This window comes from Diaphorina citri, unplaced genomic scaffold (assembly GCF_000475195.1).
Source record: "Diaphorina citri unplaced genomic scaffold, Diaci psyllid genome assembly version 1.1 scaffold209, whole genome shotgun sequence".
NCBI classification, from domain to species: Eukaryota; Metazoa; Arthropoda; class Insecta; order Hemiptera; family Psyllidae; genus Diaphorina; species Diaphorina citri.
In genome coordinates this window covers 127,124-271,302 of record NW_007377646.1, presented here as the reverse complement: position 1 = coordinate 271,302, position 144,179 = coordinate 127,124, and the positions used below count along the sequence as shown (strand labels likewise).

The 144,179-nt window shown below is 38.1% G+C and overlaps 6 protein-coding genes and 3 long non-coding RNA genes across 11 annotated transcripts; 5 read left to right on the top strand and 4 right to left on the bottom strand.

Annotated features, from left to right (window-relative positions):
* The first annotated feature begins 29,481 nt into the window (after positions 1 to 29,481).
* Positions 29,482 to 54,444, top strand: LOC103506027 (espin-like). The gene is made up of 7 exons (XM_026821190.1): positions 29,482 to 29,498; positions 29,676 to 29,859; positions 39,158 to 39,340; positions 44,612 to 44,807; positions 51,021 to 51,341; positions 53,769 to 54,157; positions 54,193 to 54,444. Exons 1-7 carry the CDS (start codon positions 29,482 to 29,484, stop codon positions 54,442 to 54,444), a joined length of 1,542 nt encoding a protein of 513 aa, XP_026676991.1.
* An 8,614-nt stretch (positions 54,445 to 63,058) lies between these two features.
* Positions 63,059 to 64,826, bottom strand: LOC103506015. Its single transcript, XR_541200.3, has 3 exons — positions 64,423 to 64,826; positions 63,390 to 64,216; positions 63,059 to 63,102 (listed from the first exon to the last, which is right to left on the bottom strand). It is a non-coding gene; the product is annotated as an uncharacterized LOC103506015 (long non-coding RNA).
* Positions 64,827 to 66,663: 1,837 nt separating this feature from the next.
* LOC103506026 (pre-mRNA-splicing factor RBM22) lies at positions 66,664 to 70,493 on the top strand. Its single transcript, XM_008470405.3, has 7 exons — positions 66,664 to 66,680; positions 66,806 to 66,943; positions 67,315 to 67,368; positions 67,976 to 68,239; positions 68,798 to 69,027; positions 69,696 to 69,839; positions 70,121 to 70,493. Exons 2-7 carry the CDS (start codon positions 66,890 to 66,892, stop codon positions 70,491 to 70,493), a joined length of 1,119 nt encoding a protein of 372 aa, XP_008468627.3. The 5' UTR covers positions 66,664 to 66,680; positions 66,806 to 66,889.
* A 4,860-nt stretch (positions 70,494 to 75,353) lies between these two features.
* LOC103506025 (sialin) lies at positions 75,354 to 88,752 on the bottom strand. The gene is made up of 9 exons (XM_026821196.1): positions 88,459 to 88,752; positions 87,838 to 88,074; positions 82,060 to 82,144; positions 81,198 to 81,418; positions 80,762 to 80,911; positions 80,012 to 80,144; positions 79,189 to 79,344; positions 75,944 to 76,032; positions 75,354 to 75,703 (listed from the first exon to the last, which is right to left on the bottom strand). Exons 1-9 carry the CDS (start codon positions 88,735 to 88,737, stop codon positions 75,449 to 75,451), a joined length of 1,605 nt encoding a protein of 534 aa, XP_026676997.1. The 5' UTR covers positions 88,738 to 88,752; the 3' UTR covers positions 75,354 to 75,448.
* An 11,688-nt stretch (positions 88,753 to 100,440) lies between these two features.
* LOC103506024 (tripeptidyl-peptidase 2-like) lies at positions 100,441 to 132,973 on the top strand. The gene is made up of 11 exons (XM_026821189.1): positions 100,441 to 100,465; positions 100,570 to 100,590; positions 111,057 to 111,233; positions 128,395 to 128,641; positions 129,015 to 129,142; positions 129,466 to 129,622; positions 130,207 to 130,489; positions 130,984 to 131,092; positions 131,653 to 131,810; positions 132,069 to 132,126; positions 132,903 to 132,973. Exons 1-11 carry the CDS (start codon positions 100,441 to 100,443, stop codon positions 132,971 to 132,973), a joined length of 1,434 nt encoding a protein of 477 aa, XP_026676990.1.
* On the bottom strand, positions 113,183 to 115,176 carry LOC113466085. The gene is made up of 2 exons (XR_003390598.1): positions 114,990 to 115,176; positions 113,183 to 113,247 (listed from the first exon to the last, which is right to left on the bottom strand). It is a non-coding gene; the product is annotated as an uncharacterized LOC113466085 (long non-coding RNA).
* Positions 119,645 to 124,190, top strand: LOC113466083 (tripeptidyl-peptidase 2-like). Its single transcript, XM_026821195.1, has 4 exons — positions 119,645 to 119,740; positions 120,337 to 120,579; positions 122,762 to 123,196; positions 123,657 to 124,190. The coding sequence occupies exons 1-4, from the start codon at positions 119,662 to 119,664 to the stop codon at positions 124,094 to 124,096; spliced, it is 1,197 nt and encodes a 398-aa protein (XP_026676996.1). The 5' UTR covers positions 119,645 to 119,661; the 3' UTR covers positions 124,097 to 124,190.
* LOC113466084 lies at positions 123,930 to 124,426 on the bottom strand. The gene is made up of 2 exons (XR_003390597.1): positions 124,328 to 124,426; positions 123,930 to 124,206 (listed from the first exon to the last, which is right to left on the bottom strand). It is a non-coding gene; the product is annotated as an uncharacterized LOC113466084 (long non-coding RNA).
* Positions 132,706 to 135,132, top strand: LOC103506023 (tripeptidyl-peptidase 2-like). 3 transcript variants are annotated; one of them, XM_026821194.1, is made up of 6 exons: positions 132,706 to 132,814; positions 132,997 to 133,294; positions 133,644 to 133,775; positions 134,033 to 134,215; positions 134,324 to 134,481; positions 134,798 to 135,132. In XM_026821194.1, the coding sequence occupies exons 2-6, from the start codon at positions 133,112 to 133,114 to the stop codon at positions 135,096 to 135,098; spliced, it is 957 nt and encodes a 318-aa protein (XP_026676995.1). In that variant the 5' UTR covers positions 132,706 to 132,814; positions 132,997 to 133,111; the 3' UTR covers positions 135,099 to 135,132. The 3 variants fall into 3 exon arrangements, with proteins under 3 accessions (XP_026676995.1, XP_026676993.1, XP_026676994.1); XM_026821193.1 differs by having other exon boundaries at positions 132,737 to 132,819; XM_026821192.1 differs by having other exon boundaries at positions 132,735 to 133,294.
* The last annotated feature ends 9,047 nt before the right edge of the window (positions 135,133 to 144,179 follow it).

Below are 144,179 nucleotides of genomic sequence, written 5' to 3'. Positions count from 1 at the left end.
CTCACTGCAGCATTGTAGGATTTTCCCAATATCTCAATAATCCTAAAATCCAATGTTTACCTACCATGCTGGATGCTGGCACCGGTCGCTAGGCACATTTCTACGTCATACTACTCATTTTCCTCACGAGGCTGAGTGGGCCCCGCAACAGCCAGTCACGGAATCAATCATTTGCATGATACAAATTTCATGACCCCGCCGGGAATCGAACCCGGGCCTCCCGCGTGCAAGGCGAGCGCAGTGACCACTACGCGATGGGAGCTGACAGATTTTCAAATATAGAGTGTCTATTGATCTCTTTCCTAACACTACGGACAGTAGATCGTTCGCGCTCGGTATCAGTTTGTCCATGTCTCTGGTGGCACATTTCTTTTGACTGAAAAACACTCTTCCAATCACATCAGGGACGTAGTTTTATTGGCAACCACCGAACTACATCCAAACATAGAAAGATTGATACAAGATTAGGGATATCAAAAAGTTCACAAACTTATCAGGATGTCCTAACAATGAAGGATCCAGAACTAGAGGAGCAGTTCCTACAAATGAAATGGCTTCGCCGGAGATATACAAAAAGGTCGCTAGATAGAATAGTGGATGAGTATCTGAGAGCTGATGAAAGTGAAGAGTGTTTGTTTTTGATATGAATCACCTATCAAAACTAATCGTTCTAAATCTTTATTTTGGTTGCAAAATAAAAAGATCACTAATGATAATCATAATCACTATCGTACGGAAGTTGATTATTTCTTAAAAATCTTTCATACTAATATTATTGTTATGAGTATTATTGTTAAGAGCTTTGTACAAGCAACCACACAGTCAAACGTATCATGTGGCCCGCGGCATGATCTGGTATCCAAAATTTGGCCCGCCTTCAAAAAAGGTTGAGCGCCCTTGAAATAGAGAGATTACGTAGATAATCTAAAACGACGTTCTAAGTAACCATCGCCTCACCTTATCTCGTGTTTATTTTTGTTGCAAAATAAAAAGATCACTAATGATAATCATAATCACTATCGTACGGAAGTTGATTATTTCTTAAAGATCAAATAGAGAGATTACGTAGATAATCTAAAACGACGTTCTAAGTAACCATCGCCTCACCTTATCTCGTGCTTTCACGAACCATTGATTTCGTCTGATGTAGGTGATATTGTTTTTTCCTCCGGTTCAGGTGTCTGTCAGGTGTTACCTTGGTCGTGAAATTCGACTCAAGTGGGTTAATGCTATTGTGTGAACCGAGCACCTTGTAGACATGTAATTTGTACTGCTGTTATAGTGTGAAGTCCTGCTATACCTGTATGACTATATCTGCTGAGAGGACATATAGCTGTTTTATTGAGAAGAGTGCTACTATTATTACTCACCATATTATCGAACGTACTATCATCGGTTGGACGATGCCCGGGGGTCATCTCATTGCTTACTCCAAATTCATTCGTCCTCTGCGACATGTCTGACCTAGTATTCTAAAACGGTGATTGCAGTCTAGTCTTTTCCACACTTTTGCTACTTTTACTTGTATATGTATGTACAACCTCAATGAAAGTTCTAATATACCTTCATTGTTTGCATTGACTCTTAATTTGAAGTTAGAGCACCAATACAAAGGACACATTCGTACATTGACATGAAAATATCATCGCTACCTAGACATTCATTTTCACAACAGATTGTCACAGGACTCTTAATTGAAGTTAGAGCACCAATACAAAGGACACATTCGTACATTGACATGAAAATATCATCGCTACCCAGACATTCATTTTCACAACAGATTGTCACAGCTTTCCTTCCTCTGGAATCAATAATTGAGCGAGTGAGTATCACATTGAAATTACCTTCTCTGTAAACACAAATAACGGGTACTAGGAATAATGTGTGAATATATTACAATATTATCGAATCACCTACGAGATTCCCAAGTAGATAGGTAGGTACCAGATACCTACTTGATATGTGTAGGTATCTAGATACAGTGAAATTACCTTCTCTGTAAACACAAATAACGGGTACTAGGAATAATGTGTGAATATATTACAATATTATCGAATCACCTACGAGATTTCCAAGTAGATATGTAGGTACCAGATACCTACTTGATATGTGTAGGTATCTAGGTACACACTTTGTTAAACAAAGGGGTACATCAAGAATAATCAAGATAGTCCGTATAGCATTGAAAGTTCTGATCGAAAGTAAAAGCTGGAATAGTTATTTATGTATAGTGCGTATACTCTCATGTTATACATATGTTCCCAATAGAGGATATCAAGGCATTTGCAGCAATGCCAGCTTAAGTAGTCTTCTGCAGATTATGACGATGGGTCAGCTCCCTGGTTAGGGGTCACCTGTGCTCGCGTTGCACGCGGGAGACCCGGGTTCGATTCCCGGCGGGGTCAAGAAATTTGTATCAAGCAAATGATTGACTCCGTGACTGAATGTTGCGGGGCCCACTCAGCCTCGTGAGGAAAACTTGTGAAAATGAATGTCTGGGTAGCGATGATATTTTCATGTCAATGTACGAATGTGTCCTTTGTATTGGTGCTCTAACTTCAATTAAGAGTCAATGCAAACAATGAAGGTATATTAGAACTTTCATTGAGGTTGTACCTACATATACAAGTAAAAGCAAAAGTGTGGAGAAGACTAGACTGCAATCACCGTTTTAGAATACTAGGTCAGACATGTCGCAGAGGACGAACGAATTTGGAGTAAGCAATGAGATGACCCCCGGGCATCGTCCGACCGATGATAGTACGTTCGATAATATGGTGAGTAATAATGTTGTGAAAATGAATGTCTGGGTAGCGATGATATTTTCATGTCAATGTACGAATGTGTCCTTTGTATTGGTGCTCTAACTTCAATTAAGTGTCAATGCAAACAATGAAGGTACCCTTTCATTGAGGTTGTACTGTACATACATATACAAGTAAAAGCAAAAGTGGAGAAGACTAGACTGCAATGACCGTTTTAGAATACTAGGTCAGACATGTCGCAGAGGACGAACGAATTTGGAGTAAGCAATGAGATGACCCCCGAGCATCGTCCGACCGATGATAGTACGTTCGATAATATTGTGAGTAATAATGGTAGCACTCTTCTCAATAAAACAGCTATATGTCCTCTCAGCAGATATAGTCAGGACTTCACACTATAACAGCAGTACAAATTACATGTCTAAATGACCCCCGGGCATCGTCCGACCGATGATAGTACGTTCGATAATATGGTGAGTAATAATGGTAGCACTCTTCTCAATAAAACAGCTACATATATGTCCTCTCAGCAGATAGAGTCATACAGGTATAGCAGACTCACCAGCATGTGGGATGGTTTCCATTTCACGGACAAGGAAACAGAAACAACAATCACCTAACACTGCAAAGGTCTTGATGTTGGTTGTAAACATTTAGGTATACTTACCAGTACCTATACCTACTTATTAGAGTGCAGATGGGTAATTATGGTCCTACCTTTTATTTATGGTTTTAAATCATACGAGTACTTACCATTTTTGTCATTTATGAACCGCCATTGATAAGACTGAAGATTTTATACCTATGCTATACTGAGTACTGTTAAATTAAATACAACATATCAAAGACCGCTCAATTCAGAAGGTACTTGGAAACCATTTTGAAAATTGTAAAACCCATGATTGGATATTTGGCTTGTTCCAACAATCTGGTGAAATTGATGGTCTTTTTTTCGTGTGTAAAGCCATGATTGGATATTTGGCTTGTTCCAACAATCTGGTGAAATTGATGGTCTTTTTTTCGTGTGTAAAGCTAAAATCGATTTAAGATGAACTAAAAACATTTGGGTAAAACCATTTCGGTTTACCGCAAAAATATTAATGTTTAAAGTTGGATGAACCATTGCAAGTTGTGTCCCAGATAAAGATCAGGTCCATAGCCAAGCTAATCTACTGGACTATACTTGTATGATTGTGTGGACTAAAGACATACTCTTCTACTAAAACCATTTGGGTAAAACCATTTCGGTTTACCGCAAAACTATTAATGTCCAAAGTTGGATGAACCATTGCAAGTTGTGTCCCAGTTAAAGATCAGGTCCATAGCCAAGCTAATGTACTGGACTATACTTGTATGATTGTGTGGACTAAAGACATACTCTTCTAGGAAAAAATACGTTGATATAGAACGTTTTTGCTGAATTTCAACACCAAATCACGCATTGATAGTACCTACGTATGCAGGTACCTACAGCCAATATTGGAAAGTATTGGTTCCGCATGGATAACCCGACCAAACTCAGGCTGTGGGAGGTTAATGTGAGGAGGTGGGTAGCATGCCACTGAAAGGAGGGTAAAATTGCCATCACTAAAGAACTAAAGACCTTAACATTTATACAGTGACTTTCAACCTCTGTCTATCAAACAAACCAAAGAAGATCTTGACCAAAATTTAGCACAAGTAGGTACAATGGTACATACCTACCTGAGTGAGTGACATACAAACCTAGGAGTAGCTCTTCAACGCGGAGTAAACAGGTCAAGACGTCGAAACTGAAAGAGAATGTTCAAATTGGAAAGGAATGGATAACTTCTCACTTTTATACGTAGGCAGTTTCGCCACGTGACTCACCTAGTGTCAAAAGTTATGCAACAAGCTTCACCTCAATGGCGCTGATATTTAAGTCAAAGTTAACACGATAACAATGAAATGCTCCAAGTCTAATGTGGAAGTGTGTGTGATTTATTATGCGAATATATCCCTAGGTTACATTAGTATGTACGATTATACAGTGTATTACAAAATACATATGTAAGGGTCTTCCAAACTAGAGGAAAATTGCTGTTAGGTACCTATTACCTATGTTGTAGGTGTGCTATATTATTGTAATGAATACTTCATTAGTCATCAGCGATTTGTTTCTTCAATACTTCATTAGTCATCAGCGATTTGTTTCTTCAATACTTCATTAGTCATCAGCGATTTGTTTCTTCAATACTTCATTAGTCATCAGCGATTTGTTTCTTCAATACTTCATTAGTCATCAGCGATTTGTTTCTTCAATACTTCATTAGTCATCAGCGATTTGTTTCTTCAATACTTCATTAGTCATCAGCGATTTGTTTCTTCAATACTTCATTAGTCATCAGCGATTTGTTTCTTCAATACTTCATTAGTCATCAGCGATTTGTTTCTTCAATACTTCATTAGTCATCAGCGATTTGTTTCTTCAATACTTCATTAGTCATCAGCGATTTGTTTCTTCAATACTTCATTAGTCATCAGCGATTTGTTTCTTCAATACTTCATTAGTCATCAGCGATTTGTTTCTTCAATACTTCATTAGTCATCAGCGATTTGTTTCTTCAATACTTCATTAGTCATCAGCGATTTGTTTCTTCAATACTTCATTAGTCATCAGCGATTTGTTTCTTCAATACTTCATTAGTCATCAGCGATTTGTTTCTTCAATACTTCATTAGTCATCAGCGATTTGTTTCTTCAATACTTCATTAGTCATCAGCGACCGCTCTTCCGATCTCTTCATTAGTCATCAGCGATTTGTTTCTTCAATACTTCATTAGTCATCAGCGATTTGTTTCTTCAATACTTCATTAGTCATCAGCGATTTGTTTCTTCAATACTTCATTAGTCATCAGCGATTTGTTTCTTCAATACTTCATTAGTCATCAGCGATTTGTTTCTTCAATACTTCATTAGTCATCAGCGATTTGTTTCTTCAATACTTCATTAGTCATCAGCGATTTGTTTCTTCAATACTTCATTAGTCATCAGCGATTTGTTTCTTCAATACTTCATTAGTCATCAGCGATTTGTTTCTTCAATACTTCATTAGTCATCAGCGATTTGTTTCTTCAATACTTCATTAGTCATCAGCGATTTGTTTCTTCAATACTTCATTAGTCATCAGCGATTTGTTTCTTCAATACTTCATTAGTCATCAGCGATATCTTCGAAACTTCAGTGATTGTGTTTTTAGTTTGCGCATGTCACTTCGTCAAATTCTCTTTCGTTCATCATCTTTTTATTGTCGCATATTAGATAGAAGATGGAGTCAATATGTAAAATGAAGTTGTCAAAGGATTAAGAGTGTTTGACTGTTGGGAGATTTGCCCAATTTGTGCTGTCCACATTTGTACGGACTTTCTTATTAGATTAGGTAATTGATGACAAAAAATCAGTAGTGACATTTTCCCTGACTAATTTTGTTTACATGTACCTACATCTTCGCTGAATTTGTCAACTTTCGCTAACAATTTCGACATTTGCTATCATTGTTGATATCTTCAAAAAAATCTTCCTTACTGTAGGTAGTGTTTGACCTTTCTTCCATTCATTCTGATGAGGTGCCCTTCTGTTCTCTTATGTTGTTGATTGATTCCTTTTTGTCTGGATGGATAATGGTCTAATTTATTATTTTTGTCCGCGTCTGCATTAGTAAGTACTTATTAACTATCTACATACAAGTAATATCTATGCAATACATTATTTTATTGTGCTTACCTATAGTATTCCATAAAGGATAATCACAAAAATCATTGTATAAACTTGTAAATACCTACCTAAATATACATATCTTCTATAATTAGTACTGAAATCTAAATAAATGAACGAACATAACCTCTACTCTGACTCTTTCAAATAACCAAAAGCTCACATCATGTTAGAGTTAAAACCAACGATTATCTCGTAGTGAAGACATTCAGTAGTCGAACCTTCACCAAGTAAGGAACCAAAACGTATCCCTGAAGATGATGTCCAAAATGCATTTGACGGGCAGTAGCCGAAGAGATGCGACGAGCTCTAGAAGAGATGGATCAAGGAGAGACGGTAGCATGACAAGAAAGGATCATAGTTGCTTTTGATGACGAACTTCCTTTGATTATATTTTTTATGGCCAACTTGACAAACAAGCCTTATTAGATACCAATGATTGACACTTACAAACTTCCTCATGAGCTAATTATCGCCACTTAACTCAAGTGATACCTATCAAGTACCAAATACTGGTGTCAGATTAGCCAATCCCATGACACATTCTGCAAAGGATCATAGTATGACCAGAAAGGAAAACACAATGTCGAGAAAGGATTATGGGAACATGAAAAAGGATACGAGAATGCTGACGCGAAAGCGACACCGGAATCAAACCATCAAATATAGGTAAGTCCTTGTTTAACCCTTTGCGGGGATTTTGTATTGTGTATAGATTTATTATTATAAAGAATTCAACTATTTCGTTACCTACTTTTTTTTCACGTTTTCCTGTATACGTATTTAGAAGTTTGTGGATCAATAGACCATATTTTGGATCAATTGGCTATCCTCTAGTTAATGAATGATAAATGAATTTCATGAAGTGTGAACCGCACTATCTGACTGATATGAGTTAATTTAATACCAAGCGGTAATAAGACTGAGATTTTATAATGGGCGTCAAGTTCTCAACTTGCAAAACAATAATGATAGTCACCGCAACAAAGTTACCAGGCTCGAAGGTACTTGGGGCAGAGTAAATAAAAAAAAAAAAAAAAAAAAAAAAAAAAAAAAAAAAAAACAAGTATCTACCTAACTTATAAATTCAACAATCTTATTGACACGATTAACCTACAACTTGAAAATAATTTATATCTGCAATAACTACTCTTATTCTCTCTGCAATAAAGGATTAAAAGTTGCAATACATAATTAAATATTCAATTTTTATTAAAACCTTTTTTTCTATCAAAATTATGATTTATTTTGAAAGACTTGTCGACTATTACAATATCGTCAATATCAATCAATATTTCGAAACTTTCGACTGGTTTTTATTCGTCCGCACTTGGTAAAGTTGTCAGGTATGCAGGTTTCATAAGAGTATTGTGCATATCTATCATAGCGGTATGTTACCTTTGTTGTAAGGTCGATGAGTAACTTACCAAGTATCTGTAATAGGTAAAAGGCATGTTCGAGCACGTACCTACATAAAGGTGCCTACACACGACACATCTGGAAGTTTAAATAGACTGAAGCCGATCCAAAACTCATCTTTTGCAGAAGTGTTAGCGAAATCTGTAGTGGACGCAGTTGATTCTGAAGCTTTGTTGGATTTCTGTGAACAATCACGAGAATCCATGAATCCACGGGATGAATTTGCTGTGTGGAGCGAATGACCGTATCGTCCAAATTTGGACGATAATATAGGGATCAATTATTTTATTGCTAATCCCTTTGGACTGGGGAGAGTGGACTCTGGACCTACCGCGCGGTGTGTAATGACCTTAAACGAGTGATGTTTCTCAAATGCTGGGTGAAGTTTAAAATTTATAGGCATAGGTACCTATTTGGCTCACTTACCCTTAACTCAGTGCAGATCTGTGCTAATGGCCTGTTCTGACCTCGATCTACATGTCTAGTTAATCATGACTATAATAGTAATGAGTGTAGTGACTTTCAAGATCAAAAGAAGATCGCCTGTGCTAATGGCCTGTTCTGACCTCGATCTACATGTCTAGTTAATCATGACTATAATAGTAATGAGTGTAGTGACTTTCAAGATCAAGAGAAGATCGCAGGGACCAAAGGCTGTATCTACCAACCACCGGCACAGCACCGCGCTGTATCGATTCTTTTGTCTATTCGCCGAACTCATCTTTTCTGTGTCCTTTTCCTCTGACCATAATGGCTCTTTTGAAATGACCTTTCCAAATATTCAGAAGAAACTGCAAACGGCATCAACGGCAAATCCAAGAATCCCCAAAAACATCTCTTTTGGGGAACTTCTGGGTTCCAAATCAAAACCCGTACATAGAGGATCAGGAAACGGAATAATAATGAAAATTGTTTGTCCACCGTTGTTGTTGGTGTCGTTGTTGTTGTTGTTGTTGTTGTTGTTGTTGTTGTTGTTGTTGTTTTGTTGCTGGTGTGCTGTTGTTGTTTGTTTTGTTGTTCGTGTTGTTTTTGGAGGAAAATTCGGCGCGGCGATAGAAAGAAATAGGTGGACAGGGATTCTTAGTAACGTAGGAAATTGACGGATTCTCCCTTTGTATCGTTAATATCTTCGTGAATAAAGGATCAATATCGGAAATCTAGGTCTGAAATGAAGTGAACCGTAAAATGTTTGGCAGACGAAAGTTGATTTGACCATTGTTTGACCCTGCGGTCATATTTTAGCAAATAGTCGAACTCTTCACCACAAGATTCAATATTCGGAACTTCCAATTTCCTACTAACATGGTTACAGCTATTTAGGTAGTGTCTAGTGTGCCACATTCTTTTACTTCGGTAAGCTAGGGGGAAGTTATATGGATTTTTCACTAGGATTTCCACCAGAATTCGCAAATCCTAAAAAAATGGTAGTTTTTAAAGAGATACAAAAAAATCTTTTTCTCAAGCCTCTGGTTGTGTTTGAGTGAGGGTTTTACCAAAACAGGGAATTTTATCTTTTAGTAAATTTTGTGTTCTTTCACTTCTCACTTTTATACGTAGGCAGTTTCGCCACGTGACTCACCTAGTGTCAAAAGTTATGCAACAAGCTTCACCTCAATGGCGCTGACATTTAAGTCAAAGTTAACACGATAACAATGAAATGCTCCGAGTCTAATGTGGAAGTGTGTGTGATTTATTATGCGAATATATCCCTAGGTTACAAACTTCTCACTTTTATACGTAGGCAGTTTCGCCACGTGACTCACCTAGTGTCAAAAGTTATGCAACAAGCTTCACCTCAATGGCGCTGATATTTAAGTCAAAGTTAACACGATAACAATGAAATGCTCCAAGTCTAATGTGGAAGTGTGTGTGATTTATTATGCGAATATATCCCTAGGTTACATTAGTATGTACGATTATACAGTGTATTACAAAATACATATGTAAGGGTCTTCCAAACTAGAGGAAAATTGCTGTTAGGTACCTATTACCTATGTTGTAGGTGTGCTATATTATTGTAATGGACTTGTTCCATACGATGTAGCTATTCGAGGCATGTAACATCTTTAAGCTGACCGCATGCATTATACTAAGCGTAAGTACATACAAAATCACATTAAGTGTTGTAAAGTTATGTATTCTCGGTGCTCGCGTATAATATTTATTTAATACCCGTAATAAAATGAAGATTACCGGATTTAATAAAAATTTGAGATATTGGAAAAAATCCTACAATGCTGCAGTGAGCACCAAAGTTGTGATATAATAACACAAAGAAACTGCATTTACATTTATACATAATTATGTTCCTAAAAATGTCTGATCCAGCTTTTGTTTACCCAAAATATCATTCCTATCCTTTCTCACCAACATGTGGGATGGTTTCCATTTCACGGACAAGGAAACAGAAACAACAATCACCTTACACTGCAAAGGTCTTGATGTTGGTTGTAAACATTTAGGTATACTTACCAGTACCTATACCTATTACTAGATAAATAATTATTACATTAGGTATGTAGGTACCTACACTTGAAATTTCGAACCAGTTGTAATAAACTTACCTAACTGGAACCATCGAACTTAGAAACATTAGCAGATAGGCACTCATTGACTACTTTGATCACTTGTCACACAGATAAAATCTCAAAGTTCTAGAATCATCAAAGCATGCATTATTCCAGGCCCAAGTGTATAAATTATACACATGTGATTTTGAAAATCGGTCAGGAGGCAAAACTGACCTGTGCCGATATTTCCTGATGTACTAGGTCTAGTCACAGTGAATTTGGTACTCTTAGGTCTGGCCCAACTATGTGGCCAAGTGGTAAAAGATTAAAAGAATGTGCCTTATGCGTTGAAGTAGGTATTAGGTACAATTTTAGTTGGAAGTTGCTCCATTATTTATTAATTAAGTGATTAGTTATTTATTCTTATTAGTGATAGGTAATATAAGTAACAATGTAGACCAGTCTTCAAAAATGCTATTTGTTCTAATAAGGAAAACACCTTTAATGGATCGACTTGATCTTCTCACTTTCTACAATCTTACATATTCTTTTTCCCACATCCTACACATTGTGATCACTGCAACAACTGCAAATTATTAATTATTTATGACAGGAAAAAAATCAAAGTTTATTTATAGGTTTTTTCCTCGTGGAGGATTTAAACTTTCTTAATCCAACTTATTTTAACACTACAATATCAGAAGGTGTTTAAAATCTGGATCTAATTATAATTAAAGTCGTGTTTAAAATTGGATTTTTTCCCCATTTTCATTTGTTTCTTCAATACTTCATTAGTCATCAGCGATTTGTTTCTTCAATACTTCATTAGTCATCAGCGATTTGTTTCTTCAATACTTCATTAGTCATCAGCGATATCTTCGAAACTTCAGTGATCCCATGGATCACTGAAGTTAAGCAACGTTGCATTTGGTTAGTACCCGGATGGGTGACCATTTGGTCAATCGCGTGCTGCTGGTTTCCCAGCTCCACTCAGGCCGAGTGAGGTTAAATTGAGGAGACTTAATTTTCATTGACCACTTTTGACTTCATCAATAACTCCTATCGGTATCAGAAGGAACTAATCGGAACTTAACCTTACAAATGGCTTTCCTTTGACTCAACTCTGGCTCATGAGATTCCATTTTGTTTTCAATCAGCACTGCACACACAAGCCTCGTATAAAAGTACTTGGTTACTCATGTCTCACTAATTGATAAACTCTGATTGTGTTTTTAGTTTGCGCATGTCACTTCGTCAAATTCTCTTTCGTTCATCATCTTTTTATTGTCGCATATTAGATAGAAGATGGAATCAATAGGTACCTATGTAAAATGACGTTGTCAAAGGATTAAGAGTGTTTGACTGTTGGGAGATTTGCCCAATTTGTGCTGTCCACATTTGTACGGACTTTCTTATAAGATTAGGTAATTGATGACAAAAAATCAATAGTGACATTTTCCCTGACTAATTTTGTTTACATGTACCTACGAGATTCCATTTTGTTTTCAATCAGCACTACACACACAAGCCTCGTATAAAAGTACTTGGTTACTCATGTCTCACTAATTGATAAACTCCATCTTCCTCAATATCTAAGCACAGAACACATAAAAACACTAATAGAAAACAATAAACCTTTAAGAAACAATCTAGATATAACTAAATCCCAGCACTTATGTGATCCTAATCCAAGCAATGCATCAGTTAGAATTGTTCGGAGATTCCATTTTGTTTTCAATCAGCACTACACACACAAGCCTCGTATAAAAGTACTTGGTTACTCATGTCTCACTAATTGATAAACTTCATCTTCCTCAATATCTAAGCACAGAACACATAAAAACACTAATAGAAAACAATAAACCTTTAAGAAACAATCTAGATTTAACTAAATCCCAGCACTTATGTGATCCTAATCCAAGCATCAATGCATCAGTTAGAATTGTTCGGAACTTACTAGATCCTTATAATAGATATTTAGTACCAATCCTTGTTCTAATAAGTGATCTACAACTTTCTCTTTAAAGGTTTTGAGATTGTTATAAGCCATGTGTTCCGATAATGAGATAAGTGTAAAAAAAAATCTTGGTTGTTGGATTGATTTGTAGAAGAGGAATGAAATAGAAGAGGAAGAAAAAGAAGACGGAAAAAATAATGGATGAATGAAACTCAGAGTCATTTGTAAAACCCATTCATTATTTATTTAATATCTTTCATCTGTTGTATCCATAAATATGGAGATATGTACATTTGTATTAAGGTTTAAGGTATATCTATATCTTCGTGATTTGTCTTTATCTTCTTGTCTTGGATTCCATATCCATTGGGTGAATTTCAACCCACAGGTATACAAAGTACCTAGGTATCTGTAGAGTTGAAGAAGATGAACCCTAACCCCTTGAATTGAAATTCTGCCAAATTGACTAAATACATTTAAGTTAAAAGACCACAACTATTCACAAAATCCGTAATTTGACTGCAAAATGAAATTGATGACCCAAAAACGAATTTGTCACATTGATAGAACAAATTGTTTTGTCAAAATGCACGGTATAACATGCAGATGATTTTTATTTCGAAATTAGGTATTCAAATTTATACTGATGGGACAAAATCACACAAATCAGCAATACGTATACTTCCTGAAACCAATCCATACATTATGCGAGGTTCTCTGCATTACCTCTATCTCATCCTAGTAAATTTATTATACTAATCCATTGCAAATCAATCATAATAAAATTTCATCACGGAGGAATTCTGGTGATAAATTTGATTTATTTTAACCCGTTAACCAACCAAAGTGATGTAGTGATTGACCAAAGTGATGTAGTGATTACCACAGTGAACTTTGGATCTGGAGGTTGCTGGTTCGAGTCCAGGTCAAGCCATAAAAGTTATCCTTCATTTATCCTTTTCTTCCTCCCTCTCCCTCCCTTTCTCTCAATCTATCTCTCTCTCCCTCTCCCTCTCTCTCTCTCTCTCTCTCTCTCTCTTTCGAGTTTGCTTTAATCGCGCCACTGTCTGATGAATAGTGCTTGGAAATCCACACAGACCTGACTATTGTACAAGTTCTTGGTAACTAATAATAGATAGGTAGATAATAGCAGAACATGATGACGATGATGATCTTCTTCATTCAGAACACTAACACTGGAATGAGAATATTAAGCGTCTTACAAACGAATGGTATGCGAGAGAAAAAGAGTAAACTGAAGTGAAATTTTGATGATCACTGCACTGCCGTTACTGTCCAGAGGGTCAAAATAAGGCAAAGTCGTTTTCGGAATTTTTCCTCTTCTGAAGCTTTTGTTTCCCTTCTTTTTGCGTGGTAGCGTCTCTACTAAACCATAGGAAATCCAAGTTGGCGCAGCATCAGAATCGTTTCCGTTTTCGAAAGGAAAATACAACCGAGTTTCGCGTTCCATAAAACACTTCCCACAATCACACTTTGAATTTCGCACTCGGCACAATCACACTTTGAATTTCGCACTTGGCAGAAGCTGTGACGTCATATTACAGAAGAGAAACCTTTAAAAACATTACAACATTACCTTTAAAAACATTTTTCTATGACGTTAACATTTTGCGAATGTGTAAATCATACAAACTTTCAGGAACACAGACCAGCAGTCAAACTGACGTAATATCGGTAAATAGCTAATGGCTCGTTTATCAGTCGCTTCAGACTCATCGGAACAAAAAACTAGAGATGATTCCAAGCCTCATCACCAAAGCATACATACTTAGGCTGATGGGTACTACTTTGGCTGGTACAAAAAAATTGCACTCGTTTTTGATTGCAAATAATTCAACAGGTTACTTTCTGGTGTTCTCGTCTTACCCAGAACCTAAATGGGGGGTATTGTGTATCTTATGTCTTATCGCCCATCCGATGAGGAACAAACTACGGGATGGGCATGTTACGACACGGACTACAAGAGTCTAAATTAGCAGTTGTTTCATTGCTACTAAATAAAACTTACTGTGTTGTACGAGCTGATTGTAATATGTAATAATATGTGTATTTACTTCAATAGTGTTATTTATGGTTATGGTGAATATCAAATCACCACGAACTGCACTGAACAAAAATAATGAGATAATCGAGACCATTTTGCTGACCTTTGAAAATCGATTGAGAGCAGGCAGAATTGATTAGAAGGAAATTGGTTTTCCACCGGACGATTGGGTTCAATCAACTTGGTGACGAGGTCATTGCCTGGTCATAATGTATGTATCATATACATAGGTAACATGCAATGTATGGTATCATCACACATAGGTAACATGAACATTGTATATCATGTATTCTATCTAACTAGTATGTAACATCATGTACCTAAATTGATTGAAAACTAGACGTGTGATTAAAATCTATAGATGATTAGATTCCAAAAGTCTCCGTTGACGTAACCCATGACCCATGAGGGCCATGAGTATATTTGGTAGGTATTTGAAGTTTTTAAAGTAAAAGTAACAGCCTGCCTGAACATGAATTCAGATTTCTCAATTTCTTGATGAACAGTTTAGTAGGCGTAGCCTATTGCAGTGACATTCTAATTTGTGTGATTAATTTCAAAACTTTACTATGAAAAAAAAAAAAATTGAAATTGATTGCCGATTATGACCAATGAAATAAGATCTCAAGATCTTCAGCAAAATAAGTTCCTGGAATGTAATCTGATACCTACTACGTGGACTTTAAAAAAAGTCTAGTTTAATGCAATGTTAAATTGATTGAAAACTAGACGTGTGATTAAAATCTATAGATGATTAGATTCCAAAAGTCTCCGTTGACGTAACCCATGACCCATGAGTGTCATGAACAAACCCGTAGAAGTTACTCTGCACGTAAACAGCGCCATTAATAGTGGAAGTGATGAATCTGGACACGCAATGATGATAAATGATGAACTTATAATGACACATCAATTAACTTATGTTGACATCAACTCCCATGAGTGTCATGAACAAACCCGTAGAAGTTACTCTGCACGTAAACAGCGCCATTAATAGTGAAAGTGATGAATCTGGACACGCAGTGATGATAAATGATGAACTTATAATGACACATCAATTAACTTATGTTGACATCAACCTCCACAAGTCAAACCCGTTACTTTGTATCAAACTTTTCGAGTCACCCAGTGGCTCACCTGTACAAAGAAGAGCTAATAGAAGATCAAATTGGCAAAGATAAAAAACTACGAGGAGGTTTTTTACCACTTGATACTTTGACTTCTACAGAGCGGAACGGCAGAGATTCTGATTCAACGTAATAATCAAAACCGGAATCACTTCCAACTTCCACACTGTGGCTAGAGAACATGTTGTCTGATTATGCATTGGATCATCATCTGTAAGCATTACTGTAATAGCTGCCTGCGTGGCGTGTGGACACAGTCATAATCAGAACATGTTGTCTGATTATGCATTGGATCATCATCTGTAAGCATTACTGTAATAGCTGCCTGCGTGGCGTGTGGACACAGTCATAATTATCTGGGATAACAAACCAACCTTATCGAGCCTTATCTTAGGCATAAATTATTCTTAAAGTTTTGTGTTCAATTATGGAAAAGGAAATCCAGTTATCCAAGGTATGTTATGTCATCGGATCTTTTCCTTGGAGAATCTACCCGGTAAAGTGTTACTTCCTGTGCTAATGGCCTGTTCTGACCTCGATCTACAAGTCTAGTTAATCATGACTATAATAGTAATGAGTGTAGTGACTTTCAAGATCAAAAGAAGATCGTAGGGACCAAAGGCTGTAGGAGTCTACCAACCACCGGCACAGCACCGCGCTGTATCGATTCTTTTGTCTATTCGCCGAACTCATCTTTTCTGTGTCCTTTTCCTCTGACCATAATGGCTCGTTTGAAATGACCTTTCCAAATATTCAGAAGAAACTACAAACGGCATCAACGGCAAATCCAAGAATCCCCAAAAACATCTCTTTTGGGGAACTCCTGGGTTCCAAATCAAAATCCGTACATGGAGGATCAGGAAACAGAATAATAATCAAGTGCCGACTATGATTTATGTACCAAGTTTCGGTGAAATCCGTGGCCCAGTCTTCTTGTTACGTAACTTCAGATTTTTGGAAACTTTGGTTCTTCACGAGGCCGAGGTTTACTTTTACTGGTTATTTACTTTCGTTATAGTAAATACTCATTATTTTCAGTGCAGATGGTAATTATGGTCCTACCTTTTATTTATGGTTTTAAATCATACGAGTACTTACCATTTTTGTCATTTATGAACCGCCAATGATATAAGACTGAAGATTTTATACCTATGCTATACTGAGTACTGTTAAATTAAATACAACATATATCAAAGACCGCTCAATTCAGAAGGTACTTGGAAACCATTTTGAAAATTGTAAAACCCATGATTGGATATTTGGCTTGTTCCAACAATCTGGTGAAATTGATGGTCTTTTTTTCGTGTGTAAAGTTAAAATCGATTTAAGATGAACTAAAACCATTTGGGTAAAACCATTTCGGTTTACCGCAAAACTATTAATGTCCAAAGTTGGATGAACCATTGCAAGTTGTGTCCCAGATAAAGATCAGGTCCATAGCCAAGCTAATATTGGACTATACTTGTATGATTGTGTGGACTAAAGACATACTCTTCTAGGAAAAAAATACGTTGATATAGAACGTTTTTGCTGAATTCCAACACCAAATCACGCATTGATAGTACCTACCTACGTATGCCTACAGTAAATATTGGAAAGTGTTGACTTTTCTGTGTCCTTTTCCTCTGACCATAATGGCTCTTTTGAAATGACCTTTCCAAATATTCAGAAGAAACTGCAAACGGCATCAACGACAAATCCAAGAATCCCCAAAAACATCTCTTTTGGGGAACTCCTGGGTTCGAAATCAAAATCCGTACATAGAGGATCAGGAAACAGAATAATAATCAAGTGCCGACTATGATTTATGGTACCAAGTTTCAGTGAAATCCGTGATCCAGTCTTCTTGTTACGTAACTTCAGATTTTTGGAAACTTTGGTTCTTCACGAGGCCGAGGTTTACTTTTACTGGTTATTTACTTTCCTTATAGTAAATACTCATTATTTATGAGTTTTAGGGAAAAATGGTATATCCTCTAGCTACTTGTACTTTTTATTGAACTACCTCGAGAAACCCCATGATGTAACTTGCAACAATTCTTGCAGTGATTATTTTGATAAGTGAATGTATGAGATTTACAAAATGGGTAACTGGCAAACCAAGTGAATGTAAGCTTTATATGTAGGTATCTACTCCAAGTGTAAACTTTAAAGTAGATCCATAATTCCATTTACGGAATGTGTTTTTAGTTTGCGCATGTCACTTCGTCAAATTCTCTTTCGTTCATCATCTTTTTATTGTCGCATATTAGATAGAAGATGGAGTCAATATGTAAAATGAAGTTGTCAAAGGATTAAGAGTGTTTGACTGTTGGGAGATTTGCCCAATTTGTGCTGTCCACATTTGTACGGACTTTCTTATTAGATTAGGTAATTGATGACAAAAAATCAGTAGTGACATTTTCCCTGACTAATTTTGTTTACATGTACCTACATCTTCGCTGAATTTGTCAACTTTCGCTAACAATTTCGACATTTGCTATCATTGTTGATATCTTCAAAAAAATCTTCCTTACTGTAGGTAGTGTTTGACCTTTCTTCCATTCATTCTGATGAGGTGCCCTTCTGTTCTCTTATGTTGTTGATTGATTCCTTTTTGTCTGGATGGATAATGGTCTAATTTATTATTTTTGTCCGCGTCTGCATTAGTAAGTACTTATTAACTATCTACATACAAGTAATATCTATGCAATACATTATTTTATTGTGCTCAATCTTGACATTTGTTATCATTGTTGATATCTTCAAAAAAATCTTCCTTACTGTAGGTAGTGTTTGACCTTTCTTCCATTCATTCTGTTGAGGTACCCTTCTGTTCTCTTATGTTGTTCATTGATTCCTTTTTGTCTTGATGGATAATGGTCTAATTTATTATTTTTGTCCGTCTGCATTAGTAAGTACTTATTAACTATCTACATACAAGTAATATCTATGCAATACATTATTTTATTGTGCTTATAGTATTCCATAAAGGATAATCACAAAAATCATTGTATAAACTTGTAAATACCTACCTAAATATACATATCTTCTATAATTAGTACTGAAATCTAAATAAATGAACGAACATAACCTCTACTCTGACTCTTTCAAATAACCAAAAGCTCACATCATGTTAGAGTTAAAACCAACGATTATCTCGTAGTGAAGACATTCAGTAGTCGAACCTTCACCAAGTAAGGAACCAAAACGTATCCCTGAAGATGATGTCCAAAATGCATTTGACGGGCAGTAGCCGAAGAGATGCGACGAGCTCTAGAAGAGATGGATCAAGGAGAGATGGTAGCATGACAAGAAAGGATCACACCCACAGGTTAACAATTCGAAAGTTTCACTCTTCCCTTTGACTTTAATGAATAATACTTGAAAACAAATGTGAAGGAACCCATAAATATTTCGGTAGGTCTGATTCAGACTGAACTTACTGAACAATCAATTCATTGGGAGGACCTGTATGAAAAGGCAAGAAGCCACTTCCTTTTAGCCAAGCAGCAACAAGCCTACCCACAGGTTAACAATTCGAAAGTTTCACTCTTCCCTTTGACTTTAATGAATAATACTTGAAAACAAATGTGAAGGAACCCATAAATTTTGGTAGGTCTGATTCAGACTGAACTTTTACTGAACAATCAATTCATTGGGAGGACCTGTATAAAAAGGCAAGAGGCCACTTCCTTTTAGCCAAGCAGCAACAAGCCTAACCAAGCCTTTAGTTGCTTTTGATGACGAACTTCCTTTGATTATATTTTTTATGGCCAACTTGACAAACAAGCCTTATTAGATACCAATGATTGACACTGACAAACTTCCTCATGAGCTAATTATCGCCACTTAACTCAAGTGATACCTATCAAGTACCAAATACTGGTGTCGGATTAGCCAATCCCATGACACATTCTGTCAGACAGGTTATTCTGACATCATCTATGAAAGGTAATGGCTATCCTCTAGTTAATGAATGATAAATGAATTTCATGAAGTGTGAACCGCACTATCTGACTGATATGAGTTAATTTAATACCAAGTGGTAATAAGACTGAGATTTTATAATAGGCGTCAAGTTCTCAACTTGCAAAACAATATGATAGTCACCGCAACAAAGTTACCAGGCTCGAAGGTACTTGGGGCAGAGTGAAATGGAGTGAACTATTAGATGAAATCATGGGAGAATACATAGGAAAGATTGGCTTGAACAACAAGGCCTATTGCCCTTATTAGAATAATGATGACACCCTGCTATGATTTACCCAGCTTAACTCCCTACACAAAAGCTCACTCTGAGGCTTGGGACTCTTGGGAGGTGCAAACAGCCCCAAAAGATGGGTTGGGCTTATACGAATCTATGACGCACCATTGACTGATCCAAGTTGAATGTACCTGATGTGGTTTTGTTTTTATTTTCCAAGGAGCCAATTCTATAGGTTTTATCAGAACTGCTTTCTAAAGTTTCTTTCTAAATTGTGTGTTAACCTATAAGTATATAGGTACTCAGAAACTGTGTTTCAGGTACATGGTCTCCATCAAACACTTCAACATGACTACAGTCCGAGCCTTAGCTCACCTGCCTAGACAAGACTTGTATTTGAACTGATGGTATCATTTCACAACTCTGGTACTTGTAGCAATTACAATTCATTAATCTTTATGTCTTCAGCTGATGACTGGAATTAACTTTTGTGGTTGTGAATTCCAAGTGTCTATGATATTAGGTTCCCACACATTGTACCTACTATTAATTATTTATTATGAATGAAATGTTGCTGGTGCAATAAGTTCAAATTTTGTACGGTGATTCGATTTAATTTGAATATGGTGCAAGTGAACGTGCAAGTGTCCAAATTTGGCACCATTCTGGTTTTGACCAATCCGAGAGATTGAGATGTTACTTACCTAGCTTATACGTACCTACTTGCCTATTTTATGTTTGATGAAATACCGAATGAAGGTGATGACTTTTTACAGTTTTTATACTCAATAACCGAAGCTAGGTTAAATAAGAGTAGAGACCTATACATACTCGTATGTAATTAAGCATAGTAAAATTATTTGGTAGGTATTTGAAGTTTTTAAAGTAAAAGTAACAGCCTGCCTGAACATGAATTCAGATTTCTCAATTTCTTGATGAACAGTTTAGTAGGCGTAGCCTATTGCAGTGACATTCTAATTTGTGTGATTAATTTCAAAACTTTACTATGAAAAAACTTTTTGAAATTGATTGCCGATTATGACCTATGAAATGAGGTAAATGAATGAGGAAAAGAGGTGGTGAAAGCATTCCACAACACTCGTATTTTCTTTCATTTATTGTGGCTAATTTCAATCCCTCCCCTGTGTTTCAACTCTCTCTTTCTAATGCCCTACCCCTCTATGTTTCTCTCTTCTATTTCTAATTCCTCCTGTTTCATTCTTCTGTTGCAGTGCCAATTCTCAGATGGACAATGACGTCACTCCTGTATATTTGGCGGCTCAGGAAGGTCATCTGGAGGTGCTCAAGTTCCTAGTCTTGGAGGCGGGAGGCTCGTTGTATGTGAGGGCCAAGGATGGGATGGCACCCATCCATGCAGCCGCCCAAATGGGATGCCTGTCCTGTCTGAAATGGATGGTAAGTCATATTAGTCTTATACATAACTTGTTCTTATAATATAAGATTGGGGTCGAGTTAATTGGAACATATCGCATGCCTTCAGGCACACTATTTGTCAAGGGTTTAGGTTTTCCTTGCCATTGGGATCAATTTAACTCAAAGAAACCATTTACTGATAAAAAATTGTAATTAAACATTAAGTTGAAAAATTGATCGAACAACGTGAGAGAGCCAGCAACGATAGCATGTTGAATGTACCACTGAAGTTAAGGAACGTTGTTGGTATCGGGATGAGTGACCATTCAGACCATCTGGACAATGCGCGTTGCTGGCTCTTCCCTTGCCTCACTCAGACTGGATGAAGATAATGTAAGAACGTAATGCGTGTTGCTGGCTCTTCCCTTGCCTCACTCAGACTGGATGAAGTTAATGTAAGAACGTAATGCGTGTTGCTGGCTCTTCCCTTGCCTCACTCAGACTGGATGAAGTTAATGTAAGAACGTGGCTAGCTTGTTGTCGAAAGGAGGGTAAAACCCCCGTCATTTCATCGTCATTTAAATTTTTAAACCTCAGCATCATTTGCGTCAAACCCCTAGAAAAGTATTTTTTGGTTCTTTCCTTATAGTAAATACTCATTATTTATGAGTTTTAGGGAAAAATGGTATATCCTCTAGCTACTTGTACTTTTTATTGAACTACCTACCTCGAGAAACCCCATGATGTAACTTGCAACAATTCTTGCAGTGATTATTTTGATAAGTGAATGTATGAGATTTACAAAATGGGTAACTGGCAAACCAAGTGAATGTAAGCTTTATAGATACATACTCCAAGTGTAAACTTTAAAGTAGATCCATAATTCCATTTACGTATCATACATATGTAAGGGTCTTCCAAACTAGAGGAAAATTGCTGTTAGGTACCTATTACCTATGTTGTAGGTGTGCTATATTATTGTAATGAACTTGTTCCATACTATGTAGCTATACGAGGCATGTAACATCTTTAAGCTGACCGCATGCATTATACTAAGCGTAAGTAGAGTAAAGTTGTGTATTCTCGGTGCTCGCGTATAACATTTATTTACCCGTAATAAAATGAAGATTACCGGATTTAATAAAAAATCTTTGGCCTGTATAAATTATACACATGTGATTTTGAAAATCGGTCAGGAGGCAAAACTGACCTGTGCCGATATTTCCTGATGTACTAGGTCTAGTCATAGTGAATTTGGTACTCTTAGGTCTGGCCCAACTATGTGGCCAAGTGGTTATAAGAGCACTCTCAAACTAGAGGTGCTGGGTTCGAATCCCGAACGGGGCGGAAGTTTTGTGACCAAACATTTCCGTTCCCTTATAAGCATGGATGTAAAAGAATGTGCCTTATGCGTTGAAGTAGGTATTGGTACAATTTTAGTTGGGCGTTGTTCCATTATTTATTAATTAAGTGATTAGTTATTTATTCTTATTAGGGATAGGTATTATAATTATAATTCAGTAACAATCTAGACCAGTCTTCAAAAAATCTTATTTGTTCTAATAAGGAAAACACCTTTAATGGATCGACTTGATCTTCTCACTTTCTACAATCTTAAATACCTATTATTTTTCCCACATCCTACACATTGTGATCACTGCAACAACTGCAAATTATTAATTATTTATGACAGGAAAAAATCGAAGTTTATTTATACCTAGGTTTTTTCCTCGTGGAGGATTTAAACTTTCTTAATCCAACTTATTTTAGCACTACAATATTATCAGAAGGAGAAGAGTGGTGTTTAAAATCTGGATCTAATTATAATTAAAATTGGATTTTTTCCCCATTTTTATTTGTTTCTTCATTTCATTACTTCATTAGTCATCAGTGATATCTTCGAAACTTCAGTGAAATCTTCCTCAATATCTAAGCACAGAACACATAAAAACACTAATAGAAAACAATAAACCTTTAAGAAACAATCTAGATTTAACTAAATCTCAGCACTTATGTGATCCTAATCCAAGCAATGCATCAGTTAGAATTGTTCGGAACTTACTAGATCCTTATAATAGATATTTAGTATCAATCCTTGTTCTAATAAGTGATCTACAACTTTCTCTTTAAAGGTTTTGAGATTGTAATAAGCCATGTGTTCCGATAATGAGATAAGTGTAAAAAAAATCTTGGTTGTTGGATTGATTTGTAGAAGAGGAATGAAGAAGAAGAAGAAGAAAAAAGAAGAAGACGGAAAAATAATGAATGAAACTCAGAGTCGTTTGTAAAGTAAAACCCATTCATTATTTATTTCATATCTTTCATCTAATGTATCCATGACTATAGAGATACATATGTACATTTGTTTTAAGGTATCTTTATCTTGGTGCTTTGTCTTCATATCGGATTCCATATCCATTGGGTGAATTTCAACCCACAGGTTAACAATTCGAAAGTTTCACTCTTCCCTTCGGCTTTGGTGAATAATAATTGAAAACAAATGTGAAGGAACCCATAAATTTTGGTAGGTCTGATTCAGACTGAACTTACTGAACAATCAATTCATTGGGAGGACCTGTATGAAAAGGCAAGAGGCCACTTCCTTTTAGCCAAGCAGCAACAAGCCTAACCATACTTCCTGAAACCAATCCATACATTATGCGAGGTTCTCTGCATTACCTCTATCTCATCATAGTAAATTTATTATACTAATCCATTGTAAATCAATCATGATTTCATCACGGAGGAATTCTGGTGATAAATTTGATTTATTTTAACCCGTTAACCAATCAAAGTGATTTAGTGATTAGCACAAAAACTTTGGATCTGGAGGTTGCTGGTTCGAGTCCAGGTCAAGCCATAAAAGTTATCCTTCATTTATCCTTTTCTTCCTCCCTCTCCCTCCCTTTCTCTCAATCTATCTCTCTCTCCAGTTGCTTTTGATGACGAACTTCCTTTGATTATATTTTTTATGGCCAACTTGACAAACAAGCCTTATTAGATACCAATGATTGACACTGACAAACTTCCTCATGAGCTAATTATCGCCACTTAACTCAAGTGATACCTATCAAGTACCAAATACTGGTGTCGGATTAGCCAATCCCATGACACATTCTGTCAGACAGGTTATTCTGACATCATCTATGAAAGGTAATGGCTATCCTCTAGTTAATGAATGATAAATGAATTTCATGAAGTGTGAACCGCACTATCTGACTGATATGAGTTAATTTAATACCAAGTGGTAATAAGACTGAGATTTTATAATAGGCGTCAAGTTCTCAACTTGCAAAACAATATGATAGTCACCGCAACAAAGTTACCAGGCTCGAAGGTACTTGGGGCAGAGTGAAATGGAGTGAACTATTAGATGAAATCATGGGAGAATACATAGGAAAGATTGGCTTGAACAACAAGGCCTATTGCCCTTATTAGAATAATGATGACACCCTGCTATGATTTACCCAGCTTAACTCCCTACACAAAAGCTCACTCTGAGGCTTGGGACTCTTGGGAGGTGCAAACAGCCCCAAAAGATGGGTTGGGCTTATACGAATCTATGACGCACCATTGACTGATCCAAGTTGAATGTACCTGATGTGGTTTTGTTTTTATTTTCCAAGGAGCCAATTCTATAGGTTTTATCAGAACTGCTTTCTAAAGTTTCTTTCTAAATTGTGTGTTCACCTAAAAGTATAGGTACTCAGAAACTGTGTTTCATTACATGGTCTCCATCAAACAGTTCAACATGGACTACAGTCCGAGCCTTAGCTCACCTGCCTAGACAAGACTTGTATTTGAACTGATGGTATCATTTCACAACTCTGGTACTTGTAGCAATTACAATTCATTAATCTTTATGTCTTCAGCTGATGACTGGAATTAACTTTTGTGGTTGTGAATTCCAAGTGTCTATGATATTAGGTTCCCACACATTGTACCTACTATTAATTATATCTTTATGTCTTCAGCTGATGACTGGAATTAACTTTTGTGGTTGTGAATTCCAAGTGTCTATGATATTAGGTTCCCACACATTGTACTAATTAATCTTTATGTCTTCAGCTGATGACTGGAATTAACTTTTGTGGTTGTGAATTCCAAGTGTCTATGATATTAGGTTCCCACACATTTTACTGTTAATTATTATGAATGAAATGTTGCTGGTGCAATAAGTTCAAATTTTGTACGGTGATTCGATTTAATTTGAATATGGTGCAAGTGAACGTGCAAGTGTCCAAATTTGGCACCATTCTGGTTTTGACCAATCCGAGAGATTGAGATGTTACTTACCTAGCTTATACGTACCTACTCGCCTATTTTATGTTTGATGAAATACCGAATGAAGGTGATGGCTTTTTACAGTTTTTAGTTTTTACTCAATAACCGAAGCTAGGTTAAATAAAAGTAGAGACCTATACACCAATCCGAGAGATTGAGATGTTACTTACCTAGCTTATACGTACCTACTTGCCTATTTTATGTTTGATGAAATACCGAATGAAGGTGATGACTTTTTACAGTTTTTATACTCAATAACCGAAGCTAGGTTAAATAAGGGCTTGATTGTTGATTGTATTGTTGCAACCGCATGTAATATTACTTCATCCTCTCTCTTCAATGTATTGTGCATTTGGTTATTCCAGAACCTGCGCACACTCACAAGCACTACTTGTACTTTCTAAATAAATATTAAACCTTCTTTCTCAGTACTTTTACCACAGCAATATTTAAAATAGCAATCATATTAGCTATCAACACAAGGTGCCTCGAAACTTCTGCTCCCTTTTTTGGGTCTCTACATGGGTGGTCCAGATCTCAAGATCTTCAGCAAAATAAGTTCCTGGAATGTAATCTGATACCTACTACGTGGACTTTAAAAAAAGTCTAGTTTAATGCAATGTTAAATTGATTGTACTTTTACCACAGCAATATTTAAAATAGCAATCATATTAGCTATCAACACAAGGTGCCTCGAAACTTCTGCTACCTTTTTTTTGGGATGTGGTTTTGTTTTTATTTTCCAAGGAGCCAATTCTATAGGTTTTATCAGAACTGCTTTCTAAAGTTTCTTTCTAAATTGTGTGTTAACCTATAAGTATATAGGTACTCAGAAACTGTGTTTCAGGTACATGGTCTCCATCAAACACTTCAACATGACTACAGTCCGAGCCTTAGCTCACCTGCCTAGACAAGACTTGTATTTGAACTGATGGTATCATTTCACAACTCTGGTACTTGTAGCAATTACAATTCATTAATCTTTATGTCTTCAGCTGATGACTGGAATTAACTTTTGTGGTTGTGAATTCCAAGTGTCTATGATATTAGGTTCCCACACATTGTACCTACTATTAATTATTTATTATGAATGAAATGTTGCTGGTGCAATAAGTTCAAATTTTGTACGGTGATTCGATTTAATTTGAATATGGTGCAAGTGAACGTGCAAGTGTCCAAATTTGGCACCATTCTGGTTTTGACCAATCCGAGAGATTGAGATGTTACTTACCTAGCTTATACGTACCTACTTGCCTATTTTATGTTTGATGAAATACCGAATGAAGGTGAACGCTTTTTACAGTTTTTACTCAATAACCGAAGCTAGGTTAAATAAATAATCTTTTTTTGGGGTGGGATGGAGTTTTGTTTATTTTTTGTGTCACTTGATTTATTTTGGGAGGAACGACTTGGCGGGGTCTCTCTCTCTCTTTCGAGTTTGCTTTAATCGCGCCACTGTCTGATGAATAGTGCTTGGAAATCCACACAGACCTGACTATTGTACAAGTTCTTGGTAACTAATAATAGATAGGTAGATAATAGCAGAACATGATGATGATGATCTTCTTCATTCACAACACTAACACTGGAATGAGAACTGTTAAGCGTCTTACAAACGAATGGTATGCGAGAGAAAAAGAGTAAACTGAAGTGAAATTTAGATAATCACAGCTGCACTGCCGTTACCGCCCAGAGGGTCAAAATAAGGCAAAGTCGTTTTCGGGATTTTTCCTCTTCTGAAGCTTTTGTTTCCCCTCTTTTTGTGTGGTAGCGTCTCTATTAAACCATAGGAAATCCAAGTTGGCGCAGCATCAGAATCGTTTCCGTTTTCGAAAGGAAAATACAACTGAGTTTCTCGTTCCATAAAACACTTCCCACAATCACACTTTGAATTTCGCACTTGGCAGAAGCTGTGACGTCTTATTACAGAGGAGAAACCCTTAAAAACATTACAACATTACCTTTAAAAACATTTTTCTATGACGTTAACATTTTCCGAAATGTGTAAATCATACAAATTTTCAGGAACACAGACCAGCAGTCAAACTGACGTAATATCGGTGAATAAGAATAGCTAATGGCTCGTTTATCAGTCGCTCCAGACTCATCGGAACAAAAAACCAGAGATGATTCCAAGCCTCATCACCAAAGCATACATACTTAGGCTGATAGGTACTACTTTGGCTGGTACTACTAACTTGATCTAAATCTGGGTTGATCTACTTACACCTCATTCATTATTGAGAAGTAAACACTCTAGGACCCAATGGAATCTTGACACTCTAACACCTTGCTTATAGTAGCTTAGAGATCTGTACAATGAAGAGAAGATTTGGCATCACCTTGCTTATAGACCTGTACAAGGAAGAGAAGATTTGGCATACATGAGAAATCTGTTAAGACAATGCCGTTGGAAATAAAATAGATGCCGTTGGAATTGGAAGCACTAACATTTTAATTCCAAAGAACTACCCTAACTTTTTGACGATGGGGTTTCTGAAGTAAAACCCCTTCCAAAACTAGTCATTCTTATATGCTTTTTCGATTCATCTTCTATCAGTTCTTCTTGAACTTCAAGGCAAAACGGAAAGTGGTAATCACTCGCTGCAGTCTGAGACAGTAACAAAAACTGGGGAAAAAATCAGATCATGAAGATACGAACAGAGCGACAAGTGAAAAGACTACTTAGAATAAATTCCAATTTATCACGGAACACTGGTTTTGGTCATAAAAAAGGCAAAAAAAAAAGAACTTGTAAAAAATATAAAATTCTAATGTGGACAAAAAAAAAATCTGAGGACATCTCTAAATAATTACAAAGTTGTTATCAAAGCAAACAAAGTTCTTTAAAAGCAAATAGAAGTCTTCGCTTTTTTTATGCAAGCAAAGTAAACTTTACGCAGATTTAACACAGTTAACTTTACATTTTACATCATAACTTATATGGACATATTGGACATCTACCTGCGACCTGCGGTAGAAATTAATGTATATTATCTACCCATACGCCCATATCTACCTAAATACCTAATGGGTATTATGAAGACAGTGGTCAGACTGTCTGAAGTCTGTCTAAAAATACCTACACATGTAAGTCTAGAGTTTGCTTAAACATACCCATAGATGTAATATGTTGTATACTATTATGTCCATAATGGTGTTGGTATCAATGTCCCTACCTGCTGTGTATTAAATACCTCCTTATAGGTACTATGTAATATGAAGCCCATCTGCATAATAGTGATGGTAAGATTCACAATCAGGGTCAGGATCTTTGAGAAAGTTTAGTGTTGATTTGAAGATGAGAGAGATTTTGCGACGGAATTACCTGTAATATATTTGAATTAAGCAAAAGAGTATTGGGTATATATATATATATTCTTATAATATAAGATAGTCGATGAAGAAATATGTAGGAATACTAGGAATGTGTAGTAGATATTGTTAATTTGAAAGAAAATCTGAGGACATCTCTAAATAATTACAAAGTTGTTATCAAAGCAAACAAAGTTCTTTAAAAGCAAATAGAAGTCTTCGCTTTTTTTATGCAAGCAAAGTAAACTTTACGCAGATTTAACTCAGTTAAGTTTACATTTTACATCATAACTTATATGGACATATTGGACATCTACCTGCGGTAGAAATTAATGTATTACCTACCCATACGCCCATATCTACCTAAATACCTAATGGGTATTATGAAGACAGTGGTCAGACTGTCTGAAGTCTGTCTAAAAATACCTACACATGTAAGTCTAGAGTTTGCTTAAACATACCCATAGATGTAATATGTTGTATACTATTATGTCCATAATGGTGTTGGTATCAATGTCCCTACCTGCTGTGTATTAAATACCTCCTTATAGGTACTATGTAATATGAAGCCCATGTATTTGGTAGGTATTTGAAGTTTTTAAAGTAAAAGTAACAGCCTGCCTGAACATGAATTCAGATTTCTCAATTTCTTGATGAACAGTTAGTAGGCGTATGACATTCTAATTTGTGTGATTAATTTCAAAACTTTACTATGAAAAAACTTTTTGAAATTGATTGCCGATTATGACCTATGAAATGAGGTAAATGAATGAGGAAAAGAGGTGGTGAAAGCATTCCACAACACTCGTATTTTCTTTCATTTATTGTGGCTAATTTCAATCCCTCCCCTGTGTTTCAACTCTCTCTTTCTAATGCCCTACCCCTCTATGTTTCTCTCTTCTATTTCTAATTCCTCCTGTTTCATTCTTCTGTTGCAGTGCCAATTCTCAGATGGACAATGACGTCACTCCTGTATATTTGGCGGCTCAGGAAGGTCATCTGGAGGTGCTCAAGTTCCTAGTCTTGGAGGCGGGAGGCTCGTTGTATGTGAGGGCCAAGGATGGGATGGCACCCATCCATGCAGCCGCCCAAATGGGATGCCTGTCCTGTCTGAAATGGATGGTAAGTCATATTAGTCTTATAATTGGGGTCGAGTTGATTGGAACACATCGCATGCCTTCAGGCACACTATTTGTCAAGGGTTTAGGTTTTCCTTGCCATTGGGATCAATTTAACTCGAAGAAACCATTTACTGATAAAAAATTGTAATTAAACAATAAGTTGAAAAATTGATCGAACAACGTGAGCCAGCAACGATAGCATGTTGAATGTACTACTGAAGTTAAGGAACGTTGTTGGTATCGGGATGAGTGACCATCCAGTCCATCTGGACAATGCGTGTTGCTGGCTCTTCCCTTGCCTCCCTCAGACTGGATGAAGTTAATGTAAGAACGTAATGCGCGTTGCTGGCTCTTCCCTTGCCTCACTCAGACTGGATGAAGTTAATGTAAGAACGTAATGCGCGTTGCTGGCTCTTCCCTTGCCTCACTCAGACTGGATGAAGTTAATATAAGAACGTAATGCGCGTTGCTGGCTCTTCCCTTGCCTCACTCAGACTGGATGAAGTTAATGTAAGAACGTAATGCGCGTTGCTGGCTCTTCCCTTGCCTCACTCAGACTGAATGACGTTAATGTAAGAACGTGGCTAGCTTGTTGTTGAAGGGAGGGTAAAACCCCCGTCATTTCATCGTCATTTAAATTTTTAAACCTCAGCATCGTGCAACATGAGATGGTAGACCCAGCCCAAGTCTTTGGTTAAATAAACAATTTATTGACCAGTAAACAAAACAGGATCAAGCGAACACCGGCATGGGATCAAAAGTGTTGTGATCTCAATCATCACCCGCTAGTTTCGTAGATAAAAGTAAAAGTCTGCTCCAATCGTGTAGAAGAGCAACTTGTTGGTTATTGTGGCGTTGAGGATTTCAATTTCACAAGATCTCACTCTAGTTGTATATATCTTACTGTAGTTGTGTATATCTTACTGTAGTTGATGTAGCTGTAGCAAAACCAAAGTGTTAAACAGCGGGACCTAACAGATCAGAATGAATGATTCGGAGCAAGTTTATAGACTTTATGCTAATGTTACTCGTATGGTAATGTGCTCCATGTTGTCTGCGTATCTGACTATCTGGTATTACAACAGGTATTACAAGTGATATCATAACCATAACCATAGCTACATGGATTATACCTATACCTACTTGTATAGACCAGCGTTGAATGCACCAGTTCCCCATGGATCATCTACAGAGTGGAATCATGCTTTAATTAGTCCATTGTGTATCATTGCAATGTAGAGTGCGATGAGAATACCGGATGGTGTCAATGAGTAGGTAATTCATTGTGCTTGAAGTTATGAGGAGCAAAATACCGAATTTTGAGAATTTGTGATGTTATGTCAGAAATGACACTTTTTCCTGAATGTCTCGCATGTGTGACGTCAGCCATGTCATTTTTCTCTGACATTCGTCTGTGATATACTGACTTGAGTGTTGGTCTATTAATCGTATTGTTATCTAGATATGAACTAATTTGCTCATTCCAAATGTAAAGTCCTTGTTATTCTCGCCCCTTTAATGCCTGAAGACCATCAGGTCTAACAGACCCAGGTCCATCAGACGATCTCAGATTGAATGACGGAAAAATCTCGAGACCTAGGTCTCTCGGACAGTCTCAGATTGAGTGGCTGGTCTAAGACGTATGCAACGAGTCTAACATTGCTGTTGTTGCCTTGTCATTGAATCTTTTCTTCTACATTTATTGCTGGCTCTTCCCTTGCCTCACTCAGACTGGATGAAGTTAATGTAAGAACGTAATGCGCGTTGCTGGCTCTTCCCTTGCCTCACTCAAACTGGATGAAGTTAATATAAGAACGTGGCTAGCTTGTTGTCGAAAGGAGGGTAAAACCCCCGTCATTTCATCGTCATTTAAATTTTAAAACCTTAGCATCATGAAGTGAAATTTAGATAATCACAGCTGCACTGCCGTTACCGCCCAGAGGGTCAAAATAAGGCAAAGTCGTTTTCGGGATTTTTCCTCTTCTGAAGCTTTTGTTTCCCCTCTTTTTGTGTGGTAGCGTCTCTATTAAACCATAGGAAATCCAAGTTGGCGCAGCATCAGAATCGTTTCCGTTTTCGAAAGGAAAATACAACTGAGTTTCTCGTTCCATAAAACACTTCCCACAATCACACTTTGAATTTCGCACTTGGCAGAAGCTGTGACGTCTTATTACAGAGGAGAAACCCTTAAAAACATTACAACATTACCTTTAAAAACATTTTTCTATGACGTTAACATTTTCCGAAATGTGTAAATCATACAAATTTTCAGGAACACAGACCAGCAGTCAAACTGACGTAATATCGGTGAATAAGAATAGCTAATGGCTCGGTTATCAGGCGCCCCAGACTCATCGGAACAAAAAACCAGAGATGATTCCAAGCCTCATCACCAAAGCATACATACTTAGGCTGATAGGTACTACTTTGGCTGGTACTACTAACTTGATCTAAATCTGGGTTGATCTACTTACACCTCATTCATTATTGAGAAGTAAACACTCTAGGACCCAATGGAATCTTGACACTCTAACACCTTGCTTATAGTAGCTTAGAGATCTGTACAATGAAGAGAAGATTTGGCATCACCTTGCTTATAGACCTGTACAAGGAAGAGAAGATTTGGCATACATGAGAAATCTGTTAAGACAATGCCGTTGGAAATAAAATAGATGCCGTTGGAATTGGAAGCACTAACATTTTAATTCCAAAGAACTACCCTAACTTTTTGACGATGGGGTTTCTGAAGTAAAACCCCTTCCAAAACTAGTCATTCTTATATGCTTTTTCGATTCATCTTCTATCAGTTCTTCTTGAACTTCAAGGCAAAACGGAAAGTGGTAATCACTCGCTGCAGTCTGAGACAGTAACAAAAACTGGGGAAAAAATCAGATCATGAAGATACGAACAGAGCGACAAGTGAAAAGACTACTTAGAATAAATTCCAATTTATCACGGAACACTGGTTTTGGTCATAAAAAAGGCAAAAAAAAAAGAACTTGTAAAAAATATAAAATTCTAATGTGGACAAAAAAAAAATCTGAGGACATCTCTAAATAATTACAAAGTTGTTATCAAAGCAAACAAAGTTCTTTAAAAGCAAATAGAAGTCTTCGCTTTTTTATGCAAGCAAAGTAAACTTTACGCAGATTTAACACAGTTAACTTTACATTTTACATCATAACTTATATGGACATATTGGACATCTACCTGCGACCTGCGGTAGAAATTAATGTATATTATCTACCCATACGCCCATATCTACCTAAATACCTAATGGGTATTATGAAGACAGTGGTCAGACTGTCTGAAGTCTGTCTAAACATACCTACACATGTAAGTCTAGAGTTTGCTTAAACATACCCATAGATGTAATATGTTGTATACTATTATGTCCATAATGGTGTTGGTATCAATGTCCCTACCTGCTGTGTATTAAATACCTCCTTATAGGTACTAGGTATGTAATATGAAGCCCATCTGCATAATAGTGATGGTAAGATTCACAACCAGGGTCAGGATCTTTGAGAAAGTTTAGTGTTGATTTGAAGATGAGAGAGATTTTGCGACGGAATTACCTGTAATATTATTTGAATTAAGCAAAAGAGTGTTGAGTATGTATATATAGTCGATGAAGAAATATGTAGGAATACTAGGAATGTGTAGTAGATATTGTTAATTTGAAAATGTTGGAAATAATGGTAATTCATATTCTCGCCCCTTTAATGTCTGAAGACCATCAGGTCTAACAGACCCAAGTCCATCAGACGATCTCAGATTGAATGACGGAAAAATCTCGAGACCTAGGTCTCTCGGACAGTCTGAGATTGAGTGGCTGGTCTTAAGACGCACACAACGAGTCTAACATTGCTGTTGTTGCCTTGTCATTGAATCTTTTCTTTTACATTTAATACAAAAGGGAAAATGGCACATCCACTATTCATACGAGCGGTTAGTGGAGATGTCAAGTGCTCCTCTCAAGCTGGGAGCATGGGAGATCGACTTATGCTTTCTAATGTAGGTACTTCTTCAATAACTGATGGATCGATAGATCGGAATTATTTCTATTTGGTTGGTGACAAAATTAAATTCCAATTTAATTTATTTAAAATTTATTCAATTTTAAAAAATAACATAAAATTGAAATCATGATTTTTCTATTATTATTAATTTAAAATGTATTTCTGAAACGTATCGGAAATTAGAAGGACTCAACTGGATTGAGAGTGTTCAATCAGATTTTTTCCATGAATACTTGTAGCTCGCAAATTTGTTTCCCTGCCTACCATGCCCCAATTTAAATACCTACCATGTAATCATGTATGTAATATTGCAATATGTTTTCACAATTATGTATGTTTGTATCTTCATGTTATATCATGTTCTGTTTTCAGTGTCTAAGTCTCCTGGTGCAGCATGGCACGTTACCAGATTATCATGAAGAAGCCAAGCTGCATGGAAAACTTCATGGCTGTACCTGCAGGAAGGGGGAGTCCACCAAGGTAAGATATATTTAGATAGAGGGTTTTTTCCTCCTCCTCAATCAGAGAGGATTCGTTGCGCTTTCTCACTTCCAGAGATACAGAAAATCGCAATTCCAGAGATGATTTTATTCTCGATTAAGAAGGTTTTTGGTAAAAAAATGGAGGGAACTCAAACATTTTTTCAGCTCGTGTGCTCAATCATCCAGGTTCACCTGTACTTACCACAGAGTCATCTATCATGTTGCTTGACACACATTGCAACAATACTCGTGTGTGTCTCAGACACTTTTCTTCTCGTCCCATAGGTGAAAGACCTTCCAATGAATCAAGAATCCAACGAATTGCCTCCTCATTTATTACAAAAGGGAAAATGGCACATCCACTATTCATACGAGCGGTTAGTGGAGATGTCAAGTGCTCCTCTCAAGCTGGGAGCATAAGAGATCGACTTATGCTTTCTAATGTACATAGGTACTTCTTTAATAACTGATGGATCGATAGATCGGAATTATTTCTATTTGGTTGGTGACAAAATTAATTCAATTATAAAAAATAACATAAAATTGAAATCATGATTTTTTTTTATCATTCTTATTAATTTTATCTACTCTGTAATTTTTGTTGCTCAATTTTATTGTCCATTCACTGAGGAACTCGGGTATTATTATACTTATACCTATACATACTATGAAGTCTATGATTCTTACTTAATAGAGCTGAAAATATGATCTACTCTAGACCACACCAGAGATGTCCACTATGGGAGACTATGTTTTCCAATATTTTGTTTTAGTAGAAAATAACTCGGTAGCCCAATAAAGATGGCTAGTCCAATAAAGATGGTTATTTGTTATTATCTCTATGGAAATACATATTAGAGTGTGTTCTTCGGTATGTAGGTACCTGTCTTATAAATGAGTATTCCCCCCCCCCCCCATAATGCCGCATTGCCGCCCCTGTTGTTCATATACCACAAGACTAGTCGGTATAATAGCACTGTCTTCGAGATAAAATACGTCTAACTACTTCTTGTATACCTACGTATAACAAAACTTTTACTTGAACATTCTAGAGAGAAAGTTCTTGCCTACAAATATCATCGAATTGACTTTAAAGTTATAAAAAAAGCGATATATTATTTGTATTATACAGGTATACCTAGATACTTGGGTTTCTGCGGAACTATTTGTTGAGATTGTTTGGTAAATAACTTTGCAGAGATAGAGGCAGTGTTTGATTGTTTGGTAAATAACAGGCATAGCATAGGTTTGAGGCAGTTTGGTTTGGTTGTAGATCTCTTCAAAGACAAACATACTCGTAGAAACTGATAAACATACTGTGTTGAATATAAATTTGTGACAGCCGCTAATCAAGTGGTTTAGATTAGCATGCAGGAGTTTCGGATTCCAAGTCAAGTCATGATAACAATAGGTTTTATTATTCAACAATCTACAAGGCGAAAAAGTGATGCAAACTGCAGAACAGGATGAAAATTGGCATTTGACGGTCGAATATTTCCACAAGTGGATTTAGGGAAAGGTTGTGGCTCTTTCAAAAACGGTAACTTTTTAATTCATAAGAATAGGCTCCATGTTCACTCAACTTGGGCAAGGGCATTTATTTCCAGATAAACTGCAAAAATTCCAGTAATTGTTTAATTATTGCTGTCGGAATTCGTAAAATGTAAAAAAAAAACTGGTGTGAACATCATACGACTTTACTTATCAAATTAAATTATGCTTCGCTGGGTTTCTTAGGTATGATTTGGGGGTTCTTCTCTCATATAGGCTCCATGTTCACTCAACTTGGGCAAGGGCATTTATTTCCAGATAAACTGCAAAAATTCCAGTAATTGTTTAATTATTGCTGTCAGAATTCGTAAAATGTAAAAAAAAAAACTGGTATAAACATCACACGACTTTACTTATCCTATGAAATTAAGCTTCGCTGGGTTTCTTAGGCATGATTTTGGGGGTCTTCTCTCACAACTTTTTCGATATCTCTAACCGTTTAGTCACTAGAGCTCAAAACCGCCAAAAAAGATACCATGCCTACTTATTATGTATTTTATTACCTACCTATATTTCTATGTAGGTACTGACATCTACAAAAAGTAAAAGTCTGCTCCAATCGTGTAGAAGAGCAACTTGTTGGTTATTGTGGCGTTGAGAATTTCAATTTCACAAGATCTCACTGTAGCTGTGTAGTTGATGTAGCTATAGCAAAACTAAAGTATTAAGAACTACAGCGGAGATTGCTGAAATCTACAGAGTGGAATCATGCTTTAATTAGTCCATTGTGTATCATTGCAATGTAGAGTGCGATGAGAATACCGGATGGTGTCAATGAGCTTGAAGTTATGAGGAGCAAAATACCGAATTTTGAGAATTTGTGATGTGATGTCAGAAATGACACTTTTTCCTCGCATGTGTGATGTCAGACATGTCATTTTTCTCTGACATTCGTCTGTGATATACTGACTTGAGTGTTGGACTATTAATCGTATTGTTATCTAGTATGAACTAATTTGCTCATTCGTCATTCCAAATGTAAAGTCCTTGATTTTTCGATATCTCTAACCGTTTAGTCACTAGAGCTCAAAACCGCCAAAAAAGATACCATGCCTACTTATTATGTATTTTATTACCTATATATTTCTATGTAGGTACTGACATCTACAATTTCATAAACATACTTATTATCGACATCTGTACGAAGATACTTTCGCATTACCAAGCACAATACAATGCAAGATGCATGTGAAGTGACCTAAAACATTAGCATAGCTCTCAAATACCTCCATGCTCAAGCGTTGACGCTAAAGTAGGGGAAGTGGAATGAAAAACACGCGTCGGGTTCGCATCGCACCCACGTCGGAATGAAAAACAGACCTCATATATGAACTAATTTGCTCATTCCAAATCCAAATGTAAAGTCCTTGTACCTATTATTACCACCTGTTACCTGTGTATTAAAGCTACATTCCTTCTTATCTCCTCCTCGAAAGAATTCGAAAGAAAGTTTCTGCTACAGAAAATGAGTGACATGAAAATGACCTCCTTGCAATCAATATCTAGATCCAAACATTTAAGGTAGAAAAAAGTTAATTAGTTAGGTAGTAGGTATTTCATCTTATGGTTATAGGTATTTTGTCTCTTCTATACTGTTGTCTGATTACGAGTAGTTATGTGAGGATTGTCAGGAATATTCTAGATCAGTAGAACTTTGAAAACTGTTGATCCAGACGTCAGATCTAACTCAAGACCACCGGTCTTTCAGTGACTGGGTTCGATTCCGATTACGAGTAGTTATGTGAGGATTGTCAGGAATATTCTAGATCAGTAGAACTTTGAAAACTGTTGATCCAGACGTCAGATCTAACTTAAGACCACCGGTCTTTCAGTGACTGGGTTCGATTCTTTTTTTTCAATCATCTGCTGGAATAACAACTGTTTAGATATTTTCCACAATCGATGTTGCTTAACTTTAGTGCCTTATGGGTAATAAAATCGGTGTCAGTGGAATATTTACTGAATTACAAGTTGGTCTTCTCAAATTTTAGTCCCAATAGGAATTCTATTTATGTATTTACTGCACATCTTATTATAAAGGAGAAAATGGCACATCCACTACAAAATAGTGATGCCGACTGCACTTTTTCAACAAATACAAAATACCTAGGTATCTGTAGAGTTGAAGAAGATGAACCCTAACCCCTTGAATTGAAATTCTGCCAAATTGACTAAATACATTTTAGTCCCAATAGGAATTCTATTTATGTATTTACTGCACATCTTATTATAAAGGAGAAAATGGCACATCCACTACAAAATAGTGATACCGACTGCACTTTTTCAACAAATACAAAGTACCTAGGTACCTGTAGAGTTGAAGAAGATGAACCCTAACCCCTTGAATTGAAATTCTGCCAAATTGACTAAATACTTTTGAGTTAAAAGACCACAACTATTCACAAAATCCGTAATTTGACTGCAAAATGAAATTGATGACCCAAAAACGAATTTGTCACATTGATAGAATAAATTGTTTTGTCGAAATGCACGGTATAACATGCAGATGATTTTTATTTCGACATATTTGTCAAACTTCTTAAATTTGTTGGACTATGTTGGGTGTACCACTGTACCTACAGAAGAATTCAATTTCGTCAGTTTACTTAAAACTTAAAAGTTATTGCAGATGTATTACTGCTCGAAGACTGACGTACCACAGACTGAGAATTCCTTGTATCACTGTTACGAGTATGTCCAACATCATAATTGCCATTTTCCTCACATTAACAAAATCATGAGTTACATTCCGACATTCTTCGCAAATTACAACACATATCATTGTCGCGTGCAAGACATCATTCCGTCAATGCTGAAATGACTAATTGACTGACACATCTTGTATGGGAAGCTAATAAATGGGTGGAATTAGTGCACCCATTATCCAGGTATCTGTCTAATTCTAATTGACTATCGACTGACAACTGCATAGAATACATCCATAGAATGAATGAAAACGAGACGTAAACTTGCAAGTTTTTCCAATCACCTACATAGGCGCTTTAACGTTTCGACTTGCTTGTAATGCTCGTTGCTAGGAAAATTTAAAGTTTAAAACGGGTAATTTAAGTAATTAGTTTGATTCACTGTTTCATAACTTGGTGGAACTGTCATTTGAAGATATCCTGCGTCGCTTTTAGTCCCATAATGTAATAGGAAGCTGTGTGATATCAACACCAGATTTTCTTTTCTCACCCACTACTTTTCAAGTAACTAACAGTTGCTACCTTTCCCCTGTCCGCAGGTTCGAGACCAGGGCGTGGATCCAAATCTAAAAGACGGCGACGGAGCAACACCTCTGCATTTTGCCGCAAGTCGTGGACACGCGGATTGTGTGCGGTGGCTACTACGGTATGGCGGCAAACTAGTTCCGGATAAGTTCGGCAAGAGTCCGATCAATGATGCGGCAGAGAATCAACAGATGGAGGTAAGCACGGTTAGCCCAGTGGTAAGGAGATTGCTTACCATTCAGAAGGTCCCGGGTTTGAAGCCCACCGTCGATAATGGAGGTAAGCACGGTTAGCCCAGTGGTAAGGAGATTGCTTACCATTCAGAAGGTCCCGGGTTTGAAGCCCACCGTCGATAAAAAAATTGCACTCGTTTTTGATTGCAAATAATTCAACAGGTTACTTTCTGGTGTTCTCGTCTTACCCAGAACCTAAATGGGGGTATTGTGTATCTTATGTCTTATCGCCCATCCGATGAGGAAGAAACTACGGGATGGGCATGTTACGACACGGACTACAAGAGTCTAAATTAGCAGTTGTTTCATTGCTACTAAATAAAACTTACTGTGTTGTACGAGCTGATTGTAATGTGTAATAATATGTGTATTTGTAATTGTGTATGACTTCAATAGTGTTATTTATGGTTATGGTGAATATCAAATCATAAAAAAATTGCACTCGTTTTTGATTGCAAATAATTCAACAGGTTACTTTCTGGTGTTCTCGTCTTACCCAGAACCTAAATGGGGGGTAATGTGTATCTTATTGCCCATCCGATGAGGAACAAACTACGGGATGGGCATGTTACGACACGGACTACAAGAGTCTAAATTAGCAGTTGTTTCATTGCTACTAAATGAAACTTACTGTGTTGTACGAGCTGATTGTAATATGTAATAATATGTGTATTTATAATTGTGTATGACTTCAATAGTGTTATTTATGGTTATGGTGAATATCAAATCACTGCGGAACTATTTGTTGAGATTGTTTGGTAAATAACTTTGCAGAGATAGAGGCAGTGTTTGATTGTTTGGTAAATAACAGGCATAGCACAGGTTTGAGGCAGTTTGGTTTGCTTGTAGATCTCTTCAAAGACAAACATACTCGTAGAAACTTTTGTGTTGAATATAAAATTGTGACAGCCTCTGGTAATCAAGTGGTTTAGATTAGCATGCAGGAGTTTCGGATTCCAAGTCATGATAACAATAGGTTTTATTATTGTAAATGTAAGACGTTTTAAAAGGAGACGAGTTTTAAATGTTAAACACTCATGAGTGTGTTAAATATCAAGTTTGGTATTTTATGGAGGTGTTAATTTTTCAAACTTCTTAAATTTGTTGGAATATGTTGGATGTACCACTGTACCTACAGAAGAATTCAATTTCGTCAGATTACTTAAAACCGCTTAAAAGTTTTTGCAGATGTATAATCAATCATTTGCATGATACAAATTTCTTGACCCCGCCGGGAATCGAACCCGGATCTCCCGCGTGCAAGGCGAGCGCAGTGACCACTCATAGGCGGTTCTTGCCTAAATTTTTGGGGGGGCTTGATTTTGAAGGTACACCTTCAAAATTTTGATTTAGCTTTATTTAAAAAATCTGGTGTGAACATCACACAACTTTCCTTATCCTATTTAATGATGCTTATTTGAGTATTATTTTACCCTATTTTTTACCATATCTCTAACCGTTTAGTCGGTATACTAAAAGGAGACGAGTTTTAAATGTTAAACACTCATGAGTGTGTTAAATATCAAGTTTGGTATTTTATGGAGGTGTTAATTTGTCAAACTTCTTAAATTTGTTGGACTATGTTGGGTGTACCACTGTACCTACAGAAGAATTCAATTTCGTCAGTTTACTTAAAACCGCTTAAAAGTTATTGCAGATGTATTACTGCTCGAGGACTGACGTACCACAGACTGAGAATTCTTTGTATCACTGCTACGAGTGTGTCCAACTTCATAATTGCCATTTTCCTCACAGTAACAAAATCATGAGTTACATTCCGACATTCTTCGCAATTACAACACATATCATTGTCGCGTGCAAGACATCATTCCGTCAATGCTGAAATGACTAATTGACTGACATATCAAGTATGGGAAGCTAATAAATGGGTGGAATTAGTGCTCCCATTATCCAGGTATCTGTCTAATTGACTATCGACTGACAACTGCATAGAATATATCCATAGAATGAATGAAAACGAGACGTAAACTTTCAAGTTTTTCCAATTACCTACATAGGCGCTTTAACGTTTCGACTTGCTAGTAATGCTCGTTGCTAGGAAAATAATTTAGAATAGAATAGAATAGAAAAGAATATACGTACCCTGTTTTTACTGCCAGAATGAGACTGAAAAGTTCCTTTCCCTTAAAGTCCCGTCCTTTATGTATTTGGTACAAAATAGGTGAACATTTTATAAAATACAAAACCTTGCTTAAATTAAAAAAAAAACAACAATTTAAAGTTTAAAAGGGGTAAATTATGTAATTAGTTTGATTCACTGTTTCATAACTTGGTGGAACTGTCATTTGAAGATATCCTGAGTCGCTTTTAGTCCCATGATGTAATAGGAAGCTGTGTGATATCAACACCAGATTTTCTTTTCTCACCCACTATACTTTTCAAGTAACTAACAGTTGCTATCTTTCCCCTGTTGTAGTAGTCTTGAGGTCATTATCTTGGTCAAAGGTCATTTATCTTGAAAAAATTTGGCCTGCGGCGCAGTTATTTCATGGTGCAAATGTAGGACTCAAGACCTTACCCTAGTCGGATGAAAAAAGATTGAAAAATTTTAACAGGCTTGAGAACATTGCTTGAAAAAAAATCGGCTGCGGCGCAGTAGGAATAGGGTGGAAAATCTTGGAAAAGTAGACTGGAAATTTTGAAAAATTGGACTGGAAAACCGGGAAAAGTCAGGGAATTTTATTTTTCCATTTTGGTAGACACCCTGTCTACTACACATAGGTACCTTCTTGTGCCTATATTAATATTCAACTAACGCGGTAGGTAAATTAGTGTGTCTACTAGATATTAAAACGGCTACTTTCCCTGTCGCGTATAATATCTCTAGTAGCGCGGTCAAACTTTCTTGACTTGGCGGGGCGGAGCGCTACCGCGCTCCTTAATTTTATAAACATACTTATTATCGATATCTGTACGAAGATACTTTCGCATTACCAAGCACAATACAATGCAAGATGCATGTGAAGTGACCTAAAACATTAGCATAGCTCTCAAATACCTCCATGCTCAATTTTATTGTCCATTCACTGAGGAACTCGGGTATTATTATACTTATACCTATACATACTATGAAGTCTATGATTCTTACTTAATAGAGCTGAAAATATGATCTACTCTAGACCACACCAGAGATGTCCACTATGGGAGACTATGTTTTCCAATATTTTGTTTTAGTAGAAAATAACTCGGTAGCCCAATAAAGATGGCTAGTCCAATAAAGATGGTTATTTGTTATTATCTCTATGGAAATACATATTAGAGTGTGTTCTTCGGTATGTAGGTACCTGTCTCGGTGGCGTAGTGGTCAAGACGCTCGTCTGGTAAATAGTTTTGCACAGGTATTGAACCTGGTTCAATCCAAGCTGAAGCATGAACTTCTGTCGCTTAGTTGGTACTTTGGTACCTAACTAATGTGACTCTTTTTAAAGAAATTGGTAGGTATTATAGGTTATCATGATCAAGAACCTTTGACCTTTTTTGTGCAAATTTAGATAAAACCAAAATGTCAATCGATTATTTCCGGTTGCGAGAACCTCTCGAAGTAAATTTTCAAGCTACCCGTGCATGTACATACCTAGTGAGGATAACATCCGTTGATTATATATAAATGAGTATTAAATACTGAAATAATAAAATTATGTAAGGAAGTCACCAACAGAGGACCCCAAAAAATTGGACTGAAAAAGAAGCAAACAAATTGACATTAGAATATTATTCAATAACATGACGTTTTAAGACGTATGTATCTTCATTACTGATGTATGTGGGTAAGAGAACATCTGCTGTTGGTTAGTAGGTTTTAGAAAGCTTTCGACTTTATAGCATCATCCTTTCTCGTATTTGACACCTTTTTCGGCTGTGAATGATCCATGATCCAGTTCTGTCCGAGTAGATACTTCTGGATCACGACCTGGACTTAAAATGTATTTCTGAAACGTATCGGAAATTAGAAGGACTCAACTGGATTGAGAGTGTTCAATCAGATTTTTTCCATGAATACTTGTATAATAGCTCGCAAATTTGTTCCCTTAATCTTATAGCAACGTAGAATCCATTTTTAATTTAAATGCCTACCATGTAATCATGTATGTAATATTGCAATGTGTTTTTACAATTATGTTTGACATGCAAAACAAATGAAGTGGTCAGTGCATGACAGAGGTGTTAGTGAGGATCTGGTTCAATCCTCTGTTATGTCAGGGAATCTGCTGGGGAAGTGTGCTAATCAGGCTCGATGTTTGGTAGGAGGTACTGAGTCTTTTTCAAAAGACGTTTCTTTAGTATTATACCTACATTCCATTGAAATGGGGGACTTTTCTAGCGAAATTCCTGTGTGCGGAGTGCAGTAGGTATGTATTTACTATTGCAACCTATTTATTTAATACCACTAATGCAGGTCTCTTTTCCCATGTTCTGCATTATATTATCACAATTGGACCATCTTTTGAAATCCACGTGCTTAAAGTAAGATGTGGGAAGTCGTTCTTTTAGTAGGCGACTTGATTCTATTTTATTTCACTATAATCATAGTACAGGACCGCAAACTGAACGCTCTTCTGGCGGGTCTTCTACAAATGGTATCCTCAGGTGGTCGGCAGTTATCAAGCTTGATATCTCTGATCTTGACTTCATCTGACGATCCTATCATAGGATGTTCCCGTCTTCATCAATATTCCTAGCACGTTCTCTTCGCATGAGGCTTCCGATTGCTTTCATCATATTGTTTTGATTGATTACCGTCATGATCAATACCATCAATCAGTCTTCGGAGTCCATCAATCATATTTTCTTCGCCGTTTACTTCGTTTTGTGATGTATCATCAATATTCCTAGCACGTTCTCTTCGCATGAGGCTTCCGATTGCTTTCATCATATTGTTTTGATTGATTACCGTCATGATCAATAGCATCAATCAGTCTTCGGAGTCCATCAATCATATTTTCTTCGCCGTTTACTTCGTTTTGTGATGTATGCTCATTTTTAATGTTTCCATATTGGTCAGTTATGTGGTTCGCTGTATCTTCTATCAATCTTCATTGGTGACGTATGTAATTCACTGTTTCATAACTTGGTGGAACTGTCATTTGAAGATATCCTGCGTCGCTTTTAGTCCCATAATGTAATAGGAAGCTGTGTGATATCAACACCAGATTTTCTTTTCTCACCCACTACTTTTCAAGTAACTAACAGTTGCTACCTTTCCCCTGTCCGCAGGTTCGAGACCAGGGCGTGGATCCAAATCTAAAAGACGGCGACGGAGCAACACCTCTGCATTTTGCCGCAAGTCGTGGACACGCGGATTGTGTGCGGTGGCTACTACGGTATGGCGGCAAACTAGTTCCGGATAAGTTCGGCAAGAGTCCGATCAATGATGCGGCAGAGAATCAACAGATGGAGGTAAGCACGGTTAGCCCAGTGGTAAGGAGATTGCTTACCATTCAGAAGGTCCCGGGTTTGAAGCCCACCGTCGATAAAAAAAATTGCACTCGTTTTTGATTGCAAATAATTCAACAGGTTACTTTCTGGTGTTCTCGTCTTACCCAGAACCTAAATGGGGGGTAATGTGTATCTTATTGCCCATCCGATGAGGAACAAACTACGGGATGGGCATGTTACGACACGGACTACAAGAGTCTAAATTAGCAGTTGTTTCATTGCTACTAAATGAAACTTACTGTGTTGTACGAGCTGATTGTAATATGTAATAATATGTGTATTTATAATTGTGTATGACTTCAATAGTGTTATTTATGGTTATGGTGAATATCAAATCACCACGAACTGCACTGAACAAAAATAATGAGATTATCGAGACCATTTTGCTGACCTTTGAAAATCGATTGAGAGCAGGCAGAATTGATTAGAAGGAAATTGGTTTTCCACCGGACGATTGGGTTCAATCAACTTGGTGACGAGGTCATTGCCTGGTCATAATGTATGTATCATATACATAGGTAACATGCAATGTATGGTATCATCACACATAGGTAACATGAACATTGTATATCATGTATTCTTTCTAACTAGTATGTAACATCATGTACTTAGCTAAGACCTAACTAGCATGGTCCATGTACCCACTATACCTCTAGCTTTGTATGTATGTAATAACTGTTCGCCATTGTGTATGCATCCAAGGCGCTATTAACATAACGTATTGGTAACAGCTAACACCTGATTCTTACAAGTCTTGCTGTTAGGTTACTGTCTGTTAGGTACTGTCGATTGGTTGCTAACAGCATATTGGGTCTCAGTCTCCATTCGGTCTTGCGCCATACTCTCCAAATATGCAAAGCTCGTGCTTTCCACATTTCCATATTACCATCAATATATTCCATACCTATTTATCAATGTGTTCATTTTATGCATCAGCACATTTCCTTAATGGATGCATATGATGAGCTATTCACTTTGGGGGGAAAGTCAAAATTTTGGGTCGGGGTTGTGTTTTTTGGATCCCGACTTTTTTTCTGCACACACGACGGATGTTTCTTCCGTGCTTGTACATTCGGGAGGTAATTACTTTATCACTTCTCAAGTTGAGAAACGCAAAACTTTCTTCGTGTGACATTCTGATAGTAAAGTTGCATTTCAAATTGGTTGCCCTGTCTTTCTGCAAATCCTGGAAGTTGAAAGTTTTCGAATTTGTTACTCCAAAGTTGACTTTTAATTAAAATACGGGGACGAAGTTGATTCAAGTGTTTTTTACGTTAACTATAAATAGATCAAGTTGTTGGAAATATCTAGACGAGTTCTAGGACTAGAATTAATCCATATCGTAAGATGTTTCTACTTTTTACTATGCGGTAGGGCCGTATAGATGCTGTAGCATGTCTCCCAACTTATTAACAGGGTATTCCAAGCTGGTCTTTCGCCAGATCGTATCGTTGCATGGGATATTTGCGCAAATTTCACTCGTTTAGACCTGAAATTTCGCAAATATCGGATACACACGCAACGATCCGTCAAGAGACCATGTAGGAAGACCAGGTTGGGAGACATCTCATTTGTGTATGTAGCGGTTTTCGCAGTTCTTGCTTACAGAAGTTCACGATCCGTCAAGAGACCATGTAGGAAGACCAGGTTGGGAGACATCTCATTTGTGTATGTAGCGGTCTTTACGCAGTTCTTGCTTACAAAAGTTCTACTACACATAGGTACCTTCTTGTGCCTAAGATATTAATATTCAACTAACGCGGTAGGTGAATTAGTGTGTCTACTAGATATCCAACAAACAGAAATCTAGATTCTAGAGGTAGGTGAATCTGAATTAGTATATGTCTATTAAGATGTCCAACAAACAGAAATCCAGAGGCTAGTGGATTGCACGGTGTCTATTAGATGTCCACGATCCGTCAAGAGACCATGTAGGAAGACCAGGTTGGGAGACATCTCATTTGTGTATGTAGCGGTCTTTACGCAGTTCTTGCTTACAGAAGTTCTACTACACATAGGTACCTTCTTGTGCCTATATTAATATTCAACTAGCGCGGTAGGTAAATTAATGTGTCTACTAGATATCCAACAAACAGAAATCTAGATTCTAGAGGTAGGTGAATCTGAATTAGTATATATCTATTAAGATGTCCAACAAACAGAAGAAATCTAGATTCTAGAGGTAGGTGAATCTGAATTAGTATATGTCTATTAAGATGTCCAACAAACAGAAATCCAGAGGCTAGTGGATTGCACGGTGTCTATTAGATGTCCAACAGAAACGTAGTGGATTGCCGTCCAGTCCGAGTTTACATGTTGCATGACAATCATGACATGCAAAACAAATGAAGTGGTCAGTGCATGACAGAGGTGTTAGTGAGGATCTGGTTCAATCCTCTGTTATGTCAGGGAATCTGCCGGGGAAGTGTGCTAATCAGGCTCGATGTTTGGTAGAAGGTACTGAGTCTTTTTCAAAAGACGTTTCTTTAGTATTACATTCCATTGAAATGGGGGACTTTTCTAGCGAAATTCCTGTGTGCGGAGTCCAGTATGTATTTACTATTGCAACCTATTTATTTAATATACCACTAATGCAGGTCTCTTTTCCCATGTTCTGCATTATATTATCACAATTGGACCATCTTTTGAAATCCATCTTGTGACCCATTTACCTATGGAAAATGTCGGAAACTATCAACCCAAAACGGGGCAACTGTCCTCTCTCCTATCCATGGACGAATTTATCGTCGTTTAACTTTGGCAACCCTATGTTGGTTTTAGTAGAAAATAACTCGGTAGCCCAATAAAGATGGCTAGTCCAATAAAGATGGTTATTTGTTATTATCTCTATGGAAATACATAGATTGTGTTCTTGGGTATGTACCTGTCTCGGTGGCGTAGTGGTCAAGACGCTCGTCTGGTAAATAGTTTTGCACAGGTATTGAACCTGGTTCAATCCAAGCTGAAGCATGAACTTCTGTTGCTTAGTTGGTACCTAACTAATGTGTAATGTGACTCTTTTTAAAGAAATTGGTAGGTATTGTAGGTTATCATGATCAAGAACCTTTGAACTTTTTTGTGCAAATTTAGATAAAACCAAAATGTCAATCGATTATTTATTTCCGGTTGCGAGAACCTCTCGAAGTAAATTTTCAAGCTACTCGTACATGTACATATACCTAGTGAGGATAACATCCGTTGATTATGTATAAATGAGTAAATACTGAAATAATTATGTAAGGAGGTCACCAACAGAGGACCTCAAAAAATTGGACTGAAAAAGAAGCAAACAAATTGACATTAGAATATTATTCAATAACATGACGTTTTAAAAGGAGGCTAAAGTTATCTGTCACACGTCACGCTTTGCATTTCGCAAATATTTACCGTCACTATTATAATGGTCGTTCAATTTCAAAGCTCTCTGTGACACGTTAGTATTTGAGAAAAAGTCACTTATAGAAAGTGAGATTAAAAATACAACCTACGCGTATATTCTGGATCTGGATCCTACTCAACAACTAATTAATATCAGCATTATACCCGACTTTAAACGGGATATCAATACATGAATAAGTATGTACTTAGATATGGTAATATGGAGTAATATGGAGTTGAACTAAAGTTATCTGTCACACGTCACGCTTTGCATTTCGCAAATATTTACCGTCACTATTATAATGGTCGTTCAATTTCAAAGCTCTCTGAGACACGTTAGTATTCGAGAAAAAATCACTTAAGAAAGTGAGATTAAAAATACAACCTACGCGTATACTCTGGATCTGGATCCTACTCAACAACTAATTAATATCAGCATTATATCCGACTTTAAACAGGATATCAATACATGAATAATTATGTACTCAGATATGGTAATATGGAGATTATGGAGTAATGGATACAGCAGAGAGACTGCACATTTATATGCAGTTGAAATTCAAACATGAAATTATAATTATGTACATTCGGGAGGTAATTACTTTATCACTTCTCAAGTTGAGAAACGCAAAACTTTCTTCGTGTGACATTCTGATAGTAAAGTTGCATATTTCAAATTGGTTGTCCTGTCTTTTAGCAAATCCTGGAAGTTGAAAGTTTTCGAATTTGTTGCTCCAAAGTTGTCTTTTAATTAAAATACGGGGACGAAGTTGATTCAAGTGTTTTTTAAGTTAACTATAAATAGATCAAGTTGTTGGAAATATCTAGACGAGTTCTAGGACTAGAATTAATCCATATTGTAAGATGTTTCTACTTTTTACTATGCGGTAGGGCCGTATAAATGCTGTAGCATGTCTCCCAACTTGGGAAATAGATAGGTATCTCTAATAACTTCCAGTTAAGTAGAATCTGGTTTGTGCGTGAGGTACTTCCTCATGTGCTGTAATAGTTTACAGACGGATCTTATTACTGCTAACTGCCTGATCTTAGGAAATAATTATAAAATGTACTAAGAGCTACAAATATTTTATTTAATTGACATTACTCACTGAAATCTGAAATAACTGAAGTGATTGACGATGTGAGAATACACCAAGCTTACAAAGCGACTTTTTAATTACATGGATAGTAAATAGTGTAAAATATGTCACTTGCTGAATTCAGCAAAAGCCGTTGGTTAATCAACTATTTTTTACTTGATTTGTTTTCTCTGCGTCCCCGTTCGACCATGGACTTTAGGATTCCGAGTTCCCAAAAGAAGATCCAATATTTAGCAAATATCTCAGTAAAATCAGGTTTTATATTTTTGGGAAATGGTTATTGGTATGCTATATTACTGCTAACTGCCTGATCTTAGGAAATAATTATAAAATGTACTAAGAGCTACAAATATTTTATTTAATTGACATTACTCACTGACATCTGAAATAACTGAAGTGATTGACGATGTGAGAATCCACCAAGTTTACAAAGCGACTTTTTAAATACATGGATAGTAAATAGTCAAATAGTGTAAAATATGTCACTTGCTGAATTCAGCAAAAGCCGTTGTTAAATCAACTATTTTTTACTTGATTTGTTTTCTCTGCGTCCCCGTTCGACCATGGACTTTAGGATTCGGAATTCCCAAAAGAAGATCCAATATTCAGCAAATATCTCAGTAAAATCAGGTTTTATATTTTTGGGAAATGGGTATTGGTATGCTGAAACTGGAAAAACCTATGGTCGAACCATCCAAGTCACCTTTTCCGATCAAGGAAGTTTTTCGCCAGTGCTCGAACCAAGGTCTATTCCTATTTACTTTCACTGTTAATATCAAAGACAGATCAAAAATTTATCTCGCGAGTCAAGAAAGAAACGCCATGTCTATTTATATTGGCAGTAAAAACATATGCAAGAAGCTATGGCACTAGAAAATAATAGTGATATCGGTTTGTGACCTACAGAGACTTCTGGAACCTGTTTCGATTCTGCCTAGGTATAGCTATATAGATAGCAATGCTTAGGTATACATACGTAGATACATACTAGTCATAGGTATCTAAGATCAACTACTGTTTGAATTCCACATGGGCTATTTTGAACTCGATCAATAATACCTATCGATCTTGTTTTCAAAATGTTCATATTGATTGAAAGGCATCAGGATTTAGTCTTTTATAAGGGTATAGATAGCAATGCTTAGGTATACGTAGATACTAGTCATAGGTATCTAAAATCAACTACTGTTTGAATTCCACATGGGCTATTTATAGATAGCAATGCTTAGGTATACGTAGATACTAGTCATAGGTATCTAAAATCAACTACTGTTTGAATTCCACATGGGCTATTTTGAACTTGATCAATAATACCTATCGATCTTGTTTTCAAAATGTTCAAATTGATTGAAAGGCATCAGAATTTATTAGTATTTTATAAGGGAAATAGGGAACATCCACTACTAGAGTTAGTGGAGATGTCAAGTGTACTTGCCGAGGTGAATTTAGACTTTACCATTTATCTGCAAATACGAGTAGGTATGTAGATACCTACATATATTCACATAGGTATTGTTTGTTCCCCAATAACTCTTGAATTTTGATGAAATTTGACACAATACATAAAATAAATTAATGTGCTGATTTTTTGGGTCCATTAGGCCTTTGGAGGCCCATAAGAGCCTTATTTTTTTAGTGCGAAATAGAGATATACAGTTCTCTGAACTCATCTTATCCTAAGTAATCTTCTTATCCCCTTTCCCCCTCAGTCAAAGTGGAGGTGCACAGCAGCAGTTCAGGGGCGGGCTCCGAGGAGTCTTCCGACCTAAGTGAGCGTGGCTCTCGCAATGGTGATCATGACTACGAGGACATCTACAGTCTGGGAGCATCCGATACCGGCCCTGGTCGCAAGACCCTACGGTCCCGTAGTCGAGACTCTGGTAGTCACAGCAGATCAGGGAGTGTGAGTTCAACCAATAGTAACGTAGTGGTGCATATCACGGCCACAGGGGGACCGGGTGGAGTCCAGCCCTGCTCACCAACTCTGTGCAAACTTGGAAACACGCGGGATGAGATGAACACATCTGAAGGTAAGCACTTAAGTTTAGCTTAACTCCATACACAATAAGCACACCTGCGGCTTAGTGTGTACGGGCAAACAGTCCTAAAGGATGGGCTACTACGAATCTAAGCAACGTTGTGCGTGGTTGTTATTTGAATGGGTTACCGTCCAAAAATCTTCCTTGTGGTGCTGGTTTGCCCAGTCTGATTCAGGCTGGGTGAGTGAGAACAATTTGAGTAGCCGGGTAGTTTGTCTATGCATAGGTAAGTAGATTTAACTATCTTTCAAAGTAGTTATTAGCTCACATAATTCAGAATCTACGTACCGTGGCCAAAGTTAATACGGTTGAACGGAAACTATCAACCCAAAACGGGGCAACTGTCCTCTCTCCTATCCATGGACGAATTTATCGTCGTTTAACTTTGGCAACCCTATGTTACAAAGATTTGTGCATATCGCAAGTCAGTGATGCAACCCCGTCTCTCTAGTGACGATTGGGAGGCTGGAAAATAGCAAAAGAAAGTGTCTCTCAGGGATTCGAACCCGTGTCGATTCTGCCTAGGTATAGCTATATAGATAGCAATGCTTAGGTATACGTAGATACTAGTCATAGGTATCTAAAATCAACTACTGTTTTAATTCCACATGGGCTATTTTTAACTCGATCAATAATACCAATCGATCTTGCTTTCAAAATGTTCAAATTGATTGAAAGGCATCGGGATTTAGTGTTTTATAAGGGAAATATGGAACATCCACTACTGGAATTAGTGGAGATGTCAAGTGTACTTCACCGAGGTGAATTTAGACTTTACCATTTATCTGCAAATACGAGTAGGTATGTAGATATCTACATATATTCACAGATTGTTTGTTCCCCAATAACTCTTGAATTTTGATGAAATTTGACACAATACATAAAATAAATTAGTGTGCTGATTTTTTGGGTCCATTAGGCCTTTGGAGGCCCACAAGAGCCTTATTTTTTTAGTGCGATATAGAGATATACAGATCTCTGAACTCATCTTATCCTAAGTAATCTTCTTATATAGAGAGTCATTTCTTCATTGATGGACTATTCTTACGAGAAGGTATGCTGTAACAAAGGTTCAAAAGAGGAAACTGAAAATTCCATGGATAAATGCTGATTAGAGAAAACTAGAAATTGCAGATACAAAAGCTGAAGAAAGAAAACCAGAAGTTTGCAGAGTAGAGAATGTTGCGCTGGATGTGTGAACTAACAAGAAAGGACAGATTGAGAAATGGGGAAAAGAATTTACTATTAGGAAAGGAAATACAAGAGAATAGTTAAGAAATGGAATCAGGAATACAAGAGAATAGATTGGGATTAAAGCTAGCTAAGTATTACATTTTGCTTCACGTATAGTTTGCAAGTGTTACTTTTTGCTCAAGTTAAATACCTACTTAAATCTTAAAGTTGAAGGACAGATTGGGAAATGGGGAAAAGAATTTACCATAAGGAAAGGAAATACAAGACAATAGTTAAGAAATGGAATCAGGAATACAAGAGGATAGATTGGGATTAAAGCTATTACATTTTGCTTCACGTATAGTTTGCAAGTGTTACTTTTTCCTCAAGTTAAATACCTACTTAAATCTTAAAGTTGAATATTTAATAGTATATCTTGAAGTTTATTTAATGGTTATTGCACTGGAGATATTAGAGCGTAATTGCCCTGATCATCTTCAGTAATATTCATGTAAGCATAGGAATGTAAGCCAGGTATTCATGCAAGCATAGGAATGTAATCCAGGTATTGTACTTTGTGTTATCTTTACGGGATTAAAGTAGGTACGTACGTTCCACGATATGAGAATCTTACATATCACTATGCGTGAATTATTCTGTGTTCATAAAATGTTATAGGAACATGGCATTAGGAACATCGATGGTACTTAAAGTTTACTTCCTTGTTCCAATTGAAAAGATGAGTAAATTCTAGTACCTAATTCTCATAATTCTGCGAATATTAGTCAACTTATTTAAGTAGATATTAGGAATGTAATCCAGGTATTGTACTTTGTGTTATCTTTACGGGATTAATGTACGTACGTTTCACGATATGAGAATCTTACATATTACTATGCGTGAATTATTCTGTGTTCATAAAATGTTATAGGAACATGGCATTAGGAACATCGATGGTACTTGAAGTTTACTTCCTTGTTCCAATTGAAAAGATGAGTAAATTCTAGTACCCAATTCTCATAATTCTGCGAATATTAGTCTACTTATTTAAGTAGATATAATTATTTGTTATTGAAGTACTTGCCTTCATTTTGATAAACACACCGTTCAATGCTAAACTGACACTGTCATAGGCCAAAACATGGACGTGAATCGGTGAACCATTAGAATCGACATTTCCGTATCCTTGTCTCTCAGAAAACTCCTATAACTTAATTTACATCTACTTCTCCCCCCCCCCTACAGTTACCGCCACTACTCCCGTGTCTCAGAATCACAACAACCCCGACTCAGAACACGGTCCTGCACTGATTAACAAACAGAAAGCTCTGCCATTCATTCCGCCCAAGTTCCCCAACAACGGTGATGACTCTAACGCACTGATCAAACCGTCTGAATATCTCAAATCCATTTGCGGCACCAAGACATCGACACTACGTCGATCGACGTCGGAAATGAACATGACGTCGGAATGTCTCAAGGCGGAACAGAAGAGCGACGTCCCCCCGCCTCCCCCCTTGCCGCCAAATATGGTGGAACCGGCGGAGGAGAATGCTAAGGAGAGACAAACACATCAGCCACTGGCCACCATAAGCATACAAGACTTGAATAGCGTCCAACTGAGACGAACTGTGGCGGGCAAAACCATGTCTGTGAGAAGAGCGACGTCCCCCCGCCTCCCCCCTTGCCGCCAAATATGGTGGAACCGGCGGAGGAGAATGCTAAGGAGAGACAAACACATCAACCACTGGCCACCATAAGCATACAAGACTTGAATAGCGTCCAACTGAGACGAACTGTGGCGGGCAAAACCATGTCTGTACCACTCAATGTGCCAGGTAAGATACTGGAATTGTCAGGGGTTAAACTTGGTAATGCCAACATTGTGATGAAAGAAATTGAATCAGTGGGCTGTTTCTAGTGACAATTCTGACCTCATATTTCACAAGTAAAAGAAGCAATAAGGGAAAATGACATCTCCACTATTAAGATACTGGAATTGTCAGGGGTTAAACTTGGTAATGCCAACATTGTGATGAAAGAAATTGAATCAGTGGGCTGTTTCTAGTGACAATACTGACCTCATATTTCACAAGTAAAAGAAGCAATAAGGGAAAATGACATCTCCACTATTTCTAGTGGAGATGTCACCGTTACCTAGGTAGGTAACTCTCGTCTCTTTTACCTACGTAAATAAAGCATTTCAAATTGTCAACCTATACTTTTGAATACATGTGATGTGTAGGTGATTGTCTCTAAATTGTCCATATATCCTATATCTAGGTACATAAACATATCTCATTGTCTCATTCTCTCATATCTCATTGTCCATATATCTTTGAAATTAAATATGTGTGTTGGTGATCCTATCTACATGGTCCCTATATCTGACAATTGAGATGGTTTAAAATGCAATGAAAAAGACGAGGTGGCATAAAGGAGTCCATTCCACCAAACAAAATGCTTGGTGGAGTGGACCGATGACAATGTCGAATATTGTGTTTAACAAAATCTCAAACGTCTGCAAAACTGATTCCCTGTAAGTCCATTTTGGAGGTAGCGCTAGACGGCGGGTTCAAATCACACCCAATTCGAATTCTACCCTAAACACATAAGGTTCGTTCTAAGAACGGCTGACTTTCTCCTGTCCCGTACATGTGATGTGTAGGTGATTGTCTCTAAATTGTCCATATATCCTATATCTAGGTACATACATATATCTTTGAAATTAAATATGTGTGTTGGTGATCCTATCTACATTGTCCCTATATCGTTTTCAGGCTCCTGTCCCGTCTTCCTTCTCTCTTCGCTTTCGGGCCAGTGGTTCCGAGAGCGAACCTTATCTGTTTAGGACAAAATCTTACCCGAGCGGAAATCGAACTTGCAATCTAGCACTTACAAACTAGACGCGCTACTCTCCAATCTAACTATGCTGGCGGATTAGGTTTAATTAAGGAGAAGAACGATAACACCTAGATAGAATTTCATTCTGTGCTATCTCTATGTTGACGTATGTCAATTCAATTTATGAATGAATAGCCAATCTTTGGACTAACGTGTAGGTTATCTATAATTTGTTATTGACCTTACCATGTAATCTGCTCTTTCATAGAGATTCGATGTTTATTTAGTGGTTTAGAGACCCATAGTTAATTTTGTTTCTCCTACGCTTAACTAACGCGTACTTCTCCTATGACGTACAATTTTCGGTAGTACCTATATACAACTACGTCATAGAAAAAGTACAGAGCCATTAGAATCGGATTACAGTTCGTAGGTACCTATGTGACGTACATTAGGTCGATATACTATCTACTAGTAGTTACCTATACTATTAGAAGGTACCTCCTACTCTATAACGACATAAGATCTAATTCTGAATGACCGATTTATGGATTAAGGCTTATATGACGTACAATAGGTCGATATACTATCTACTAGTAGTTACCTATACTATTAGAAGGTACCTCCTACTCTATAACGACATAAGATCAAATTCTGAATGACCGATTTATGGATTAAGGCTTATGGGACTAACGCGTAGGTTACCTATAGTTTATTAAGAGCAAGCCTATTTATACCTAACCAAAGTAACGCAATTCGAGTATAATGATTGAAAGTTTTAAACAGGGTGCTCAAAAAGTCTGTATAACTAGTCATTTGATGTCCAGCAGTCAGGCTAACCGAGGACCATTTCTTTACCATATCGGGTTGTTAACTTAAAGATAGTTAACCAAAAGAGGAGGTAGAAATGTTGTTTTCAAATGCTCGGAGTTGACTATTAGGTCATTTTCCCTAAGAGGAGGTAAAAATGGTCCTTCATTATCCTCTTTTTCCAAATGGCTAAAAGCTGTAACATCGAGATATTTCTGTGGTTAGTTCGCCTTTTGTAAATCTATAAATAAATAGAATATACGGAAAAGAACAGTAGTAATAATGAAAAGATCGCACAGTAAGTAATAATTTTATTTTTATAAGGTGATAAAATTGATTACGTCATCTTGATTACCCGTTTAATCAATCAAAAAACTAGCCAACGTCCACACTCTGCTTCACACCCAATAAAAACCAATTTACTTCGAGATCTTTTTCTTTGGAAAAGGAAAAAATATAAACAATAAAATACCTATACAACGGTTGATAATAATAATGTCTAATAGTAATTTTATTACATTAATCAAGCTGATGGGAATTAATAGCCTGCAATTAATTATAATAATGGGTTTTATGTTTCTACTCTACACCACAGTGTGCGTTATAATTACGTCCCTGAAGTTGTTTTCTGGGTGACTCAGAAGCTCAGACCTTACTTGGTGGTCAAGTGGTCAAGATGGTCCGGCTGCAACCTCGGGGACGTGCGTTCGATTCCGGAAAATGGTAGAAACCTAAGAATTCAGTGACGCCCCTCTCTCCCCCCCAAAAAAAACGACCTTTTTTCCTCTCTCTCTCTTTGAAAATCCTCAGCCTAGTTATAATCCCTGAAAAAGGGAGATAAATACGATATTTTACGGGAATTTTACCCCTCAGACGGTATAATTACCCTCAGTTTAGGAACCGCGGTCTAGTATCAATTGATTAATAAATTAAAATGTTCACTTTGTCTCGTGGTTACATCTGTCTACTCATGTCCACATGCATGTCACCCACACACTGACACCTAACTGGGGGCTATATATGTATACTGACACCTAACACCCAACTGAGGCTATTAGTGTCTAATAAATTAACTGCACCACGTTGCTAATGTAAGATAACAACAACAAGAGTTTGAAACCTTCCAGTACCGATTACTCATGTCCACATGCATGTCACCCACACACTGACACCTAACTGGGGCTATATATGTATACTGACACCTAACACCTAACTGAGGCTATTAGTGTCTAATAAATTAACTGCACCACGTTGCTAATGTAAGACAACAACAACAAGAGTTTGAAACGTTCCAGTACCGATGTTCTCTTTTTACCTACCATACCTATTGTAACTCTGTAGAGGCAAACAGCCCAAAAAGATGGGTGACCATAAATCATACCTATTATAAATCTGATTTTGGATCCCATTCGGGGTGAATGATGCTTATTTAGGTGTTCTTCTATTGTAACTTTTACAATATCTCTAACCGTTTAGTCGGTATAGCTGAAAACCGCAAAAAACCGCCAAAAAGCGGTCAAAATTTTGTGTTACATCCTTGTCACATTTGTGAACTACATACCAAATTTCAAGTATCTAGCTCATACCATTCCCGAGATATTGTCAAATTACACCGAAAACCGCCAAAAAGCGGTCAAAATGCCGCCAAGCGTTGCACCGATCTTAACCAAAAGTTTCGTGTCACATCCTTGTCACACTTGACAGCTACATTTAAGGCTTTAGCTCTTACCGTTCTCGAGATATTTTGTTTGTCACATCCTTGTCACACTTGACAGCTACATTTAAGGCTTTAGCTCTTACCGTTCTCGAGATATTTTGTTTACAGACAGACAGACAGACAGAAGGAAAGACAGACAGACACACGGACCAATGGTAGTATTTAGGCTCTAGGGACCTCAAAACGTGTTTTGGCACTAAAAACTGACCATCGAAAATTTGACCCGATTACATTACATTCCTTCCTATAGGATAAGGAAAGTAAAAGAAGTGCTTAACTATGTTAAGCACTTCTGAGACCATAATAAAATTCTATGCAACGTATTGAATAGATATAAGGGGAATATAACAGAGTCAAACATTTACATAGTTCCACGTCAACGTGTTTTGGCACTAAAAACTGACCATCGAAAATTTGACCCGATTACATTACTTTCCTTCCTATAGGATAAGGAAAGTAAAAGAAGTGCTTAACTATGTTAAGCACTTCTGAGACGATAATAAAATTCTATGCAACGTATTGAATAGATATAAGGGGAATATAACAGAGTCAAACATTTAGTTCCACGTACATATAGATGAAAACTCTGGTTATTGGTAAAATTACTCTGAGGTACCCAAAATTGGTAACCTTCCTCAACCCTGCCGAATAGTGCTTTTTGGTCTTCGGGGCCGGATTTCAAGGAACCTCAATTCTACTTCGTGCTTTCAGTGTTTTGAAAAACCGTTTTACCGTTGTTTGTAATAGTAGAACCTTCAGTATACTTTTAGAGTGCATTAGTATGGTTATCGTGCCAGCAACGATGTTAAAATATGAATAAAATTCTAATCAAAACACAAATATAAATAACAAGAACTGAAGAGCAACCTACTGACATATTCACGAATAAGACTATAATGGGTAAACATAGGTAATATGATGCTAAACTGCAAGGTTGAAACATGAGAACGAAACACTTGGATAAAAAAGAGTGATAAAATAAGCTGGTATCAAAGTTATACCTGAAGTTTTTAATCTACGAGAAGATATTTTATTATCATAACAGATAATAATTAATAACAACATTTCAAAATCAAGGTTCTCCAATATCAAGACCCTACATGGAAGAATGGTTTACCTCCAGTTTGGATTGTCTAGGTAGTTTCTAATATAACGTAAATTATTGTGCTAATATGCATTTTCCCATTATCAATATTAGGAAGCAGGATTTTGGTCTAATTCGATTTGAGTCGTATCTAATAGCTTCTGTACATAAGTGATGCATTGTCTAACGTCTGTTCTAATCAAATTAGAACAAACAGGATTTTTGAAACAGCTCCGATGCGGTAAGTTGTGTCTAATAGACGGTAATTTTCCGAGTAATTTAGGTACTGCAGCGTATAACCGTCAAGTCACGTCATCTCCACCACTTGAAGTACTCTTCATCTACATCCACAACTTCCATACATTCAGCAAAAATAAAGATGAGTGAGACAGCACAAGTGAACTGAAATGTAGGAACCAGAAAGCCATTAGTAATCCACACTGTACATTTTATCAACTATAGATTCTACGTCAAGTCACGTCATCTCCACCACTTGAAGTACTCTTCATCTACATCCACAACTTCCATACATTCAGCAAAAATAAAGATGATTGAGACAGCACAAGTGAACTGAAATGTAGGAACCAGAAAGCCATTAGTAATCCACACTGTACATTTTATCAACTATAGAATTATGTAGCTACATGATACACTGGTATGGTAATGGTAAGTAAGCATGGTGTTTATTTAAACAGATCACGAGTCGCGAACACAAAATGAACAAAATTATTTAGCTATGAACTGATGATATTTATTATTATGAACAAGAACACACCAGTGGGCGATTTAATAACTAATCCCCTAATCATACCTGAATAAAATTTCATTTGGAAAAAAATATGCAATGAACAAAATTATTTAGCTATGAACTGATGATATTTATTATTATGAACAAGAACACACCAGTGGGCGATTTAATAACTAATCCCCTCATCATACCTGAATAAAATTTCATTTCGAAAAAAATATGGTAATTTTTCATCATAGGAAACAATGGGCGATTTATTCAATCCGAAGGGGATTTTATTTATCACCCAACATCCTACATTCCTTTAGCATGACAATACTGGGACGCCTCATATAAATTATGTTTCTAACTAGCGGAAGTGTAGCTGCATGCGATACAACTATCGAGGTATCACACTGTGGAAAATGGGAGGAACAAATTTATTTCAATCTTGTCCAAGTTAAATTTAAAATTTCAAAATACTCAAACAAATAAATTAATCGAACCTTATATTCCAACACCAAGCGCCTCTCGAAAGCAAAACACACCAAGCACCCAAAAATTATATTTCGAATCATAAAAAAATCAAGATGTATGTAAAGAAATAAAGACAAAGAGATTCAAAATATTTGCTTACAAAAACTAAAAATCACTATTGTTTTTATTTATTTTCAAACGAAAAGGAAAGAACTAAAATGTATCGGACATATTAATACTATTTCTGATTCTTCATCATAACTTGACACTTTTTTGAACTATCAATTTACGACGCGGGTAGTGTCAACCAATCAAATCGTTACAGATACTGGGAAAGAAATAAAGACAAAGAGATTCAAAATATTTGCTTACAAAAACTAAAAATCACTATTGTTTTTATTTATTTTCAAACGAAAAGGAATTTGACAAGAACTAAAAATGTACCGGACATATTAATACTATTTCTGATTCTTCATCATAACTTGACACTTTTTTGAACTATCAATTTACGACGCGGGTACTGTCAACCAATCACATCGTTACAGATACTGGGTACCAATTCTAATCAAAACACAAATATAAATAACAAGAACTGAAGAGCAACCTACTGACATATTCACGAATAAGAATATAATGGGTAAACATGGGTAATATGATGCTAAACTGCAAGGTTGAAACATGAGGACGAAACACTTGGATAAAAAAGAGTGATAAAATAAGCTGGTATCAAAGTTATACCTGAAGTTTTTAATCTACGAGAAGATATTTTATTATCATAACAGATAATAATTAAGAACAACATTTCAAAATCAAGGTTCTCCAATATCAAGATTATCAAGACCCTACATGGAAGAATGGTTTACCTCCAGTTTGGATTGTGTGATAAAATAAGCTGGTATCAAAGTTATACCTGAAGTTTTTAATCTACGAGAAGATATTTTATTATCATAACAGATAATAATTAATATAACAACATTTCAAAATCAAGGTTCTCCAATATCAAGACCCTACATGGAAGAATGGTTTACCTCCAGTTTGGATTGTGTAGTTTCTAATATAACGTAAATTATTATGCTAATATGCATTTTCCCATTATCAATATTAGGAAACAGGATTTTTGAAACAGCTCCGATGCGGTAAGTTGTGTCTAATAGACGGTAATTTTCCGAGTAATTTAGGTACTGAAGCGTATAACATTATAACTAGGTACTAAGTTACATGCGTGTGACTACTATGAAAATCATTGAGAAATGCAGTAGGTATCCCGACAGCCTAGTTACATTATCTTCATCCAACTCTCCTGAATGAAGGAATCTGGAATTAGCAGTCATCAGAACGAGGTGAAGTATTTCCTAAGGCATTGATTAAGTCCGAGAAGATTAAAATTCGATTTATAACTATAATCTAGCATCTTAGTTCCAAGAAGTTAGTATCTTAGTCCAACGTCTAAAATGCTAGACTCTTGATGGTTAATGATTTTTTAAAATTTTATGTAATAAACTCAGAAGTGTGATCTCGGATATAAAAGGGTTAAATTTAATCTTCGTCTGAAGAGTTGATACCAGAAGATCAAGTCACACCCTAGCTCTGTCAGTACCTATTTAAGTTGATCAGAGAAGAGATGGACAAGAAATGGACAATAGAAGAGTTGGTATCGTCAGACGATTAGTAATCGCTTCAATCTTCAATCCTGTGGACCGCGGACCCCATGAAATTGGGAACATTAAAATCTGTGGTCATAACTAAAACAAATTTCATTACCTACTTGTTAAAAAAGAAAAACAAGGCACTTGAACATTGACACTTTACAAAACATATCAATAAATAAAAAGAAGGAATTTTAATTGTGTTAAGCATAAATGCTTGTCACAAATGTCGTTCCCTGCTTAATGCACTACGCTAAATTCTATGACTTGACTTGGACTCGAACCACCAACCTCCAGATCGGAAGTCCACCGCGCTAACCACTACACCACTGAGGTTGGTGTAATTATGTATAGGGCGTTTTGGCATCTCCACGAATTTTGTTATATTTTGAGTAGGTAGGGATGTGACACATTTCTCCCAAGTACCTGCTGCCCTTTGAGAAATAAATTGAAAAAAAAAAATTGAATATTATCTCGACATTTTTCGAATAACAGTCTAGAATCAATAAATATGCATTAAGAAGTCAGAAAATCGGTTTATTCTATTGTAGAGATTACTGAAAGAGAAGGAGAAGAAGACGACGAAAGCGATGGAGGGTGTAAAAGAAAAGCACAGAGATCAAGATTGCAAGGAAAAGAAAGGAAAACCTGTCAATTCGATTCAGCAATGAAATAAAACACAGCTTTTCATGGGACAATTGGACATATTAATACTATTTCTGATTCTTCATCATAACTTGACACTTTTTTGAACTATCAATTTACGACGCGGGTACTGTCAACCAATCAAATCGTTACAGATACTGGGTACCTAATATCTATCATTGACAGATTTATTTAATCTTGGGACCGACTGATACGCGTGCAGGAAGCAAGTTAGTTCCTTTTCAAGTGCCAAGTTAAGAGAATTAAATTTCATAAATATTACAAACAATTGAACTAGATCGCATACATTTGAGGATTCTATGATAGAGTTACACACCTATAATTTTGTATACACTTAAAATATAAAAGACACGTGCTTATAGGTATCTACGTATAAAACAATCCCCCCTACGCCATATCACTTATCCAAGACGTGCTTGGTATTTTATTTTTATAAATCCACGTATTATTTCATGCTGATTTTTTATACACTTAAAATATAAAAGACACGTGCTTATAGGTATCTACGTATAAAACAATCCCCCCTACGCCATATCACTTATCCAAGACGTGCTTAGTATTTTATTTTTATAAATCCACGTATTATTTCCTGCTGATTTTTTACTGACCTAGCATCTTAGTTCCAAGAAGTTAGTATCTTAGTCCAACGTCTAAAATGCTAGACTCTTGATGGTTAATGATTTTTTAAAATTTTATATAATAAACTCAGAAGTGTGATCTCGGGTATAAAAGGGTTAAATTTAATCTTCGTCTGAAGAGTTGATACCAGAAGATCAAGTCACGCCCTAGCTCTGTCAGTACCTATTTAGGATTAGTGGACCACCTCCAAAGATTATTATAAGATTGCCAAACTTCAGGTAGATACCCAAGAGTAAAAATTCGAGTTACCAACAACCTAGCATCTTAGTTCCAAGAAGTTAGTATCTTAGTCCAACGTCTAAAATGCTAGACTCTTGATGGTTAATGATTTTTTAAAATTTTATATAATAAACTCAGAAGTGTGATCTCGGGTATAAAAGGGTTAAATTTAATCTTCGTCTGAAGAGTTGATACCAGAAGATCAAGTCACGCCCTAGCTCTGTCAGTACCTATTTAGGATTAGTGGACCACCTCCAAAGATTATTATAAGATTGCCAAACTTCAGGTAGATATCCACCTTTAATATCCAAGAGTAAAAGTTCGAGTTACCAACAATCTCTGTGGTGGAGTGCGTATCCCACTAGGCTTCCACATCGGAGGTTCTGGGTTTTATTCCAGCTAGAGTCAAAGTTTTATCGGCGCTACCCACTCAGCCTCGAGAGGAAAACAGAGTAGCCACTAAACACTAAACTTTAAATCATTAGTAAACAGTAGCGTTATTAAGTACCAGAGTAAAAAGAAATTTTACGAAATTGATAAAAAAAAATAGTAAAGGAGATTTACTAATGGTGTGATAACTGTGATATCCACAAAAATATGTGACAAGGTTCACCTTCACCATGAATAGATAATTACAAGTTCTTAGAATTGTTGAAATTTGAATACTTTCTTGTGTGGTTACTATCATCTTCAGTCAAAGGTGTGGGTACTTATTTTACTATGTTTATTCCTTACTTTCCCATAGGTTAACAAGTTTGCATGTTGTTACTACTTCCATTTCCCTATCATGTTCTGTTATAACTCTAGGTTATAATAAAAAATACAGTACACACTTGTAACATGAGTATGAGTATACATTACTACCTTGAACACATTCTTGTGTGGTTACTATCATCTTCAGTCAAAGGTGTAGGTACTTATTTTACTTTGTTTATTCCTTACTTTCCCATAGGATAATAGGTTTGCATGTTGTTACTACTTCCATTTCCCTAACTATCATGTTCTGTTATAACTCTAGGTTGTAATAAAAAAATACAGTACACACTTGTAACATGAGTATACATTACTACTTTATAATACCTTCAGTAGGTCTGCCCTTATGAATACATTGACTATGAACTTTCTATAGAACCTAGGGTAATTTATGACCAGTATACCCATAATATGAGTTGTTTATCATATCATGCTGGTTGCTTATTTGCTACACTAATACACTGCTACATGCCACCTTGAATATAATATATGTGGTTTCATGAGTGAATTTCATTTACCAAAAAGGAGTAGGTAGGTAGGTAGTTCATAATTATTAGCTATTTTTTTAACGACCTAAGTAGGTACCTACTTGAAAAATGGAAGTGATGAGAGAAACATATCTGAAGCTTTTAAAAACCAAACATTTTTTTAGGAAAAATCTTACAATAAACTTCAAGGTAAAGCCCCTATGGGTGCAACACACATTAAGATTCTCTCTTTTATTTGTGTAAAAAGAAAACAACTTGGAAAAGGGAGGTATGTTAACTTGCTGAATTCGTATATTTTGTAATAAAAATAATCTATGTTCTATCATTATAAACTAACTAAATGTCAAATGAAATACAATTCTAGAGAAACCTATGTTATATCAGTGGTTACGTACACAAATCTTCTTCCTTGGAAATTATTTTGTAGGTACATACGTAATTTTTAAGTTGGGACTTTTTGTAAAACAAAGGGTACTTTTTTTAAAGCACGATTTTTGTTAAAATTTAAGCTTCAATTACTGTCTTCATGGCATAAGATAACAAAATACTTGTAATTTTTTAATGTGAATTACTTGGTATATCTTGCTTATTTACTGCCTTTCGGTGTGTAATAATCACTGATATTTTGTTTCATTGACGAATGTACACTCTTTTCTTCGTACCAAGCTTCCTAGTGAGTTCAGTGGAGTATGTCGCACTTTAATACCAAATTTCTTTTTTTTCCATCACATCATTGAACTTTGACATGTTTTTAACATTGGAATTCAAACCAAAAACTCAAAACCTAGGCAGGTAAGTGAAGTACTACATATCTACCTATTTTTTTCTAATTTTTCTAAATATTCTTTATCACTTTTCTCTCTCATTTCTTTGATGGTATTCTTCATAAGTACTACATTATTTTTATCAATATATTTTTCTTTATTATAGTTAATAACAAAGTTCTCAAAATACTCGGGTTGGTTGAAATAGTGAAATAACCCCACTGGGAAAATCATGTAGAGACCCATTTTGAAAGCTTCCAATTGCCATCCACCCATTGTAATAAAAAAATAAAAATCACACTTCAAAAATATTAATTAAAATTGATATTTACCTACCTTGAATAATTCTAAAATAAATTAGTAACAAAAAACTTAAAATGAGCAATAAACTTAACAGGTAGAGTAGTACAGAAAAACTGGTTATCAATTCAAATTATCCATGAGCACTCTGCTCTCTGTTGCTCAGATTGGGAGTTGATAGATTGAAGCATGCCTCGGGCAATTATGTAAATCCAGTAGAGGAGGAGGTTGTCTCAGCAGTAGATTATAACTTGGCAATCACTGGAGGTGACTGTAATTTATATCTTTTTTCTGATTAAATTGAGAAAAATAAATTGGAAATAATAGAAAGAAGATATTACAAAATTGCTGATGTCAAGATATTGGTTCTACCCACAGTAAACAATTTTATTGATGATGGTGTTCAGATGTTGAGAGCTGCTAATGCTGCTATTATGGTAGTAGTGGAGAATAACTTTCGGTCTGCAGATTACCTTGTACCTTATGGTTCAGGGGATAACTTGGTTCATTTATGAGTCACTTTGAAAGTTTAAACTTTAAAAAAATGTTCTTTTTCTTTTATCTTATCACTTCTGGTTCTGAATATTTCTGATGAACTTTTTTTTTTTTTTCACGGTACTGAAGCTAGCTCACTCTTACAGAGCTACTAACGCTTAGAGAGAAAAGCGGCAATATGAGGTACTACCTACTTACTACCGACAAAAATATTATTTTTAAAATTTACCTATTTAATAAAAAAATAATATGAAACAAATCAACGTACTTACTTCATTTTACCTTTGGTGAGTAGGTACCTAGGTAAAGAGCTTTTTTTTTTCTTCTTCTTCTTTTTCTTTTCAGTACACATAAAATTTAGCTTCACTTTAGCTTCGAAACTTTCTCCTCTGACGGTTTACCTCCTTGCTTTATATGAGAATAATGAGAAGCGAGCTAACGCTTATCTTGCAATGTTTACAAATTTCAGTGTCGACTTTCGAAAATCAAAAGTGAGAAGTGGTGGTGGTGTTTGTTTGGTGTGAGTAGGTAGGTATAGGTACTGTGAGTCTGGTGAAATAATTAATAAAATGTCTTGTCTTGACAACCAAAATAAATTTTGTTAAAGACTTAGTCCGTTTGAAGTAGAAAATTTGAACTGTTTTCCGTTCCAGGTAATTCGACAATCACAAAAAAATCCAATCTGTTTTTGTGAACCGAATCAAACGTTTGGAGGAAAACGTTTTAGGAATACAGCCATGGCCACATCCAAAACTTCAAGCACATACAACCGTCAAAGTTGGGAAGATGCTGTAAGTTTGCAAACGTTTTGTATTTTTCTTAGGTTTAACCATCGGTTCACAACAAACTCCATTCTAACTTAGTGTGAATCAATTTTCTAGTACTTGTTGTTTGATGCACCTTTGTGCTTTGTGTAAGCTACAGTTGCATCAACACCAAGCTATAGACCAGGGCCTTCATTTACAAATGGCTCTGCATTCCCTATGTGACACACGGGAAATTGTATGGTTTGTCAATATTTTCTGTGTGGAGTAAATAGGAAGGAATGTTTTAGTGTAGCTTTGTTCATATTGAACTTGAACTTGCATATAATTTGAAAATAGGTACATAGGTATATCTTTCTTTTTCTGTCATTTGCTTGTTGTTTTCCTTTGGATTCCAGGAATTTCCAATCCTTTGTCAAACATGTCTTGGAGACAATCCTTACATCAGAATGGTGAGAGCATTTTCATGCCTTTGATCTGTATTTTATTACCGAAAAATATGCTAATTTTTCATCATAGGAAACAATGGGCGATTTATTCAATCCGAAGGGGATTTTATTTATCACCCAACATCCTACATTCCTTTAGCATGACAATACTGGGACGCCTCATATAAATTATGTTTCTAACTAGCGGATGTGTAGCTGCATGCAATACAACTATCGAGGTATCACACTGTGGAAAATGGGAAGAACAAATTTATTTCAATCTTGTCCAAGTTTTAAATTTAAAATTTCTTTATTACCGTTACTTATGACAGAATTAGACAATATGAGTCATACTTGTAAGCAAGCCTGTGCTTGCAATAACTTCTGTGTTGTGTTGTCTAAATTGAGCTTTACTCCATGCCATAATTTGCAGGACTTAAAATATCAAAGGATTATGTATCTAAATTTTGCCCCTTTTTTATTGTTTTATACGGAATTTCAGTTATTTCAACTACCCTTGGCTCTATTAGTTGAAATAATTGAGGTTCTACTGTACTTCCCTATTTTTTTATATATATAAAATACTTACCTACTTATCTAATTTCCCTTGTTTGACTCTCTTCCTTCCTAGACCAAGGAGAAATATGGCAAGGAATGCAAAATCTGTGCTCGACCATTTACTGTATTCCGCTGGTGCCCGGGTGCTCGTATGCGTTTCAAGAAGACAGAAGTGTGCCAGACTTGTGCTCGGCTCAAGAATGTATGTCAGACATGCCTGCTGGATTTGGAGTATGGATTACCAATCCAAGTGAGAGATACGGCACTCAAGATCAAGGATGATATTCCTAAGAGTGATGTGAATAAGGAGTACTATATTCAAAATATGGATCATGAGGTGAGCTATAGGTTTAACTTTTTTTTTTTTTTTCCAAGTGAGATCCAAAGTTCAGTGATCTACTAGTCTCCCAGAGGTGAGCTTGGATCACAGTTATGATTAAAATGTAAAATTTTGGAAGTTTCAAAATGTCCCTACTGAGCACCCAAAGTCCGACTAGAGCTCAAAATCAAGATCAAGGATGATATTCCTAAGAGTGATGTGAATAAGGAGTACTATATTCAAAATATGGATCATGAGGTGAGCTATAGGTTTAATATTTTTTTTTTCCAAGTGAGATCCAAAGTTCAGTGATCTACTAGTCTCCCAGAGGTGAGCTTGGATCACAGTTATGATTAAAATGTAAAATTTGGAAGTTCCAAAATGTCCCTACTGAGCACCCAAAGTCCCACTAGAGCTCAAAACCTATTCATGAAGAAAATTTCCTTCACTTATGTGCTGAAAATGTGTACCTACAAAGTAGTGTCAAACAAAACAAAATGCTAAACTGTCACATTGAGCTGAGAGTGAGAGTTCACTTCATTTGTTCCAATACTTAACATATCTTGTTATTTTCAGATTGGCAAGATAGACTCGACAACCCCAGCTGGGGCTCTTGGTAAGGCCAGTGGGTCAAGTGAAATGCTCATGAAGTTGGCACGTACCACTCCGTACTACAAGCGGAATAGACCACACATCTGTTCATTCTGGGTGAAGGGGGAGTGCAGGCGAGGTGAGGAGTGTCCGTACCGACATGAGAAACCCACCGATCCTGATGATCCTCTTGCTGATCAGAATATCAAGGACAGGTGAGTTTTTATTTATTAATTATTGATTTTTTACTGTCATAAAAAAAACAACAACACTTGGTTGTGTTTTTTGGACATAAGGACCACTAAAACTGATAGGTATAAAAGACAAATTCTTAACTGCTACAATATCATATCAGCCTTTTTTGTCTCTACTTTTCAATGGGATTTCAACCAGCTCATCAATTTCTTTGTGAGGCTAAGTGCAGCCCAAAGAAATACAGCAACATGGGTCGACCCACAGTTCACCCATTCAGGTACCAACCACATAGAGTGTTGCTTAACTTCACTGTAACCAGCAGAATGTTTACTTCACTATTATAACTAGCCGAATTCTTCATTTTTACACTACAATGAAGCACATACAATTTGAAACTCTTCGTGTACCTATAGCTAACATTTTCTGACCCTCTATATTTTCATCATCTCTATAAAAGAAATACAGCAACATGGGTCGACCCACAGTTCACCCATTCAGGTACCAACCACATAGAGTGTTGCTTAACTTCACTGTAACCAGCTGAATGTTTACTTCACTATTATAACTAGCCAAATTCTTCATTATTACACTACAATGAAGCACATACAATTTGAAACTCTTCGTGTATCTATAGCTAACATTTTCTGACCCTCTATATTTTCATCACCTCTATGTATTATGTCTTCAGATACTATGGTGTGAATGACCCTGTAGCAGAGAAACTCATGGCACGTGCCTCAACTATGCCCAAGTTGGATCCCCCTGAAGATAAAACCATCACCACACTGTATGTGGGAAATCTGGGAGACAAACTGACTGAACAAGATCTCAGGTAAGTGAAACTAGAACCCAGTGTGGTTGAACAAGTGTTGAGGTGGTGTCAAAGAACAGAAAGTCTAGGGTTTGATGTCCAGTATCTAAATAGGTACAAAAAGATTTCTTGAGAGTGGAGAGAAAAATTATAGATATACCTAAGTCTCTTCTTGGATTTTTCCAAAGCCAAAATCTTTACTTCACAGATATCCTTGCTTTTCACCTTCAGGATCCATTGTTATCATGAGCCTTGTGTCCATTATCCACGATGTTATCTTGTTTGCTCCTTCATTTCCACAGAGATCATTTCTATCAGTTTGGTGAGATCCGTAGTGTGACCATCCTAAGCAAGCAGCAATGTGCCTTCATCCAGTATACTAGCCGTCCTGCTGCTGAGGCCGCTGTAGAGCATAGCTTCAACAAGGTCATACTAGGCGGTAGACGTCTCAATATCAAATGGGGTCGTGCCCAAGCCAACAGAGGAGAGGATACTGCTGAACTCAAGGTCAGACTAGAGCCAGTACCAGGATTACCAGGGGCATTGCCACCTCCACCTAAAGACTTCTTTAACTTATCCAACCCAGGTGGGGACTTCCCAACCCCTCCCTTCCTCCCGCCTCTCACCAAACTGATAGAAATGATCTCTGTGGAAATGAACGAGCAAACAAGATAACATCGTGGATAATGGACACAAGGCTCATGATAATAACAATGGATCCTGAAGGTGAAAAGCAAGGATATCTGTGAAGTAAAGATTTTGGCTTTGGAAAAATCCAAGAAGAGACTTACTTAGGTATATCTATAATTTTTCTCTCCACTCTCAAGAAATCTTTTTGCACCTATTTAGATACTGGACATCAAACCCTAGACTTTCTGTTCTTTGACACCACCTCAACACTTGCTCAACCACACTGGGTTCTGGTTTCACTTACCTGAGATCTTGTTCAGTCAGTTTATCTCCCAGATTTCCCACATACAGAGTGGTGATGGTATCCGCCGGGCATGTTTGGACCCCGACCCCCGCCCATGTTCCCATCGGTGGGGCAGAACCCACCCAACCCTGCCCCTGCCACGGGTGGGTCGGGAAGCATGCATTATCCTTCTCAGGACCCGCTCCGGATGGGATCGGCAGAGTAGAGGACAGGGGACAAACCGCTCTAGCCTTGAGGTTAGTTCCTGAAAGGTATTGTCTTGTCTAGCCATAAGTGATAGCCTATGATTTCCCTATATTTCAATTCACTTGTTGCTACAATGCCATACTTTTCGGGAATGAACCCTTGGTGTACAGACATGGCTCATTTTTTTAACCTATCTCAGGGTTTGATTTTCTCGGAGCTAGAAATAAGTGCTTGGCATTCCACGTGAATTCAGTGCCAAGTCCATTTGTACTTTATTTTCGAGTCTATAATAATTGAGCTGAAATTCAACTAATGACATTTCAAAATACAATTGGAAATTTTGAGAACAAACGCTACATATTTTATTTGTGTAAAAAGAAAGGAGAACGGGCTCTAGTCTTGATTTTAAATCATTACATGAAAGTAAAATTAAAAAATCAAATCAAGAATAATAATAAATTTTTTTATTTAAATGAGTGTTTTATTGTTTTTATTTCGTCCCAACTTCAGTGGTGTAGTGATTAGCACGGTGGACTCTGAACCTGGAGACTGGTGGTTCGAGTCCAAGTCAACCTGACCAGTATTGATTGCAAAATATTAATCTACTGATTGTTTTTATTTCGTCCCAACTTCAGTGGTGTAGTGATTAGCACGGTGGACTCTGAACCTGGAGGCTGGTGGTTCGAGTCCAAGTCAACCTGACCAGTATTGATTGCAAAATATTAATCTACTAAACAATGGGTACTTTTTTTAAAGCACGATTTTTGTTAAAATTTAAGCTTCAACTACTGTCTTCATGGCATAAGATAACAAAATACTTGGAATTTTTTAATGTGAATTACTTGGTATATCTTGCTTATTTACTGCCTTTCGGTGTGTAATAATCACTGATATTTTGTTTCATTGACGAATGTACACTCTTTTCTTCGTACCAAGCTTCCTAGTGAGTTCAGTGGAGTATGTCGCACTTTTTTTTTATTTAAATGAGTGTTTTATTGTTTTTATTTCGTCCCAACTTCAGTGGTGTAGTGATTAGCACGGTGGACTCTGAACCTGGAGACTGGTGGTTCGAGTCCAAGTCAACCTGACCAGTATTGATTGCAAAATATTAATCTACTGTCGGAAAAAAATATCCTGTCATTATCTTGATGGATGCCTCTCAAACTTTGTGAAGTTCCATATTGAGACTTTTCAAATTGAATCCTTTGAATACCTCAATTTAATGGAAATATCAAACATCGTTTTTTTTATTATTATTATTATTATTTTTTTAAACCAAGTGAAGACAGTTAGTTCACTCAGTGATTTCACAAGGAAGCTTGTTTTGTTGAAAGGAAACCTGTACAGGGTGTAGATAAACTCTCGAAGAAAAGAAAAGTACCTATAAAAAAACACATTACGAAATAAAATCACAGTATTTGTCAATATTAGATATTGAGAAGGAGAACCTAAATAGAGGAGTCTGGGGGACGAAGTCGCAACAATTCCGGTTGATTGCTGATAACATGATTAAATCGGACCGAAAATAATACTTTTGACCCTCCACCCAGCCAGTTTTGAGGGTAGCGCGTCTGCCTTGTAAGCGCTAGGTCGCGGGTTCTATTCCCGCCCCGGACAAACTTTATCCTAAATTGATAAGGTTCTCAAAACGGCTGGCTTTCTCCTATTTTGTCATCTACCCAATAATCTTCCGCTTTTTATTTGAGATTCCGAAATTTTTAGGTCCAGACCTAAATAAGTTAATTTATATAAATAAAATTGTCCGGACAAACTTTATCCTAAATTGATAAGGTTCTCAAAACGGCTGGCTTTCTCCTATTTTGTCATCTACCCAATAATCTTCCGCTTTTTCTTTGAGATTCCGAAATTTTTAGGTCCAGACCTAAATAAGTTAATCTATATAAATAAAATTGTCGGTTTGTCTGTACATTGCTTAGAATCGTGAAATTTTTGGTTATTCTTACTCCTTATGCATCCCCGATTCCAAAAATCACATTAGAAAAACTTCTGTCTGTCTGTTACGCTTAATAGACCTTTGGCTGTCCTCTTTTGACGAGAAAACGGCTCGACCGATTTTAATTATTTTTTTTGTGGTTGTTAAGAAAAGTACTCTGGGTGACATAGGCTACTTAAAATTGTCACATTCCATCCTGATTGAAAATGGCGGCGGTTCAAAGTTATACCTATTATGCTGCACTGTGGGACATGTCAAGGAGCGCGTAGCGCGACCGTTTGTGTGTGGTGGATGTGTGGTGAGCTGATGTGTGTGTGTGGTGGTCCCGTACAAAGGACGGGTCAACCACTAGTCAAGAATATTCGTTTGCACCTAGATAGAATGTTTAAGGACTAGGCCCCAACAATAAGTCGGTCTTGTAATAACTTAGCAAATAGGTCTCACGTCTTTCTTTTCTGATTTTCATATTATTTTCTTTGTCAGCTTAGTTAGCTGTTTTCACCTTTGCTTTTTTTTCCACTATTTGTTATCTATTTATTATTTTCATTACTTTATTATTGTTATTATTTTGTAACTGACTTTGTACCATGTACCTATTCTGTGTATTTATGTACAATAAAAATAAAATAAATCTAAATCTAAGGACTAGGCCCCAACAATAAGTCGGCCTTGTAATAACTCGAAGAAAATCAGCAATCAACTCTGTTGCAAGAAACTTGACCCACCCTAACTACTAGAAACCTAAAAAGTATTTAAAGTAACTTCCTTTTCAATGAAAAATCAAACTCGTTTAAAATCCAGCGGCTATAGCACGGATGCACCAATTTGTGACGGGTCACTTAAGTGGAGCTACATCGAGTATGATATCACCTGATGCTGGCTTCTGGACGTCTAAAGGGTTTTAAATCTCAAATCTTTTCAATACCTCAAGGCTCGAGACCTGTTGAGTTTGATTTTCAATTTGAAAGAAAGTTTCAGAATTTTGATTTGAAATGAAAAATGATTGAAGGAATAGGGCGGAAACCAAAGCATGAAAATTCAAACTCATTCAAAAACACTTTGATGTAAGAAACCTAAAAAGTATTTAAAGTAACTTCCTTTTCAATGAAAAATCAAACTCGTTTAAAATCCAGCGGCTATAGCACGGATGCACCAGTTCGCGACGGGTCACTTAAGTTGAGCTACATCGAGTATGATTGGTATCTGAATGGGTGACCGTCTAGGATATCACCTGATGCTGGCTTTTGGGCGTCTAAAAGGTTTTAAATCTCAAATCTTTTCAATACCTCAAGGCTACCTGTTGAGTTTGATTTTCAGTTTGAAAGGAAGTTTCAGAATTTTGATTTGAAATGAAAAATGATTGAAGGAATAGGGAGGAAACCAAAGCATGAAAATTCAAACTCATTCAAGAACACTTTAATGTAAAGCATGTTAGAGGTATTTGTCTCACAACTCACAACCCAAAAATTAAGACTGAACATGGTTGACACTTTTCTTGTTATAATGTGTAGTTGGCTCATATACACCTTGGGACCTACAAAGGACTTTACTTTAGAACCCAAAATGGATCATTACTTACTTTAGAACCCAAAAGCATGTTATTAAATTGCCATCAAAAAATGGTCAACTTCAATCGAACAAAAATACCGTCACAGTCACAATACCTTTTTCCGACGAAAATTCAAATGATTTGGTGAAACTTGACCTTAGCAAGTGAATCCTTTTTCGTAAATAATGTTGTTGTTTTTCAAGCTGCCTCTTTAGGATTTTTGATATGAAATTGTTAATTAATAACGAGAAGAAATTATGACGAATAAATAAATATTTCATATAATATGTTTTGTTTTGCTATACAGTTTATCATAATCTCATCGTAAATTAGGTAGGTACATAGGTATTCTTTAACCACGATCGAATAAACTACGGACCAAAAAATTCCCGGAGGGACGGACCCAGCTTGGAACCCACCCAACCCTGCCCCTGCCACGGGTGGGTCTGGAAGTATGCATTATCCTTCTCAGGACCCGCTCCGGATGGGATCGGCAGAGTAGAGGACAGGGGACAAACACCTCTAGCCTTGAGGTTAGTTCCTGAAAGGTATTGTCTTGTCTAGCCATAAGTGATAGCCTATGATTTCCCTATACTTCAATTCACTTGTTGCTACAATGCCATACTTTTCGGGAATGAACCCTTGGTGTACAGACGTGGCTTATTTTTTAACCTCTCTCGGGGTTTAATTTTCTCGGAGCTAGAAATAAGTGCTTGCATTCCACGTACTCAGTGTGATCTTAGCCTTAGAGTTCTCCGTATTCCAATCCAGGCATAGACCCAACAATCTGAGTTCAGTCATATCTCCAGGCTCAGTGTGATCTTAGCCTTAGAGTTCTCCGTATTCCAATCCAGGCATAGACCCAACAATCTGAGTTCAGTCATATCTCCAGGTTTACTTTACCAGCTTGTGCTCCTGTATCAAACTTCAATCGCTCCTGGCTTGCCAGATTGTGCTCCTATGTCCCAACACACAGATTCAATCTCTCCAGGGTTGCCAGCTTGTGTTCAAGTGTTGCAATTAATGCCGTCGACGTCGTGCGACGTCGTTCCGTTGGATTTCACAATGGACGCCCGTCGTCCATCTTCACAGATGAATGGCTTTTGTTCGGGAGATTTATTGTTCCTTGGTGAGCCGGTGGCTGGTTTGAGTTGATTCCAGGGCTGGACTTCGGACGTGCCCAGGACCTGATAGAAGAAGTAGGTGCAGGATCCTACCGCGCCTGCTATCAGGAATACCTGCCGCCATGATTCCAGGGACGTCTGAAAAGGAAAATGAGACAGTGTCGATTATAAATATGGACATTTTTTGGAGTGTCAGTTATTATAAATATGGAAATCTTACAGACTAGATTGGCAGTCTTAAATTAGAGGACTCATAGAGGCTAGAAGTAAGAAGTTTTGATTCCTTGGAGCAGATCCACAAGATCCCAAGCAAAAGAAAATGACTTCTGAAAGAATAACTGTATAGTTGTGACTTACTGTACACAAGAAGAGACTTACCTCATCATCCTGAAGGAAATACCCCGCCACCATAGGCGACAGGAAACTGGCTGTCATATGAATGGTTTGAGCAAATGCCAAGATCGGGCCTGTTTTGGGGAAAGAGAATTGAAATATGTAATCGATTTTTCATAGTTAGTTTTCGAACTTCCGAACAGTGGAATTTCGAATCAAATTTCCGTATTTTCGTAGTTTTTGATCTTGTTGATTTGATTTACTAAGCAAATATCGACGTTTGAGTCTGCGATTACTTGCCTTTCTTTATTTGGTCAATTTGCCTTTCCGTATTTGGTTTACAATGTTCTTAGTTTGGTCTAATTTTATCTTCATCCCCGTAGATTCGTAGAAGCTCAACCCGTCCTTTGGGGCTGACCAGCCCCTACACCTAAGCCTCAGTTTGGGCTTTTTGTGTGTGAGGTTAAGCATCTTCATCCCCACTAGACTGTGAATCAACTGTAACATGAAAGTTCACATAATTTTTCATAATTTTAACAAAATCTCAATTAAAAATACAAATAACAAGTTATTTCCAGAAACTATCATAACAAATCTAATTATCATACACGTATGGCGTCTAAAATAATTATTATAAATTATAAACACCTCTAAACAACTTTAAATCTAAAATAGCTCTTGTTTGCACGATGTCACCAACAGCGGCTATAAATTTGTCAAAAGCAGTTAGTAGTTTGTCCAATGTACTTGTGTGGAACAGGATCTATGTCAATTTTTCATAATTTTAACAAAATCTCAATTAAAAATACAAATAACAAGTTATTTCCAGAAACTATCATAACAAATCTAATTATCATATACGTATGGCGTCTAAAATAATTATTATAAATTATAAACACCTCTAAACAACTTGAAAATCTAAAATATCTCTTGTTTGCACGATGTCACCAACAGCGGCTATAAATTTGTCAAAAGCAGTTAGTAGTTTGTCCAATGTACTTGTGTGGAACAGGATCTATTTTTATGCTCAAGTTAGCCTCATCTAAATAAAATTACTAAGACATCCCCCTCCCCTTTTTGTAATTCAGCAAGGTCTTCTAATGTTAATATTTTCATTTCACCGTATCAGGTTTTAATACTTATTCTGTCATAAATTTTCGAACCTCTCTGCAAAATTTGAGAGATCTGTGGCTAAAGTTAATGTCCTAAGACCGGCAAGCTAAATTTGAACTTTTTCAATGTATTGGCGTAAATAGTGGCCAAACCGTACATTTCTCGAGGTTGGTCATTTTCTATAGAACATATAAAGAACCTCCCTGCGAAGTTTGATTGACTGGGGCCGAAAACTAAAGTCCTGAGAAGAGTGAACATTTTTGAGCTTTTTCAAAATCTAAAGTCTTGAATATCGGCCGAGCCGTACATTTCTCAAGGTTCGTCCCAAGGAGACTTTTGATCTACATTTAATAAAGAACCTCTCTGCAAAGTTTGACTGACTTGGGCCGAAAACAAAAGTCCTCAGAAGAGTGTAAATTTTTTAGCTTTTTCAAAACCTAAAGTCTTGAATAGCGGCCGAGCTGTACTTCTTGAGGTTGGTCCAAAGGAGACTTTTGATCTAATTTTTATAAATAACCTCCCTACAAAGTTTGATTGACTTGGGCCGAAAACCAAAGTCCTGAGAAGAGTGAACATTTTTCAGCTTTTTCAAAACCTAAAGTCTTGAATATCGGCCGAGCCGTACATTTCTTGAGGTTGGTCGCAAGGAGACTTTTGATCTACATTTTATAAAGAACCTTCCTGCAAAGTTTGATTGACTTGGGCAGAAAGCTAAAGTCCTGAGGAAAGTGAACATTTTTTAGCTTTTTCAAAATCTAAAGTCTTGAATATCAGCCAAGCCGTACATTTCTCAAGGTTGGTCCCAAGGAGACTTTTGATCTACATTTAATAAAAAAAACCTCTCTGCAAAGTTCAAGGAATGGAAGCTCTTTTTCAAAGATTTGGTTTTAAATGGCAGCTGAAGTCCAACTGCACAAAAAAAAGCTTGTGTTATAATTCTTACTTTTTCAAGAAAACATTCCTTTCTTTCTTGTAGCACAAGAAAAGTCAGAAAAGGGCCACTCATCATACTTCGTCTTACCTAGAATCATTTTCTCAACATCTTCATTAGCATGTTCAACTATCTTTGGCAAAGAATAACATGAAGAACATTAGGTAGAAGAAAATCATTGTTAACCCCTCCATGTCCCGTGGGAGCTCAAATAATGGATCTCCGTTTCATCACATCTAAGAAAGAACCTATTTTACCTACCTATTGAATTAGTGTGAAAGTTTCAAATCTTAGACCATTGTACATTTAGCCCCGGCTTGATAAGTAGTACCTAATCCTAAAATCCAACAAACAGAATTAGGTGCATAAAAGAACAGTTGTCACTGTTCAGACTCAGATCTGAAATATCGATAAAATGAGAAGCTTGACTTTTCTCTTTCACACCAGGTGGACTGTTTTCCACGTCTCATTTTGACCCTTCGAGTACCCAATGGGTTATCACGAGATAAGACAGCTCAGCTCAAGGGTGAGCTCCTGCTTTTTTTTCATTTTCGCAGCATTTTGGAAAATCCTTTCTTTCTCGTTATTATTGTTAAGCTACGCCGAGCAAGGCCAATAAATGGATGGGTGACTTAAACCTTATATTGGGAATAAAGGGAGAACGGGCTCTAGTCTTGATGCTCTATGCTCTCCCTTCCATTGTTTTTTAGCCTTGGGCATACCCATGTCTGAATTCTAGCCCTGTACATAAATGACAATTCAAGACACCAGCCTAGTCAGCTTGATTGGTAGCTCGTCTGCCTTGTAGCACTAGGCCGCGGGTTTGATTTTATGCTAACGGATAAGGTTCATTCTCGACCAACCAGCTTTCTCCTATCCTGTCTTCGGTTTTGGGACAATAAGACCTTAGCAGATCAGTTCCTTCCCTCTGTCAAACCTCATTAAAAAAATATCAGGGACGGGTCGCGACTTGGTGCCTCCATCTGTAATTTTCGCTAGTATCGCGTACACAAGCAACGATTTTCCGTATTACCGTCTCTTAGTCTCTTATGTTTACCAAGCTTCCAAACTTGCACCCAGCTTGTTGTGTCCAATATCCACGACTATACCCCGAAAGAACAAAGCCCTTCTTTGCTTAACTCCATACATGAAGTGCCCACTCCGAGGCTTATGTAGGTGTAGGGGCAAACTGCCCTAAAGGATGCGTTAAGCTACTCCGAATCTACGAAGACCCTGTCTTGGTTACCTGCAAAGTTGGGTCCTATATCGACCACGTTGGCCATGGCTCCTGCATAGGAAGCTGTGATGAGAGTGACCGCCACAAACCAAGTGATGAGAACCAGAGCCACATTGCAACCCAAGTAGCCAATCAGCATAACCAACAGAGCCGGGATCACTTGGGCTGGAAAATGAAGTCGGAACAAAGATTAGTTCCTACTATCACGAAATGCGAGTTTATATCCTGGAGTGTTTCTTGAACCGTAATCCATCCAACCCAGGTCGTAAAAAAAATATGTGATGTCTTGGTAAATCTTTATTAGGTACATCCCGAAGATTTCGATGGTAATTTACCAGAAATAATACCAGAGTTGAAAATATGTGATCTCATCGCACTTTGTTTAATCGCAAAGATTTCGATGATAATTTACCCGAAATAATACCAGAGGTGATCGAAAAAAGCTTCAGGACAAAATTATTGATTCTAGGAGTTGACCGCCACAAACCAAGTGATGAGAACCAGAGCCACATTGCAACCCAAGTAGCCAATCAGCATAACCAACAAAGCCGGGATCACTTGGGCTGGAAAATGAAGTCGGAACAAGGATTAGTTCCTACTATCACGAAATGCGAGTTTATATCCTGGAGTGTTTCTTGAACCGTAATCCATCCAACCCATGTCGTAAAAAAAATATGTGATGTCTTGGTAAATCTTTATTACATCCCGAAGATTTCGATGATGATTTACCCGAAATAATACCAGAGGTGATCGAAAAAAGCTTCAGGACAAAATTATTGTATCTAGGAGATCTTCATAGCAATTAGGGAGGTAAATCTGTTCCTGGACTTACAAATGGCGGTGAAAACCTTCCTGATATTGGTCAGACTCATGATGTTCCTGACAAACAGTTGATCAGCCAAGTAGCAGAATAGAACTGAGGACAAGTAGCTGCAGAGGAATGGGGCACCTGTCAGTAGTCCATTCTGAAACAGGATAAGAAAGGTCAGGAATGGCCATGGGCAACGATATAAGATCGACCTCAAATTTGAACCAAAACACTTTTTCTTGATCATGTGAACGTAAACCAAATGTCATAAAGAAATTGATGTATTGTTGATAGTGGAGTGTTCTCGATTTATTGAATCAAGCTCTCATCTGTCTATAAATTCTGTTTCTAAAGGTCCAAACATGCTCGACCGGCCGTCGATCGACGAGGTGAATTTATGTTGTCGAGGTGATGTATTGTTGATAGTGGAGTGTTCTCGATTTATTGAATCAAGCTCTCATCTGTCTATAAATTCTGTTTCTAAAGGTCCAAACATGGTCGACCGGCCGTCGATCGACGAGGTGAATTTATGTTGTCGAGGCATCAGTGTGGACGGTTCAGTTGACATCGATCGACGGCCGGTAGGCTACACCTTAAGATACATGTTGTCGAAAGAGTGCTTCTCCACCTTGTTACGATAACTTACCGTTTGTATACTGAATCCCAGAATGGTCTTCATGACGGTTCAGTTGACATCGATCGACGGCCGGTAGGCTACACCTTAAGATACATGTTGTCGAAAGAGTGCTTCTCCACCTTGTTACGATAGCTTACCGTTTGTATACTGAATCCCAGAATGGTCTTCATATACCGCGGACCCGGTATGATGAAGATGTAGTGGACCCAGATTCGTCCAAACGTGGTGATACCAATGGCCCAAGCTGGAGGGGAGGTCAGAATAGACACCCATGGCACTTTCAGTCCCTGAAAAATGTAATGTTTTGGATTAGGTTCTGGATTTTTGTGGTTCTTGTTGATCAATCAAGGTGCTGATAAATCCTCCCCGAAAAGGCGAAAAGAAAGCATAATGTTGACAGAGGTATTTGTCTCACAACTCACAACCCAAAAATTAAGACTGAACATGGTTGACACTTTTCTTGTTATAATGTGTAGTTGGCTCATACACCTTGGGACCTACAAAGGACTTTACTTTGGAACCCAAAATGGATCATTACTTACTTTAAAACCCTTAAAAAGGACCATTACTTACTTTAGAACCCACAATGGTGGGCTCGATATTCTCCTGAATGTAATCCAACTCCTTCCGCGTAATGCGAGGATGTTTAAGTGGTGCGTCGAACGCCAGGAACCACCAGGCCACACACCAGATGGCCCCCAAAGAACCCGTGGTGTAGAAAACCGAGCGCCACCCGTAGTGAGCGATGAGGAATCCACACAGTGGATAGGTGAGCCCGATGCCAAAGCTGAAACCTGAGGAGAAAGAGGAAGCACAATTGAATCAAGATGAGTTTTGAGAACTTTTGAATACGGATAAATCATTCCCAGGAGCGCATACGTCACGACATACTGACTATCCTTTGTTTCTTTTGAACACGTCTTTCATCTCAACCACACACAGTGCTGTCTAAATGGGGATGTTTTTTTTAATTCCATCAATAACGCAAGTGACTCATCACGAAACACCGACTGACATTAATTTTATTGTTTCTTTTGGGCATGTCTTATTTGTCTTTTATCCCAACCACAAACACTCCTGGCCTGACTAAATGGGGGGAGCGCATACGTCACGACATACTGACTATCCTTTGTTTCTTTTGAACACGTCTTTCATCTCAACCACACACAGTGCTGTCTAAATGGAGATGTTTTTTTAATTCCATCAATAACGCAAGTGATTGGACGTGATTAATCCCAGGAGCTCATCACGAAACACCGACTGACATTAATTTTATTGTTTCTTTTGGGCATGTCTTTTATCCCAACCACTAACACTCCTGGCCTGACTAAATGGGGAGGCTCGTATGTCCATTTATAACGCAAGTGACCTTTGACCCCTGATTGGTTTTGCAACTGCGGGTATCATCTTGACTTGCTTTATCAACATGACTTACCCTGGAATGATGACATGAATCGACTCCTCTCATTGGATGGAATCCAGTGTCCCACCAGGGCGTACATAGCAGGCCACGTCAATCCCTGAAATCAGTCAAACAGGATTAGAAACAACGAAAACTAGAGAGGATCTTGCGTACCTTGGCGAGGTTAATAGGCAACAAGATTTGCGAAATCACCCTGTAGAAAGCCGACTATATGAATAACATGTTGATTACACCTGTCAGTCATACGAGCAACATGTCTGCTATGTGTACACAGGTTATTTGTTTATCCATGTGTAAAACACGTCAGTATCCAGGTACTAGAAGTAATTATTGACAAGTTTATTTAAGGTTTAGAGACAGGGTCAGAAGGCTTTACTTAAAAATGCACGTAGAACAGGAAAAGAAACGTTTAGATATGTCAATCAAACAAATCAGAATGGTTGAAAGGATTGTAAGTAACATTAACAAGTTAAGTCCGAGGTCAGTATCCAGGTACTAGAAGTAATTGATAGACAAGTTTATTTAAGGTTTAGTGACAGGGTCAGAAGGCTTTACTTAAAAATGCACGATGCACGTAGAACAGGAAAAGAAACGTTTAGATATGTATGTCAATCAAAGAAATGAGAATGGTTGAAAGGATTGTAACATTAACAAGTTAAGTCCGAAGAAGATAACTGGAATTTGCATGCTTTTCAAAGAGAAGAATGAATGGAGTTATTAAAGCGTATACTTTGTTTTGGAATGTTCGATAGTAAGGCTAGGGCGTCCTAAGGTACAACCCAATCCTAAGAATGAATGGAGTTATTAAAGCGTATACTTTGTTTTGGAATGTTCGATAGTAAGGCTAGGGCGTCCTAACGTACAACCCAATCCTAAAAGTACCATTTCTATATCTAATACAATAGTAGAAAAATCATGTAAAGGAAAATAGGTAAGAGAAGTAGAATCAATAGAAAAATGTCTAACTCTAAACCCTCTAGCACAAGTCAAAAGTGAGAAAATGTCAAAAAATATAGTAAACAATAAGTAGTAGGTACAGATATCGTTGGTATTTATTTACCAAGTCGTACTTTGACTTTTATATCTTATATAAAAATAGGTACATAATAGGTATCATTTGGCGTTAGGTATCAAATATGTTGAATAATACTGACTTTTCATTCAATTCTTTCATCAGCCTGCTAATGTTAATCCATCTTAGCAATAAAAACTTCCAAACGTTTTGCCAAGATATAAAAGACAAAATACTTCACTAGGGAACTTTTCAATCCAAGACCGTAGGTATCTATCCTATTATTTCTGTACACGGGATGTTCATGGAACTTCCAAATTTCATCAGCCTGCTAATGTTAATCCATCTTAGCAATAAAAACTTCCAAACGTTTTGCCAAGATATAAAAGACAAAATACTTCACTAGAGAACTTTTCAATCCAAGACCGTATCTATCCTATTATTTCTGTACACGGGATGTCCATAGAACCGTAGTCAATACAGATTCGGTCTAGTAAGTTTCTAAATAAATTTTTCATTGGAATGATGACATGAATCGACTCCTCTCATTGGATGGAATCCAGTGTCCCACCAGGGCGTACATAGCAGGCCACGTCAATCCCTGAAGTCAGTCAAACGGGATTAGAAACAACGAAAACTAGAGAGGATCCTGCGTACCTTGGCGAGGTTTATAGGCAACAAGATTTGCGAAAGACAAAATTTAACATGAGCCCTCGCATAAAATCATGAATGCCTAATGCACCAAGGAAGTTTTGAAGCTTCTTATTTGGTCTTGTTTTTTATACAATATCCTGATATTCCTGATTCATATACATTTTCAGAATCTAGTTCGCTAAAGAACTAGATACAGTTATGTAAAAGTAATTGATTCGAAAAACCATTGAAAGAAACAAAACTGACAAACTAATAACTGCCCCATATAATCTAGACCTACCTAAAACAACTTGAATTCCTGAAATTTATCAAAATTGACACGAACAATATGCTGAAATATCAGACCGCTCCCAAACTGTGGTCTAGCTAGAGACCCTCCTCAAATCAATAAGGTGACCTTAGGTGATAAGGTGGGTCCTTATTGTCAGATCTGATATAGTTTACAAAATGATATGGGTGTGGACAGTATCTTGTTACCAGTAAAAAACGTACGACAGAAGAGAATTAATTTTGACTGGAGTTTTTCATGGGTCGTAAATTCATAGCAGCATCCAGACTACATCAACATACATAGCTAAGATACTTCTATCCTAGGGATTTGTCTTGAACAGTTTGGGAGCCTCTGGTTCAATTTTACGATTAGTTGATACACATGTCACATTCTAAACAGGATTAGGTGGTATCATAACTTGGTCTTCGTATAATTGGGATTTATGATAACTTTTTCTTTAATTCATGATAAAATTGCGATATCATTAAGCTTAGAACCAAGATACAGCAAGCTTGTGTTTCTATCACAATTTGAGACCAAATTTTGATACCACTGGGGTAATCCTGTTTATTAAGGGACATTTTAGTTGACACCCCTGTATAAAACTGTTTAGCTCCTAAAGAAAACGTCTAGGTCGCTAGCAAGTCTAGTTGAATCAATACTAAAACAGGTGATTGAATCCATAAAAGAGGTGATTGAATCCATAAAACAGGTGGTGTGTTGAATTTCAAATTGGGAAGGTCCAATGGCCGACATTTCATAGGGTCAGGTCGGCATCTACCCATATAATTAAAGTTTTTCCACTGTAAATAAGTTATGACTTTTGCTCATACATTATCTTTGTGACCATTTTAATGATACCTATGGTTAATATTATTTTTTGTGGCCATGAATGGCATGGTTATTTTCTCCTACTGCAAGAACTACAAAAGTTTCCAAAAAACTGATAAGTATGGGTTACGAGGAAACAAATGACATTGAAAAGAAATTCTATAGGCAAAAGGTATCATCAGTTTTGTCTGATGACTATTATTGATGAAGTTGCGTAGGGTAAAAATGGTAACACGCACAGACAGACTCGAGAATAAAACGTTAGACAGTAGACACAAAGATAATGAGTTTTTTGACAACTTTGACTTCACTGCGTGCCGGGAAGGGCGCGAACGTCAAGAGTTCGGAGCGACGTCGCATCGTCTTAAATTAATATCACAAAACACAAGGGTATTTCTTGACACTTGACTTAAAGTTGCGCCGTTTACAATTTTATTGTAAACATATCCAGTGACTTGGAAAAGTATAAGCTTTTGTGCGTCCTGAAGTAACTTGATAAGAGGTTAGGGACTAAAACACCATTTGTGCTTGCGCAATAGCTGGTCTGTCGCCCGACGCGGCGGTAAAATGATCCCGAGTTTCAAGAACTCTTATAATGTACCTACGTAGCTTCTGAATCCTCAGTAATAAAATGTTATTTAGCATACTTTCAAAAGCCGTACTCACAGGACGTTTCGGAAAACTAAAGGCTAGCCGATTAAATCATGCGGTTTATGAGTTCTACATTTTAGTTTTAGTGTTGACTCAACTAGACGGATCTAAGGAAGCTAAGAAAAGAAACAAGAGTGGGATTAGCATAAAGATTAACAAGAACATGCTTATAAGTAACGAGACTCGCCGTGAAACGAGGCCTCGGGACACTAAAGAAAGAGCTGACATAAATTTGGAAACAATACCGGATCATTACGATTAGAAACACTTCCAACTGTCAACAAAAAATCCTGAGACGTAGAACGAAAACAGCCTGTTTGTTATCACTACAATAATTACCTAGTGGTACCTATCACTCAAAACAGAAAAAAAACACCAAAACAACATTTCTAAGAAATTAGTAAGAATCCATTAATAGATCTCTCTACCACACGATATTCCTTATCTACTACAGGATATTCCTTATACCTAGTAGATAATAAAATCTACTACAGGATATTCCTTATACCTAGTAGATAATAAAATCTACTACAGAATATTCCTTATACCTAGTAGATAATAAAATCTACTACAGGATATTCATTATACTTAGTAGATAATAAAATCTACTACAGGGTATTCCTTAAACTTAGTAGATAATAAAATCTACTACAGGATATTCCTTATACCTAGTAGATAATAAAATCTACTACAGGATATTCCTTATACTTGGTAGATAATAAAATCTACTACAAGATATTCCTTATACTTAGTAGATACATACTAAAATCTACTACAGGATATTCCTTATACCTAGTAGATTACCTGTTATGTGAATTTTTAGTGGATGTGTAATCTACTCTTCAAAAGAATAGAATAATAACAGGTGAGTAATGTATACAGAGGGTTTGAATATTTGCGGACACTGATTTTTTCAGCCCTGGTTGGGGGAGATCCTTTACATTTAAATTTAAAAGCCTTTACTTTTAAAATTTGAACTATAAAACACATAGGTAACCAAGTATGTACAGATATTAGATAGGTAGTCTAAATCCTACCATCCCTTTATCCTCTACAACTCTATTGATGCATAACAATATGTCTTCTTTCCAAAGCATTCAGATTTCCATTGATCGCGGCTTTTCCTTTTCAACTTTACCTATCAGCGCAATAAAGTAGTAGTGCCTGCATTCAGATTTCCATTTCCATTAATGGCCTTTTGGTATTCAACTTTACCCATCATTGTAATAAAGTAGTGTCTCCTCTTAACAACCCCTTCTCATTTTGTTGATTTCAGGGGAGGTTCATCTCCTCCCAGAGCCGCCACTGGTAGTCAGCGTGGATACCCCAGAGGATATGATTTCCGACGTCCGGAAAGATGACAGGGTTTACCCCATGGGTAACGCACGCCAGTCAATCCGGGACATGCAGGGTAAGTTTGCCTCCTGTGGAGTAACTGCGGCAGAAAATGCCTCTGGTATACTAGCTTTGTCGCGGTATGAGCCTTAGCCTCAAAAGAACTCTATTTTTAGCGGAGCGCATAGCGCATGGACTTTTTTTCTCTCAGTTCTATGTGATTTGAAGTCGTCACTTCCCTTTATCTCTTTGCTCCACTCTTTCTTGACCCTTAAGTGCCAAATACACTGGCAAAAAAGACGGTGTAATGCCTCTGGTATACTAGCTTTGTCGCGGTATGAGCCTTAGCCTCAAAAGAACTCTATTTTTAGCGGAGCGCATAGCGCATGGACTTATTTTCTCTCAGTTCTATGTGATTTGAAGTCGTCACTTCCCTTTATCTGCTCGATGCGCTACGCTCTTTGCTCCACTCTTTCTTGAACCTTAAGTGCCAAATACACTGGCAATAATATTTTCGCAAAAGACGTGCTACGACTGCTACGTGTTTATACACAGGAATGTCTCTTGCGGAAGAGACAGAAAATCATAGGAAAGCCTTTTTCGAAAGTCAACTTGCACGAAACTTATTGCCAGTGGACACTTAGCTTTACAAATACGGATTTAGGGTACCAATCTCGCAAAAGGAGCAGGCATACCACGTATCTTTGCATACCTCGTATTATCTTTTGTCCCTAAGTTTATGAGTTCTACATTTTAGTTTTAGTGTTGACTCAACTAGACGGATCTAAGGAAGCTAAGAAAAGAAACAAGAGTGGGATTAGCAAAAAGATTAACAAGAACATGCTTATAAGTAACGAGACTCGCCGTGAAACGAGGCCTCGGGACACTAAAGAAAGAGCTATCAAATACCTGGGACTTCTAGATAATATGTATCGAGAAAACACAATCTAGGATTGGAGGGGGCTTGCTCGCGAGAATTGAGAAATATGGTCAAAACATATTACATAGGGAGAAGAGAAAAGCAAACAGCACTAACTGAAGCAATTCCTTGGATGGAGCGTAGTGCGATGAGTGCACCATAGTGTAGCACTGCTGCCTGCGGGATGAGGAGGGAGCAGATAGCTGTCACTAGCTGAGAGAACCCAAACACGGTCTTGGTCCCAAACCGTTGGGTGAGAACGCCACCCACCACTTGGGACAAGATGTAGCACCAGTAGAACGAACTTAGGATGGCACCTTGCGTCGTGGTATCCCAATCAAACTCGCCCTCTTCCTGGAAGTAGAAAAGTCAACACCAAACAAATGTTAAATAAACTAAAGTACAGGGATAAAAGTTAATTATTACTCTAGTGCTGTACACATGCAATGGCAAGGGAAATTATTAGCTACGAAATAATAACATACCCAGGTATGTACTAACTTCAAAGATAACATAATGCGGGCTTTTTTCCAAATAAATATGTATGTATTATGTACCTACAGCTTGGAAAGGTAGGTTCTGTTTCATGTGTGATATAAGTTCAGGTCAGTAGAGCATTTTCTCTTAGAAGTGGAAAAAGAAGTTTTCCATTACCACGTGACCTCGTCTCGTCTCAAGAATAAAAGATGTGCCCATTCATCTCTACCGACTATCGTCTCACATTCACATCATACTCACATTGACATTGGGCTTCTCCAGCAGCATAGTGTCATTGAACAGAAGCTCCGAGACATTGCCCCGGGCACTAGTCCCCGGCTCCGTCGCCACGTAGCAGTAAGGCTGGCTCGAGTTGGAATTGCTGTTGTTAGCATTGGACTGGAACTTGACCATGGCCACCATGGCAATGTTAATGTCCGTGCGCATCATAAAGCTGACCAGAAATCCGGTGAATGACATCATGTATAGGACAACGCGTGCTGGTACTGCGTCTGTGAAACGGCCCAAATCCGAATACATATAGGGACAAAAGATAATACGAGGTATGCAAAGATACGTGGTATGCCTGCTCCTTTTGCGAGCTTGGTACCCGAAATCCGTATTTGTAAAGCTAAGTGTCCACTGGCAATAAGTTTCGTGCAAGTTGACTTTCGAAAAAGGCTTTCCTATGATTTTCTGTCTCTTCCGCAAGAGACATTCCTGTGTATAAACACGTAGCAGTCGTAGCACGTCTTTTGCGAAATATGTATTATTGCCAGTGTATTTGGCACTTAAGGGTCAAGAAAGAGTGGAGCAAAGAGCGTAGCGCATCGAGCAGATAATGGGAAGTGACGACTTCAAATCACATAGAACTGAGAGAGAGAGAAAAAAAAAATGAGTCCATGCGCTATGCGCTCCGCTAAAAATAGAGTTCTTTTGAGGCTAAGGCTCATACCGCGGATTAGTACACTGTACACCGACTCTGTGGCAATGTCTCCTGTGAAAAATAAAACCCAGGCGAACATAAAACTGATAGTTTCCACACCTATTTCCCGGAAAATTTGTCCTGGAATCTGGATCATAGTATATTTATGCCACTCGATTCCCTCATCGTTGTATACTTAACAGTTAGTTAGGTACTAGGTATAGATAGGTAGGTACCTATTAGTTATGGGTACTCCACCCATCAATAGGAAATGAGAGAAGAGAATTCAAAGTCAAAGTTCAAAGTGTCAGAAAACTTAGTGAGGAATTACCTATGTATAACACCTAGAAGAAAATATGTTTAATGGTGCTCAGACAGCTAAGTTTCAAATGCCTCCAACACCCGAATTCAGGCCATTACCTCGCACACCTTTAGGCAAAAACAAACAGCATGCAACCATTGCGAAGTTTGCCATGCAAGAAGTACATTAAAATGTACCGGAAAATGCTATGTAGGTATATTTTGTTGCTGTATTTACCTACTTAGGTAGGTACATAGGTATATTTTTAGCTGTAATGAGGTACATGTATGTAAGATGTAAGATATATTCCAAAGGTACATAGGTATATAATTATTTTGTACTTAGCTTGCTATGTAGGTATATTTTGTTGCTGTATTTACCTACTTAGGTAGGTACATAGGTATATTTTTAGCTGTAATGAGGTACATGTATGTATGTAATATATATTCCAAAGGTACATAGGTATATAATTATTTTGTACTTAGCTGTATTCCAAACGTATAATTATTTTACTCTAAGGATTTGCATGTGAAGTATAGTTTAATATTTATGGTACTAGTGATGAGAAAAATAGTTTATATTATTATGTCCACTCTAATATCTGCTAATAGGTGTAGGGCCCGGCACTATTCTTTCATGTTGAGTCTGTTCTGAGCATGCTTGGATACCGTTCCAAGAACGCGTACGATGGAAAAACTGAACATCGTCCAAAGTTCATTTCAACATGAAACGGTAGACCCAGTTATTACTTACATACAATATTAGTGGAGATGTCAAAATCACAAAATTTCCTATAACAAATACATATTAGGTACAGGATTCTAATACAATATGAAAGGTACGTATGGGTCATTTTGTCTCAACGACTAGAAATTTTATCGTCAGAATTGTTCAACTGTCCACAATATAGGGCGATTAGGGCGTAAGTTCCTCACCCTGTGTTGGGTGTTGATAAAGAGGCGAAACGTGAAGAAATAAGAGAAGGATAGGGAGAAAGTTGATAAAGTTAGAAACGAGGAATAAGATTACAAGGCAAGGGCGATTATGATCAACAGAAAGGAAATGCGATATTAAAATTGTATAGAAAAATTCCTTGCATTCCTTTCTATCTTGGACAGAAATATCCCTTGATAAGTTTTCGGGATAACGGGAAATATCATACTCGTGTAGGTTTTTCTTGTGCCATTCTGCCATTCCTGGTTCCTTTTTTAGCCAATAGTGTGTGACCCACTTTCCTTGAAATGGTGTTAGTAGGCCATGCGGTTGCTATTAATTGTTAATATTAATACCTATTATGATTAGTATTGCAGAAAATAATATTTATATTGTTGCAAATTTCCTTCCACGCACTTTAGTACCTACCTACGGGAGTATAAGTGGCAATTTATGAAAGTAATTTAATAACAAGTTAATGACTCAGAAGCAATACCTACACTAGGATTTTTAGTCCGTCCTTCCTTTATTATTATTAATAATAAAATGTATAGTGGACGGACTATTGTATTCGCTTCGGTGTCGTCTGTGTTTCTGTCAGTCTGTCTGTTTGTCTGTCTGTCTGTTCCCATAGAAGGACTTATCCAAACCTGGTCGACCTATATATCAAATTAAAGGTCTTTTTACCAGGAACACGAAAGTGGTGGTGCAAATTTTGTCCAGAAAACCATAAAGCCATCAAGCAGGGCCCGTCCCTCCGGGAATTTTCTGTAATCACGATCGAATAAACTACGGGCTAAAAAATTCCCGGAGGGACGGGCCCAGCTTGTTTTTGTACCATTTTTCCTTTCCCATATTTATTCCTGTATAGGTTTTTCCTATCCTATTCTTTTGTCACACATTTTTCCTCGAGCAAAGAATGTACACACATTTACAGACAAGGTTTTCTAAATATACTTGGAACTTTTGTTCTACTACAAAAGTCAGTGGAGCAAGGGGCAAGCCAGGGAAAATGCATTTCGTGCCATGAATTTTTTAATAAGTACAATTACAAAACTTGTTTTATGTTTCCAATTTAATTTCCCCCAGTTTTAGGTCAAACTGAAACACGGTGTTAAGGTAATTCTTAGCGCGTGGCGTATGACAATGAGGACACCCATTCATTTTATTAATTTCTGGAATTTCAATTGGCTCCTGAATTTCGTCTGGACTGAGTTCATCCCGAAATAGACAGCACGTGTTGTGCTCTGGGACCCCGGGAGTCATCCGAGTGCTATAAGCACGCCCGACGGCGCTTAACTTCAGTGACCATTGCTTCATTTTTTTTGTCTTTTGTTAACTTTAGACTTGAGTGACCACAAAAGTAAAGGAATATTTGTCCAATCAAAACCCAAAAACTCACACTTCTTGTTCAACTCGCCTGCTAAGCTGCTAAGTAAACCTACTTGGTATTCGTGCTGGGTTTTTCGTTAATAGTTTTCCAACCTGTCCGTTTCATCTTTTGGTGTAATGCAGTTAATGCACTATGAATATTTCAAGCACGGTTATAGCAAATACGTTCAGGTACCTAGGTAGGTATAATGTAGGTACTTCCAGGTAGGTACCTAATACGTGTTCTGTGTACTTATGATTCACTCTGTACCTATAAAAACATCTTGACCTGTTTCACATCCCTATACTATCCGGATATAACCTACCACAACTACGCTATTTTACACTATGAATAATGCATGCAAAAAACTTGACACACTTTTCCTCGATTAAAATATCAATGAATAAGTATCTTGATTGTTGTTGTTATCTTAAACCAAGTTACGTAAGTACTTTCTAGCTTGGCGCTTTTCTAGCTCAGCTGTTAATTCAAGGTATATTTTCAGTAGTTGGTATCACTGATTAGAAGTTACAGAGCGCTATCTCTTGGATGTCTAGTTAACTACTGCTTGTGCACATGCGCTTTACTCAGAACGTTACTTTGACAAGAATTTGAAGTCGTCAGTTGATGACGTAGACCAAAATTTAACCACTTACAAAGAAATTACGCCATCTTGGCAATATTAGAGACGCTCACTATCAATGAATAAGTATCTTGATTGTTGTTGTTATCTTAAACCAAGTTACGTAAGTACTTTCTAGCTTGGCGCTTTTCTAGCTCAGCTTCACTTCAATATTTAGACGGAAAATGCACTAAAATGTACGTTACCAACTTGTTATCTTACCACAAACTAAAGAAAGCTCTCTATACTTCAATTTAAAACACAAATATTTCTGGAAAAGTCCTTAATTAACGAAAAATAAATTTATTTTAGACAGAGCAAAAATCACATCACCTTCAACTTTAAAAGCACGGTTGCCAACCAATTATTTTTATAATATCTGCATTATCTATTTTTCCTACTTCCCTCCCTAGGTATGTAGTTAACTATTTGTACAGGTATGGATATCTGTTTTCTCGATTTTCTTTGCGTTTTCCCTATCTGGAATTTATTTATCCGTCATTTCCGGTAATGTTTTATTATTGACATAGGCACAAAGTATGGGATGTTTTTTACCTTTTGACATATTATAGGTATCTACAGGTACATCCTATATCGATAGGTACCTACATTATTCAGTTCTATCGTCCTCTGGGCCCACATTCTATAAAACAAGATCGCTCTCCCAAAAAGTTCCGGTATTGCAGAAGAAAATCCTTCTTTTTTTTCAAGAGGTTTGACAGAGGGAACTGTAACTGCTATGGTCTTATCGTCCCGAAATCGAAGAGAGAAGGAAGACAGGATAGGAGAAAACCAGCCGTTCCGAGAACGAACATTACACCATCAGGATAAAATCCGCCCCGGGCGGGAATCGAACCCGCAAGAAAATCCTTTAAAAATCAGCCAGCCTTGTTAGCTTGGAGGCTAGCGCGTCTGTCACGTAAGCACTAGGTCGCGGGTTCCACTCCCGTCAGGGGCGGATTTTATCCTAAACAGATGAGGTTCGTTCTCGGCTAGCTTTCTTAGGCGTCTTTCTTCTCTCTTTGCTTTCGATACGATGAGACCTTAGCAGTTACAGTTCCCTCTATCAAACCTCTTAAAAATAATAATTTAAGGCATGTAGCCCAGACCTGATTGATTAATGTCATTTATTTAGTTTTTTTTCTTCTTTTTTTCAAGCGGTATAACGTCACTGTGTTCCATTAATATTCTATGAGCCTATGCCATGCCATTGTTTTCAAATTACTTCCATATCGTGACGTCTGACGTGTACGGGTTAAAAACAAGCAGATATGCAAAATAGATCTCAGACTTCTTGTCTAACATGTGCACGCCTTGCATAACCTCCATAGCATGACTCTTATCAGCGTTGGACATGCTATGAGGAAGATGTGACAGTTTCCTTTCGTAGCATGACTGCTGTCAGTGCTGGACAATCTGACAAAACAAGCAGATATGCAAAATAGATCTCAGACTTCTTGTCTAACATGTGCACGCCTTGCATAACCTCCATAGCATGACTCTTATCAGTGTTGGACATGCTATGAGGAAGATGTGACAGTTTCCTTTGGTAGTATGACTGCTATCAGTGCTGGACAATCTGATAGTCTGACTGGGGGACGTAAAACAGAGAGCAGACCAGTTTAGTATGGCTGGGGGACGTAAAACAGAGAGCAGACCAGTTTAGTATGGCTGAGGGACGTAAAACAGAGAGCAAACCAGTTTAGTATGGCTGGGGGACGTAAAACAGAGAGCAGACCAGTTTAGTATGGCTGGGGGACGTAAAACAGAGAGCAGACCAGTTTAGTATGGCTGGGGGACGTAAAACAGGGGGGAGATCAGCTTAGTCTGACCGGGGGACTGTAAACAGGGAGAATACCAGCCTGAATTTTCCATTTTGCTAAAGAAATAGCAAAGGTTGATTGCGAAGGGCGTCCACTCGTAAAATTTATGTTACCAAAACCAAATGTCAGTCCAAAACAATCTCCCCAGGACTGATTGAGAGGCTGACGAAAAACGCCGACCCCACTTGAACATAGGAAAAGGCGAAGAAGAATTGCTGATTTGCTGAACAGTCGAAACTCTGAACGTACTACGACGAAAAACGCCGACCCCACTTGAACATAGGAAAAGGCGAAGAAGAATTATTGCTGATTTGCTGAACAGTCGGAACTCTGAACGTACTATAAAGAAGAGGTTTCCTTTTGTTAGCATGTCTCTGTTATCAACATTGCCTGGAAATTATTGATAACAGTAGCAATACATATTTCCGAATCTCCCCAGGACTGATTGAGAGGCTGACGAAAAACGCCGACCCCACTTGAACATAGGAAAAGGCGAAGAAGAATTGCTGATTTGCTAAACAGTCGGAACTCTGAACTTACTATAAAGAAGAGGTTTCCTTTTGTTAGCATGTCTCTGTTATCAACATTGCCTGACAATTATTGATAACAGTAGAAATACATATTTCCGATAAATCATTGCTCATTTAATACCATCCCACCACGCCTTAGAACAGGGCTTACCAAGCTGAATCAACACCGATTCCCGACTCCATTCAACACGTGGTCGAAAAATTGCTAAGCCTATTTTCTGCAAGGGTCGATACTATTTTCGGTTCTCCGCTGTGAACGCCCTACTCAGAGTGGTATTAGTCTATAATTCACTTCCCTCTAAGGATTTGCATGTGAAGTATAGTTTAATATTTATGGTACTAGTGATGAGAAAAATAGTTTATATTATTATGTCCACTCTAATACCTGCTAATGGGTGTAGGGCCCGGCACTATTCTATCATGTTGAGTCTGTTCTGAGCATGCTTGGATACCGTTCCAAGAACGCGTACGATGGAAAAACTGAACATCGTCCAAAGTTCATTTCAACATGAAACGGTAGACCCAGTTATTACTTACATACAATATTAGTGGAGATGTCAAAATCACAAAATTTCCTATAACAAATACATATTAGGTACAGGATTCTAATACAATATGAAAGGTACGTATGGGTCATTTTGTCTCAACGACTAGAAATTTTATCGTCAGAATTGTTCAACTGTCCACAATATAGGGCGATTAGGGCGTAAGTTCCTCACCCTGTGTTGGGTGTTGATAAAGAGGCGAAACGTGAAGAAATAAGAGAAGGATAGGGAGAAAGTTGATAAAGTTAGAAACGAGGAATAAAACATCACACAAGTAAGCGCAACTGATCTATTGTTCAACTGTCCACAATATAGGGCGATTAGGGCGTAAGTTTCTCACCCTGTGTTGGGTGTTGATAAAGAGGCGAAACGTGAAGAAATAAGAGAAGGATAGGGACATAGGGAGAAAGTTGATAAAGTTAGAAACGAGGAATGAGATTACAAGGCAAGGGCGATTATGATCAACAGAAAGGAAATGCGATATTAAAATTGTATAGAAAAATTCCTTGCATTCCTTTCTATCTTGGACAGAAATATCCCTTGATAAGTTTTCGGGATAACGGGAAATATCATACTCGTGTAGGTTTTTCTTGTGCCATTCTGCCATTCCTGGTTCCTTTATTAGCCCGTCCTTCCTTTATTATTACGATAGTAATAAAAAAAGGTATAGTGGACGGGCTATTGTATTCGCTTCGGTGTCGTGTCACTATGTCACTCTGCCTGTCTGTCTCCATAGAAGGACTTATCCAAACCTGGTCGACCTATATATCAAATTAAAGGTCTTTTTACCAGGAACACGAAAGTGGTGGTGCAAATTTTGTCCAGAAAACCATAAAGCCATCAAGCAGGGCCCGTCCCTCCGGGAATTTTCTGTAATCACGATCGAATAAACTACGGGCTAAAAAATTCCCGGAGGGACGGGCCCAGCTTGTTTTTGTACCATTTTTCCTTTCCCATATTTATTCCTGTATAGGTTTTTCCTATCCTATTCTTTTGTCACACATTTTTCCTCGAGCAAAGAATGTACACACATTTACAGACAAGGTTTTCTAAATATACTTGGAACTTTTGTTCTACTACAAAAGTCAGTGGAGCAAGGGGCAAGCCAGGGAAAATGCATTTCGTGCCATGAATTTTTTAATAAGTACAATTACAAAACTTGTTTTATGTTTCCAATTTAATTTCTCCCAGTTTTAGGTCAAACTGAAACACGGTGTTAAGGTAATTCTTAGCGCGTGGCGTATGACAATGAGGACACCCATTAATTTTATTAATTTCTGAAATTTCAATTGGCTCCTGAATTTCGTCTGGACTGAGTTCATCCCGATATAGACAGCACGTGAAAACTAATTAAAAATAAAAAGTATTGCTATACCATTTCATTGAACAAATTTCGTCACGACATGTGCAAACAAAATGTTCTTTTTTTTTTAACGAAAATAATGATTATGAAAAAACAAATTAGTCAATCAATGTTTTCGTGAAACTAATTAAAAATAAAAAGTATTGCTATACCATTTCATTGAACAAATTTCGTCACGACATGTGCAAACAAAATGTTCTTTTTTTTTAACGAAAATAATGATTACGAAAAAACAAATTAGTCGATCAATGTTTTCGTGAACTCGTCAACTGATAAGCTTAACAACTGATACGACAGTTTGTACCCCAACGATTTTTCCAGCACGTGCTTTATACCGGCGTAAACAATAGCGAAATACGTAAACCGGCGTAAGAAAATTCACAACAGTATGTAGCTACGCAAAAATTTCGAGCTCACTGATTTCCTATTTCATTTTGTTTTCATTTCATGCACATTTTCTGCCTAGCCCCTCCCTTGAGGTTAATGTGAATCATTCATGTTTTAGAAGTCCTGTAGTTTTATGTTGACGTATACCGGAGAACATTTTTTATGTGGTGTAGTCTCGTGATCCTGGTAAAAAGACCTTTAATTTGATATATAGGTCGACCAGGTTTGGATAAGTCCTTCTATGAGGACAGACTGACAGACAGACAAGACGACACCGAAGCGAATACAATAGTCCGTCCCTTATACCTTTTTATTACTATTGTAATAATAAAGGAAGGACGGACTAAAAATCTACACAGAATTTTAACCCATGGGTAGTATAGGTACCTCAAGCTATCCCTCCTCTCCTCCCCTTCCTCTTATGAGGCCACATGTCTCAGGGATCTTTCATCGCAAATATTCACAAAGAAAACAATACAGGGTAACCTGTCTTCAGTAAAATTCATTGATACAGGCAAGTATCGAACCGGTAACTCCTTAACTGTCAGTCGAATCGTGCTAGCTGGCACAAAAATGTACCTACGTAAAATAGAGAACTTTGTAGATACAAAAAGTGTGCTGGGATTTTATGGGGAAAAACCAATACAAAAGGTTACCGAATTTCGGGCACTGTCATACGTGCTATCGCCGCGCCGTGCCGTGCATGCCGCGGGCTATTTCATACTGCATCATGAATGTCGTATACCTTTACCTACTCGTATACCTACATTTATGCTATACGTATAGGTATACATATCTTTGTAGGAACTATGTTAGGTAGGTACTAAGTAAGTAGCAATAGAGGATATCAAGGCATTTGCAGCAATGCCAGCTTAAGTAGTCTTCTGCAGATTATGACGATGGGTCAGCTCCCTGGTTAGGGGTCACCTGTGCTCGCGTTGCACGCGCGGGAGACCCGGGTTCGATTCCCGGCGGGGTCAAGAAATTTGTATCATGCAAATGATTGATCCCGTGACTGGCTGTTGTGGGGCCCACTCAGCGGACCCGGGTTCGATTCCCGGCGGGGTCAAGAAATTTGTATCATCCAAATGATTGATTCCGTGACTGGCTGTTGCGGGGCCTCGATCTCGTTTCAGTCAGCTCCCATGGCGTAGTGGTCACTGCGCTCGCCTTGCACGCGGGAGACCCGGGTTCGAATCCCGGCAGGGTCAAGAAATTTGTATCATGCAAATGATTGATCCCGTGACTGGCTGTTGCGGGGCCCACTCAGCCTCGTGAGGAAATCCAATCTTCAGCTCCCATGGCGTAGTGGTCACTGCGCTCGCCTTGCACGCGGGAGACCCGGGTTCGATTCCCGGGGGAATGGCGTCAGCTCCCATGGCGTAGTGGTCACTGCACTCGCCTTGCACGCGGGAGACCCGGGTTCGATTCCCGGCGGGGCCAAGAAATTGTATCATGCAAATAATTGATTCCGTGGTGCACGCGGGAGACCCGGGTTCGATTCCCGGCGGGGTCAAGAAATTTGTATCATGCAAATGATTGATTCCGTGACTGCGTGTTGCGGGGCCCACTCAGCCTCGTGAGGAAAATGAGTAGCTATGACATATAAATGCGCATAGCGACCGGTGCCAGCATCGTAGGTAAACATTGGATGTTAGGATTATTGAGATATTGGGAAAATCCTACAATGCTGCAGTGAGCACCAAAGTTGTGATATAATAACACAAAGAAATTGCATTTATTTATTTATTTAAGTAAGTAGGTAAGTATACGATACCTACCTACATACGTATAGGGTCAAGAAAACAGAAAGAATTTCAATTTGACTTTATCAAGTTTAGATAAACTTTAGTAGGAGGACAAAAGCCAATCTGATATTAAAGTCTCCAAGATTTTTTTCCTCTTTCGTCATTTGATCTTTTGGGTGCAATGTAAACACATATTAATACTTCCTAGTTCCTATAGCTTCCTACGTTTTATTGTATTCTAGCGTCCAGCCACCCACTCAAATGGGAACCGTAAAACGTGGCACATACGCCACACATAGTCGACCGTCCGTCGATTAACATGTTGACTGAACCGTCCACACTGCCTCGATAACATAGATTCACCTCGTCGATCGACGCCCGGTCGACTATGTTTGGACTTAATAGTACGAGTAGGTAGGTAATGATTAAAATGTTTCGAATTTATAAAAGACGTGGCACATACGCCACACATAGTCGACCGTCCGTCGATTAACATGTTGACTTAACCGTCCACACTGCCTCGATAACATAGATTCACCTCGTCGATCGACGGCCGGTCGACTATATGTTTGGAATTAATAGTACGAGTAGGTAGGTAATGATTAAAATGTTTCGAATTTATAAAAGAGTGGTACGTGGTACGCAAACGTAACTGAAGAGGTGAGATTATTTCAGGAAATAAATTTGATAGCGTCACAAACATGGAACTTTTTTTCCTACTCATCCAGAGTAAGTTCTGCTTTTTGCTGAAACCTTGCCAAATTTCAGCTCAGACCATTACAGACGACTTTGTATGGCTATTGCTGAACAATACGGTGTATATGGAACTTTTTTTCCTACTCATCCAGAGTAAGTTCTGCTTTTTGCTGAAACCTTGCCAAATTTCAGCTCAGACCATTACAGACGACTTCTATTGCTGAACAATACGGTGTATATATAATGGAGCTTGCAGTCTGCTTTCAAGCTTGAAATAGCTCCCATTGTTTTAAATAATGATGGGCTTCTTTTTTTCCTCTTCATTTTGTTTTGCTGTTGCGATGAGCTTTGCAATTAAAAATCTGGTGTGAACATCACACGACTTTCCTTATCCTATTGAAGTGTTCTTTTACCCTAACTTTTACAATATCTCTAACCGTTTTTGGTGTATAAATAGAGCTTGCAGTCTGCTTTCAAGCTTGAAATAGCTCCCATTGTTTTAAATAATGATGGGCTTCTTTTTTTCCTCTTCTTTTTGCTTTGCTATTGCGATGAGCTTTGCAATTAAAAATGGAAGCAGTAGGTAGGTATGTATGTTAGCTGCTTTGTTCAGAATGTCAAACGAGCCATATTAGACATACCTACCTGCAGTTTGGAGTCAATAATGTACCTACCTATCAACATTATATCTATTAGACTAAAGAGACTAACTTACCTAAGACTAAGAAGGTATCCTTTTTTTTTTTATCAACAGCAAAGTTTGATCAAATTAAAGTAGGTACATACTAGGTACCTATACAAACGACCAAAACTTCGTGAAAAAGAATAAAACCTCTCATCATTAAAAGAGTTTGGGAAAAAAAAATATATCTATCTATCCATAATGTAGGTACCTAGGTAGGAAAAAAAAGAACTTTACCGCAAAGTTTCCTGTACGCAGGTACCTTCCGCCCAAAATATTGAAAAAGTATAAAATTACAAAACAATTAAAACTTATAATGGAACCTGAAGCCAAAGTTTTAGGTTACTCCCAGATGGTGACATTACAACCCTGACCCTCCCTTACTCTGTAGCTCTGTCACCCACAACCCCTAAGATAATTTTAATTTCATAAATTTAATGTACAGGTGTTCACTTCCTGTACGCAGGTACCTTCCGCCCAAAATATTGAAAAAGTATAAAATTACAAAACAATTAAAACTTATAACCCGAAGCCAAAGTTTTAGGTTACCTACTCCCAGATGGTGACATTACAACCCTGACCCTCCCTTACTCTGTAGCTCTGTCACCCAACCCCTAAGATAATTTTAATTTCATAAATTTAATGTACAGGTGTTCACCTCGAATTTTCCAGAATAATAATATCGATCTATCTATATGTTGTTTTTTGTAATGATAGTGCTTATATTTTATACTGCTCGGAAAGAACTAGGTAAAGACTGATGCAAATATAGGTACCTAAAGAGTCCCTTTACTGCAGCAGTAGGTATGCTACTATACCTAGGTAGGTACCTACTATTATTATGGTCGAATTCAAAGGGAAAAGGGCTTCAGAATAGTTCAAATCGTGGATAACTCATAAAAATTCTTCCACAACAAATGGGGAAAAATGTGGCTTTTGGGGTGCTAAAAAAACCGTGTTTACACGAAATTTTCCAAAGGCACACCCATTGAAAATGATATTATTATGGTCGAATTCAAAGGGAAAAGGGCTTCAGAATAGTTCAAATCGTGGATAACACATAAAAATTCTTCCACAACAAATGGGAAAAAATATGGCCTTTGGGGTGCTAAAAAACCGTGTTTACATGAAATTTTTCCTATGGCACTCACATTGAAAATGGACACGCTGTATATGCCAGCCAAACTTTTCGACCACCCTATGGTTCTGAGTGGAAATATTTGATGATGAAGGAGAAAAAGAAGTTGGGGTACCCGGTACCGGTCTGAGACGTTTGGAACATAGTCTGGCTGGGTGCCAAAGTCCACATTGTGTTCCTAACACGCGTTAGTCTGTTGGCACCCTGTGGGCAAAACCAAGAACATGCTGCTGAAGGCAAGCCAATTGTCAATTCCTTATCTAATGTCAACATTGTCAACTGATGGTAGATTCACGTGGTAGAACTGATGTTCCATTCAAAGTTGTTAGCTCTGTGTCACTGGGGACCTGATTTGATCTTTTGTGATTAGGTCTCTCAGCAAATAATTACAATTTCATTTTCTACCTATAAATACCTACCTATCTGTTATGTAAGTACCTACTTTACAATCAACATGACGTAACATATACGTATAAAACTGTATACAGAGAGGAAATACAGAATAAAGCACAAGTTTATTACATACCTAGGTACATAGATACCTTATTATTTTTATAATATCTGCATTATCTATTTTTCCTACTTCCCTCCCTAGGTATGTAGTTAGCTATTTGTACAGGTATGGATATCTGTTTTCTCGATTTTCTTTGCGTTTTCCCTATCTAGAATTTATTTATCCGTCATTTCCGGTAATGTTTTATTATTGACATAGGCACAAAGTATGGGATGTTTTTATTTATAATATCTGCATTATCTATTTTTCCTACTTCCCTCCCTAGGTATGTAGTTAGCTATTTGTACAGGTATGGATATCTGTTTTCTCAATTTTCTTTACGTTTTCCCTATCTGGAATTTATTTATCCGTCATTTCCGGTAATGTTTTATTATTGACATAGGCATAAAGTATGGGATGTTTTTTCCTTTTGACATATTATAGGTATCTACAGGTACATCCTATCTCGATAGGTACCTACATTATTCAGTTCTATCGTTCTCTCGGCCCACATTCTATAAAACAAGATCGCTCTCCCAAAAAGTTCCGGTATTGCAGAAGAAAATCCTTTTTTTTTTTTCAAGAGGTTTGACAAAGGGAACTGTAACTGCTATGGTCTTATCGTCCCGAAATCGAAGAGAGAAGGAAGACAGGATAGGAGAAAACCAGCCGTTCCGAGAACGAACATTATACCATCAGGATAAAATGCGCCCCGGGCGGGAATCGAACCCGCAAGAAAATCCTTTGAAAATCAGCCAGCCTTGGAGGGTAGCGCGTCTGTCAAGTAAGCACTAGGCCGCGGGTTCCACTCCCGTCAGGGGCGGATTTTATCCTAAACAGATGAGGTTCGTTCTCGGCTTGCTTTCTTAGGCGTCTTTCTTCTCTCTTTGCTTTCGGGACGATGAGACCTTAGCAGTCACAGTTCCCTCTATCAAACCTCTTAAAAATAATAATTTTAGGCATGTAGCCCAGACCTGATTGGTTAATGTCAGTTATTTAGTTTTTTAAAACAGAGAGCAGACCAGTTTAGTATGGCTGGGGGACGTAAAACAGAGAGCAGACCAGTTTAGTATGGCTGGGGGACGTAAAACAGAGAGCAGACCAGTTTAGTATGGCTGGGGGACGTAAAACAGAGAGCAGACCAGTTTAGTATGGCTGGGGGACGTAAAACAGAGAGCAGACCAGTTTAGTATGGCTGGGGGACGTAAAACAGAGAGCAGACCAGTTTAGTATGGCTGGGGGACGTAAAACAGAGAGCAGACCAGTTTAGTATGGCTGGGGGACGTAAAACAGAGAGCAGACCAGTTTAGTATGGCTGGGGGACGTAAAACAGAGAGCAGACCAGTTTAGTATGGCTGAGGGACGTAAAACAGAGAGCAAACCAGTTTAGTATGGCTGGGGGACGTAAAACATGGGGGAGATCAGCTTAGTCTGACCGGGGGACTGTAAACAGGGAGAATACCAGCCTGAATTTTCCATTTTGCTAAAGAAATAGCAAAGGTTGATTGCGAAGGGCGTCCACTCGTAAAATTTATGTTACCAAAACCAAATGTCAGTCCAAAACAATCTCCCCAGGACTGATTGAGAGGCTGACGAAAAACGCCGACCCCACTTGAACATAGGAAAAGGCGAAGAAGAATTGCTGATTTGCTGAACAGTCGAAACTCTGAACTTACTATAAAGAAGAGGTTTCCTTTTGTTAGCATGTCTCTGTTATCAACATTGCCTGACAATTATTGATAACAGTAGAAATACATATTTCCGATAAATCATTGCTCATTTACCATCCCACCACGCCTTAGAACAGGGCTTACCAAGCTGAATCAACACCGATTCCCGACTCCATTCAACACGTGGTCGAAAAATTGCTAAGCCCCGACCTCACTCTCAGACCTCTGTTACAAAGTTACAATCCCTGAGTTAAACAATATTTTACTGCCTTGATGTGTTTATTGACAAAGTACATTTCGACATCTCTCTCTTCTCTCGTCAGAAATTCATCGTCTCAAAATAGCCCAACACACACAAATAGCCTAAACACACGTGGTTCGTGAGACGGAAAATATCGAGCGTTACATAAATCCCTCAATCCGTTCTTTGTTATGTAAGAGGTCAAGATACTGAAGCTGTGTTGTGGAGGTGGCTGATAACAACTGATGCTCAGTTTTGTCAAAAAATTATAACTAGATTAACTAGAGGTTACCGCGCGGTAGTCAAGTCTTGATTACCTATTAGGTAGTGTTGATGTTTATGTCTTAGTTCAGAGCTGTTTCACAACAACTTGACAAAACCGGCAATATTGACGGTTATGGTGAATGATATTCCGGCCCTGGTTGTCTTTAACAACTTTATTTCTTAACTACCAGGAGGAGAAGCGTTTAACATAATTCACAGCTTAGCGAATACCTAAAGAATCTGCGGCAATATTGACGGTTATGGTGAATGATATTCCGGCCCTGGTTGTCTTTAACAACTTTATTTCTTAACTACCAGGAGGAGAAGCGTTCAACATAATTCACAGCTTAGCGAATACCTAAAGAATCTATTACGGCAAATTATGACAAATTATGGCACTGTTGAAGCACTCAGAAAACACTCCCTTGGGATAATTTGTCACGTTACATTCAGCCTTGGAGCAATTAATCTTCTAAGCGGAATGGGTACTTGGGTTAGATTGGTAGGCAGTTACTGTCTAATCGGTCTATATGCCTATTACACAAAGGGCCGTACACAGGGAAGTTTGGTCCGATTTGCCCCGGGCTCGTTGTCCCCAAGGGTGCTTGGAATCAGCAGATTTTCCAAAAAGGATAATTAAATACGAGTACCTCTTCTGGCTGGGGGACACTAAACAGGGAGTATACCAGCCTGAATTTCCCTTGCTAAAGAAATAGCAAAGACAGACAGACACCGAAGCGAATACAATAGTCCGTCCACTATACCTTTTATTATTAGTAATAATAAAGGAAGGACGGACTAAAAAGGATAATAAAATACGAGTACCTCTTCTGGCTGGGGGACACTAAACAGGGAGTATACCAGCCTGAATATCCCTTGCTAAAGAAATAGCAAAGGTTGAGTGCAAAGGGCATCCACTCGTAAATTTTTTGTATTAGCCATTGTGAGAAATTGTTGAAAGGACCTCACTGTTAGAGTTTGCTCCTGGAACCTAGTTAGGGTATAAACGAGCCTGATTTTACGGTAGGCTTGATGAGTAGATTAGTATTTAACTATTGCATTGCTAGCTATTTTTCATATTTGTATCCTGGAACCCAGTTAGGGTATAAACGAGCCTGATTTTACGGTAGGCTTGATGAGTAGATTAGTATTTAACTATTGCATATTGCATTGATAGCTATTTTTCGTATTTTTGTATAGCTGTAAAGAACTATCATCAGTTACGTAATCCTAATTATCCCAGATTTTCCTCTCCTCCTTACGTAACAGGGGAAACTTCCACGCAATAGGAGAGAATTAATAATTTAATATCTCCAATTTAATGATCTAATATTTTCGTCAGTGGGCGGACATTTTCCAGAGCGAGAAAAGCGGAGAACATTTGAGACGGTTTTGTGTAAATTTGAAGCGTGCATGAGAAAATTTTATTAATGATCCACGCAGAGCTGAGATGGATAATAATTTAATATCTCCAATTTAATGATCTAATATTTTCGTCAGTGGGCGGACATTTTCCAGAGCGAGAAAAGCGGAGAACATTTGAGATTGTTTTGTGTAAATTTGAAGCGTGCATGAGAAGTTTTTATTAATGATCCACGCAGAGCTGAGATGGACTGATCGAAGCATATGATTTCATATGGGCGCTCTCTGGTCTTCTATACGCATACTACTTTTATATTTTTCGTTCTAGAGGGCACCATAAACTAGATAAATTTAATGTTCCAAGGTACGTTATGTTCAAGGTACAGCAAGCTACCCTACCTAACTGAGATAACCCTTTCCGATGAATTGATATTTTTGGAAGCTGAAGGCGCGGGATTTCAATTATTTTAGAGAAGCGAGAAGGCCCTTTTCCGTTTAAATTACTGACGTGTGGTTAATGCTAAATTTTCATTGTTCAGTCCAACGCAGCCAACCTGCGGCCCATCAAGTCTGTGCGGCTCTTGAGATAGAAATGAGAATTGAATGTCGTATGTTTTGTCTAGGTCGTAAGTTTTGTCTAGGGTCTAGGTGAATGTCTAGGGACAGAAGAGGAATTTTCAATTGGAACATATGTACATAAGTGAAAACTCGAAAATTGGAAAATTCTTAGAACGAATAATTACCAGATTCACCACTTGTGTGCTTACATAATAATTATATCTTTCTACTAGTTCTTGTTCTTGGAAAAAGTGGTGTCTTGACAAGTGAAACCTATTCTCCTACTTAGTCTTCTAAGAGTATTTTGCTGAAATCAAGCGCCGTGCCGACGCGACATCAACAGCTGAAAGGAAAGCAATACTCGACGTCTGGTTTATTAAGCACCGTCCACGCTATGGTCAGGCGATGTTGATAGACGTTGTCTAAAATACGTCCACACTATAAACTTATCTTGGGGCAAACAGCCCTAAAGGACTGGTTAAACTTCCACGGATCTACAGATCTGGGTGTAGAGGTACAAAATTCCAAACAAGGTAGGTAATAATCTAAGGTAAATATCCGGTCCCTATGTAGCACTATAAATCTATGTACGACCTACTATGTATTGGTATCCCGTATCCCACCATGTTGGTATTTGTATACAGGATGGAAAGGAAAAAATTGACTTTTTTTTAACCAACGCGACAACAGAGATGTTGTCTTTATAAGGCAAGACGTAGGTATTTTTTCAGTCATTTGTCAACCCGATTTTTTTTTAGGTCAATCAGGTATGTGACACACTGTATAAATTGTATGAACATTAGTAATCAAGGTTACCGTGTTTTTAAAAAAATGTTGAATCGTAGTTTTTTTTTTTTTGTACGAGTTAGTTAAGCCATTTTTTGCCTGGGATGAACCTACCTAACTGAGATAACCCTTTCCGATGAATTGATATTTTTGGAAGCTGAAGGCGCGGGATTTCAATTATTTTAGAGAAGCGAGAAGGCCCTTTTCCGTTTAAATTACTGACGTGTGGTTAATGCTAAATTTTCATTGTTCAGTCCAACGCAGCCAACCTGCGGCCCATCAAGTCTGTGCGGCTCTTGAGATAGAAATGATAATTGAATGTCGTAAATTTTTGCAATCGTTTAAAGTTCTAGGGACAGAAGAGGAATTTTCAATTGGAACATACATAAGTGAAAACTCGAAAATTGGAAAATTCTTAGAACGAATAATTACCAGATTCACCACTTGTGTGCTTACATAATAATTATATCTTTCTACTAGTTCTTGTTCTTGGAAAAAGTGGTGCCTTCACAAGTGAAACCTATTCTCCTAGTCTTCTAAGAGTATTTTGCTGAAATCAAGCGCCGTGCCGACGCGACATCAACAGCTGAAAGGAAAGCAATACTCGACGTCTGGTCTATTAAGCAGCGTCCACACTATGGTCAGGCGATGTTGATAGACGTTGCCTAAAATACGTCCACACTATAAACTTGTCTTGGGGCAACTGGTTAAACTTCCACGGATCTACAGATCTGGGATGTAGAGGTACAAAATTCCAAACAAGGTAATAATCTAAGGTAAATATCCGGTCCCCATGTAACACTATAAATCTATGTACGACCTACTATGTATTGGTATCCGACCATGTTGGTATTTGTATACAGGATGGAAAGGAAAAAATTGACTTTTTTTTTAATCCAGCTTTTTTAATGTACCCATACCTACGATGTAATTAAAAAGTTCCAAAACCAAAACGTTGATCCAAAGCGACAACACAGATGTTGTCTTTATAAGGCAAGACGTATGTATTTTTTCAGACAAAGTCGACCAAATATTTTGTCATTTGTCAACCCGATTTTTTTTTTAGGTCAATCAGGTATGTGACACACTGTATAAATTGTATGAACATTAGTAATCAAGGTTATACCGTGTTTTTTTTTAAAAAAATGTTGAATCGTAGTTTTTTTTTTGTGCGAGTTAGTTAAGCCGTTTATTTGTACGAGTTAGTTAAGCCATTTTTTGCCTGGGATGAAAAAAAAAACTAGTTATATAAGATCCTCTGTTCGCTCTCAGTGATACGGTGGGTCGAGGGCCGTAGGTACCCATAATCCTAAACTTCCCAAAAACCTGTATTTAGGACCTTTCCCAAATTAAATGGGGAGGGGGACTTGTTTGTGTATTTTGAACATTATAGAATTTGTTGATTTTTTTTTTTTTTCAACAGCTCTCACAATCCGAGGTCTTTTTCCGAGTACATACATAATTTAGGTAGTTATTACCTTGGTACCTAGATTAGGTTAGTTTCCTCTTTTTGATAACCACTCTTTTTCCTCCACTCTTTTTTTCTTCATCATTTTCTTTGTTCTTCTCTTTTGGTCGTCGTCGTCGTCTTCTTCTTCTTCTTCTTCTTCTTCTCCCTCTTCCTTTTCTTCTTCTTCTCCTTCTTCTTCTTCTTCTTCTTTTTTCTCTCACAATCCGAGGTCTTTTTCCGAGTACATACATAATTTAGGTAGTTATTACCTTGGTACCTAGATTAGGTTAGTTTCCTCTTTTCGATAACCACTCTTTTTCCTCCACTCTTTTTTTCTTCATCATTTTCTTTGTTCTTCTCTTTTGGTCGTCGTCGTCTTCTCCCTCTTCCTTTTCTTCTTCTTCTTCTCCTTCTTCTTCTTCTTTTTCAACTTTTTTGCTGACGTAAATGTGTAGGTCGTAGATATTCATCCCGAATGAGGGGAGGGGAGGGTATCACGTGCCTCGATTACAATATTTACTCAAACAACAATGTGTCATAGGGTAGGCAATAGTGATCAAAGTTTGCTTTTGGTTATTAAATTACAAATTTACGCCCTATTTTTTTCTGTCAACAGGGCTGCCCATCCGTAAAGCCTGGCACAAGTGGTAGGATTTTTTTCTTACGTTCTGATCGTACGATCAAATTGTATGATAAAGCGTTCAGAGAAATCCGCCCCGGATGGGAATCCAACCCGATACCTCGCGCTTACAAGGCAGAGGCGCTAAATTCCAAGCGAACTAGGCTGGCACCGGTATGTATTATTGTCGTGGTGAAATTCTCAAATATTATGCAAGACAGGAAAATTACGACAGGTTCACTAGTTTTTATTACATATAATGAATAAATAATAAAAAGTCAATGAATTAAAATTCGAATTAATTAAAGTTAAAATATTCGTTTCCATTCAATCCAATGGCTATATAGGTATGGACTTTAACCAAGATAACAAGTCTTCAGTCTGACGAGTTTTTATAAATATTTCAAATTCCTACGTACAATTGCACATAGATACTTACATAGGTACAATACCTAGGTAGGTACCTACATATTTTATCCTAAATTCCTGATGATAAATTTTACCAGGCGGAATACACACTGGAGAAACGCGTTTCACGAAATCCCGCCTTGAGATTTGCTGCTAGTAGCTAAAGGTAATATGTACCTATGATTATTATAATCTAGATTCTAGTATATTAGGTCCTACCTATTCCCTATTCCTATCTATTGATAGAACCCTATAGGTATTAAATATTTAGATAACTATTAGGGATAGGTGACAGATAGGTCAGATATACTTAGGTAGGTAAGAATAGATAAATAGTTTTAAAATGTACCTAATAGGTGTATTTCTATAGGTACCTATAATATACCTACGAAGGAAAAATTTCAAAAAGTTTGCTGTCACGAAACACAAATCTATTTGATTTGAATGGTTTACCAGGTCGCCTATTCGGACATGTAGGAATTTTAGAAAAAGCCCAGTAAAAATTACAGGGTGAATATAGAGCGAAGGGATAGGTTAGGATTTCGGTGTGATGAGTGGGTACACAAAGTAAAAAAATTTCGTAAAATAAAAGAAAGTAAAAAGCAAGGAAAGGAGGTTCAACTTACAGATCAGTTGCAGATAGTTAGGTTAGATCCTGGTACAGACACAAAGCCCAGTAAAAATTACAGGGTGAATATAGAGCGAAGGGATAGGTTAGGATTTCGGTGTGATGAGTGGGTACACAAAGTAAAAAAAAATCGTAAAATAAAAGAAAGTAAAAAGCAAGGAAAGGAGGTTCAACTTACAGATCAGTTGCAGATAGTTAGGTTAGATCCTGGTACAGACACAAAGGCCAAAATTGAAGCCACACCATCCTGTCCATGACTTAAAGGACCGAAAAGTGTAGAGGGAAAATTCTCGCACGAAGATTTTCACGCCGATCGGACTTTAGATAGCGGTCTCAAGTGACGTACTGATTGCTGATTGCCGCACCGAAAGCGTGTAAGGATAAGGACCTCCCTTTGAACGTTATGAAATCGATGAGCTGGCATTGCCCAGTGCGCAACGCAGTCCCCCTGCTTCAGAACCTGCAATTCCCCCCTATCGTATATCTCAAGGTTTTCCTTTCTCCTCTACACACACGAATTTCCCTCCTCCCTCCCCTTTTCATTACTTCTTTCTCCCTTTCTTTCCCCCCCCCTTAAAAAATAAATATACCTACTCTTCCCTTTTTCCCTGTTCTCTTCGCCCTCTTCAAATATAGGTAGGTACTTCCCTCTTCTCTCTTTTTCCTTTTCTTCTCCGTTTTCCCTTCTCCTTCTCTAATACTTTCCTCTTCTTTCTTCCCTTTTTTTAGCCCGTCCTTCCTTTATTATTACGATAGTAATAAAAAAAGGTATAAGGGACGGGCTATTGTATTCGCTTCGGTGACTACGGACTAAAAAATTCCCCAAAGGACGGGCCCAGCTTGTTTTTTTCTTCTTTCCTTGTGTTTTTTCTCCTTTTCCTCCTCCTCAGCACCTTTGCACTCCCTTCTCGCTCTTGAATCTTTGAACTTCCCTATTCTTCTTCTTCCTCTTCTTTCTGTACCTACTTAAATAATACCTACCTACTTACTTAATTAGGTATCTACCAGAACCTATCTGAAGAAAAAAAGCTTTGGCTTAGAGGTGATGTAAATATTTGTAATGTTATACGAATACATACTTATGTATTTCATAAAATAAATAAAGCGGAAATTTATCAATTCAATCCAATTCTTCTTCTTCTCCACCTCCTCCTCCTTGTTATGCTTCCCCTCTTTTTGTTCTCCTACTCACCTATCATTCCCAGATATTGTAAAAGTTGGGGTAAAAACACTCAAATAAGCATCATTCAATAGGATAAGGAAAGTCGTGTGATGTTCACACCAGATTTTTACCCCAATGTTTCATTTGTTTCAGGTATCGGAGCGTATGTATCCCCAGAAATGATGGAAGCAGAGTATGCACTGAGGGAACGTATGCCAAGTACGGTTTATACTTGGTCCTCTAGAGGCCCCACCAGGGATGGAGCTAAGGGTGTTTGTGTAGTGGCCCCTGGGGCTGCTATTACCTCCGTGCCTGTCTTTACTCAGAGAAGTAAGTATACAATACCTACTCTCTAAATCAAGTGTTTGTTTATTTAAACGGTCGGACCCTTTACTACATGTGTGAAGGAACTAACTTGAGCCTTTACATGTCAGGATCAGAACCCATTTCATTTATTTTTCATTCTAATGTGCCTTCTTCATGTCTGTACCAGGTGACAACCGGCTATCCACGATGGAGACAGGAACCGCCATCACCCGCGCCATGATTCGAGCGATGCAAAAGTCGCCTCGTGCCCTCCACGTTATCAATATGAGTTACGGTGAACATACCCACTGGAGTCACGCTGGTCGACTCGCTACTCTGATGAACCAAGTGGTGGATAGCAGTGGTGTCGTGTGGGTATGCTCGGCAGGAAACCAAGGACCGGCACTTTGTACTGTAGGCACCCCGCCTGATATTGATACCAGTAATATTTTGGGTGAGTGTTAGACCTAACTAGCAGATTGCCCGTGATTCGCCACGGAAAATTGATGATATGTATCTCGAGATTGTTTTAGATATCTGCTAGATCCTCTCTTATAGCACATCTAGAAATTATACCGACCAAGTTTGAACGGGAAAAGGTAGAAAAAGAAGAAAAAGCAGAACATCTAGAAATTGTTTAGCTGTGTCCACACATAGTCGACGCCAACCGTACCCTGTCTCGAGAACGTCGATCGACGGCATCGACTATGTGAACTCAGCTTGAGGAATTATCCTACCAAGCTTGAGGAATATTCCTACCAAATTCCAGCTTTCTATGTGTTGGGGCCCTTGAGCAATCAGTGTTTGAATGGATCAAGCCCGGAATACGAATATCCACGCCCGGCGAATTCGATGTGGTACGCGTTACGTTGTTGTATACTAGGCGCAGGTTGTCAATCTGAATTCAGAACCAGAATAGAATAGAATCAGAGTAGAATGTAATGGAATAGAATAGCAACAGGTTTTATTATTTTTCAACCCCTCAAAAGATTTAAAGAATGGTTGACTTTTTTTTTTCAAAACAATAGATTTACCAAGAATTGGGATAGTAAGAACTCAAGGGTATACGAGGGTCATAAATTAGGTAATTTATCTCTATTTTCTCGATCAAAATTTGTCACCAAAATTGGACCTGGGACACCAAATTTCAAGGATCGACGTGTCTTGATTTAAGGAAGATGTGTACCAAATTTCATCAAAATCAGACCAGGCGATCGGGAGTTATAGCGGAACACACATTCAAACAAACATCTAAACCAAATGCAAAATCGTCGAGTTAAAACGTAAACCTTCACTTCGTTCGGTCAATAAATTTTATGACTTGACTTGGACTTGAACCATCAACCTCCAGATCCAATGTCCAACACATTAACCACTACACCACTGAAGTTGGTGATTCTGCTTTACTCTCAAATAAGCATTTATAAATCAGAAGGATTTAACAAAGAATATTACAGAGAAAATAAAAGAAATAAAAAATACAGACAAAACAAATAGATAGGACAGGGAAAGAGACTAGGCAGGATTCAGGATCTCCACAATACTGGGAAGGTACTGTGGTAGGTGGGTTACCTATGGCAAGGTCTCCTACATCCCAAACCATGGGGTGATAGATACTGGTTTGCCGGGCATTGGCAATACCATACCCAAACCACTTTTGATTATTTAATTATGCTGACAAGGCAATGCACGCGAAAGCGATGCATTGTCTGGTCTAACAGCGAACGAAAAAGACAGAGCTTCGCGAGTCAGCATAATGCACACTTGAATATTTAACGTGGAATTTCTTATAAATATAATTACCTCTAAGTCTTAAGCTTTTCTTGAAACCGTATCCATTGCGCCTCCTTCTTCATTTTCCATTTCGTCCGGTCATAGACTTTAGTCAGGATCTCTGGGCTCACAAGCTGTATCCAACCAGCAAAGGCTCAGAGAAGGTTAGAACTTAACAAGCCAAATCAGTGAATGAAAACTTTTGGAACAGCTTCAAGTATGTTGGTGTGAGTATTTTCATTTGAGTTGAACAAGTCTCTTTTACCTGTAAAAAAAAAAAGGAGAATAAAATGAAATACGTAAATAAATAGTAATGCATTGCAAAATGAGGTTCGATTTCATTCTATTTGTTTTCGTATCCAGACAGGGTAGATGTGTGACAGGGACAGGTAACTCTGATAAGGATTGAATAGAGACTGGCTGAAAGTGTATAACCTAGGTTGTACAATTCGCTAATTAGCTATTGCTTGAATAAATGAATACAAATGGCAAAAAAAAAATCCCGCGGCGTGAACGACCTGGTATTCCAGAGTTAAAGCACCTCAAAGAGAAAAAAAAAATCCCTGTAGCCCTGATGATGGAGGGAGTGCCTCCGAAACATGTCGGCTTTTAACAAATAAACTATAATAATTCTTTGAAGTTCTGCAAAATATATCTGCCTTTTTGGTTCTCCTTATCAAGTTAAAAAAAATCTAGTTTTTTTTACAATTTTGGGTATCGAACCCGGCACCTTCTTGTTGAGGGTTTCATCCTCTATTCGACAATAAGCTACTCGCCTACTCACATTTTCTGATGTGACTGACATCTCTCTGATAAGTAGCGACTGATTGTGAATACCTACATCGTACAAATTAGCAGACATGCGCCCATCACTCCCCTACACAGGTGGTAGAGAATTATACCTCGGAGAGTGGAGAAAAGTGAGCGGCGAAAGAGAGTGGGAGGGAAAGAAGGATAGGCGGAAAGATAAGAAAAAGGGGAATAGACTCACTTTTATCAAAAGACCCAACACATGCCAAGGCACATTGGGTCTAAACAAGGGACAATGGAGCAGTTGATGGAAGAAAGAGAAGAGAGGGAGGGAGAGAGATAGTTAGAGAGTGAGAGAGGGAGAGGGAGGGAGAGTGTGAGTGAGAGTGAGAGAAATAGTAAGAGAGGGAGGGAGAGAGAGTTAGTGAGAGAGAGGGAGGGAGAGAGAAAGAGTGAGAGAAGGAGGAAGAGAAAGAGAGAGGAAAAGGGTTGAGGGCAAATATTTTTTAAGAGAGAGAGAGAGAGAGATGCGAGGTGAAATGGGCATACGTAATGGTCCCACGTTTCATGTTTTAACGAGTTCTTTCAAAAGGTACTGAGAGTGTTAAGAACTCAGTAGTAATGGTACACATCAACCTAGGTATTTGTAACCAGTACTCATTATGATGGTGGCGGGGGTACGTGACATTAAATCCAGGTACCCAAGGGGTACATGGGTGAAAAAAGGTTGGGAACCACTGTTCTAGAGCTTTATTAGATTTCTATGCTTATGCAGGAGCTTATATCAATTTTAACATTGAGTTAGTCAGGGGTCAGTGAACTCATGATAAAAGGGCCAAATGGAATCTAGAATAGTAAAAACATCAATGAAACACCTAACACAATTTTCAGGAATCTACAAGATATAATTGATTTCTTTCAAAAGGTACTGAGAGTGTTAAGAACTCAGTAGTAATGGTACACATCAACCTAGGTATTTGTAACCAGTACTCATTATAATGATGGCGGGGGTACATGACATTAAATCCAGGTACCCAAGGGGTACGCGGGTGAAAAAAGGTTGGGAACCACTGTTCTAGAGCTTTATTAGATTTCTATGCTTATGCAGGAGCTTATATTAATTTTAACATTGAGTTAGTCAGGGGTCAGTGAACTCATGATAAAAGGGCCAAATAGAATCTAGAATAGTAAAAACATCAATGAAACACCTAACACAATTTTTTCTTTGTAAGGAATCTACAAGATATATATACTTACTTTGAAATTTGGTGTTTTCACAAAAACACTTTCACAATATTACACACTCTCTTTTCTGCAGTAACTCTGGACGTTTCTGGATAGTTTAATGTCGATTTGACTATAATTTGAAGTTCAAATTGCCCTTGCAGGCAGAAAATTTTTGCCTTTATCAGCAAAAAATTCTATTTTTAAAATTTTCCTCAAAAAAAAATTCAAATCTTGCCGCCACAACTTGAAAACATACGGGACTTTTTTGTGAGGGAGATGGAAATTCCCACGATAAATAATTTTTCCCTCTTCACTTATCTCGGTCAAAACGCAGTTCGACGTAAACAAAACAAATTTTTCAAGGCGTTCGAAAAATCGAAAATCGGAAAAGCTGTCGGAAAAGTTGATTTTGTGGAGTTTTCCTTTGATTTTGATTGATTTTCCACTTGAATACCTGAACCAAGAAGTTCTTGTCCTATTTCAGTTGTTGTATTTGTGGTACTGTTCAAATCGTTTACTTTCTACTCAAGAAGACACTTTCAATAAAGCCAGTTCAGACTTATGTGGCGTATGGTACAGGTGGGCCAATAAATGGTACGTTTTTTAGGTGGGCGAATAAATAGTACACTTACCCTACAATCATTCTCTATTACTGATTTTACTCCTTGTCTAAACTGTAGACATAATTGACTTCCGGAGGAGCCAACAAAGTTAGCAATTCGAGAAAACAAATTCAACAGGGCTTAGAGACCATCAAACATCAACAACAGGGCTTGGTGTATGGTGCTGATAAAAATGGGATGTTTCTTTTTGCTGATCAGCTAAAGCTGCAGCTGCTACACCAATCACAGACGCCAATCAGCAGTTACTAGTTCAGACTTATGTGGCGTATGGTACAGGTGGGCCAATAAATGGTACGTTTTTTAGGTGGGCGAATAAATGGTACACTTACCCTATTGCTTGAATAAATGAATATAAATGGCAAAAAAAATCTAGTTTTTTTTACAATTTTGGGTATCGAACCCGGCACCTTCTTGTTGAGGGTTTCATCCTCTATTCGGCAATAAGCTACTCGCCTACTCACATTTTCTGATGTGACTGACATCTCTCTGATGAGTAGCGACTGATTGTGAATACCTACATCGTACAAATTAGCAGACATGCGCCCATCACTCCCCTACACAGGTGGTAGAGAATTATACCTAGGAGAGTGGAGAAAAGTGAGGGGCGAAAGAGAGTGGGAGGGAAAGAAGGATAGGCGGAAAGATAAGAACAAGCTGGGTCCGTCCCTCCGGGAATTTTTTAGCCCTTAGTTTATTCGATCGTGGTTAAAGAATACCTTTGTACCTACCTAATTTGTTTATAATTCAGTTTATTATTATTCTTGATTTGATTTTTCGATTTTACTTTCAGGTAATGATTTAAAATCAAGACTAGAGCCCGTTCTCCCTTTATTCCCAATATAATGTTCAAGTTACCCATCCATTTATTGGCCTTTCTCGGCGTAGCTTAACATTGGTGACGCTAAAACCGGTCTTAAATGATCGACTGAAGTGTTAAATTTCGAGATCAGAGCTCATTTGTGTGAGAAAATGTGGGGAAAAAAAAAAATCCCCCAAAAACCAGCTTTTTTGGCTTTATGGTTTTCTCGACAAAATTTGCACCCCCATTTTCGTGTTCCTGGTAAAAAGACCTTTAATTTGATATATAGGTCGACCCGGTTTGGATAAGTCCTTCTATGGGGACAGACCGACAGACGACACCGAAGCGAATACAATAGTCCGTCCCTTATACCTTTTTATTACTATTGTAATAGTAAAGGAAAGACGGACTAAAAAGGGAAATAGACTCACTTTTATCAAAAGACCCAACACATGCCAAGGCACATTGGGTCTTTTTCAACTAAGGATGTATAAACAAGAGACAATGGAGCAGTTGATGGAAGAGAGAGAGAGAGAAAGAGACAGGGAGGGAGAGAGAAAGAGAGAGGGAGAGAGAAAGAGACAGGGAGGGAGAGAGAGGGAGCGAGAAAGAGAGAGGGAGCGAGAAAGAGAGAGAGAGTGAGTGGGAGAGAGAAAGAGAGTGAGAGAGAAAGAGAGGGAGGGAGAGAAAGAGAGAGAGAGGAAAAGGGTTCAGGGCAAATATTTTTTAAGAGAGAGAGATGCGAGGTGAAATGGGCATACGTAATGGTCCCACGTTTCATGTTTTAACGAGCTAGTTCTCTCTCTCTCTTTCTCCTCTTCCCGCTCTTCTTTCTCTCTCTCTCTCTGTCTGTCAAAAGACGGACTAAAAAGGGAAATAGACTCACTTTTATCAAAAGACCCAACACATGCCAAGGCACATTGGGTCTTTTTCAACTAAGGATATATAAACAAGAGACAATGGAGCAGTTGATGGAAGAAAGAGAAGAGAGGGAGGGAGAGAAAGAGAGGGAGAGAGAGAGAAAGAGAGGGAGGGAGAGAAAGAGAGAGAGTGAGAGAGAGAGAGGAAAAGGGTTCAGGGCAAATATTTTTTAAGAGAGAGAGAGAGAGATGCGAGGTGAAATGGGCATACGTAATGGTCCCACGTTTCATGTTTTAACGAGCTAGTTCTCTCTCTCTCTCTCTCTCTCTTTCTCCTCTTCCCGCTCTTCTCTTTCTCTCTCTGTCTGTCGCTCTTGCTCTCTCTCTTTCACCTGTCATTCCTCTCTGTGTGTATCTCTTCTTCCTCTTTCTCTCTCTCCCTTTCATTTTTCTTTGAAGTTCTCTCATTTTTCTCTTTAGGGAATTACACCATAATGTTTCTCTCTCCCTCCCTTTCTCTCTCTCATTACCTTATTCTTATTTATATTTACCTAAATGAGTCTCTCTCTCTCTTTCCCTCTCTCTCCCTCCCTCATTATTTCCCTATTTCTCTCTCTCTCTCTCATTACCATTTCCTTATTTATATTTACCTAAATGAGTCTCTCTCTCTTTCCCTCTCTCTCCCTCCCTCTTTCTTTCCCTCTGTCTCTCTCTCTCTTTCTTTCGCTCTGTCTCTCTCCCCCTCTCTTTCTCAATCCCTTTCTTTCTCCTTCTCCACCTCTCTCCCACCCTCTCTCTCTCTTTCCGTTACCATTTCCTTATTCTTGTTTACCCAATTGAGTAATAAAAGGAACGAACCAAACTTTAAGTTTTAACTTGACTTTTGACTTAATTAGGTACTATCGAATGTTTCCCCCAGAATCCTTAGATCTAATTTCCCGTACTTCGTACTTTTCGTTTTGTTTTTTTTTTTTTTTTTTTTTTTTTTTTTTTTTTTTTTTGTATTACCACACAAATCTCAAAGGGCCTGCGGTGATGGCACGTGTAACGCATCAGCTCCAAATGGATCACTGAAGCAACGTTGCGCGTGGTTGGTATACGGATGGGTGACCATCTGGGGAATTACGTACTGCTATTATTTCCCCGGCCAAACTCAGGTTGGTTGAGTTGTGTGGGCTGTGTAGCACATTGCATATCTAATATAGTTTCACGGCGTTCATACAAAATGTGTGTTCTCCATCAACATCTGACGATGATAATCCACCCGTCTCATTTGTCAAATTCTCACCCAATGGAAAGTATATCCTGGCTGCCACTCTTGATAACACACTGAAGCTGTGGGATTATAGCAAAGGTAAATAAATTACCTGTCATCATCCTAGATATTTAAATATCCCGCTTAGATGAAGAACCACTTTATATTTTATTATTTTCCTGGGTATAGGTACAAACTTTCAAAACCATTTCTATATGGCATTAGTAGCACACATTTTAGGTGTTCAAACCATTTACTAAGCATGTTTCAAAAGAAAAGTTTTGGTTTTGTAATGATTACCAGACATAATGGATCTACACCTTTATACAATATTAAAAAAGAAACAGTAAGAAGACATTTTATATACCTAGCGCCCAAGCTTTTCAATATATTACCAATTACACTAACTCAAATACCAAAAAATTTGATAAAAAGATGCCTTGTACCACTATTGAACCCAACTTCTCTGTGACGGGAGGGAAATGGATTGTGTCTGGCTCTGAGGACAATATGGTGTATATTTGGAATCTGCAAAGCAAGGAGATCGTGCAAAAACTACAAGGTAAACACACAAGAAAAGAAAGAAGAAGAAAAAAAAAATCATGACATTTTCAATTTGAACTTTTGGTTCCTGCTACCAACTTCTCTGTGACGGGAGGGAAATGGATTGTGTCTGGCTCTGAGGACAATATGGTGTATATTTGGAATCTGCAAAGCAAGGAGATTGTGCAAAAACTACAAGGTAAACACACGAGAAAAGAAATTAAAAAAAAAAAAAATCATGACATTTTCAATTTGAACTTTTGGTTCCTGCTTAGTGGAATTTTTATCCATGTCCTCTATCAATTTACTATCAAACCTTCTTTTTATATTTTTTTGAAAAAATAATAAAAAACGGATTTTTTCTTTATCTTTGTGGAACTCCTTAAAAAAATCTTCCCTTGATATGTTTTCAATTTTCCGAGATTTGAAAAGAAAAGCGTTTTTCGTTAACCCAGAGGAGACATTTTCGTCAGTTCACTTATTCACTAGTTTTTCCGCTCAGAGTGAGTTTGAGTTCAACCGTTGGACAGAGCACCTCGGGATTTTTTTTCGGAAGCACGTTAATATTTTTTTTTTCTTTCGCTGATATTTTTTTATTCGTCCATATGAGTCTCAGCTATGGATGCTACATGATGCTCACAAGAGATTACTAGCCTCTGGAGATGCCTTTTCTGAGAAGTACCATGTAAAACTGGAGAAAGGTAAAAGATTATTGCTTACCGTTATATTGATTGGATGTAGGCAAAACCAAATGTCAGCCCAAAACAATCACCCTAGTTAGGGCTGATTGAGAGGCTGACGAAAAACGCCGAAGAAAAAGTTATGTTTATTGGATACTAAATTTGTTGACTCTCATCTGACTCGAGTGTCGCCTACTGCCTACTTAGTAGGCTTTATCAAGGAAACTGACTGCTGGGTAAAAGGTAAAATTTCACTCGTAGCACTTGAGTCCTAGGATATGGTACGTATTATCTTCGGCACAGAAAGGAATTTTCCTGGTTTTCAAGCCCCCTTGCTTTTTCGTTATTAAATAAATTGTGGTCCAGTTGCACTTGTAGAATTTACTTTCAGTCGGAAAAGAGCGATAGGGGTGATCGATCTCGAAATGTAATGGAAATTAATTGATTTATAGTAGCACTTGGTAATGATCTAATGATATAAGAGGTTCCAATATCCACAAAAATTCTAAAGAGGCTCTCTCCTTCACCACAAATTCTGCCATCACCATTCAACTAAAGCCACTAACACAACAACCACAAAAAATATTTCATGTTCTGAATCTTTTCTCTCTTCCCAGGTGACTACACTATTCGCCATCAGGTTCGTCACGAGAAGAAAGATCTTCTGGAGAAACTAAACGACATGCCCATGACCATCTCGCAGAAGTTAGCCACTCCCATCACTGTAGACATCTATACCTGTGTGTGCCAAGCTCTCACTGGTGGGAAGAAAATCAACAGTGCCTCTATACATCCAGGCAATGTTATTTGTCCCATCTACATAGCGCCACTCACTCAGGATAAGCTTAAGAATATTACTGGTAAGTAGGATATGTCTGATTAAATTTCTAAAACATTCAGTTTGAAACAAATCAGTTCGTCGAATCAGTCGCTTATAAGTGACTGATAAGCTTAAGAATATTACTGGTAAGTAGGATATGTCTGATTAAATTTCTAAAACATTCAATTTGAAACAAATCAATTCGTCGAATCCGTCGCTTATAAGTGACTTACATAATAGTTATCTTCTTTAGACGGAGTGTGCGATAAGCTTAAGAATATTACTGGTAAGTAGGATATGTCCGATTAAATTTCTAAAACATTCAATTTGAAACAAATCAATTCGTCGAATCAGTCGCTTATAAGTGACTTACATAATAGTTATCTTCTTTAGACGGAGTGTGCAAAAAAAAATATGTAGAACTGAAAAATGATGTGCTTACTCAATGACCCCATTGAGAATCGCAACAGAGCCTACTGTGACTAGTAACTATAATTTTCCTTCAACAGGTCAATATTTGACCGGCTCGATCTCCTACATGAAAGATGAAACGCTCAAGAAAGTGGACACCTGGCCCGTGAAATACCTGAATATTAAACAAATTAGGTAGGTACATAGGTATTCTTTAACCACGATCGAATAAACTACGGCCTAAAAAATTCCCGGAGGGACGGACCCAGCTTGTTTTTTTTTTTTCTTTTTTTTTCAGTAGGTAGCTCATGATCAGCAAACTTCATCGTAGCTTGTTTTGTGTTTCAGGTGACCCCAGCTAATCCGTACCTCAGTGAGTTATTGTATGAGAGTCCATATGAGTCTCAGCTATGGATGCTACATGATGCTCACAAGAGATTACTAGCCTCTGGAGATGCCTTTTCTGAGAAGTACCATGTGAAGCTGGAGAAAGGTAAGAGTTTACTCGTAGCACTTGCGTCCAGCAGCACCAAAGGGAGTTCATGGTCTCTAGCCAAGATTACTTGGCCCGTCCCGAACCACAGTCAAGCATCATGAGGACCTGTGTTTTTCTTTTGAAGCATGATAAACCCTTTGTAACCTCCAACTAGCCAGGCTGGTTAGAGTTTGGCTGCTCTGATCCCTATTTATAGTCCTACAGTAAGACACTGATCTGCTCCTTGTTTAAGGTTCCTCAGCCAGGTGAGTCCTAGGGTATGGTATATAGGTATTTAGGTATGTATTATCTTCGGCACAAAAAGGAATTTTGCTGGTTTTCAAGCCCCATTGGTTTTTAGTTCTTAACTTTTGTGATCCAGTGAACTGCAGAAATCACTTGAAAAAGAAGAAAAATATCACTCAGAAAAGAGCGATAGGCCTGATCAATTTCATGGAAATTCATTTGTAGCGGCACTTGGTAATGCTCTGATGATATCAGAGGCTCTGATATCTATAAAAGTTGGAAGAGGCTCTCTCTTTCACCACAAATTCTGCCATCATCATTCAACTAAAGCCACTACAACAACATACAGATGTACATAGTTACCATTTGGTCTAAGAAATGAGACAAGATCAAACGTGGAAAATAGTATAGCCCGAATTATCGGATCAACCCCAAATTTTTGTCCAAATAAGTACTTGCTCGGAACTTTTGGCAAGAGATTCATTTCACCTATCATGTGTCAGAATGAGGATTTTTTTTCCTAAAAGGGGGAATCAGCCCTTTTTTTTCCAACCCAAATTTTTCGATTTTCAGTTTTTAATGCCAAGTTTTGAGGTCTCTTGTTTCAATCAAGGTCAGAAATTGTAAATAATTCTATTTCTATTTAATTTATTTAAATTTTTCACAGAGTGCACAAAACAGGTCTGATCTATCTCTACCAGAGCCTTACCCTTGTGAACATCCACGCCTCGTCCAATCAGAATATCGTGAATCTTCTCAGCATAGAAGGGAGATGGGAACAGGACACCCATACCTGTAATACAATAGAAATGTATTAGCCTTTGTGTCATGAATGGCATACCTTGTACTGTGGCTATCACAGCATTATGTACAAGTTACAAGCCTTTTCTACAGTTTTTTTTTTTTCCAATGTACAGTGTCGATCTCACTCTACAAGGCCCCTAATCGGCCCCAACGGCCCCCCCCGGATCGGCCCAAATGAGAAAATGCCCTTAATGTGTTGAACTTTTTTGATAAATTTCATCTATGACCCCATTGAGAATCGCAACAGAGCCTACTGTGACTAGTAACTATAATTTTCCTTCAACAGGTCAATATTTGACCGGCTCGATCTCCTACATGAAAGATGAAACGCTCAAGAAAGTGGACACCTGGCCCGTGAAATACTATCTATCTGATATCAGCAAGAAATCCAGCAATAGTAACGGTAGCAATAATAAATCCGATACCAAGGACAAAACTAAGCTTGAAGAATTCGAAGAGAGTGCCCGGGACCACAAGACCACATGGCTGTCTAAACTGGAGAAAGGGGAAGCAGCAGACAAGTTGTTTGAGGAACTGCGCACCGCTCACCCCACTCATGTGTTTATATACTCGGCTATGCTGCAATGTTTGGAACCCGAGGCCAAGAAACTGTTGCCTGGCTTTACTTCGGAATACAAGATGGAGGATGACTTGAGAATTATCGAGGTGGCGAACCTTGCCATCCAGGCGATCGATCAGACAGAACTGCTGGCTTTCCTAGGTAAGTCTTTTATTCGAGTGGGTATCACACTAGACTTGCACGCAGGAGGTCCGGGTTCAATTCCCGGCGGAGCCGAGTTTTTTTTCGGCTCTGTGCTTGGAGTTCGGGGTGCACTCAGCCTCGTGAGGACAATCGAGTAGCGACCAGTGGCATTACCAGAGTAAAAAGAAAAAAATATATATATGTCATAAATGGTAAAGGAGGCTCTTAGTAATGCTGTGATATCCACAAAAATTGTGAAGAAGCTCTCAGCTTCACCACAAAGAAATCATGATTTAGATTTTTTTTATTTTTTTTTTTATTCTAAGAGGTTTGATAAAAGTTTGTCCCGAGCTAAACGCTTACAACACAGGCGCGCTACCTTCAAAGATAAATAGGCTGGCTCCTCTGGCTTCTGGCACTTGATTTACTTTGAATATCAAACATAGCCCCTAATGAAACACCTGTTCTGTTTCTCCAGGAGTAAAACACGATGCCCGTCCTGACGCTGCCAAGCTGAAGCAACAGCTAGAGAGACAGAAGATGGTCCTAGTTGACGCGCTTAGTCGTAAGGGTGTCGCGTACTGTCGCATCTTATCCTCAGGTCTGTCACCAAGTCTGCCAGATGGTCACAACATCTCGCTAGAATCAATAGACGATCTATTCGCAACGGTACAGAAGTTCGTTGACCCTGTGACAGACATGAAACAGAGTGCCTACTTTGGTCTCTGGCATGCGGCGAGCTTTAACCACCGTGGCCGACTGATGCGAATGCTACTGAAGGCAATGGAAGAGAAGAGTTCTAAGGAGCTGGTTCAGTGCTTGCTGTACGCATCGTCAGGCCTGGAACATGTAGGCCCTAGTGTGAACTCGCTACTGCCTGTGCTGTTCCCGCCCGCCTCTGCCCTGAGACCTTTTTAGACGAAACCTAGACCTTTGAGACCCTTCTACACTTCTGCAGAAGGTCTCATAACTCTTATAAACATCTAGACAAGTCCTCAAGACCTTTCTAGACGAAACTGATACTCTACCTCTTCGGAGTTTCTTGTCCGTTCCCTCCTTGTGTGTTCTACACCCTTTTTTTTTCACCCCCTCTGTCCTTCCTCTTTCTTTCATCTCCTTCTTTTAGAATAGACGAAACTGATACTCTACCTCTTCGGAGTTTCTTGTCCGTTCCCTCCTTGTGTGTTCTACACCCTTTTTTTTCACCCCCTCTGTCCTTCCTCTTTCTTTCATCTCCTTCTTTTAGAGTGACCTCAGATTCGAATTTTTCACAACTTTTTACGTAGGAATCGACCTTTTATTAATAATATTTTCCCAATTGCAACTGCTCCATTGTACTCACAAGGCTGAGTTCACCCCGATTCGTATAAGCTTAACCCATCCTTTAGGGCTGTTTGCCCCTATCCTTAAGCTGCGAAGTGGGCTTTGCAGAGAGCACCCTGAATTTCAAGTACAGAGCTGAAAAAATTTCGATCCTGCCGACAAGCGAACCCGGGACCCCCGGCCTACAAGCCTAATAGGTATCATTCCCACTCAGGCCGTGGATGTTGCTTTAATATTTTTTGATTATTACAGGTAGATATGTACCTATGGGGTTTAACAGCTCCTCCAGGAGAACCCTGCCACTTAAAAGAAAGCCATATGTGTACAAGCTCCAAATGTATTTCTTCGGATTCCTTACAATTCCATGCATTTCATTTAGATTGTTTACCTTTTCTCTACAAGGTATTCTCCTTCATCTTCTCTTCCTTGAGCGAAGTCCTTATCTTTACCAGATCCTGCTCTTTTTCTTCTCTTCCTCTCTTAGACAACCCTCACGGACCCACCCATTTTTAGTGTAAAATATATGGAATTAAAATTAATATGGTTGGTTGGTTGGTATCAAATGCTGGGAATTGACTATCAGGTGTGCAAGAAACAACACCCCTACACATGTCACAAAAATTGAGGCCAATAGATGTGATAGACTGATAGAGAAACATGGTCCTGGAACAAGTAAAGTCAGCTCCTGCTTGGTTCAAATCTGGCCTTGTTAAAAATTTTCTAACAGAATCAACGTCTTTTTTTAATATTTTAATATTACTAAGTATGTCTTATACCTGCTATCAACTTGCTTAGAGAGCCAGGGACTTTTGAGTCCTATTCATGCAAAATCTATTTTATTTATTTTTCCTTCAGTCCCCCTGCTTCAGAACCTGCAATTCCCCCCTATCGTATATCTCAAGGTTTTCCTTTCTCCTCTACACACACGAATTTCCCTCCTCACTCCCCTTTTCATTACCTCTTTCTCCCTTTCTTTCTCCTCCCTTAAATATACCTTGCCCTTTTTCCATGTTCTCTTCGTCCTCTTCAAATATAGATAGGTACTTTCTCCTTCTCTCTTTTTCCTTTTCTTCTCCATTTTCCCTTCTCCTTCTCTAATACTTTCCTCTTCTTTCTTCCCTTTCTTAGCCCGTCCTTCCTTTATTATTACGATAGTAATAAAAAAAAGGTATAAGATTCTTTCTCCTCCCTTAAATATACCTTGCCCTTTTTCCATGTTCTCTTCGTCCTCTTCAAATAAAGGTAGGTATACTTCCCCCTTCTCTCTTTTTCCTTTTCTTCTCCGTTTTCCCTTCTCCTTCTCTAATACTTTCCTCTTCTTTCTTCCCTTTTTTAGCCCGTCCTTCCTTTATTATTACGATAGTAATAAAAAAAGGTATAAGGGACGGGCTATTGTATTCACTTTGGTGTCGTATGTCGGTCTGTCTGTCCCCATAGAAGGACTTATCCAAACCTGGTCGACCTATATATCAAATTAAACGTATTTTTACCAGGAACACAAAGGTGGTGGTGCGAATTTTGTCCAGAAAACCAAAAAGCCAAAAAAACAAACAAACTGGTTTTTGGGGGATTTTTTTTCACATTTTCTCACACAAATGAGCTCTGATGTGATCTTGAAATTTTTCGCGACGACCTAAATAACACCTAAATAACAGTTAATTTAAGACCGGTTTTAGCGTCACCTATGTTAAGCTACGCCAAACAAGGCCAATAAATGGATGGGTGACTTTAAGGAATGAAGGGAGAACGGGCTCTAGTCTTGATTTTAAATCATTACATGAAAGTAAAATCAAAAATCAAATTAATAATAATAAACTGAATATTAAACGAATTAGGTATAGGTACATAGGTACTGATTTTAACTACGGTCGAATAAACTACGGGCTAAAAAATTCCCCGAGGGACGGGTCCAGCTTGTTTTCTTCTTCTTTCATTGTTTTTTTTTTTTCTCCTTTTCCTCCTCCTCAGCACCTTTGCACTCCCTTCTCGCTCTCGAATCTTTGAACTTCCCTATTCCTCTTCTTTCTGCACCTACTTACATAATTAGGTATCTACCAGAACCTATCTGAAGAAAAAAAGCTTTGGCTTAGAGGTGATGTAAATATATGTAATGTTATACGAATACGTACTTATGTATTTCATAAAATAAATAAAGCGGAAATTTATCAATTCAATCCAATTCTTCTTCTTCCTCTTCTTCTTCTTCTTCCTCTATGCTTCCCCTCTTTTTGTTCTCCTACTCACCTATCATTCCCTCCCCCCCTTATTTTCTAAAAGCCTCCCCTTTTCCCACGCGTTTTCTTTGTTGTACTTATGTATTTCCTATTTCAGCCCTTTTGTGCTTCGTCAAAGGTTTTTAGGTTGAGTCACCCGCCAGCGTTTGGAAGGGGATAAGTTTCAGGTTAACCTAATTTCGAAAAGGGTTAATTATGTCGACTTGTCGAGGCTACATTTTTTTTCGAGAGGGGGGGTTTCTTCTTTTGGCTTTTCATGAGGTACCTACCGATTATTCTTCTTTTCTGAGAAATAGCGAGAGAGAGAGAGAGGAGGGGGGAGGAGGGAGGAAGAAGTTAAGCCTCCTAAAAGATAGCTCAACGTGTTGAAACTTGAAATTTAATGATGATGCATTATTAATCTTCTGCCGAAATGAGGTGAGGACCTTCTCATGCGCCAGGCTGTCGGGAAAAAAGGAGAAGACGAAAGAAACGTCAGTGCCAGGCCACAACGGCAACCATTGACCATCAACCCTCGCCGAGACCATCGACCGCTGGGGCTGCTATTACCTCCGTGCCTGTCTTTACTCAGAGAAGTAAGTATACAATACCTACTCTCTAAATCAAGTGTTTGTTTATTTATGATACTCTTAAACGGTCGGACCCTTTACTACATGTGTGAAGGAACTAACTTGAACCTTTACATGTCAGGATCAGAACCCTATTTTCTGCAAGGGTCGATACTATTTTCGGTTCTCCGCTGTGAACGCCCTACTCAGAGTGGTATTAGTCTATAATTCACTTCCAAGTATAACAGGTACACCTATTTACTGTACTGAGGCGAAATCATTTAGCCCGAGTGCGAATCCATTTCAACATCAAAGGGTTAATCATCCACAGTTTTGGCACCAAACGTGTCCACTCGCACCCCGAAGGGTTGACAAGAATAGTGTCTCTCAGTCAAATGTTGACCTATGTTTTGAATGATGGAGTCAGACGTAAAGTATAGTAAACTCCAAGCATGCGGGCTTCATTCATGCTCCCATCCCGTAAAGTATACAGGGTTTCGCGAAAATTGGCACCGAAAATTTTGAAAGCTGAATTTAATACTGGTGACGAAGTATGATTTTATGTTTCATCTGATGTGTACTTACATACTTACAATAATAAAATTCTTTTTTAGGTACCTACCTACCCACTTCTTTTACGAGTAGGTAGGTACTTACATAATATTTTTTAGCGTTTGTATCTTTCATAGGAGATAAATAAATTCGCCTTATTGATTGGGTAACAGGTAGGCGATAGGCTGTGCGTTCATGGCAACGAAAAGTGTTACAAACCACACCTGAAATCAAAACTATCTCTGGTTGAGAAATTTGTATGGCCGCCTGACAACTTTTTTTGTGTATGCAACGTGCCATGAATAAAGCGTTTATAAAAATGTCATGCACTTTGCGTTTTCAAACCTTATATCGGGCGTTTCAAATTTACGTAAGCATCAGAACCCTAAATCCCACTAAATTTTACTAAATTCCTATTGTGTCCAAATTCCAAAATTCTACCTAATCAAAACCGGACTATTGGTTTGGGAGTTATGGTAAAGTGGACAAACACACAAACAAACAGAAAGAGAAAAGAGATAGAAAACTCGTTCTAAAACTAATTTTTTATTCTCTCCAGAAACCCAACACATGAACGGCACTAGTATGTCGGCCCCTCACGCCACGGGCTGTGTGGCCCTCATCATCTCCGCTCTACAACAGCAGGGCCTCTCCTATTCGCCCTACTCTATAAGGAGGGCCCTGGAAATCACGGCCCAATATATACCCAGCGTAGAGCCGTATGCACAAGGCTTCGGACTGCTGCAGGTGGAGAAAGCATTGGAGTGGCTGGAGAAATATCACGCAGAACTCGAGAGTAAAGTCAGGTGAGGAAAAATTTGATTCTGGGGCTCTAAGGTGCTGGTGTTTACCACTTTGGCCTATTCTTTGTGGCGAAGCAGAGTTCTTTTACAAATTTTGTGGATATCACAGCATTACTAAGTGCTTCTTTTGCAAATAATTTCCATATTTCAATAATCTTTTTACACTAGTAATGCCGCCACTAGTCACTACTCAATTAAAATAGGTACTCGACTGTCCTCACGAGGCTGAGTGCACCCCGAAATCCAAGCACAGAGCCAAAAAAACTTCGACCTCGCCGGGAATGGAACCCGGGACCTCCGGCGAGCAAGCCTAGTGCGATACCCACTCGCCCACGGAGGTTGCTTTCATTAATTTAGACATGTCTTATTTCCTCAGATTCCATGTGACCTGTGCTGGAAGCAGTAGTAAAAACAAAGGCATTCATTTGAGAGTAGGCGATCAGCAAGTACCTAAGGAAGTGAATGTCAGTGTTGAGCCAGTGTTTGCTGACTCGGATAATATAGGTAAGTGATATAGTGATGGATCAGCAAGTACCTACGGAAGTGAGTGTCAGTATCGAGCAAGTGTTTGCTGACTTGGATAATATAGGTAAGTGATATAGTAATCCGTTAGACTTTTTGAGCTTTTGGACTTGAAAACTGAGTAGATTTTGGACCTTGGTGATCGAGCGTTGTTATCTCTATCGAAAGTCGGCAGTCGTTTTTTTTATTTAATTTTTTTTTTTTTTTTTAGTATTTGGTTCGTTCTAAAGTTATTTTCTCAACTCTACTGGGCATGTTTCATGTTTAGAAGTTATTTTATCAGCGTTTGGTATTTCGTGTTTCAGATCCAGAAATCAAGTACAACTTCCAGATGAGTCTAAGCTTAACCTGTTCCGTCCCTTGGGTACAATTCCCGAACCACTTAGAATTGATGAACATCAGCCGTCAGTTCAATGTGAAAGTTGATCCCAGCTCACTAACGCCGGGAGTTCATAATGGAACGTGAGTACTGAAGAGGGAGTTCATTGTAGGATATTGTTTTTAGGCTATTTTATTTTATCTGATCCGGCAACAACAACACATTAAATGTACCAGTTCCCAATGGACCACTGAGGCACTGAAGTTAAGCAACATTGAACATGGTTTATATCCGGACGGGCTGAACACTTGCTGTTGTTAGTTCAATGTGAAAGTTGATCCCAGCTCACTAACGCCGGGAGTTCATAATGGAACGTGAGTACTGAAGAGGGAGCTCATTGTAGGATATTGTTTTTAGGCTAGGTATTTTATCTGATCCGGCAACAACAACACATTAAATGTACAAGTTCCCAATGGACCACTGAAGTTAAGCAACATTGAACATGGTTTATATCCGGACGGGCTGAACACTAAACTTGCTGTTGTATTTTTCCAGCCCTCCTCAGGCTGATTCATGTTAAGTTAATCTGAGTAGGTGGGTAGCTTGTCCCCGAATGGTGAGTAAAATCCGCGTCACTAAAACCCTTAACATTTATTAGTGATTTTAAACCCCTCTAAATCAAACTTACTAGGGATTGTTTTTAATTCCTATCTGCTTCTCCTCTTAGGATTTTCGCCTTCGATTCCAACAAACCAGAGAAAGGTCACGTGTTCAGCGTCGAAGTCACCGTGGTGAAACCCATAGTTCTGGGTTCGAACCCCAGCTCCAAACCAGCTGTCTCTTGGGACCAGGTGGACTTCAAGGCAAACACTACCAAGCATCATTTCGTCCTGGTACCTAAGGAAGCAACTATTGCAGTGCTCAAGATAAGATCCAACAGTTTGGAAGCTCAGGGCAAATTTATTCTCCATTGTACCCAGCATAAACCTAAACTCTATATGGCTGTTGAGGTAAGTGGTTATTGTAAACATTGTTTACTTACAACTGAAGCTCAGGGCAAATTTATTCTCCATTGTACCCAGCATAAACCTAAACTCTATATGGCTGTTGAGGTAAGTGGTTATTGTAAACATTACAGATGTACATAGTTACCATTTGGTCTAAGAAATGAGACAAGATCAAACGTGGAAAATAGTATAGCCCGAATTATCGGATCAACCCAAAATTTTTGTCCAAATAAGTACTTACTCGGAACTTTTGGCAAGAGATTCACTTCACCTATCATGTGTCAGAATAAGGAATTTCTTCCTAAAAGGGGGAATCAACCCTTTTTTTCCCCCAACCCAAATTTTTCGATTTTCAGTTTTTAATGCCAAGTTTTGAGGTCTCTTGTTTCAATCAAGGTCAGAAATTGTAAATAATTCTATTTAATTTTTTTACAGAGTGTACAAAACAGGTCATTTCAGACCTTTCTTGAATATTGTATCTTTTATTTTAATTTCAGGTGCACAAGGTTTGTACTGTGAACGCCCAGTCTGAAGTGGTGGTTCCATTCCACGTCTATGGAGACAGTATATTAGAAATTACTATTGCCAAGTTTTGGACTAATCTAGGTAAGATAACAATATCCCGATTTCTCTATCTATGCCTTTCTTAGCTTAGAGGGTAACGCGTCTATCTTGCAAGAGCTAGGTTGCGGATTCGCTTCCCGGCTGATTTTATCCTGAACAGATAAGGTTCGTTCTCGGAACGGATGGCTTTCTCCTATCCTGTCTTCCTTCTCTCTTCGCTTTTGAGACGATAACTTACAGTTCCCTCTATCAAACCTATTGAAAAAAAAATGCTCATCCGATTTTGGGCTCGATCATACCGAAGTCAAAGCCTTTTTCTGAGTTTTTCTACAGTTTACTGACCACTAGTGAATTATTTTCCCTGGCTTCCCGGCTGATTTTATCCTGAACAGATAAGGTTCGTTCTCGGAACGGCTGGCTTTCTCCTATCCTGTCTTCCTTCTCTCTTCGCTTTTGAGACGATAAGTTACAGTTCCCTCTTGATCAAACCACTGAAAAAAAAATGCTCATTCGATTTTGGGTTCGATCTTACCGAAGTCAAGCCTTTTTCTGAGTTTTCTACAGTTTACTGACCACTAGTGAAATATTTTCCCTAATTTCAGGTGACATTAACATCTCCTACGATGTTAGTTTTCGAGGCTGTCGCCCTGACACTGGAGATATTCTTAGCCTCTATCAACATGAAGGTGTCCATAGATTAGAACTCAATGGGGGTGTTCAAATTGAAGAGATTTCGCTTTTTTTCGGCTCTGTGCTTGGAGTTCGGGGTGCACTCAGCCTCGTGAGGACAATCGAGTAGCGACCAGTGGCATTACCAGAGTAAAAAGAAAAAAATATATTGTCTTGTTTTACTATTATAAATTAAGTTGTTATAGGCCGGGTGGCGCTCCGAACTCTTGAAGTTCGCTTGATATAATTCATTCCGTTCTACTAAAAGTTTTGTATTTCCTTTGGCAACCCATACTTTGGACACTCCATCAATAAATTGTATTGAATGTTTCTATCATTTTCTTTTCAGGTACATCGACTCCGAGTCCCGAAGTTTGAGCCTGATATTGATACCAGTAATATTTTGGGTGAGTGTTAGACCTAACTAGCAGATTGCCCGTGATTCGCCACGGAAAATTGATGATATCTCGAGATTGTTTTAGATATCTGCTAGATCCTCTCTTATAGCACATCTAGAAATTATACCGACAAAGTTTGAACGGGAAAAGATAGAAAAAGAAGAAAAAGCAGAACATCTAGAAATTGTTTAGCTGTGTCAGCACATAGTCGACGCCAACCGTACCCTGTCTCGAGAACGTCGATCGACACGGCATCGACTATGTGAACTCAGCTTGAGGAATTATCCTACCAAGCTTGAGGAATATTCCTACCAAATTCCAGCTTTCTATGTGTTGGGGCCTTGAGCAATCAGTGTTTGAATGGATCTTGATTTTTACCCCAATGTTTCATTTGTTTTTACGTAAGCATTCTATCAGTGTCGGATTCCAAAAATGCAAAATGTCAAGTCACGAAGTTGTTTGTTTTGGTTTTCATACTTTTTGTGTTGTGTGTAAAAGTGTAAAACCAAGAACTCTAAGAAGTTCTTTGTGAGAGATTTTCTACGTAAGCATTCTATCAGTGTCGGATTCCAAAAATGCAAAATGTCAAGTCACGAAGTTGTTTGTTTTGGTTTTCATACTTTTTGTGTGTAAAAGTGTAAAACCAAGAAGTTCTTTGTGAGAGATTTTTGTAATTTTGATAAAGGGAAGTTCGGAGGTAAGGTAAGACCATCCAAGAAGGGTAGGATTTTAGGACGGGGAACGGAAATTTTTCGACCTTTTTTTTACACAAGCTCTGAAGTGAGCTTCACCTGAAGAAGATTCCTTCCAAGAGTTCTCAAACGGTGAACATTTGGACAGTGCCCCGAGTGGCTAATGTCTTTTAATGCTCTCATGTAGGAACCAGCTTATCAACAGCCTCAGACTCAACAGTAGCCACCTTAGCTTCCTCACCTCTCATAACACATTGACTAATCAGATTCAACTGTCAAGCTCTGATTCTACCAACCCCACCATGACAAGTAGCTCCTCGTTTTCTATCACTCCTCCAATTATAGAGTTTCCGAAGTGGGGACTTCTACCGAAGAAGGAAACTGGTGTGTTAAATGTTCTCAGCAAACATCCAGAGTATGATGGCAGAGGAGTTGTGATTGCTATATTCGACTCTGGGGTTGATCCTGGTGCTGCAGGACTACAGGTAAGTTTACTTGCTTTTGACAACCGTGGTACAAAGAAACCATTTGAGTGTGACAATATTTTGACCACACAATTGGCTTAAAAGCTTAACTTAAAATCTAATGAAATTGATTTTTTTTTTTTTTTTAGGGAATTGTAACTGCAAAGGAAAGCAAAGAGAGGATCAAGACCAGATAGGAGAAAGCCAGCTGTTCTGAGAAAATCTATAGGAGAGGGGGGGGGGAATTGGAAGTTTAACTCAACAACAAAAGCTATTTATAAACTTTTAATGATCCATCTGTCTCTAAGTATTGTTCAAGACAACAAGAACAGAAAATCCTAATCTCAATGAATTCCCATTCTCTGTCTAGGTCACATCAGATGGCAAACCCAAGGTAATTGAGCGGTATGATTGTGGTGGAGCTGGGGATGTCGACACTTCAACTGTTGTTAAGGTTGATGACACCAATCACATTACAGGACTCTCGGGAAGAAAATTGAAAGTAAGTTGTGTGTTCCTTCGAAATGACAATGAACCTACTTGTAAAAATTTAATTTTTAGGGTCTTTTTGTCTTAAAATTAGAAGTTATGGTATATTTTCAACAGGATCTATAAATTTGTTGCTATTGGGTTGTGTTTGTTTTTACTTAACTTACCTCAGATGCCTAGCTACTGTCCCTAGTAGGCAATTTACAAAAAAAAAAAAACATTGGTGTTCTAAAAATATAAATTAATAATCCTGTTTACTTTAAATTCTAGATCCCCACCTCATGGAAAAATCCCACTGGAGATTTTCATATTGGATTGAAGAATGTGTACGAGCTTTATCCTAAACTTCTGCAGGAGAGAATTCAGAAAGAACGGAAAGAGAAACTATGGGATCCTTCTCACAGAAAGGCTCAGGCTGAGGCACAGAAAAACTTGCAGAATTTTATTCAGAAGGTAAAAGATTCAGTTTTAAAACTTATGGATACCACATTTTCACAAAAATAAATGAGAATAAAAGTAAGAAATGAGAATTTTTAATTCTAATTTTTTGCTTTGTTCCAGCATGCAGATGCCAAAAATCTCAGTCGAGAGAACAAGTTGCTCAAGGAAGAACTAGAGAGTATGGTAGAGTCATTGAACAACCTGGAGAAAAAATTCAACTGTCATGACCTGGGACCTGCTTATGATGTGGTGGTGTTTCATAACGGAGACTATTGGTGGTAAGTGATGAAACTTACCACTAGTAAGTTGTGTCTAGTTCACTGTACAACTCACTCGGAAAAAGGACTTCTACTTAGGTGGCCCCAAAAGTTCTATCCACAAACCAAAATTAAGCTGATTTTTTTTTCCCTTAAAAAGTGCTCCTTTAGGCCTCCTATGGCCTGATTGAATTCAAAATGTAACAAGAAAATATCCTTTGTGAGAAACATGTTTACCAAATTAGACACATGGGTAAAGTTATGGTTAACCAAACATAAAATTGTTGAGTTGAAACTCTCTTTCTTCTTTTACCAAGGGAACCTTTTCAATTTCCAGTGCTTGTGTGGACACTACTGAGACTGGGGACCTTGCTGCCTGTCATGTGCTGGGGGAGTACAATGTGACCCGTGACTTCACATCACTTACTCCGGCAGACCAGTTCAACTTCTCCATCAATGTGTATGAGGAGGGCAATGTGTTGGAATTAGTGGGCTTGTGTTCAAGTCATGGAACTCATGTAGCTAGCATAGCAGCTGCTTATTTTCCTGATGAACCAGAGAAGAATGGTGTAGCTCCTGGTGCTCAGATTATTTCCCTGTGTATAGGTAAGTGCCCACCTTTCTGGTGGAGTGGTTAACTGTTTGCTGCAAGGGCTTCTATTTGTCAACCTTCCTGGCAGAGTCAAATAATAAGGTTTTATTCTAAAATCCTACAGTGCAAGAAGCGTTGACGCTAAAGTAGGGGAAGTGGAATGAAAAACACGCGTCGCGTTCGCATCGCACCCACGTCGGAATGAAAAACAGACCTAATGCTGCAGTGAGCACCAAAGTTGTGATATAATAACACAAAGAAATTGCATTTATTTATTTAAGTAAGTAGGTACGTATGCGATACCTACCTACATACGTATAGGGTCAAGAAAACAGAAAGAATTTCAATTTGACTTTATCAAGTTTTAGATAAACTTTAGTAGGAGGACAAAAGCCAATCTGATATATTATTAAAGTCTCCAAGATTTTTTTCCTCTTTCGTCCTTTGATCTTTTGCCTGCAATGTAAGCACATATTAATACTTCCTAGTTCCTATAGCTTCCTAAAAGGTTGAGTGTTGAGTGCAAAGGGCATCCACTCGTAAATTTTTTGTAGCCATTGTAAGAAATTGTTGAAAGGACCTCACTGTTAGAGTTTGCTCCTGGAACCCAGTTAGGGTATAAACGAGCCTGATTTTACGGTAGGCTTGATGAGTAGATTAGTAATTATCTATTGCATATTGCATTGATAGCTATTTTTCGTATTTGTCCTGGAACCCAGTTAGGGTATAAACGAGCCTGATTTTACGGTAGGCTTGATGAGTAGATTAGTATTTAACTATTGCATATTGCATTGCTAGCTATTTTTCGTATTTGTATAGCTGTAAAGAACTATCATCAGTTATAGTTCAATGTGAAAGTTGATCCCAGCTCACTAACGCCGGGAGTTCATAATGGAACGTGAGTACTGAAGAGGGAGCTCATTGTAGGATAGGTATTGTTTTTAGGCTATTTTATTTTATCTGATCCGGCAACAACAACACATTAAATGTACCAGTTCCCAATGTACCACTGAAGTTAAGCAACATTGAACATGGTTTATATCCGGACGGGCTGAACACTTGCTGTTGTATTTTTTTTTTTTTTTTTTTTTTTTTTTTAAAGGGAATTGTAACTGCAAAGGAAAGCAAAGAGAGGATCAAGACCAGATTGGAGAAAGCCAGCTGTTCTGAGAAAATCTATAGGGGGGGGGGGAATTGGTAGTTTAACTCAACAACAAAAGCTATTTATAAACTTTTAATGATCCATCTGTCTCTAAGTATTGTTCAAGACAACAAGAACAGAAAATCCTAATCTCAATGAATTCCCATTCTCTGTCTAGGTCACATCAGATGGCAAACCCAAGGTAATTGAGCGGTATGATTGTGGTGGAGCTGGGGATGTCGACACTTCAACTGTTGTTAAGGTTGATGACACCAATCACATTACAGGACTCTCGGGAAGAAAATTGAAAGTAAGTTGTGTGTTCCTTCGCCTCCTCAGGCTGATTCATGTTAATCTGAGTAGGTGGGTAGCTTGTCCCCGAATGGTGGGTAAAATCCGCGTCACTAAAACCCTTAACGTTTATTACTGATTTTAAACCCCTCTAAGAGCGGTATGATTGTGGTGGAGCTGGGGATGTCGACACTTCAACTGTTGTTAAGGTTGATGACACCAATCACATTACAGGACTCTCGGGGAAAAAATTGAAAGTAAGTTGTGTGTTCCTTCAAAATGACAATGAACCTACTTGTAAAAATTTAATTTTTAGGGTCTTTTTGTCTTAAAATTAGAAGTTATGGTATATTTTCAACAGGATCTATAAATTTGTTGCTATTGGGTTGTGTTTGTTTTCACTTAACTTACCTCAGATGCCTAGCTACTGTCCCTAGTAGGCAATTTACAAAAAAGAAAAAAAAAAAAAACATTGGTGTTCTAAAAATATATTTTAGGGTCTTTTTGTCTTAAAATTAGAAGTTATGGTATATTTTCAACAGGATCTATAAATTTGTTGCTATTGGGTTGTGTTTGTTTTTACTTAACTTACCTCAGATGCCTAGCTACTGTCCCTAGTAGGCAATTTACAAAAAAAAAAAAACATTGGTGTTCTAAAAATATAATGTTGCGCCGCGGATCAGGGTGAGTGAGCTTTGATTTTTATTATTTTTTACTTTTTCTTCGCCTTTTCCCGTGTTCAGACGGGGCCGGCGACTTTGGTCAGCCTCTCAATCAGCCCTAGGGTGATCGCTTTTGGGCTGACATTTAGTTTTGGCTACAAAATTTTATGAGTGGATGTCCTTCGCACTCAACCTTCGCTATTTCTTTAGCAAGGGAAATTTCAGGCTGGTAATGGTAAGCTCCCTGTTTTAAGTCCCCTAGCCAGACTTTGTTTTTATTACCTACATAGAGATAAAAGCTAGAGTTCCGGAAGCACAATCGAGTGACTGGGTTCTGGAACTCTAATGTTGAACCTTACCTACATAGAGATAAAAGCTAGAGTTCCGGAAGCACAATCGAGTGACTGGGTTCTGGAACTCTAATGTTGAACGCTATATCGGGAAGATAACCTAAATTCTGCCTCCTTCTCATTTCCTTTGTTTTTTCCATCCCCTATAATTTTTCGTTCATTGGACTCAAATCCCCCGCTGAGTGAGTGGTTGCGTTATAATGTTCTCTTTATCGAATTAGTTTTAATCGACCTTTCATTGATAACCACTCCCCCTTTTTCATTCTCTCCTCCTTCTCCTCGTTCTTCTTTCCCCCTCTTCATCTGTCGCCTCTCTTCTCCTTCCTCTCTCTTTTTCCCGTCGCTTTATTCTCTCCTCTTCCTCCTCTCTTTGTTGAACGCTATATCGGGAAGATAACCTAAATTCTGCCTCCTTCTCATTTCCTTTGTTTTTTCCATCCCCTATAATTTTTCGTTCATTAAACTCAAAGCCCCCGCTGAGTGAGTGGTTGCGTTATAATGTTCTCTTTATCGAATTAGTTTTAATTGACCTTTCATTGATAACCACTCCCCCCTTTTTCATTCTCTCCTCCTTCTCCTCTTCTTCTTTCCCCCTCTTCATCTTTCGCCTCTCTTCTCCTTCCTCTCTCTTTTTCCCCCGTCTCTTTATTCTCTCCCCCTCTCTTTCCGTATAATGGCCGTCCAGATATGAAATATTGTCCTATTTATTGTTTGACAATTCGACCTCAATAATTTATGTGCCAGCCTAGTTATGTAGCTTGTAGGGTACCTTGGGAGTTAGCTTGAGAGGTCCCAGTGTCCCTTGTAAACGCTAGGTCGTGGGTTCGATTCTTAAATAACGAAGATATACTCAATACTTTAGGTGGGAAGGTACGGTACCTGGAGTTATGTACTTCAAACTTCAAGTTACAGCGTTTTATCTTATACATTGTTCAACAATGGGGCGATTTATCATTCAGATCACTTGAACGTCCACATAAGAAAGAAATCATCTCACTTTCAGCCCATTCAGACTCAGCCTTGACCGAAACTTGAAATATGCCACACAAATATTTGAGAAGCATTTGGAGTAAAGTGATTCACTTGTCTTCTTTTAGCCTTGAACATTTCCAAGTCCTCTCTTAACCCACATGAGAGCCAAGGCAAGTCACACCAAACTTGACCTAACTCTTCTCCCTTTTTCGCTAATATCTCAGTTTTTCCACGTCAGAGTACATCGGGGATTCGTCTATTAGTTAGAAAACAAAATTTCCTACTATTTTCAATATTGTTTGACATATTTACTCAGTACTGGTCCGGATTTAGAAGTGGTTAAATTTCAGCAAGATCCAAAGTTCGGCTCTTATGGGTTAATAGACTACTTGGTCTTGAGCCTTGAATGGAATTCGCTCAAGAATCTCAAGATGATTGATAATAACGCACCTGATATAGAGTGAGAGTGACCTCTTACTTCTCATTTTGAGTATTGTAATTTGGAATGATAATGAGGTAATGATGGTTTCATTTGAAAGTTACGAGTATATCAGCATGGTAATGGTCGTAATGGTCTAGTTATTAAATTTCAGGTTCGTCGTGATTGAAAAATGTTTGAATTTTTTTAGATTTTTTGATGGTCATAGCTTTTCTGGGAAACATGACCTACCTTGGTTGACATTATAACTTTATCTCTAGGTCGCGTGTTCGATTCCCGCCCAGGGCATATAGAGGAGAAACTGAGGAAGGGGTAGTAAAACTGAGGGAGGAACGAAAAGGGAGGTTTAAGGAGAGAAAAGGTGGGAATTTGTAGTAACCTGGGGAAAAGGACTGACAAATGGGCGAATTTGGGGAAAGAAAGATTAAAACTAGGAGGAAGGAGGAGGAAGTTTTAGGAGAGAAGAGAAGGGAATTCATTGTAGCCTAGAGCTAGAGAAAAAGGGAAGGACTGACGAATTGAGCCCAAAATGCAAAATATTCCCATTATGCATTGAGCATATTGGCTAAAATTTCATCACAATACTTTTTTTAAGAGGTTTGACAGAGGGAACTGTAACTGCTATGATCTTATCGTCCCGAAATCGAAGAGAGAAGGAAGACAGGATAGGAGAAAGCCAGCCGTTCCGAGAACGAGACCATACCAGATAAACCATAGAGAGAGAAGGAGAGAGAGAGAGAGAGAGAGAAAGAGAGAGAGAGAGAGAGAGAGAGAGAGAAAGAGAGGGAGAGATGGAGAGAGAGAGAAATTATATTTTCAGGTCATTAAGCTCAAAATTCATTTCGGTGAAAAAAGGAGGAAAAGAAATCCTTCTGAAAAGGAAAGAGAGAGAGAGGGAGAGAGAGAAAGAGAGAGAGAGAGAGAAAGAAAGAGAGAGAGAGAGAAAAAGAAATAAAGAAAGAGAGAGAGAGAGAGAGAGGTGTTGAAGGATTGAAGGTGATGAGATGATGTCGAAAATCATTTCCATTAGACTTATTTCTCTCTCTCTTCCTCTTCCTCTCTCTCTCTCTCTCCCTCCCTCGAGCAGGATGAACAAGGCATATTCTATTCCCTCCTTCTCCTTCTCTCTCTCTTCCTCTCTCTCTGAGAGAAACCAACTCTCTTATTATTATTTTGAAAAGGAAATTCAACAGTTGTTTTTAGCCTTCTTTAAATTCCGAAAAATAAGAAAAAAGAAACCAACCAACACCTGGGTCAGCCTGGGGAATGTTCTCTACCAGCTAACCCTTAAGCCGGCCTATAACCCTTTTTTTTTCAAGATGAGTGTTTCACCGCCGTTTTTATTTCGAAGCAATGAAACAACTGCCACATCAGACCCGTGAGGTCTGTGTCGTATCATCCCGTAGTATGCCTCTCATCAGATCCCGTAGTATACCTCTCATCAGAGGGGCGAGAAGAGACACAATACTTCCCTTTAGCACCTAAATCAACACGAGAACACCAGGAAGTAACCCATTGAAATATTTGCAATCGAAAAACGAGTAAATTTTTTTGTCGATGGTGGGATTCGAACCCGGGACCTTCTGGATTTGTTTTTCTAGTTCCATAGCTTAGTCTAGCCATAATGTTCATAACCACAAATGAGAGAGATAGAGAGAGAGAGAGAGAGAGAGACTTAAAAATATTCTCATCCATTTTCTTTTGATTTTTTTTTTATTTTTTTAAGATGAGTGTTTCACCGCTGTTTTTATTTCGAAGCAATGAAACAACTGCCACATTAGACCCGTGTGGTCTGTGTCGTATTACCCCGTAGTACCTATGCCTCTCATCAGATGGGCGAGAAGAGACACAATACTTCCCATTAGCACCTAAATCAACACGAGACCACCAGAAAGTAACCCATTGAAATATTTGTCAGTAAAATTTTTTGTCAATGGTTGGATTCGAACCTTCTGGATTTGTTTTTCTAGTTCCATAGCTTAGTCTAGCCATAATGTTCATAACCACAAACCTCTTTCTTTCCACTTTCCACGGTTGACAATTTGATTTTTTCGCTGACTAAGAAGTAAATTATTCTCCTCCAATATATTGCACCAGTTTGCAATATTTGCCATCGAGAGCCACTTGCTCATTTCAGCAAGGCAAGCCTGATTGCCTCCTTGGCCCTTCAGTAAACTTCACATGCTTCTTGAATGCAAGGGTCTGTTGTATTAAAAAGTTTTCAAAAAGAGAGAAAATGTAATTTTTTGTACGCCAGCTCTTGGTCTAAAAGTTTAAATTTTTTCAAGTGCACCAGTTTGCAATATTTGCCATCGAGAGCCACTTGCTCATTTCAGCAAGGCAAGCCTGATTGCCTCCTTGGCCCTTCAGTAGCAAACTTCACATGCTCCTTGAATGCAAGGGTCCGTTGTATTAAAAAGTTTTCAAAAAGAGAGAAAATGTAATTTTTTGTACGCCAGCTCTTGGTCTAAAAGTTTAAAATTTTTCAAGAGGTTTTTTTATACATTTGGTCTACATTTTTAAAGAGGTAATTTTCTATTTTTTTCCGTACGCCAGCTCTCGGTCTACTTTTTTTAAAAAAGAGGTTTGATAAAGGGAACTGTAACTGCTAAGGTCTTACCGTCCCGAAATCGAAGAGAGAAGAAAGACAGGATAGAAGAAAGCCAGCCGTTCCGAGAACGGACCTTATCCGTTTGGGAAAAAAATCCGCCCAGGAAGAGAATCGAACCCGCGACCTGTTGGGTCAACACGAGAAAGAGTGCAATATTTTGTCGACTATGGGAATCGAACCCAGGATCATTATTTCAGTCTTCCTCGCCCTTTTCATTATGGGTACAATAATAGTAGTAGCCTACTGCTGGAGTAAAGGGACTTTTCAGTCCTATGCGAGCTGTATAAATAAGCACTATTATTATTATTATTGTTTATACTGCCAGAATGAGACTGAAAAGTCCCTTTAGGGCAGTGATTCTCAACCGGGGGTACGCGGATCCCTGGGGGTACGCGATTGTGTAATGGCGGACAAAAGAATAACAAAAGCAAATTTTGAATTTTGACGGCGTATCAGTGCAGTACAGTGTTCAAAAGGGTACTGAAATTTGACTTTAAGGTACTGAATTTCGACCTCAAGGTACCTACCTACTGAAGTACTGAATTTTTTCAAAAGTTGCTGAGTGTGTTTAGAACTCAGTAGTAATGGTACACATCAACCTAGGTATGGGTACCCAGTACTCATTATGATGGTGGCGGGGGTTCGGCAGATTAAACCCAAGTACCCAAGGGGTAAGCGGGCGAAAAAAGGTTGAGAACCTCTGGAATAGACGAGGCCTTATTCATCCTGCCCGAATAAGACTGAAAAGTCCCTTTACCCTCGTTGACGGTATACCTACCGTGCCTGGCTAGGAAGGTCGGATAGATGGGTACATAACATGCCCCAGCACGGGAAACATGTGTCAAAATTATTCAGGAGATTAGCAGCCACCGTGTTCTTGTGGTAGGGATTAAACTTAGGGGGGAAATGGGAGAGGGAGGATTAACGAGAGAACAGGAGGGAAATTTTCAGTAGCCTGGGGGGAAAGAACTGAGGAAAGAGGGAGTAAAACCGAGGCAGGGATGTTTAAAGAGAGAATATGAGGGAATTTGCAGTAGGCTGGGGGAGAGAACTGACGGAAGAGGGAGGAACTGAGGGAGGGAGGTTTAAAGAAGGAGAGAAAGCAAGGGAAGGAAGAGTAAAACTGGGAGGTTCAACGAGAGAAAAGAAGGGAAATTTTTAGTAGCCTGGGAAGGCAGGGAGGATTAACGAGAGAACAGGAGGGAAATTTGCAGTAGCCTGGGGGGAAAGAACTGAGGAAAGAGGGAGTAAAACTGAGGCAGGGAGGATTAACGAGAGAACAGGAGGGAAATTTGCAGTAGCCTGGGGGGAGAGAACTGAGGAAAGAGGGAGTAAAACCGTGGCAGGGATGTTTAAGGAGAGAATATGAGGGAATTTGCAGTAGCCTGGGGGAGAGAACTGAGGAAAGAGGGAGGAACTGAGGGAGGGAGGTTTAAAGAAGGAGAGAAACCAAGGGAAGGAAGAGTAAAACTGGGAGGTTTGAAGAGAGAAAAGGAGGGAAATTTTTAGTAGCCTGGGGAAAGGACTAACAAATGGGGGAAATTTGGGGAAAAGAAGGGAAGTTTTAGGAGAGAAGAGAAGGGGATTCGTGTTAGCTTCAGAAGAAAGGGAAGGACCGACAAATAGAGGAGAAACTGAGGAAGGGGTAGTAAAACTGAGGGAGGAACGAAAAGGGAGGTTTAAGGAGAGAAAAGGTGGGAAGTTGTAGTAACCTGGGGAAGAGGACTGACAAATGGGCGAATTTCGGGGAAAGAAAGATTAAAACTAGAACGAACGGAGAGGGAAGTTTTAGGAGAAAAGAGAAGAGGATTCGTTGTAGCCTAGAGCTAGAAAAAAAGGGAAGGACTGACGAATTGAGCCCAAAATGCAAAATGTTGATGAGAAATAAAGTGAGCATATATTGGCTAAAATTTCACCAAAATATTTTTTTTTTTTAGATGTTTGACAGAGGGATCTGTAACTGCTATGATCTTATCGTCCCGAAATCGAAGAGAGAAGGAAGACAGGATAGGAGAAAGCCAGCCGCCCCGAGAACGAACATTATCCCATCAGGATAAAATCCGCCCCGGGCGGGAATCGAACCCGCGACCTAGCGCTTACAAGGCAGACGCACTACCAACTAAGCTAACTAGGCTGGCAGATACATTGTTAGTGGGTTTGACATTTCTGAGCTAAGGTCTTTAGTGAGAGGGGTTTTACCCTCCATTCGTTGACAAGATACCCTGTACCCGCCTCTTAACATTAGGTCACCCAGCCTGAGTTGGGCCTGGAAAAACCACTTTCCACGGTTGACAATTTGATTTTTTCGCTGACTAAGAAGTAAATTATTCTCCTCCAATATATTGCACCAGTTTGCAATATTTGCCATCGAGAGCCACTTGCTCATTTCAGCAAGGCAAGCCTGATTGCCTCCTTGGCCCTTCAGTAAACTTCACATGCTTCTTGAATGCAAGGGTCTGTTGTATTAAAAAGTTTTCAAAAAGAGAGAAAATGTAATTTTTTGTACGCCAGCTCTTGGTCTAAAAGTTTAAATTTTTTCAAGAGGTTTTTTTTTACATATCTCACCTCTCGGTCTACATTTTTTAAGAGGTAATTTTCCATTTTTTTCCGTACGCCAGCTCTCGGTCTACTTAAAAAAAAAAAAAAAATAGAGGTTTGATA

What these genes read in the sequence shown, in the direction of transcription:
- LOC103506025 (XM_026821196.1), bottom strand. Translation starts at nt 88,737, where the DNA reads ATGTATTCGGATTTGGGCCGTTTCACAGACGCAGTACCAGCACGCGTT. An exon ending in CCATCCAAGGAATTGCTTCA is followed by an intron (nt 82,145 to 87,837) that starts GTTAGTGCTGTT and finishes GACTGATTTCAG; the next exon opens with GGATTGACGTGGCCTGCTAT. An exon ending in CCACCATTGTGGGTTCTAAA is followed by an intron (nt 80,912 to 81,197) that starts GTAAGTAATGGT and finishes TACATTTTTCAG; the next exon opens with GGACTGAAAGTGCCATGGGT.
- LOC113466083 (XM_026821195.1), top strand. Translation starts at nt 119,662, where the DNA reads ATGCTACATGATGCTCACAAGAGATTACTAGCCTCTGGAGATGCCTTT. An exon ending in CCATGTAAAACTGGAGAAAG is followed by an intron (nt 119,741 to 120,336) that starts GTAAAAGATTAT and finishes CTCTCTTCCCAG; the next exon opens with GTGACTACACTATTCGCCAT. An exon ending in AGAACTGCTGGCTTTCCTAG is followed by an intron (nt 123,197 to 123,656) that starts GTAAGTCTTTTA and finishes CTGTTTCTCCAG; the next exon opens with GAGTAAAACACGATGCCCGT.
- LOC103506027 (XM_026821190.1), top strand. An exon ending in TGTCCTGTCTGAAATGGATG is followed by an intron (nt 29,860 to 39,157) that starts GTAAGTCATATT and finishes CCCTGTCCGCAG; the next exon opens with GTTCGAGACCAGGGCGTGGA. An exon ending in CAGAGAATCAACAGATGGAG is followed by an intron (nt 39,341 to 44,611) that starts GTAAGCACGGTT and finishes CCCTGTCCGCAG; the next exon opens with GTTCGAGACCAGGGCGTGGA.
- LOC103506023 (XM_026821192.1), top strand. Translation starts at nt 132,983, where the DNA reads ATGCTCTCATGTAGGAACCAGCTTATCAACAGCCTCAGACTCAACAGT. An exon ending in TCTCGGGAAGAAAATTGAAA is followed by an intron (nt 133,776 to 134,032) that starts GTAAGTTGTGTG and finishes TTTAAATTCTAG; the next exon opens with ATCCCCACCTCATGGAAAAA. An exon ending in TGCAGAATTTTATTCAGAAG is followed by an intron (nt 134,216 to 134,323) that starts GTAAAAGATTCA and finishes GCTTTGTTCCAG; the next exon opens with CATGCAGATGCCAAAAATCT.
- LOC103506026 (XM_008470405.3), top strand. Translation starts at nt 66,890, where the DNA reads ATGGCCACATCCAAAACTTCAAGCACATACAACCGTCAAAGTTGGGAA. An exon ending in ACAATCCTTACATCAGAATG is followed by an intron (nt 67,369 to 67,975) that starts GTGAGAGCATTT and finishes CTTCCTTCCTAG; the next exon opens with ACCAAGGAGAAATATGGCAA. An exon ending in TTCAAAATATGGATCATGAG is followed by an intron (nt 68,240 to 68,797) that starts GTGAGCTATAGG and finishes TGTTATTTTCAG; the next exon opens with ATTGGCAAGATAGACTCGAC.
- LOC103506024 (XM_026821189.1), top strand. Translation starts at nt 100,441, where the DNA reads ATGGAACCTGAAGCCAAAGTTTTAG. An exon ending in CAAGTTTTGGACTAATCTAG is followed by an intron (nt 131,093 to 131,652) that starts GTAAGATAACAA and finishes CCCTAATTTCAG; the next exon opens with GTGACATTAACATCTCCTAC. An exon ending in TGATACCAGTAATATTTTGG is followed by an intron (nt 132,127 to 132,902) that starts GTGAGTGTTAGA and finishes CTCTGAAGTGAG; the next exon opens with CTTCACCTGAAGAAGATTCC.